This window comes from Cyprinodon tularosa, unplaced genomic scaffold, assembly GCF_016077235.1.
Source record: "Cyprinodon tularosa strain WSP-4 unplaced genomic scaffold, ASM1607723v1 ctg246, whole genome shotgun sequence".
NCBI lineage: Eukaryota > Metazoa > Chordata > Actinopteri > Cyprinodontiformes > Cyprinodontidae > Cyprinodon > Cyprinodon tularosa.
The window spans coordinates 779,233-923,411 of record NW_024038913.1 but is presented as its reverse complement, the minus strand read 5'-3'; the positions used below and the strand labels follow the sequence as shown (position 1 = coordinate 923,411).

Genomic DNA, 144,179 nt, shown 5'->3' with positions numbered 1-144,179 from the left:
GTTGCTCTTAAATAAACACATTCTCAAAAAATAAATACATTTTTCTGTATTAAAAAATATTAAGCTGACTAATAGCTTCTCCATTATTAAACTGGCGCATTATTTTTTCAGTTTTTTGACACAATATTGGACCATGCAAAACACAGATTTGCCTTCACAAAGCCTCAGAAGGGCAAGATTTATGTACAAAGTGTAAACCTGTACATTAAATTGTGTTTTTATAATGTTTTTTTGTAGCTGGTATTCATATAAATATATTGGTGTGATAATTTGCAGTAAGTTTGATTGGTTTTTGGTATATGTCTAATTTGAATTTCAGCTGCCACTTCTCCTCAATGATCATCTGTCTCCTTAAAGGCTCTTTTTCATGTTTAACATGTTTATCAGTCAGATCACTGGTGATTCAGAGTTTATCAGTGGGAAAGCATTTCACTGTTCTGGTGGGGACAGTGTTATCTACAATGTTTATATAGTCAGTGCTCTGCAATAATATTTATGCGATTATGAATAATGATAAATATAACCCAAGTTAACTCACAGCCAAATGATGTTTATTGAAAATAATTAACAACTCAGTTTATGAATCAACAAATAATAAGTTAATTTACCATATAATGTGTATTTTTTAAACTAGTTGCAAACCTGAGTTTGAATTAACCTCTAGTAAGTATTAATAGTTTAATTTACAACTGAAATTGGTAATTACTGATCATTAACCAAACCATAAGAATGTTTCACATCAAACTTTTTAACCCAAAGGGATAATTACAACTGAAGAAATTGGATCCTGGAAGTAAAAGCTTTGTTATTTTGTTTTGGTTTATTACATTCAATCCAAGTACAATACAGATTGCAGGTATAATGAGGGAAATCCTTAGTTGAATTAGATATCTTTTAAAGAGACTATAAACAATTCAACACATTATTGCCTTTACATTAACATCAGCTTAACATAAAAAAATCTAAAAATCTAAGATTCACAAGTTAAAGATGTGTATGACTATGATTTAAAGAGACTCAATTGTTCCCTCACATTTCACTGTTAAAGGTGAATGTTAAGGATAAAATGGAGTTTGTGAGTGATCTACAAGATTTTTTTAATGCTTTCTTTTCCTTTTGATGCGTTCATGGACAGTCCCCAACCTTCTGTGCAGTGCAAGCAACAATTTAGAGAGATTACATTTCAAATCATTTATATACAGATGAATCAAACAGCCTCTCCATTCATTGTTAAGAATAATAACTGCTGAGAGATGGGTTTAAGGCAGGATTTTCAAAATCCAGCGGTATATTATTGATGAAAAATATGTATTTGGAATGTTCCTGTTCAGATAATTTGGGTTAATTGAAATTATTGGCTGGGCTAAAACCCTCAAAGAGTAATCTTGCATATTTTCTTCACAGTTTGCATTGTGGTTAAAAAGGATGTTTGTTCTTTTTGGAAAGACTGGTGGGAGTGCTGCAGAACCAGTTTCTCAAAGGGCTTAGTGATTACTGATGTCACCAGCAGTGATGGGAGCCTATTTTAGCAGTGAGGTAGTTGTTAATTATTCAGGAAGTGTAGGGGTCCAATAGGGATTATGTTAGAAACTGGTCTCAAGATCTCAGGCATCAGAAATCTGATCAGAGAGTATGCTTTTGGCTCCAGATTCAGTGTATAAAAATGCCTGTGGGTGACAAGAAATAGTCTAGCCATAAACAGAGGATGGTTGGAAACAGCACAATAGAGTTAATTTATTTCAAATTTGGCAAAAATAATCCTGGAGTAAATCAGGTTGTATGTCTAGGTATGTCCAGGGTCTCGTGTAAGTAGGGATCACCAGCTGGTATAGTCCGGTCTGGGTCCGGACATTTGGACATTTGAAGATTTGAACAAATGAATCTATAGTAGTATCGCCCAAATGGAATTGTTTTATCAGGCACGACTTTGACAGCTCATGCTGTGGCTCTTCAGGCACTCTTCACAACCAATTCCATGTTAGACCTACGGTTGGTTCGAACTCTAAGATGAAAAGGGGGTAAGATAGAAGCTAGCCGTTAGATCTCAAAACATCTGAGATTGCTTGTTTAAAATTTCAGGAAGGTAGACTATGAAAACAGGGCATTCAAAGAAGAGTGGGCGACAAATATGCATTTGTTCTCCGAGGACACGCTGCACGTCCGTGCGGTTTAATCTACTGTTACTCTGTGGAGATTATAAAAAGTGGCAACATTAAAACAGCACCATGATTCCAAACATAGAAATTTTGAGGGAACTTACTCAGAAGGATTTGAGGTAAAAAACACGAAAATAAACAAACTCTGACTTCTGTTAAAGCTACAGTGTGTAATAATTACAGGGATATAAAGTCAGAAATTTAATATATTATACATAACTATGTTATTTATCATCACCTATGAGCTCAGCCTTTTAACCATAATATTTGCGTTGCCTTAGAATTCGTTATTTATAATTACATAGGAGCGGGTCTCGCAGCCATGGAGGCTGACATCTTTGCGCTACGGCAGCGCAGAGGCAACAAACTAGCGATTGCGAGGTCTCCCATGACGCTCAAAAATAACTACGGCAAGTTGAGAGAGATGAACTGAGACGGTACTGAACAGTAGATGGCAGTATTATGCCTGAGAAGCGTTTAGTCTGCCTGAAACCAAAGAAGAAGAAGAAGAAGCAGGTATACTGCGCCTCAGTAACAAGAAAGGTAAACAAGGCGGCAGGCGTGAGTGACTTTGCAAACTGTTTGGCACTGTGTGGCCAAACATCAGACGAATGGAGGATCATGCCTACTCTGTATCACAACGAAAAGCGGCGGACACCGAACCCCCGTCATCTAAGAAGCGGAAACACGACGAGAATAAACGCAAGCGTGACAAGAAACGGCAAAAAACACGGATCAACATTGGCACGGCATTTACACGATGGAAGTCACTGATGGAGGAAAAAGGTTTTCAAAGTGACGCTCAAGTTGCCAGTTTTCTCTTGGACAGGTAATTAATCCTACACACACAATTGTCTAATATCACTGCAGTTTTTGGAGTACAGGATGCTCAGACCTGTCTAAAACAATAACATGCTGCGTGATGATGCTGTTACTCTCCAGTATACTTATTCAGCAACGTCCCTGACGTTTCACAGGTAATGATTCAGTAATTTTCTGTAAAATAATTTTCTGGATATATACCTCGGTTACTTCTCTCCGGCTCCTTTGGAGATCTTCAAGCCTTTCCTCCTCTGCTCTCACCCCGCTGGCTCCCCTCTCTCGCCTGGCCCTAGCTGCACGGCCTCCCTGCCTTCGCCCTCGTCCTCTCCCTCTCCCTCGCGTTGTAACCCCCGTGCCACCAAAATGACTTAGACTCTGTAAACGGGGAATATATATTCTTCCAGCGAACACAATCTCGCTGTTAAACTAATGACTACAATTACTTCGTCTGTTTATATCACCATGCAAAGCAGCTCACCAAAACGTCACAACGATGTAGAAAAAATAACGGGTATATTTATTATCTTAAGTCTACATGAAATCTATATCCTACACAGACTAATGAAACACTATCTGTAAAATTATCTATGTAAACAAACCTCATCACTTGAGAAGGTAGGTGATGCGGACGTCGTGGAAGACATTTTGTCCCGTAACGCTCGCCGTACTGTTGGGGGGGAGAAGCGGTGGGGGGGAGATGTTCATGTTGCTGCGGTCTGCAGTCTGACCGCTAGATGTCGCTGAAAATTACACACTGTAGCTTTAAATTAATACTTTTTTCTTGGCCCTAAACTTGTACTTTTGTTCTACTGCCTTGTGCCGCAAGTGGATTCAGCTTTAGTGCAAAAAAAAGTACAGAACCCAGGTTGTATTTTATAAATTGCTTTTAAAGAGGATTTTCATTAATAATGCTTTTGCTGTTCCGTTATCTGTTATCTCTTAATGAGAATGCTCAATATTTAAGTAAACTGTTCTTTAAATATCTGGAAGTAAAGTATTTATAAACTGAGTGGTAATACAGTACTAATGTTTAAACATTAATTACCCAAGCTTGCATTTGTGTGAACAGCCCATCAGACAGACTTTAACATATCCAACCTATAACTCATAAAAAAGTCTAAATTCTAAATTTCAAAGCAGAAAGTCCAGTTTGTTTTTTCTCAGAGGCTTGCCTACTCTCTCTAGACTACTCAAAACGAGTGAGTCAGAGGATCAGATGATGGAGTCTCTAGTCAGAGTTTGACCTAGTGGATGTGTTTTCGCCTTTAAATGTTTAAAAAAGGTATGGGCAATGAAATGGACTCCTTCTCTTGATAGACTTCTAAACTAGCCAAATAAACAGGCTTAGTATTATTTAAAAGGGTCTCTGAAAAGACTTGTAAGGTGTAAATGTCATGTTTGCAGGTTAGGACAAAAACATTGATAGACAAGTAAAGGGACAGAGGTTTAAGTGATTTGATCCCAAAATAACTTTAATCAAAGAATGAAGTATCTGAACCACTTGGAACTGGCATGGAGGGCACAGACATGCAGAACTGACATTAGTGAATAGAAACAGAATAACAGAAAATTGTGGGAAGATAACAGACACAAACAATTGATCATGCTGAACAGACAAAGACAAACACTAAGTATGGCAGGAAGGAAATAGAAACACTTTTAACCAAGAGCTGGCAAGTGGTATGAGAACCAAACGAGACCTATTATGGGAAGTAAGTGCGGCTGGGGAAGAAGAAAATCAGGGAAATCGATCGAAGCTAGAAGATTTACTCAGTTACAATAACAAGTATCATTTTGAAATAAAGTTACATTCACACCAATTGTAACAAAATAATCTACATAGCTATATGTAAAGCCATGATCAGGAGAACATAAATGGTTGGTTATATGAAGGACATGTTCAAAAACTCACCAGAGGGTGCTCCCTTCCCAGATAGGAGACAGGAGGCCACTAATACGGAGTCCTTGACAGATGGAAGTAACCCTGGAAACACTTATACAGCTGCAGTTACTGGTAGCAGGTAGTGGTACTTGCCAGACTGAGCACGTCTTTTTGGGACCCCGGTAAGCAGCCTGCATTGTTCTGCTTTCCAAAGAACGTACAGCGCTGTGATTTTCTGGGTAAAATAGAGGTCCACCAGGTTGAGCAAACAAAATAAACTGGCAAGCTGATAGAAGCCACGCCTGTTTAATGCTGGGGTGAAGCAAGCTGGACGAAATATTGGGGCTTCGTCCGTGCAAATTGTTTAAGAGAAGTGAAAGATCAAATGATCAGCAGCAGGTGAACAACCCTAAAGATTTGTGTTTTTGTCATTTAATAGAATAACTCAAAAGACTACTTTTGGTGTACAATTCTTTTTAGTTCTGCTTTAAAAGCATTATTTTGAGGTATGACTATAGAGCACAATTACTGTTTTAGGCACCTTAAGTCACTTAATGAAAAAAAGAACAAACTTGTTTTAACTAAAGCGTGCCAAACTCCATTGAGGTTTAGGTTAAACTTAGATATAGTATATTGCCTGTAAACAGTCTTGGTTGCTCTAATATTATTTCATACCTGCTGAGCCTGCTGTGCTGTTTGGAGGTTAAGTAAATAAACTGAAAATAGTAGATGCTATCACTTGAATTAGGTACTTTTCTTTACTATTGTTAGCTGTAGTGCATTAAAACGCTTAGTTTTAAAAGCTTAATGTTTAGATATGTTTAGATTGGAAATGTATATTTCTAACAGTTTTTTTTAATCATTTTGTTATGATGTTATGTATTTTTCTTTTACATATTTCTTCTAACATTTTATTTAATCCTATGGTATGCTCACACAGATACTCATTATTTGAATAGTAAGTTTTTAAAAATTAAATACTGTTTTACTCTTGAGTAATGTTTGGGTGATTAATCTCTTCTAATCTAAGATATGATAAAGTTATTCGACTTTTAATTAACAACATTTTAAGCTGCTCTATCCAACCTTAAATAAACATAAAAAACACAGAGGGAGATGGATACAATACGTCTAAATTAGGGGTGGTTAAATGTTGCATAATGCCAAAAAGGTTAAGTAAAAAGTACTTGTGGGACAATAATATGACTTGAGAAATACTACAATCACAAAAATGGTTCGGCCTATACATATACTGTACATTTTCTACCATCTCCAGAAAATGTAAACAGGATTCATGTAGAGCAGCTAGATTTTTGTAGGGAAGAAATGTGAATATCACCATAAAACCTATGCATTTATTTAAGAAAGATGTTGAGTTTCCTTAGTAATTTGGAGTTATACAAACGCACTGTAAAACATGCATAGTCTAAAAAAAAGGAAATTTTAGTCACTCTCTCTCTTTGAAATTGCTCACTGTATTAAGTCTGCATTAAAAGCAAATTATAATGCACTAGAGTCTGCTTATGAGTAAAAGTCGATATGTAGATGGGGTGTTTATATAAAATGTTAGTACTTTTCAAAAACTGTTCTACATCAACCAGCAGTTCTGGTGGGACAAGTCTTTCTGGAATTGAGGGTGTAGGCCACATAAAACCAGTCCAGGGGCTTCAAATTGCCCAGACAGGACTTTGGACTACCCTGGTTGTCATGGTTTTGGTTCTGTTTAAGTTTTCTTTTTGAGATTTCATTGGTTTCATTTCCCATTTTGTTATTCTAGTTGTTTTTAATTTTTAGTCGTCTGTTGCCCCCTTGTGTCAGTTACCTTCCCCAAGCTCCCTTCTAGATGCTTCCATCCACACCTGCTTCTTGTCAGCTCATTAGCTCAGTCTTTGTTCAGTCTCCCATTTATACTCCTGCTCCAGTTTCTCAGTGCTGCTTCCATGCCATTTCCTTGCTCCTCATGTGTGTTTTCCCTGATGTCTTCTGGTTTTTGGTTTTCTGTATTTTTTTGTTGTTGTTATTTTTTTTATTTTTGGTCCCTGCATTTGGGTCCTCTAAAAAAAAACCACACAACCTGACACTGGTATAAAACAAATGCATAAGTACATGACACAGACTTATGTGAAAAGACGATGACACTAATAAAAAATACCTCATGTTCCTTCTTTTGATGAATTTGGTTCCTAAAGAACTTTCTTATATGTTTATATAAATATTTTAGGTTTGGATGAATTCTTTGGATTAAATGTAATTTGTGTTTTAAGATCTTTTAAAGATGTTGGAGAACTCTTTGGTCTTGTTGCTGAGCTAACTGCTTATTATGGAAACACTTGAAACTTACTAGTAGGCAACCATGATCAATTTTGACTGTAAATCAAACTTAAAAGAATGAAACTTGAATAAAAAAAACTAATCTCTTGTCATGATGAGAACCATGTTTTCATTGACTAAATGGGTTACAGTAGCTGTGTAACAGCAAACAGTGCTGAACCTAATTCCGCACAAAGAGTAAAAGTTTTACCCATCAGGAATGTCTTATATCTATTTCTTTCTTCAACATTTTTATAAGATTAGTTTATACAGATGCCAACTGCCTTTTGAGCCAGGTAATGCTGAAGTCTCCTTCCAGTTAAAATGGAGTTCTTCACCTCCACATTCTTCCCATGCTCACTTAATTGAACTAAAGTTTTGCTGCAGTCTGCTGTGGTTTAGATGATAAATCATTTGAAACTGCTCTTTAGTTCTTTTAAATTTCACTGAGGAAAATGTGATGGACTCTGCATCTGACAGCATTTTATCAAATTATTAAAAGAAAAAAGTTGGGTGTTTCTTACAGGGATCCTAAATCAGGAAGTTGGCTATTTTAATAGATTAGCACCATGAAAAAACAACTAATTAAGTAGAACTTTAAAATTTTTTGATTGCTGACTGCTCTTTATCCCCTTGCTTTGTCATACCTTAAATGTCAACCATTAGGGTGTGTAATGTATTTGAGTTTCCCCACAGAATAACCCTTATTGAAATAAAGGTCAACCAGGATGAAAAGTATCACCATGGTTACAAAGGACAAGAAAAGTGGGACCTCCTATGACATTTATGTCTTTGTGGTCCACTATGGCCTCTGTAATAAATGGCTGCATCCTCACAGGCTTGAAACATAAAAGTAATAAAATAACAGCACAGCGGACATGATGTCTGCTCTTTTATTTACAGCAGAAAATACTGATATTTCTTCAGATATATCAATGTAGTAAATAATGAAAATCCTGCAATGAAAGGTCGGCGGTTTATACTTTAATGCCAACATTGTCCCACCGTGCATGCCTTGTGTTTGTACATTCTCTGTAAAGAGCTCTAGGGAATAAAAGTATGAGCCTAACAAGATTAAAGCCGATTGGAGCTTGACAAGGAACACTAAGTGCAATGTGTAATTTCTCAGCTCAGCTGTAAACACAATTTACATTCTGCCTCTTAACTCCCAGTGTTCTTCTCAGTCCATCACACCGCCACCTGCACCTTTTACCACATGTTCAGCTTTCACTTTCAGTTCACCTTGGTGAAATGAGATCTAAGTGGTGGCTGTTGCTGTTAAATTTGACCACATTTGTGTCGGTGACATATCACTTTTTATGGCCTAGAATTCTCAGAAGCTTTGTCATGGCTTTTTAACATGGATGCAATGTTTTTGTTATGGTTTATGGGTGTCTAGAGATTATTTCCCTTCGTGTTTCCTTTGGCATTAAAAATAATACATCTATTCGCAAAATGAAAATCATATTTTAGCTTTCAAAATTCTTACACTGGCTGGAAAAGTATGGAAATTGATGTCACTGTTTTTGTCTAAACTGTGTGTTTATACTTTCTTATATCCTCCCTCCTTCCCGTATATTTTTTTGTTGTGCCCTAATCTTCATTCTATCCTATTGCACTTTCTCCTTCCATTCTTTACTAATTGCCTTTTTGTTTTGACAATTTCATATGATTTTTATCAGTGTTCCAAGAGCCAATATTTACATAACACCGAAGATGACAAGAATTAGAAAATAAAAAATAATTGCTAGTTCTTAATTGTAGTTTTTCCACATTTTAAATTGGTCACCTTGTTTATTCGGATCTTTAAAGTTTCAGGGCTGTTTTGACACAGGGCAACTAAGACAATACCACATCATTAATGTTAAAGTGGATGTTTATTTGTCATCACAGATAAAAAGAACCATGCTTACTCATCACATAAAGAAAAGAAGAGAAGCGCTCAGTCATTAGGTCTTTACAAACCCAGTTGTTGGACATTTTTTGAATGTGAATAATAGCACTCTATGAAGATTTAAATTCTTAAAAAACACCCAAGGCGTATGCCCACAGATTAAAACCTCCATCCTATACCTTCCCCAGACAGTACCCATCTCTAACTTGCTCCTTTGTCCTCATAGAACAATGATCAAAGCATTTTTTTTTTTTTGAGTGGGTCATTTATTTGAGCCCTCAGTCTCCAGAAGTCTTAATGACTTGGAAAAGTGTGACATTATAGAGCACCTGGTGTCCGTTGTTCCAGGTGTACAGGACCCTCTCCCTAGGGTTATAGTCCATCATGGAGATGTGAGAGTACTGATTGTGGAAGGGGATATCTGTGTACTCATAGCTTGATGTGTTGGTGTAGTAAGCAAAGTAGATTTTAGCACCGGCAAGGTGAGAGTTTGTGACATAGAGTGTGCCACAGATCATAAAAGACTCTCCAGCACTGCGTTTTGGGAAGCCTGTGTCCCAGGTTTGCAGGACCTCCAAACTCATTGGCTCCAGGCGGCTAATGACGATGTTCCCCGCATTGGGTATGGTGGTGTAAACAGCCCAGAGACCATTCTCGTCCGCCATCAGGTCAATATCAGAGGAGCCCCCCCAGGAGTAAGGAAAGGTGTTGTTGTAGCCAGCTCCACTTAGGCTGCGTTGCACAAGCACACTTCTAGACCGGAAGTGGTATTTGATAATTATGTTGCTCTGGTATTTGTTGTAGTACAATGAGCCATTATAGACCACATGCCCAGTGCCAGCCCAAGGATGGGGCAGCAGGTGCTGCACAAAGTTCTGCCCCTTCATGAAATCGCTCATTGTTCGGTATTCTAGGACACGCCTCCCCTTGAAGTATCCATCCATTGACCAAACCTGTCCAAAAAAAAAGAAGAAATCTTTGAACAAAAGCATTACATTCTGAGGAGCTACTGAGTTAAAACACCTTAATATAAACATCCAAGGGTTATCAGAGATTATTGGTGTGTTTTACCTGATGCAGCTATCTGCAGGAACTCTTTGATGTTTCATTACAGCCTAAGGCAATGCCGTGGGCAAAGTAAGAATTAGTGTATGTGTGTGTGGTGAATCTACTTGTTTGGGTGTAAGTGTATTTTTTTCATGCATGCAGAAATGTGTGTGTTCAAATCTATCGATCTCTCCTGTTTGAGGGGGGAGATGTTGCCTGTGCTTTGCAGGGAACCACTGCTTGTGCACTCTGCCCTTTCCAGTCCACATTTACAGAAAATCAATCCATTTAGCAACTCTATTCTTTTCCCCGAGCTCCCTCAGCAGATCCCTCCACTGACATTGTGCTTCTGTGGCTGCATCACCCTTTTAATTCACTCAGAAGGGAGAAACAATTTAGCATTTGAATTATTCAATTAAGCTATTACTGGATTAAATATTTATTTTGTTCACAATGTAACTAGGACATCTTTAGAAAGATGCAGCTCTTTTCTTTGTTTTCTCTGATTCTTTCTTCTTTGTCTAATTGCGCTTTCATATGTGCAGAAAAACCTCTTTTTACTCTGCAGAAAAGGAGAGGGGAATGGGAATAAGCTGTGTTGGAGTGGTACAGCAAATGAATTATGGAGCAAGGTTTATTATAAACCATTAAGCTTGGTTTCTTCTATGCTTACTGAATGAGTCCCTTGAGCTGAGCAAGAGAAAGAGGCTGAGCCAGGCCAAAACTCTGGCACGTTCTAACTATCTTTATAGCTTTTGTATATTTGCCTGCAAAGCAAGATTTTCACATAAGAGTGTAACAATTGCTGTGATACTGACGTATCTGCCGCTTAATGGAGTAAGAGGCGACTCAGTTCGTAGGTAGAGAAACATAATCTCAGCAAACAAGATTAAACATAAACATAATCAGAACATTCAGAACATTGATAAGGCCCTTTTCTAACATCCATTTATCCTCTTGTGATTCAATTTGTAGAGAGGCCAACATAATACACTCTATAAAAGTTTCTCAGCTTCTGTTAGGTACTAGAAATAGCTAATAGTTCAATTTCTTTCCACTCTCTCTACTCGCCTACTCCTAACATGAAATCTCAGGTTTAAAAACCCATGGCTGTTCTGTTTGAGTGCAGAGCAACCCTCTGATAATTACCTAAGTGAATTTAGAAAACTTTAGCCCAAACAGCTCTTTGTTTTTTTTCCCTCTGATGATGGAGTGATTAATCAGCTGCAGTGTGTAATGAATGAGGACGACAGGCAAGAAGGAAATAGATGCAATTCATCAGTGACTCTGCTACGAATTCTCAATTCTCTTTGTGTCTGTCATATTGTGGTATTCATGAGAAGTGCAACTTGGACAAAATGATCAATCACTCACTGACTAACAGTGACAGCTCCGCTGGGTGGATGTGTTTTTTTTTATTTTTTATACTGAGTAGCTCAAAGAGTTTAGATGATTTTGTTAGAGCTCTTGGTTATATCATTATTTGCTTCTTGAGCCTCAAACTAGAGAGGATCTGAAATACTCACTCTGTTGTCTGAGCTGGGTATCATGGTGTCTGTCATCCAGGAGCCGAATCTTGATCCAGATGCACGCACTGTAATGGGATTGCTGACACCAGTGAGCTTTCCACAGCCTGCAAATCAAAAAAGAGAAGGACATAAAATTCATGCCTCTGGACAAGTGATGTAAAAAAAAAAATAGTATTCAAGTTCCTTTTAAGTTTGGCAGGCCTCGATCTTTTTACCTGTTTTTTAATAGGCGATAAATGAAATCATAGCACAGAAAATGGCATCCTGCTTTTACTCTTTGTACCCTATGTAAGCGACTGGAACCATAATGTCCCTGCAGGAGTAATCCCAAGGGATAAATAAAGTTGAGTCTAAGTCTAAGTTCAAGGTAATTAGTTGTTGCTTAATATATTTGCCATAATAAAAGACCAATGAGCTGAATTCCTCTTTATCAATAGTTTTCTTTTGTTGTGTGTAGAATCACTATAGTTTAATTTGTTACATGAGAAAACAATCAATATACCGTATTTTCACGACTATAAGGCGCACTTAAATGTCTTTTTTTCCCCTCAAAATGTGCGGTGCGCCCTTTGGTGCGGTGCGCCCTATGTGTGTTGTAACTGCGACTTTTGAGACCACCTCATTGAGGAGATGATGAAAGAGTGGCTGAATGTAAGGAGACCAGGTGTTTTTTTTCCACTCATCACCATCGCTGTTAATATGTAACTCCATGCGTGCCCATCTCACAGCTGATGTGAAAAACATGGGGAAACAAATTAACGCTGTGCTCGCTGTTCAACCGCTCGACATCGGTGTGAACCGGACCCAGCAGGTGCAGCAGAAGCAGCGAGTTTACATGCAAAGTCAATGGTTGACGCGCGTATAGGCGCAGCAAAAGGTCCCGCAGAGCGTTTTGAACAGCAGGCGCAGCGCCTCGGGAGCGTTTAAGTATCTGACGCACTGCCAACGCGCTGCTGCTGCTCGAGATGGAAAAATTGAAGTTTTGCTGAGGGACGCGCCGCATCAACCAATCAGAGAAGCTGATCTGGGAGCTGACCGCGAGACAGACACAGCGCTCTGATGACATTAACGCATATGAAAAAGGCTGGATGGATGAGGAGATGATGAAAGGCAGGTGTATGTGAGGAGACCAGGTGCTTTTTTCCACGCATCAAAGTAAGGCTGTTCAAAGTAAGGCTGCGAGTGGCGTGGGAGCGATGGATGGCCGACAGAGACCACAGTTTCAGGATAAGTGGAAGGCAGCGCCGGACAAGTTACGCCACCGTTTGCGGATGGATTGTAGATGCTTGGACTAACGTGTCTGCTGGCTCTGTTGTTCAAGCTTTCGTAAAAGCCGGCATTATTTCTGAGGAGCCGCGCTGCACGGAAAGTGACTCTGACAGCGAAGAAGGGGAAATTGGCATGTCTGATTTAGCGCAGCTGTTTAATTCAGAAACAGAGGATGATGACTTTGATGGGTTTAAATAATACTTTGTAATAACTACATGAATAAAGCACAATCATACTCAGTTTTGCTCCCGCTCTATTTTTCTACCTGAAAACTTAATTCAACAGCAGCCTCTGGGCCCGGGTCTCCTCCTCTTCACAGCGGTGGCTGGCAGGTGTTTTTCATCTAAATAATCTAAATCTTGCAGCTGTATTTGCTGTGATCAGTGGGAATAAAGTAGTTTTAATATGTTTTTAAGTGAGAAAGGCCACCTGAAAACTTAATTGCAGTCAGTTCATCCAGATTATCTATTTCTGTCGGAGGCGCTCAGACCCCCACATACCAGCGGTGCACCGAAAGAAATCCCTTCAACAGCAGCCTCACCGCGGCGGCTGGCAGGTGTTTTTCATCTAAATAATTTAAACAGCAGGCACCAGGATACCTGCAATAAAAGTGAACATATTCCGTCGGCAGGTTTCAGGATTTTAAGTTAATTTAGGAGTAATCACAGCGCTGTGTCATCTGCGATGTGTCTGTCTCATGGCCAGCTCACAGGTTTGATTAATACTTTGTAATAAATACATGAATAAAGCACAGTCATACTCAGTTTTGGGCCCGCTGTATTTTTAAATACGCTGTAGAGGTATTTAAAGGTAGTAGAGGACATGTACCTGTATATAAAAAATGCGCCCTATAGTCCGGTGCGCCTTATGTGTGTGTTAAATACAGAAATGGCACACATAACTGAGACTGCGCCTTTTAGTACGGTGCGCCTTATGGTCGTGAAAATACGGTAGTAACTCTCAGAACACCAACTCCAACCCCCCCGCCCTCTGCCAAGGTTGATTATTGGAGGTCTGAGATAAGAGAAATTGTTGGCAGCATGCCAGACGCAAATAGCCTCAAGACTGAAGCAATGCTTTTAAAAATACTACTTTCACACTTACGGAAGCTAAAACTTTTCATTGAAATATCGAGACATTTTTTGTCCTGTTATAGTAGGTAAAAATGAATGTTTCTTTTATAATTTTGTTGTTGCTCTTCCTTAATTTTGAGCTTTCACAATTGCGTTTTTTTTAAATATCTTTCTTTCGCTCTATTAAGTTACGTTTTTTTAGTTACTCAATTGCCAGTGATAAACTGCATAATACTTAAGAAAATTGGTTTTAATAAATTCATCTTTATTTATAACCAGAAAATGTTATAAAAAAAACCTTAACATGTCAGTGTATGATTTAAAACTTATTTTAAGGTGTATTATATTCTGGTGAAGTTTTTATATGTATATATCACTACAAACATTTTCAGAGGTCCCTAAATTTAATGAAAGATATAAAGAGGTAGAGGGTATGTGATACTTAATGTGCAAAGCAAACCAATTTACTGTCAGCAACAAACTTTCTATTCTATTCTATTGTTTTATTAATAAGACTGCTGTCTATAATAGTTTCCTTGGTCCTCAAATGCACTACAAATTTTAAACTTTTATTACTTTGTGAGACTAAAAAAATATATATTTCCAAAAAGAAATAATATACTGGTTATGAGAAAATGGCTTTTCCAACCAATGATAAAATAATCTAGCAATAATGAGGTAAGAACTTGTGATTTGGGGAACAGCTACTTTCTTTATTTACCAAAAAAAGTATCATTTAAAATATGTAGGAAAAGTCCCCTGCCATCGAGCCCACATGTTTCATACCTAGTTTCTGCATGCAGGAGTGCAGTCGGGTCTCCAGCAACAGGACTCTCTGCCGCAGCTCCTCATAGTCGTAGGCCCCCATCTCCTCCTGGATGGCCATAAGCACCAAAGAAAGGTTTCTCACCTCCTCTCGAAGACGCAGGATCATCTTAGCATCTGTCTTGTACTGTTCCAGCACAGGGAGCAGGGGAAGCAGTTGGTTCACCTTGTCTTTCAACTCCTAAAAAAACATGGCATAGGGAAATGTGGAGGGAAAATGTGTGTAACATTTCAATTTCTGAGGAAGAATGAGCATTAGACTATACTAATAAATATCTAATTATTGAATTTTTTTTAACCCAATACAAGCAGATAATGTTGGAATGGAATTGGAGATTTAAAATGTACATCATTTTAATCTTTATAACAACCTAATCTGACTACACTGAATCTCTTTCAAGGATGAAATAAAAAAAAAAAATAGAATTATATATACAACATGCAAATTATGTTTTAAATGATTTTTTTCTGAAAATTGGATGGTTAGATGGTTTTATTTATTAAAAAAATTTGTCAGTTATTCCTTTTCAATAATCTGTGAAAAACACTTTATTGGTATTGTAGCAATCGAGCCTTTTTACTTGTTCCCACTGGTATTTTAGCTTTCAGATTTTGTAATATGCTTGAAAACTCTCCTGGCCATCACCCTAATCTCAAGAACCCTAGGTCGGATTAACACCTGCAAATCCAGATTCTTTCTGGGCAACTTGGAAATATTGTTTTTATTGTCAGAAGAACATGATGGAAAAATTAAAAGTACAATAAAGCTAAATCTTATACGGTTATAAAGATTTGGGGGGATAGATTGTCTGTGTTGCGTTTCCTGTGTCTTCTGTCTTGCTGATGGGTTGGGTGCATCCTGTCTCTTTTTAATAAACTTTTTGAATTTGGACATACTGTAACCCTTTTCAACCCTAAAATAACTAAACAGGCATAAAAGATGAACAAATTTATGATTTATTTAATGCAAATATCTGTTATGTAATCCTGACTACGGGTTATTCTTTCAACCTCCCCTTTGGTCGCCTAAATGCTAGACATTAGTCATATTGATCAATATTTGGGTCCCAGGGCCGGGTAATTGCTCGCTTGACAGCTGGTGCTTTTTCACCCCGTTAGACAACTTCTTATTAGATTAATGGATATTGCTGACAATTTCTGTCATTTCCGTTTTCATATTCCGCTCTGTTCTAATTCAACCTGTCACTTAGTCTCCAATGATGCAATACACCAACACACTCTCTAAATCCCCTAATGTATTTATGTAAATGCATTGGCTGAATTTATTTTAAAGTATTTTATTTGAAGAGGAATTTTTAATAACTGAAAAATACTGATTTACTTAGAAACTTATTTGATTGGAAATCAAATTATTAGGCATTTCTTTTAATATATAAAAAAACTATCTAAACAAAATGTCTTACTGCCATCTGATTAAGGTTGACGTTAGTGTTTTAGCATGCACCAATAGCGGCATATTTGGATTTTAATGAGTTTAGAAGTAAGAGCAAACACCTTTGCTTTAGACAGGGGTGCAAGAAGCAGCAACAGAGTCCAGCTGAATGTCTTGAAGGTGGATAGCTTAAGAGGGAAAAAAAGTCTATCAATAAAGTGTGGCCACCACAGGAGGGGCTGTTTCCTTCTTGTTAGGGTTTATCGTAAATCTGGTGATGGAGCAGCTCTCAGCCTTGTGGCGCCACATCATAAATCTAATTTTCACTTTTTCAAGCTGAGAAAATTCACTCTCGTTAATCTCCCTCGCTCCACCATTGGCAACTTTAAACTGCGCACATTTATCAGCCAACTGGCTTCGATCAAAATCCGTCAATTTTTTTCTGCCTTTTAAGAATGGAAACGTTAGATTTGCATTCAGACAAATGCTTTGGTTTTCTGTCTACAAAGTAATCTCGAGCTTTTCTGATTTCCCTTTCTTTGTTGGAATAGCTTTCGGAAAGCATACTGAAAGCTAAACAGATATTCATGCTTGCCTCTTTGCTGAGGCACCAACCCAGTGGCAAAATGCACTTAGTGTTTATCAGAGCATCTTTTAATCACACAATTTTATGGCCCATCTAATATCTGTAAGGTTATAAAAATATAACAATGCTACTGAGCAAGGCAGTCTGCTGATAGAAAAATATAAGGGCTTGCTGATAATGCTAAGCCAGCTAAGCCTGAATCTCTGAATGAGAAATTCAAACAAATGTGAAAATATATAAACCACAGATGCTGGGAAGTTTCCTACAGAGATTAGAAAGAAAGGATGGGTATAGAAAAGTGAATGAGATGTCCAGTGAGTTAGACAGAAAAAAAAAACAAAACTGATGCCCTTCTTGGTTCACAGCTTGAATCATCGGTAACATGTGAAGCTCATGAAGCACAGTAGATTAGTCAACCTTAGCGGGGTGACCCAATAAATCATGTAAAGTACTCCAACAGGATATCACTACCAATGTTTATATGCCAGTCCACCAGGAGTCGTATAGAATTTTACTGTCTGTGAAGAACTAAAAAAATAAATGCATTGTATATAAATTCTATTCAAATGATCTATAGTACATACAATTCTTTGAACAGAGAGTAACACCAAGCCGATTACCTGAAAGCCCTTTGGATTGAGGCTTCGGGGATTTTCAGAGGCCACCTTCAACTTTCCATCAACAACTTTCATCAGACTCTCAGTGTTCCTTACATACTGGAGATCTCTGTAGGTTCTCAGGTCTAGCACCTCCATTGATTGGCTAATATTCTGAACCTGCAAAGCAAAAACAATAAATCATGAAGATGATAGTGTTTACTAAATTTTTTAGTATTTTATTCTGTTGTATTTCTTGGATTAATGATAAGAGTGCAGATAAAATGTTTTTTAAAAACATATTCTAATCTCTGTTTGGAAATAGAATATTCTGCAAACCACAATAATGTAAACAGTCACAGCTCAGTAAAACACAGATTATACTCCTAAAAATAAAAAAAAATATCCATCACCAAGCAATCTACTTCTTTACACAATTCAGATTAAGTATTTTAATTATACTTAAAAAACATGGAGGATAAACTCCATATAAGTAACAACTCTATTTATTGTCATGATTAATCACAATTCTTATCAGTGTGAGACATTTATTGCAGTCAATAAACACTACTGATCGCTTATGTCCAATTGATAGCATACATGCATATAAACTAGATTATTTTTTATACGTACATACTTTACACTGCCACCAACTGGACTGCCAATGGAAGTAAACAAAAATAAAAGTAACACATAGCTACTGTACAAGTTTACCAGAAATACAAAACTTCAAAGTGAAGTTCATTACATATTTATTCGTGATTACTACATTCTACCTGAAATTTTGGACATCATCCTGGTTTTGTAACTCCTAAAATCCTTTCAACAACAGTCACCCTTTTAACCATAAAATTATACTTCATATTAAATTGTTATTTTTGAGATTTGAGAGGATGCCTTACAGTATAAGCATAACTTGTTGCCACAGAACTGTGTCAGCCTGATCTCACAAACATATCAATTTAGATCTTTTAAAGTCAAAATCCACTTTGACTTTGGTCGATTTGTTTGAAAACATAAGCATTTTGTACATTTATCTTCACAAGATCACGTGACTGTATGTATGATATTGTGCATACACACAATAGGTAAACAAGTCATACGGCCAATCAAATGAGCAATTTTTTAGTCCAAGAGTACTAAGAAAAGAAAAAAAGATAATTCCAAGAACAAGTGTGCAAAAGAGCAGAGAAGCTGGTAAGTTGATGGAGGCTGAAGCAAAAATGTTTATATCTGCCTATTTGTCTGTTGCAAAAGTTATCTTCAGGCTTTAAAGGAACTAAGTAAACACTATCACAACAAATGCTCTTCATGCGCTCCTTAATTTGAAGATTAATACATTATTTTTGTGTTCCTAAGAGGTGAGTACATGACTATGCTCTCTTCAGTGAGTTTATACCTACTCATTAAACAAAGTTAGTAGACATCCAGTACAGTGGAGTGTGCACCGGTTAAAGGGTTCATCCAAATAATATGTGAAAACACCTCACTGCGAAGGAAACTCTGCTAAGTAGGCATTTACTGTTCTTAGACAATTTAGTTTGGCACTTAGTTAAAGTTTTGTTAAGTACTGAGCTTACTCATCCTCTGACAGCTCACTATGCTGCTGCATAATCAGCCTACTGCCTTGCACACACCCCCTCATCTCCTGTAGATTGCACAAAGCATACCAGAATTCATCCAAACATTAAGGGTTGTCATGCATATAGGAGACTTGTATGTCCAGCAGCCCACTTAAACAGGTGCAAACCCATAAAGATGGCGGCAGAAAAATTCAAAATGAAATGAAGAAAAAAAAAAACAGACCCAATATTGAAAGGTTGCAGCTTGGCATGAAAGTCTGTTTTGCACCACACTTCCTTGCCTGCCTGATCCATGACAGCCTACTCGATGCTTCATGCTCAGCCCACAGTTTCCCTCACCCTGTGTTACTCCCACGCATGTAGTGAACTAGCAGAAGAGTATTTGGTCACAAAATATTTAGCAATTAAACTTTTTATTTTCCTAAAGTGGAACACAAGGAATAGGCAGGGGGATATTAAGGAATAAAATCTTCCAGCAGCCAAATTCTAAGCAATTTCTTTGTCAACTTGATGCATTAACATTTGGTACTCCTGCATCCTCTTCTTATTTAATAAAAGACAATCCTCATCATCAGTGTCCCAGATTTACAGTCGCAGGTGTGTCTGCTTCATGCCCAGTGTTATGACTCATTCTGCATCAGGCTTGTTTGTGAGTATGTCTAACCATATTTCTGCCTCATATTTAATCTGATTTCATCTCAATTCAGCCAGACAGACAGTGAGGTCAGAAGGGGAGGAGATGTTCAAAGATTTGCGGCGACTATTGCCTCGCTGTCATCCGTCAGGGTCAGGCTCTATCTGGCTAAGAGAGAGCTGAATAAAAATTCTGTAAAAACCTACTTTACATTCTTTGAACAGAGGGTAGTTTTGACATCGCTAACATAGCTTTGGCTCCTGATGTCAGTTGTGAATCTGGACTCAAACAATTCCCCCTCATGCTCTGGGTTCAAATGAGGATGTCTTGGTGGGCACTGCTCTTTTGGGACCACACATACAAGCAGACTCACACAGAGCTTTATATTTTGCAGCTTTTATTCCGGTGAAGCTGAAATAGTGCTGACCCTGGGTGTCCTCATTAAGCCTGCTTCAGGCAACAGTGAGTACAGAAAGCATGCAGACACACAGTAATGAAAACACCCTAATAACAAAATGCAATACAGTGATAAATAATACATCATAGAGCATATAATATTCTATTTTTGCTATGACTTTTTCTAAAAGCTGGCTTTAATGTTTATGATAGAGTTTTCTGAGGGGTGCATTACAGTAAGTCTACATCATGGTGCCTTTGATTTTAGTACATTATCTACAAAGTTTTAAAGTCATTAAACAATCTAATAACAATGATCATAATCCATATTTCCTTAAACTCAATAAAAACATGAACAAAATGTATGTTCATATTAAATAAATATTATGAAACATAATTAATTTCAGTTATTTACTTCACTAAATAAAACACATTATGTAGATTAATTACACACAGGGTGTTTTCAACCCTTTATTTGCATTATTTATAATAATTTTCCTTCAACAGCAAATGAAAACATGACATTTAGGATTAGAATACTACATCAGACCATTAATCAGTCCATTTTTTACACTCCTTTTATTACAAGAAGGCAGGCTAAGTATGTTTAATAAATGGTTATGGTTGTTATGCTGAAAAGGTTCCTTTAATCTAAAGTATAAGCAAACTATTATATAAGTATATGACAGTAATTATATAATTGCATTAACAAAACAACACAAGATATAATAAAAGTCTCCTGTGAAAGGTGTGTATGAACTTGATAACTCTTTCATAATCAACGCTGTCATATTTCTGTGCTCTACTTGCTTAAGATTTCACAAAATCTTTCTAATGCTATCACAAGCTGCAACAATTCATTCTGTCTCTGTGCCAAGATATGCTTTTTTCCCCTGTTAGAATATTCATTTAGTGAAGCATGTGGGAGAGCGAATTTTGTCTCTGTAAACATGCTTTAAACATCAGGACACAGATACTGTCAGAGGGGAAGAGGCAAACTTCATAGAGAATGAATGAAGGTGGATGCAGGCATCTCACTGATTCATCAGTGAGCTCTGAGAATCTTTTCCAGTATCTTTGTTTGCATCTGCCTTTTCTCAAAAGACCATATCAATGTCAATCCATCCTAGCCCACCCCCTTTTTTTCTATCTGCTTTAAAATACTAGGTGGAGCCTCCTTTTTACAGGAGCATCGGTTGAAATTGTTCAAAATATCTACTTCTGGCAGCAAAGTGAATCATTCAGTTCCATTGTATTTATCTGTGTTTCTAAGGTTTATATTACTTAACTTGTAAAGAAGAAAAAGATGTAGGTGTATGGCCTCCAGATCTGGAGACTCAACAAGCATCAGTTCATGGCTAGAACTGTCTGCCATGAATAAAAGGAGTTCTAACAGGATGTAACATTTGCATACACTCCTCTGTAGGTCAGTAAGCCTCCTGAGCTTGGAAATTTTGCAGTGTGTGTTTGTATGCTTGAAGTTTTAGTGACTAAAAGGTTCAATGAGAAGATGCATAAACAAACATATATGATACATAGTTTTATCTTTGTCTAGAAGTAAACATCTAGTAATGTGATGCACATATATATTCCTCTCCTTTCAGGCTGATATCTCTTGATAAAATCTAATGCAGCCTTCAGAAAACAAACTATTTAGATTATAGATTTCACCTACAGAAGGTGTAATTCTACCCCACTATTAAGGAGTTTTTATATTGGCTTTGAACATCTTTGTCATCTCAGAACACTGTCCATGACACGCACTAATATTCACTGTGTATCACAAAACAGTATAACATTCAAGTGGATATTTTTCAAAGGGGCTTGTAATTCAGGTTGTAATTGAAATGATGTTCAAATGGCATGAGAACACTTGAAAGGCAATGTGTCTTAGAGGAGTTATTAATCCATCTCTCACTTTGATACTTAAAACTGAAAATCATATTACTTCTGACTAATTAGCGATGAGCTGAAGGAGGTGGCACAATTCAGCAGCCTGCATGTGACAGACGGCGTCAGACGCTAAGCACAAAGTATCAGTTTGTGTTGTTGTGTCTATGTGGGCAACAGTGGAGTCTTGGAGTGTGCGTGTTATTGACAGCTGTCACCTTCTCCATGAGCTGGCGGAGCTGCCTGCTGCGTGGGTCGCGATTACACATGTTCTGGGCTGGTGCGACCACGGTGCAGATACATTTCCCATCTGCGTCCTGTGCTGAGCTGTAGATTTGCCAGCCTTCCTCTGGGCTGGGGTAGAGAGCCTGTAGAAACACAGATAGAAATGTGACCAAGTAGGAAAAAAAGTTGCTTCTGTCTTACTTTATTTATTTTGTTTATCTACACTGCCAGGCTTTTCAAATGTAGAAGAGCAGACAAGATATATTTTTTTCTGCCAGCATTAATCAACAGCACTCTAAAAAGTGTTTCAGAGTTATAAAATATTTCCGAGGCAATACATTTATCCAGTACTTGAAAGTGTTGTAGAAATCTTGAGAGGGGAAGAACACTTTTGATATGCTAGTTGTGCTCAATCTGTCACCAACTAAACTGGTAGATCCTATAACCTTTCTGATGCATTATTTCTTTGCAAAATAAAAAAACAATACTATTTCTGAAAATGAAAAGCAGTGCACTCCTCCTGACTACTTAAATTCAGTTGTAATAAAATCTTAGTTGTGAGAAATAGAGAGAGGACTTGATTAAAGACATTGGACAGAGGTGGTGCTCACGGTAGTAAAATACCAGAGGAGAAGACCTGGCCCCAATAGAGTTATAAAGAGGACAAGAGAGAAATGGGTATTTGTGTGTTGATCAAGATATGATAAGCAGTTTGGCAGAAAATGGACAAATGGTTAGGAAAAACACAAAACTACGGAAGACAGCCAAAAAGGGAACTGTGAAGAGAGGGAATGAGAACGAGGGATCAAGCTGGGCTGGTTAAAGGTTGAACATCTAATAAGTTCGGACAGCGAAAGGAAATGGAGCCGTTCAAGATCAATAATGCAGCCCCTTACCAGGGAAAGAGGGCTGGGACTAAAAGGATGGATGTCTCTTTCAGACTAATCCAATCAAAAGTAGTGCATTGCGGTCACAGGTACACTCTCACTGGCATACAGGCTTGGCTTTGCCAATTGTTCATTCACAGTAAATTTAGTCCCCAGGACACAGTTTATAGATAAACGTAATAAGAAAAAGTACAACACGTTTTTGCAGTGAAATTAAAAACCCATTGAAATAAGTGAAACAAAAAAAAACATTCTGTGGTTCAGGGACACTCAGATTTTTCTCTTTCAAAGCAGGACTGGGATTTGGAGGTTCAGGTTAAAGTCTTTTGGGGGAACAAAACACTTTAGTGTGTTAGTGATCAGAGTTTAAAGCATCAACCACCCTGCAAGCGAGTTTTCTGACTGTCACACTGTGTAATTCCTGCCTTTACCTTCTGCCTGGTCTTTGTTTCTGTCTCCCATGTATACACCTCCTGTTCAGTTCAGTAACTGTTTTCTGGTTTTTCATCATAATTTCTTTGCCCTTCATGTGAGTTTTCCGTAACGTTTTCTGTATTTTGGTCTTTTTTGCTTCTGTTGCTACCTATTTGATATTAAATCTGCAAGAACCACCTGAGCTTCAGTCTCTGCATTTGGGTCATCTTCAAACCACTCAACCTGACAACATGAGCCATGTTTACAGATTTTGGACTTACCTTTTGCTTCTTGGAACCATGCAGTGGTGGTTTACACAGACTGGTTTTCATACACTATTAACATCATTATATTTAGTCCATACTTAGTACACTTATGACATTTTTAGATGAATGTTTCCTGTTTTTATTAAACAGGGGTAAAATATCATTCATAGCACATTACCAATATATGCAAGTGATTTTTTTAAACTGGGACTGAATGTCTAACTCCATGAAAATGACTCATTGTGGGACTTTTGGTTCAAAGGGTAAATGACAGAGGCAACATTTTCAATATTGATGCAAATTTTTCTGTTATCGTTCAGTCAGACCCGTCAATGACCTCGGAAGATTTATTCATTCCCATCAATCCCAGTCCTACTTATTTTCTCTTCTTTGTGGCAAACAATAGAATGTTGCATGGAGAGGAAAACAGAGGTCTAAAGCAGCAAAAGCTGAAGTGTAACAATACAGAAAAACTGAATCTCACCCAATTTATTTCCACCAGGTCTGATGGTCTATTACATTCAGTTATTGTCTAGGGCATGAGGTACGACTTTTTCTGTACTTGATTCCCTTACCACATCATATCCAATCTGTCAGATTTCCAGCTACAGACAAATTTGTCTCTCCACATTTGTTGGGTCTGAGAAACAAATTAAAAAAGGGTAAGAGCTGTGAAGTGGTGGTCATATTTAAGCCCAGCAAATTGTTTGACTCAAAACTCAGAGTTTTCAGTATGAAAGCCAAGAAAAAAACTGACATAAGTGCTGCTATTAAGACTAAACTAAAATTAATTTTTGCAGACAAAGATATGTATTAACATGATGCAAATAAAAAGTAGGTATTTTACTCTTTTTGTATGTGTAATAACAAAAAGTACTGGAGGAGTTTTAGGTCAAGATAAACTTTTTAGGTTACATTAAAAAGAAACCATCTGGATAATTTTTTCAGCTAATGAGATTAATATTAAAAATTTTGCCAAAATAAATAAACACTTTCTTTAGACATCAAAGAAAAATGAGAATTATGCTGAAAGATGTGTTTTTGTCACAAATCTTGTTTTATTCTGTGATATTTACAAAAAAGCAGATGTAGTAAATATGCTGATTGTATTAGTTTGCATCAAATACTGTTTGAGGAGTAATTCATACATTAAGAGACGCAGATGAAGTCACAGTTACTTTAACAACCATTTGTTTATTTGTTAGTAAACGCCTCTATCCGCATATGGTCTTCTGTGGACACCCCTCAACGTTATCTACTTCTTATACCTTGATATCAAAATATAAAGACAATTTGCAATGTTGGTGTCAAGGGGTTAATATCATTCCTTTTGCATTTTAATAAAAGAAACCCCCAATAGTATTCAACTATGAAATGTAATAAGCGGAGATAGGAAGATTAGTGTGAGGGTGACTACAGAAGTCGATTAAGCAACAAGCCCAGTTAAGACAACTGCAATCCTCTACTTTATAACCACAGCTGTGTAATATTTACATCATCAGTAGCTATTCAGATTCGATATACATCAATTATCAGATAAAATAGTGCATACAGCATGAAAATAATATATATCACACTGAGCAGAGATGCTGATTATTTATAAACAAATTCCATCCTTCTGTCTTTGTGCAGGACGTCTAAGGATCCCCATTTAGTATCAGCCATTGAGGCCAAAAAATCTTTGGGCAAAAGTCAATCTAAAATGAAGTTTGTAGCTAGCTTAAGTTGGCTTTAATAATTTAGCTCTAACTGACCAATCAGGGGACAGAAAAGGCTGATGTAGTGGTGGGCCTGCCCACTAGCCCAGTGGGGCAAATCTGATGTTAAGGTAAGATCAGCCAGCATTGCTGATTCTGAAGGCCCTGGACAGATTTGATCAACATTGCAATAGACAGAGGCTGAAATCTGATTGGACAAAAAATATAGCAACCCCATTAATCTAATGGAAGCAGCACAGCCAAGAGAAACGCTAGAAAATTAAGAGAATAGATTAAAGAATAAATTAAAACAGTTGGAAAGAAAAAAAAAAGTTTAGGTTGTGAATGTAGGTTAGTGTTTCTGATTGATTTTAGGCCAGCAGTGAAGGCCTTGAAAGCCCTCACAGCCCACCACTGTGCTTTTCATTGCAGTTCTGCAGTATGCCCATATTGGCTACTATACTACTCTTCCTGCACTGCTGACTGTGAGAAACGGAAAGCACAATGGCCTATCATTATTGACTGTATCCTGTAGAGTTAACAGGTGGGGGTTAGTCATACTGAAACTCTGGAAACCATTCACGCAACTCAATCTGTAAATATTTGAAGTATTCAATAAAATATTCCTATAGCCAAATGAGGGGGCTGGCAATTCTAATATTCGTTTTCAGTAGTCTGAAAGGACGTAGAAGCCTGTGTCCCTTTTTAATCTTTTGCCAAGGGAAGGAGCTAATGTTTGTGTTACAATGGCTATGCTTTATAAATGTGAAATATAAATTAAAGAATGGGAAAAAAAGAACAAAAGAAAAGGCAAAAAGTCGTCACATAAATAACTTGAATTTAACAAAAATAAATGCAATTTCTACCAAAATGAACAAAGGAAAATCAACCATTGCTTTCCAACCATGCTTCAACACACTTATAAAAAAAAAGAAAAGAAAAGTGATCTAACAGGCCTGGACAACAATGATGGTACCCCTGGAAAATTATAAAATTAATGTGACCAAAGGACCATGTTAAATCAAAGAGTGTCCATAATTAGCATCACAGTTGTCTACAATCCTGCAATCAGCAAGTGTGTGCCTATATATAAGGCTACAGGTAGTCAGTGTGATGTCTGGTGACATGGTGTGAACCACAATCAATATGGACCAGAGGAAACAAAGGGAAGAGTTGTCTCAGGAGATTAGAGAGAAAATGATAGACGACTGTGTTAGAGGTAATAGCTATAAAACTCCTTTCCAAGAAGCTCAATTTTCCAGTGACTACAGTACAGTCACACAAACTATTAAAGGAAAAGTCCGGTCACATTCAGAATACAAAGTTCTGAAAGTACTTTAAGTAGGAAATTAATGCAGACTTTTCAACATATGATAAGTGGTTTTAATTGAGAGTAATTTCATTTGAATGTGCTTTACCAGAGACACCATGTTTGTCAAAGAGCACTACTGTGACCAACTGGTTTGTGACATCACAGTGCGGTATCAGCCGTTGAGCAAATCCTAATGCTGTATCTGGTGTTTGTCACAATGTGCTTTTATCCATGATGGCGACAACCAGTGTACTATGCAAAGCAGAGAGTAATGGATTAATGATGTATTTTTTCTCTGGCTAGAAGTTTGATGGCAAATCCTCCCTCTTCAAGTTGGCAATCCAACCATGGACCCGTGGTGGATCATAAATCGGAAAGGTAAAATAACTCTTTTTTTTCACTTTTACCCGATGTATTACAACATCCAACTGCAATGCACGTGGGCATTGTCAGTTTATCTATAGCTCTTGTGAATTTAAATGGTAAAGTCCTCTTGAAATCTTAAATAATTGTTGTTGATTGCAGATGTGTTAAGTAGTTCCCATTGATTTTGCTTGTAAAGCGGGAAGAATGGTGCTAAGCTTACCGCACCGTGACGTCAATGCCGGAAGATGTCAGGAGTGAGGTGTTACTATATTTGGGCAAAAATGGCCGTTCCCATGCTCAGTGATGGCAACGAAAAATATTGTTTTAATTTTTTAACTGACTAAATTCATAAATCACAATGAACATATTCGCTTTAGGTATAAATAATGACCCATTGGTTGTTCCTTGCTGACCGGACTTTTCCTTTAAAAAAATTTAAGATCTATAGCCAATCTTCCTGGATGTGGTCAGAGGAGGAAAATTTACGTCAAATCAAAGGAATAAATAATAAAAATGGTAAAAAAAAAAAAAAAAAGAACCCTGAAAAACTTCTGAAAAGATGAACTTTAAGCTCAATGAACATTAGTGTGAGATCACACCAGCATCGCTGTTTTAGCCCAAGTGGGCGTAACAGGAAACAGCCAAGGAAGACAGCATTGATGAAAACAAGTCATAAAAAACTTGCCAAGCTAGGTATTGACATGCCACAAAGCTTCTGGGAAAATGTCCTATGACAGATGAAGCAAAATTCTAATGATTTACCTAAACACATCAGTTCTATGTTCACAGAAAAGATGAAGCATCAAGGAAAGATTGCAGTCGTGATATTGTGACATTATGCTCTGCGGTTGCTTTTCTTCATCTGGCACAGGTTGTCTTGAATATCTGCAGGAAATGATGAAATCACAAGACTGTCAAGGAATTTTAGAGAGAAATGTGCTGCCCGTTGTTTGAAAGCTTGATCTCAGTCCCAGTTGATGCTGCAACAGGAAGATGACCCAAAACACACAGCTAAAGACACCCAAGAATGTCTAAGAGGAAAACATTGGAGTATTCTCAAGTGGCCTTCTTTGAGCCCTGTCCTAAATACAATTGAGCATCTTTGGAAGGAGCTGAAAATTACTGTCTCTGCTTTAATCGGTTTAAAGTTATTTCTGTTACCGCAGTTAGATTTTCTTTGATCATACAAGGGGGACCACTTATTTTGTCTGTTTATATGTGTTTTTAGTTAAATAAACATCAAAGAAAGCATTTATTTTTAAATTATAATTTTCTACTACTTGGAAAAGTATTCAAACTTTTGCTCCACTCCCCCTGAGTAAGCGAGATTTCACTGCAACTCATCTTTCCCCTTCATCATTAATATTTCATAAAGCCAGGCTGAAATTAAGAGCCTATTTGAATCACTTCCAATTTCATTACCACCCACCTATCCATTCTACTCCAACTTTCTCATTCTCATCACAGTTAGAAAGCAGGATGGAAGAGGTAATTCTCAAATGCAAATGTCCTTATATGCTTTGTGCCTGGGCGCAAAGAGATATCTATATCAGATCTTATAAGCAAGAGATTTCCTAGGATACAAATGAACTTGTTTTTCCAACTCTTGCATTGTGTTTATGTAAATTTTATTAAGTCCTCTCTTTGTTACAATGAATGGCTCATTGGCATTTGTTCATTTAGGAGATTCATGCTCCCTACAGCCAGCAACATACCTCATTAATGCTGTAAAACTAATTTCCAATATTCATTGATGCTAAAAGTATTGTTTGTAAATATCCAGAATAAACTGGAGCACAAGTAATGTGTTCAAACCAAATGTTGGATACAGTGATGCTATGCAACCCGTTGCTGTCTATAATCATGTTGTCATGTTGTAAACAGTGGCTAACGGGAGCACTTCAGGTTTGGTGCTTAATCTCCTCGTCCATGAAAAAGACAACAATTTGAGCAGAGAGTAGGCGTTTAGTTCAACGTCCCAGAAATTCACCCATTAGCTATGAGAGATGGCAAAGACTATCTAAGCAGAAGATCTGAGACAGTCTGTGCAAAAGCTCATTAAATAAGACACAAAGGAATGAAAACAACTCAAAAATCACACACAAAAATAAATCAATGCTGTTTACTCACTGAAATTAAAATTGCACCTAAAGATTTCTGCCTTGGGATTCCCTTTTTGGACCCTAAATTAGACTCGCTGGTTGTGTGAAGCCTCGCCATCAGCTGCAGGCATGCACTAACCTCAAGCTCCCAAGAGGAAACTGAGTAAAGCAAGAGTTACTGATATGCTCATAGACAGAAAAGCACCAACTGGCAGTGAGGAGAAAAATAGCTCAGATTTCGCCTGCTTAATTTAAATGATACCAAGCTAAAAAGCTGAGTGACGATTTAAGGTGAATTCCAGCTGAATGGGGATAAACAGATATGCAGCATCTTTCCTCTGTTTATTTTATATTCCTGAAAGACAGATCTAATTTCAAAATGACTATCTGTATTGTGACAATTTTGTCCATTTCCTTTTTAAAATCTTTGAGAAAACATTGAGAAATCCAGCTTTTCTGCTCGGTCCTCACCTGAGAAATAATTATAGAGAAAAATGTAAAAATCCCTGTTCTGTTGCTGACTACCAAAGTTCAGAGAGATTATCCAATTAGACATTCATGCCGCTGGTATCGCTGTCGACTTGCAAATAGACTTCCTCTGGCGTTTCATTAGCCAGACCCAGGAACTGGCTGCTGCAAAGCCAGAGTTAAATGAGATCATAAATCTGCAGATCCTTACTTTATGAGCATGACGGCAAGTCTATTATAACTTTCATGAGCACCAGGCTGAAGGGGCAAATGTTAGAACCAAGTTGTGAGATATGAGAAAGAGCTGACCGTGACACTGAATGCTTTACATCTGAGGAAACACATCACCAAAGAGAAGGGACACGGCTAGGAAAAGGGCAATGGATAAGATGTTCAGAGCAGAGAAAGACTGGAATAATAAGAATGCAATAGGAATCAAAGAGACTCTGAAGGATAGAAAAAAAGAATAACTAATTGTAATCTCAGTCTCTTTTATTTCCACTCGTCATCCCATAATTTCTTCATCCGTGTTCAGCAGCTTCCATATCTTTTACTCTTTACAAATCTGCATCGCCTTAACTTCTCTCAGCACTTGTTGCCAAGTAGGCTGACTCATCTGCCTATGCCAAACACAACTCAGTTGCATCGGTGCTGCAGCCAAACAATCACATCTCATTTTTCTAATTTGCAGCTCACTTGCTGAATTGACTATATATAAATAAACATGCAAATACACAAACCCACTCTGGAAATAAACAATCTCTCAGAGCTCAATGCGCCAGCCAGCTGCTGGCCTTTAAAATAAAACTCAATGAAGTCTCTCATCCAAGTCCCTAGTCTCCTCTGCTTCCAAGGAAAACCGATTACCACAATCAGTGCAGTGTGGTTGCCAGTCAATAAAATGAATCATAAACTCATCATGCACCCCCCCCTCCCCCTACACGTTTTCCTCCCCACTGCCTTACATTTACTCCCAACCTATCAATCCTGTAACTGTCACTGCTCTGAATGCCTTCCCACTCTCTCCCCATCTGCGGCATCTGACTTGTTCCAGTCCACATCACACCTGAATGGCAGCAGTGCTGGACACTGAGTTGACCAAGTGTTTTGTTTTCCTACGTTGGCAGCAGAGTTTGAGAGGTAGAGGTAGGAGAAACAACACTCATAACAGCTCTGCAATTTCCAAAAAGCAGTTGCAACCACACTCTGTAATAAAGCCTGCTGCTGACACCCTGCCAGGTGCCCTCGTGCAGCATTTGGCATCTGCTCTAGCAACACATGAGAATAAGATAGCTCTATCACATCTTAGGCTGAACCAGAAGACAGAGACGAGGGTGGTTTGTGTGATAAAACACAGTATAAACTGTTAAATCACAGTCTCTGCTGCAAATATGGATGTCAAAATTGTGTGATCTCATTAATAGGTAGCTTTTTCATGATGCCGTAATGTTATAGCTAATTTTGTCGTTTTAAACATATTCTTATCAGGATGCTGATACACTAGATGTTTTTGTTGAGCCGCCACATAGTTACCCAAACTATTTAAAATGCTTTCATACGCACTGACTTTTACTGATATTCTGGCCTTGAAACCTGCTTTGCAATGAATAGACATAAAAGCACACCAGTCAGAGCCTGAACCCAAATAAAAAGTGTCTAAAAGCAGGGCGATAAACATAAAAGTAATGTGCTCACATTAAACTCTGTAAGCAGTCTTTAATCTTTAATCCATAACCGAGGATCACTCTTAACTATCCGCTTTATGTGATTGCATGGTGGGTGTGATAAAGTTTACAGCTCCAACATCCAGACAGACACTGTCTGCGTGACCCCAATCAGATTCAGATTCCTGGCTCTTTCTTACTTCCATTATATGTTGCCTTCTCTCTGCTCATGGTGAGAATGCTTAAAACAAACTTCTGTCGCAATGAGATTTTATGCTGGATATCAAACACAAAGACATCCTGCTCTTCTGTCTTTCATAGCGTTGCTCTTGGGATCCAACCACATCACGATGGTGATTTATTCATCCCCGCATTGCACAAGCCCTCCTGAAGTTATTTCAAAACAAAATATGATGCAGTAGTAATCACAGGCCTAAATTCCTTGACTGTTGAATATGTTTAGAATAGTCATGATCATAGAATATTGAAAAACAGCAGGCCTTGGTGCAGAATGAGAACCATATCTTGGTTTTAGTTCAGAAGAAATTTGGAGGAGCTTTTGAAAAAAATGGACCACAATATTTTTCAGCTTCCTGGAAACACCTTAGTAATATATGTAAGTTCTTTATGGCATTTTAATTTTTTATAAATTGAGCCATTTCTGAAGAGTTGTGTCTCCGCTCGAACACAACCTATCAACTTGGCTGAATGGCCTGCTCAAACTCCCATTTCAGTAAAGTGGGAGAAACAAGGCAGACATCTAAAACATGAACGCACTGCCTCTTAACGCCTAACTTTGTATAACAATGAACACTATATGGCCAGCAGCCTTTAAAAGCTTTCTATGGTTAACTTGCGTAATGATGTTAGATCTTTGTACCCTTCTCTTCTAAAGCTGGGTGGCTGAGGTCAATTATATTATCTTTAAACTCATACAATTTCCATCATTCTAAGACCCCAGAAATAGAGGCAATAAAACTCAAAGCATGAAGGAACATCCACAATATTTTACGTCTGCTAAGATGCTCTGGGCCAGTTGGATTTAGCAAAATACTGCCCTGCATTCCCAAAAAGAAATGGTTTATTCCTTTTAGCAGACATTATTTCTTGAAATTGAAGCAAGTCACATATTCTTTTGTCAAAGATTCCTTCCTTCCTTCCTTCCTTCCTTCCTTCCTTCCTTCCTTCCTTCCTTCCTTCCTTCCTTCCTTCCTTCCTTCCTTCCTTCCTTCCTTCCTTCCTTCCTTCCTTCCTTCCTTCCTTCCTTCCTTCCTTCCTTCCTTCCTTCCATCCATCCATCCATCCATCCATCCATCCATCCATCCATCCATCCATCCATCAACTAAAATACCCCAAAATCAACTGTGTTTTGGTTTACTGGAATACATTCAGTAGGCTCTCTTATCTTGGCACAGCAAACAGTCTATTTTTAGTTTGGAAATCAGCACACCTTTATGTTTTTAGCACACCAAAACAAATCAAGCCCTACATACTGTTTCTTTCAGCATTAAAAAAATTACATAACACATTATAAACAATTGTGCAAACTTTGAAATGGTGTGATTTTAGACATATCTAATAATGACAGATAGGGAAAATTAGTGCAATTCTACAGTTGCCTTATATATTGGGCAACTGTAGAAAAGGAAACCAATTGAATAAAAAAATATATTTTAAGGACCAGCAGTCGTGCTGAATGACCGGAAACGTAACAGCATGATCTTTCTGAATATTTGAAAGGACGTCTCATCTCAGTGAGGCAGAAACATCTTGCTTCAGATGTTTTGCCTCACTGATTTTGATTGAAATACTGATTATACATGTATGAATGCCACAGATTTAGGTTCCTCTCACTTGTTCTGTTTTAACCTGAACTACTGCCTGTTTTTAGAAAGACAATGTTGAAATGGATATTATTAAGGAGGTTTTATTAGAAAAAAATAGGAAAAAAAGATAAAACGATTCTCTTGATGTTCTTGTTTGATTGTAAAAATGATTTTTTCTGATTTACTGTAATTATCTAGGCTTTCAATGGTAATTTAAGTATTTAACATCGTGTTTATTACACCTATCAATTTGAAAACATCCTAAGTAGCCTTAGGTGATGTTTTTCACAGTTGTTAGTATGTAAGAGGACTAAATTTCCACAAGCAGATTTTTCCTATACTGGACAAACTAAAACCAATGTTACTGAACTTTAAAAGCTCAGCAGTTCCCAATGAATCACCTAAGGGCTTCTAGCTCTAGCACTCTCACAAAACTCAATAAATTAAAGTTGCTTCAATTTCACATTGTCTATGGATTAACAAAGCATTTAAAAACTGCACCGTGAAAAAGTGTTTAATATCTAATCGGTTTCTTATTTCTTACTATTTGGCAAACTTTCATATTTCAGATTATCAGACAACAAATGCAATCAAGCGTGTGCAATAAGCGTCAACAGCTCTTTACTTCACTGAAAAAGTTGTGATAAAAATTTTTTGGAGAATGTTATAAATAAACAACACTTGATAGTTTTGAAACAAGACGAAGTTACACCACAGGAATTAAAATTTCCTGTAACGCTGCTGTGCCTAAGGTCAAAGGCTGATTGGCCGGGCTTTCTGCTTCAGGATTTTCAGTGAGAGGCAGAAATCTAGGTTTAGAAAAAGTCAACTCAAATTTAAAGCAGTTAAGTCTACCCTAATCATTATTTTATCACTGCCATGATTGTTGTAGTGGTGGGGGGTTTTGGGAAAGTTATTTATTCACAAAATGTGCAGGGTGGATTTAAAAAGCCTTTTCCCCTTAAAAAAATAAAATAGGTTTGCATTTACTCTGTGATCTTTGACTGTTGTTTAAAGAAAATAGAAGACAATTCTTTTGTAAGAACAATGTTTTTCAGTGTAGTCCAGTTTCTCTGACTGTGACTAACTGTATGTGCTCTCTTCATTCTCTGACATGGGAACTGGCTCAGAGCTTGTCTGCCTGGCTGTGTGTTTCTTGGATGGGACCGCCTGTGAAGCTGGTTGACAGTTAACTTCCGTATTTCTGCTTCTTTTTCTGTCTGCTTGTGTCTCCTTTAAACGCAGTCGACCTTGGCAGATGGCCGCTCACACTGAGCCTGGTTCTGCTTAAGGTTTCTCCCTGTTAAAGGGGAGTTTTCCTCTCCCCTGTCGCTACAAGCATGCTTGGTTTGAGGGATTGCTTTCAAATTCTGGATTCGGTGCAATCAGCTGGTTTTCCTCAGATAGAAAACTTTGACTGTATGATCTAATCTCTGTAAACTGCCTTGAGATGACATGTGTTATGAATTGGTGCTATATACTAAATAAACTTAAATGAATTGATAAGAATACATTTTGTTCTTTAAAGCCTACAGAGGTCTTTGTATGTGATTATGCTTGTTTAATATAAGTCTTTGGGTTCTAAGAATTTTCCCCTCAAAAACATACACAGGTTTGCACTACCCAGACATGTAAAACCATCCAGGCATAGGTTGTGCTCAGTGCCATTGCAGAAAGGCATACATATACTCAGTCAGCTGTGTTCTTAAATCAGCTGGTGAGAAAACAAGCACAGCAAACAAGCGAAGCAGACTTTGAAAATAGCTCTTAGCAGGGACGATGCAGAGAGCAGCAGGCATGAGCACCAGAGTGGGGAGTAGCCAGCTAACAGCCACTGGCACGCCAACACAAGACCATCACAAGAAAGCAGCCCGATTATCTTTGATTGTAGCTCGAAACATTTTGTGACTCACGCCTGCTTGTAAGATCATCTGGGGCAAACGTCTCGTTAATATTGATGGGATTTTGAGGCAAGGCTTTTTTTTACAATAAATAACTGCTTTATACACCGCAATTGTTTGTCAGGTAAGAATATTCCTGTCACAAAGCAAACATGTTTTCTATCACAAAAGTATTTTATAATGCAGATGTTCCTCACAGCATCAAACTCTTCTAAATACTGTAACTTTAATTTCTCAAAGTGAATGTGGGAAGTTTTGTTCTGCCACTGGTTATGCCTGGTAATTTCCCCAAAGCCAGCATGCACTCATGATAATGTATGATAATTTTGTTATTTATTATGAAATGCAAATATTAAGCTATATGTTCGGAGTTTTAATAGGAATGGGTTTAAGATAGAATGGGTTGAAGAGTTTTGTTCTGCATGGAATGTTGTAACCTAAATGTATGGTTAATCAGGGAAAGGTGTGGACTTAACGTAAGATTTTGTAAATTAATTTTCTTAAAAAAAGAAAAAAAGACAATGCCAAACACATATATGTTAGAGACCGAAATAAGAATTCAGATATTTTTTGAGTAAATCCTCCCAGATAATTTTTCATGGTAGAACAAAGATATAAAAGTGGCAGATGGTTGTTATGATTAAAAAAAGCATTCTCATAAAACAGACGGACTTTCACCCTTGAGACCCAAATGTCTCAGAGATAGATTGAACATCTGAACACTTGTACGTGCATACTCTACTACAAATGTGCACAAATGCCTCCATAGATGTATATCCAGATGGTCATCACCTCTTGGGATATTCAATTTCTGTCATTTCAACAGATCAGGGCATTTGGCTAATGGGTAAGATGCCATAAAAACTCACTCGGCTTAGAAGAAAAGGCATTCAAGTTGACACAAATGAGCACTGAATATATTGTAGCTCTAAAATAGTAAAATTAAACCTTTGGACATAAATGCAGACAGTCCACAGTCCATTGATACTGTAAGGTCCTATTCCTCAACTTTCAAAATTACTTTAAGGTCACAGATATACCGGTATTCAAAAAGAGAGCATTAAAAGGCAAAGTAAAGGAATGGGGCACATGGAAAATAGTAAAATTGTCTAAAGTCTTTGCCACCCAAACCTTGGATAGAAGAACCGTCTGTCCCTCCCTGGAGCTGACTGACATACAACATCAGCCCGAACATCACTCACTTAATCTCTCCACCTCCCATCAGCCCCACAAAACCAGATGGTTTACCACATTTTTCATGGTTGCATTCTTCATCGCTCACATGCCCAGATCCAATTCTGCCTCATGTACATTTCATATCTCAGATGTAGATCTAATTGAATCATGTGTTGCTTTTGATACAGCAACCTCTCTGACTCAGACTCTTGGTCTACCATTCATATGTAAACTTCACCTCTGTCACAGCAGTTTTCTTTAGCTAATAATGAAAACATACATACCAACTTCATTATCTATTTTTTTATGATTCTCTTCTGCTCTCACTCATTTGTTTTGTCATCTTTTGAATATTCTTCTTGATTTCCAAGGACATGCATGAAGAAAAACACTGAGTGCATATAAAGCTGCATGAAGTAAAATAAGACATACTCACACTAACAATCCTTTCTGAAGTGCCCCCTCTTGATACGGTTGTCCCATTGAGTCCCACTATGGAAGGCAGCGTCTGAGACATCCAGTTGGTCACCATGGCCATAGTGCTGAGCACTGCCCCGATCTTAAGCATAGGAACAGTCATTTTTTCCTCCTGTGGGGCCTGGCTCAAATGGCCCAACAGTCAGCCCTGCCCTGCCCTAGCCTAGACCTCGGCTTTAGTCAACTCCCCCCCCACCTCTGCTGCAGACAGCTTGGGGACACTAACAAGCCAGTCAGCCTCTGCTCAGGTGGAGCAGCAGCAAATCCCTCAGAATAAGTTAAGCAAAACTATCTTATTTACATGCTCTTGCTCGGCCAAACAGTGGAAGCAGAGACCGGTCAGAGAAGAGCAGTTCACATCCAACATCATCACACTGGGAACCTTTCCTCTCAGAGTGACTGCCTCAGCTTCCCTCCCACTTTCTCTCTCGCCACCCTCTCTCCTCCTCAAGATGCAGAGCTGCGCATTGGCTCCCTCTCCATCTCATCCCCTCCCAATAAGCCTCTGCTCTGTTTTTGCATGCATGTTCCCAGTCTGTCCCTTCCCTCTCTTTTTCTCTGACATTTGGTTGTTGTTTTATGACTCAAAGATTTTTTTTGAGTGTGTCTGATAAGGTGTGTGAGTGTGCATGCATGTCTGTTGAATGGAGAGAGACTGATTTAAGGGCGCTGATCTGTTCTCTATGCTATGTGACATGTGGGTGCCCAGGGCATCTGATTGCCATCCTTTTCACAGCAGACTTTCCTGCAGTCTAATTACCCTGTCTGTGCGGAATAGAGGATACAGCGTGATAGATATGAAAGCTGGACAGCTGGTTTGGCATGGTATTAAAAATGGGAGAGATCCAGGTGCTTCTGCCTACTGCTGCTTCTGACAGCTCATCTATCATTTGTGCTTTATGACAGTATAGATGTGCCGGCAGCCGACACTGTTATATATTCTATACATTCACTTTACACACCTGCTCTGTTCTGTCATAAGGAAGTCGCAGAGCCGTATTCCCTCGTAAGTCACTATTTTCATAGCATAAAAATGAGCTTGAAGAGGGTTGAATTACTATCAAATTAAAGTGTAACCCCCCCCCTATAAAATTACTACCTTATATTACAGGGTTTTTGTGAATGATATAAGTGCTGTATTTTGCTTTTACATTTACTTTTATAAGACAAACATAAGCTAGCATGCCTTCCTTTATATGCAGGTTTTTTATGCTTCTGTTGAACTACATAAGCACAGTTTGGACATTTCATAAAGCACTTGACATATGGTATATGCTTACATCTGGGACTACCCTTTAAAGCGTTCTCTGCATATTTTAGAAAAGACAAACATTTGTTTTGAAGTACACTATGATCGTGTAGATTTAAGGAAAGCTGTGCCTGAAATAACTTCACAGAGCGTACAATTTTTTCATTACCTTTTTTTTGGTCAGAAATTTTACTGGTGGTTTTCTTTTTTTAACACATAATGATGACAAAATGCAAACTAAGACATAAGGAGATGGTCAGCTTGTTATCTTGCTCTTTTGAGGGTCTGCTGACTTATTCAGTTTGTCAGTTGAATGTGTGTGGTGGTGGTGGGGGTGTTGGGGGGGCAAACTGTGCTGCAGGGTGACTGACATGGATTCTTCTGTGCTGAAGTGATATGAAGAGAAATCGCTTTCTGTGTTCCAAGTCAAACTCCAGCTCACCTGCTGGCTGCACATTATATGCTTTCCTATTATTGCATCAATACTGCCCCCTTGTGGTTACCAAGGGAAATTGCAAAAAAAAAAAAAAATCACATAAGATGACTTTGCTGATTGAGAAGAAATCAGAAAAGATAGTATTTAATACTTGCTGATTTCTCGTCCCTTGGGTTCTATCAATCAAATAATTTTTTTTGATTTGAGACATAAATAACCCAAGGAAATACAAAAGGTATTTTTTAAGTGATTTCCTTTATTAAAGGGGAAAAAAAACTATCAAAAGCTGCTTGACCCATGCCAAAAATGTATTACTATACTGTTTGCTTTAAACCAAAGCTAAGTAACTTTTCAGCCTTCATAAAACTTTTTCATAATTTTTGTGATTATACATCGACGTACAACTACCTGAATGAGACCTCAGTCATGACCTTAGAGTGTGGCAGTAACCCACACAAACAAAACAACTACAAATATGCAGGCTGCTTAATGGCATGCATCCCTTCCACCTTTCCCCATTTGCTATAAAGAAGAAAGTTGATGCGACTGTTTCCCTTACAGACTTTGGCAGTGACTTTGCCCTAACCAATATGTAGAGCAATATATAGGAGTTACTGCATTTTAAATAAGTGTCCAAATATCGGGTGGCTGAAAAAGTAGTGGACTCAAAATTTCCCACAATTCACCTTAAAAAGTAGCGGTCATCCATGGGCTGAGTTCGAATTAATGAAATGCGTCCTCCGAAGGGCAGATTTGAAGGCCGATTACATCATAGTGCGGCGCGTAATATATCTGCAGTATGGGGACTATAAATCTGATATGATTTTTATTTTCTAATTGCTATTTTACAAAATTTGCTTAACTAAGTACTTTTTGTTGTTGAAAATAGGATATTTTTTATACAAACATTCTTAGGATTTACTTCTATCTTTCTACCCCTTTTAAAGAATAGAATAAATTAGAAAATCCCTTTATTTTCCCGCAATGGGGAAATATTGGTTAACAACAGTAAAAACATTATAGAAATAAATGCACACAAATGTGGACCTTAGAAATATGTATAAGAATAACATAATAGTGGAGAGTTTTATTCAAAAAAACTGAATGTTGGATCTGTAACTAATATACAGTCGTATGTTTACATTTCACTGCTGCTTACCTTTATCACGGCTGTACTTTATAAAAAGAAAATGTCATGAGAGCTGTACTGAACAAAATTTATTTTTGTATGCACAGGTGTGTACAAAATGACAACAAAGTCTGTCTAAGTCTAAGTAAAGAGTTATAAGATGAACAATAAAAATACTGTACTGTAAAGTGTTTTAGCAATATAAAACTGTGCACCTGGAGAATAAATAACCAATATACAGCTATGGACATTTTTACAGTAATTGATATTTTGAAATAAAAGCAAAATAAGAGATGTGCAAAATGACAGTAGCATGTTATTTAACTGGCTAAGGTAAATATAACTACATTTGCTTTTATTTGTTCATGCTCCCGGTGGTTGTCACCTTTATTCCACTCTGTATTCTCATGAGTATAGTCTTTGTTCACTTTACAATAAAAATTTGAAAAGTTTAGTACTCATTCTTTTCCTGCTTTGTGTGTCAACTGTCACGATTGCTAAGCGAAAGAGCATACAGTGGTAAAAGCCACCGAAGGCTAGACCTGTTTGAATTCACAGCCAAAACTGTTCCGGTCTCCTTATTTTCACGGACTATGAAGGATCCAGTCCAGGCAGACACAGCCCATAAATTCGAGCACAGCCATGGTCACTAGTCAAGCAGATTAATCCCAGAATGCTTTGCAAGAGCTCTTCTCGCAAAGCATCATGGGATTTGCTTTGTTGGCAAGAAAGAACAAAAATGGCGCAGGTAGAGTGCGGGTAGCAGGAGTCACATGACCAACGGGAAGTGAAAAGCGATAAATTGTCCGAACGATCAATTAACTGAGTTCTCTATTAAGCCCACCATAGAGCCCCCACTGTATATGGTGATTGAGGGGTGGATTGAGTGATTGAGGACATTCGGACACAGCCTGCATATTTGTGCAAATTGTCCATGGTTGATATTCAGGCAATGCAGTACACTCCTGTTGGGATCTATATATCTTTCAAACTGCCACTGGAGACAGAAATTTCAGTTTAGTCCAACTGCGGGCGACCAGGAGATCAGGATTTTACCACGTTATGGTCTTTACCATGCTGGTCCGCATGGGAAATGTTGTCTTCCTTCAGGCAAAATAATACAGCTTTTGTCCACTGGGTGGAGCCAAATTTGACCAAAACTGAAAGTTCTTAAAGGAATAGTACACCCAAAACATGATTAGCCTTCATTTTCTACTCACCCCCATGCTGAACAACACTCTGGAGTACTTTTTTGATATCTCAAATGCATCTGGAGATCTGGGAGGCTTCTTGCTGTCTGCTGACATTCAAATAATGGAGGTCTATGGTGCCCGAGGCAGAAAGGTCCATAAAAGTCCACAAAAAACGTGTCAATATTCCTCCATACTGCTCGTCCAATGTATTCCAAGTGTCCTGAGTTGGTAGCGTCCATAATTTACTCGAAACTAAGTCATTTAGAATGTTTTTAGAGCATAAACAGTAGTGTATAGGATTTCCTGAAAGCGCGCGCCAGCGCGTTCAGGACGCTACGGAAGCCGGCAGACCAAACCAGATGAAAGTGCACATTCAGCGTCTGCTCTGCTGATAATGCAAGCGTAGAAGAAGAAATGTGCTGTTTACCTGTGCAAAGAAAGAAACAACGAAAGAAAAATGTCTGAGGACTTCAGTGTTGAGGAAGAGCATGAGTTCTTTGCCGAGCTGAATGCGCACTTTCATCTGGTTTGGTCTGCCGCGGTTTCAGTAGGGTCGTGAACTCGCAGGCGCGCGCTTTCAGGAAATCCTATACACTACTGTTTATGCTCTAAAAACATTCTAAATGACTTTGTTTCGAGTAAATTATGGACGCTACCAACTCAGGACACTTGGAATACATTGGACGAGCAGTATGGAGGAATATTGACACGTTTTTTGTGGACTTTTATGGACCTTTCTGCCTCGGGCACCATAGACCTCCATTATTTGAATGTCCAGATGCATTTGAGATATCAAAAAAGTACTCCAGAGTGTTGTTCAGCATGGGGGTGAGTAGAAAATGAAGGCTAATCATGTTTTGGGTGTACTATTCCTTTAAGTACAGCTTTGACTTAATTTGTCTGGGAAAAAAAAAAAACGTAGCCAAAGAAGAGATCTAAAGGAGCAACTCTTTATGTCCCGATTTATTTTATACCACAAAACAAACATGCACATGTACAATCCTTTACATCTATAGTGAGAGTCATTTCAGAAAAAAAGGTAATCATACAAAAGGTCAAACATGATGGTAGCAGTGTGTTAGGCTTGAGATATTTTCCACTTCAGGTTTTGACAATATACCATAATTGAGGGAACAAATCGTTCTGCTGTTCACCAGAAAGGGAAGCAGGGAATGTTCACGGAATGGAACATGATCCACTGCACACCAGCAATTGCAATGACCCCCAAAGACAAAATAATGAATCTTTTGAAGTGGCCAGAAAAAGTCTGGTCTCCAATCATGCTTTTCATCTTTAAAAAAATGTCAAAGATGGAATAAAAACGAATTTTTTAAAATGAGTTGGCCAACATTTCTCCAGAACAATGCAAGAATAAAAAACTAAATTGCCAGTTTGTGATAACAATGTGCAAACCAGAACAAGGGTGTCCCTGTCTGTATTCAAGTAACTCTCAGAAAGCATCTCCTAACACCTATCCTAGAACTCTAGAACTTCCTGCTCTTTTTACTTCAATCCCTTAATGCACCACCCATGCCTGCAGCACGTTTTTCTGAACTGTCACCCTGACAGAGCCTGATTAATGGTCTTCCTTCTGAGTAGCAAATTATTAGCTTCGGTATTAACTATATTGGTATATTGTTTTTAAGTTGCTCTGATGAAAGTATCTGCCAACTCTATAAAATAAACTTAAAAGCAGTTGTTCCCGCCAAGTTTCTTATAAGCAGCTATTAGATTTTAGGGGAGCAATAACTTTTTTATATGGGGTCCTGTTTGGTTGCATAGCTTTTTTCCCTAATAAATAAAAACATTATTTGAATTATGCATTTTGAGTTTACTCAGGTTATATTTGTTGCATATGAAATGTATGGTATAATCTAAAGCAGTTATAAGTGATAACATGAATAAATAGAATAATACTATATTTAATGAAATACTTTTTAATTAAAAATCATCGGTGGAAAAGATTTTTAACTCAAATTATTTTAGATTGCAAGGCTTGGTTTTGAACTTGTTTAACCATTTTCCTTAACACACCCTCCAAAATGAATGTAGTTATAGACATTTAATTTCACTGGGTGGCAGCAAAGATTTAGATATGAATTTAAATATCCTTCAACAATGAATTTGTTTTCAGTAAACTTGGTCAGGAACTCACAATGGGAACTACTCATTACTGAGCCATCATTGACAAAAAATAGCCATTGAATAAAAAAAAAAAGAAATTCTTTAACTGGAAACCTGATATTCATTTCTATCACATGCTATAAACTCAAAGCTGAACTGTAAAGGTTATTTTGGAACAGAATGAATTCTAAAATGCAGAACACAGCCATCTCAGTGTGTTTACTGGTGTGGTATTTTTATACTTTGCAGTCCTGTTTGAATAGAATGACTACTCTTGATTAATGTACTTGTTCGGTTAGCAGCATCCTTAAACACTAATCTGTTCTTTGTATACAAAAACGGATATGAATTTGAACTGTAAAGTTTCTTGAGCTTGAGAATAAGTGCTGCATACATCAACTGAATTAATAGAAAACTGACAGATAATTTGGAGCAAATGGGAAGCAGAGCGGCTTCCATAATTGTTTACTAAAAAGATAGGATTGGCATTTTCAGAGTCAGAGTAAACCACATTAGAAAATAAATTATTCCTAAACCAAACTGCATTTATACACTCAGACTTTAAAACTGGTTAAAAAAAGACATACTATCAAGAGTAATTAGTAATTTATTATAAAAACTGATGATTGCTTTTCTTGCCTTTCTTGTCTAGAGGTGCTGGTCTATTTAAAATTCCCTTCACAGAGCGCAGGTCAGATGCCATCTCCTGCAGACTGATGGACAAAAAAAAAAAGGATGAGCATAACGACAGCTTGATGGTGACAATCTGTCATAACTCAATGGATTCAAGACTCTGCCCATCGACTGACTAATCACGGAATCTGCATTCAGAACACACTATCACTAGATATCGGTCATCAAAGGAGCCAGCCATTTAACCTGAATTCATTTAATACATTTCATGAATCTTCCTGACCGACACATTGTTTCGAATTTCTACTTTAATAACCAGCCATCTTAATTTCACTGCAACATTTCAGTGTCTATATGAGCTGTTCTTCTTGCTCTGTCCCCCTCTATTATTTCCTTAGCATTTACCCTCCCCTTTCCTCCCACATTTTTTTCACACGTCCTTGTGGATAAAATATCATCTGCAGATTCTATCCTTTCTGTTAAGAAGTTTGATTTTTTTTTCTTGATATATTCATTGTACCCATGTTGCTGCAAGCTTATACATGCATTAGCACTACATAGTATGTTTCCAACATCTTTATAATTATATGTTATGCAATTATTAAGTGCTTTACCATTCTATACACATCATCGTTCCTTCCAATAAACATCTATAAAGGACTGAAATGCTAATGACCTGGGGTATGCAATATAAAGGGCATTTTAAATCAGTTCAAATAGTGAAAATGCCCACTAAAGAGTGAAAAGGCAGCATTTGTGCACACCCATGGATGGCAGTAGAGCACCACGAAGCCCTGGGGCCATAGAAACAAGCTCTGGGTGAGAAAACAATACTCTGGAGCAGATAATACCAAGCTCTCCCACAGTGTTACAAAGCAAAAAGGCACATCTGTCTACAAATTTAAAGCAATCATACAGAAGCAAATTACACCTAAGCTTAGGACCCAATGTTAGTCTGATGCTGATTCTATTATAATAGAGACAGCAAACACAGAAAATGAGTAGTATTTCCCAACTGAAAGAAGCTGGAGTCATTTTGTTCTAAGAACACTGGCTATTTCTCTGAGTCATTATTAATTAATTAGCTGATGGACAATGAGGCCCACAGCCTTCTAAAAGCATTAAGATCAAAATCCTCTTAAACAAAGCATGACCTTATTTCCATGGCAACTATTTAAATTTTATAAATAAACTGCATTTTGAGGTTCAGGTCAGAAGACAACTGTGCATTCAGCATTAAGTGTTGATTCTATGCTTCCTATGGGCCTTGGACAGTGGAAACTCAGCCCCTATAGTATACAGTCAATAAAGCAACAGGAGGGCTTTAACATACAGTCAATTCAAAAAGACATGAATAATGAAAGGATAACACATCCTATTCAAATTGTTCAGTTGAGTGCATTTACCACAAATGAAGTATGTCTTACAAATTTACAGCCCACATCTTACTGACAGCATTTAAAGCATGATGTTGTGAATGTGGCTTGCAGAATAGATGTTGGAATTTCATCACAGAAATAATTTAAATATTTAAAATGTTTTTAGTGAGAAAAAGGCACTGTGTTTAGGAAACGTGACATTTAAATGCCTATGTATATCTGTGTGTGTATGCATCAGTACTTTGCTCTCTCTCTCTCCCCATTAAGATGTGAAATGTCTACAGTACTGTGGGATGTTGGTCATCACAGTATTGTGCGAGTGACCTGTTCTTTGCTATGCATGGTGGCTTTATCGAGATAAACAACAACAAAAAAACACACAACAACTTGAATCAGCAGTTCATATTTGCTGTAGGAGGCATTTCCAGGCAAAACCCTGTCCTTCTTATCTGAAAAAAGTTGTGTAGAATTCAATGTGTAAGAATGCATGAACTATAATGAATAAACACACATGTTGCACCTTTAGTAAGTGTAACCTTTATGGTTTAAAAAACCTCTGGTGAGCACAATAAGGCACATTCATGCCACACCAAATAATCGCACATCTAGCTTTTTTCCAAAAAGAATCAAATGCGTCCTATTTCTCTGTCTATTGATTGAAGAGTTTTATTTCTTTTAAAAAATTCATTTTTTCTGAAGGTAAACACCACAGATGCTTGATATTTGAAAAAATAATGACTGTGCTACAGTCTAACAGTAGAAAAAAAATATTCATAGCTTTTATTTGATAAACTTAATCACATATTTCCCAATACCATTAATTAAACATTTTAGCTTAGTCCAAAGAATAGGACAATGAGTATATTCCTCATAACTTACATTTAATTTGTATTCATACAAAGATTGATTGCTCTTGATTGCTCCCTTGATTACAATCTCATCAGCCCATGGCAACTTATACAGTATTATTTGTGGCATATTTTGTATGACAAACCGCACATGTTCAAATCTCAGATAGCTTAATCAGACATCCAGCAAAGCACCACTTCCTGCCTCAGGCTTGTCAAAGAAAAACTCTGATCAAAGCAATACAAAAGATCTACATGCACCAATCAGCAGCTGTGCATTCTACAGCACAGCATGGCTTCCCATTCCGCACCCTTTTCATGCCAGAAGCACCAGCTAAATACAATTCACTGCAGCGGTCTTGAAACAAATATGCATGGCGAAATTACCATCACAATGTGAGTCAAAGACATGCAGAGATGCAATTGACTTCACATGCATTATTACAATACTCTCTTTCTGTCTCCATGATGGCTTAAAAAAAGTTACCAATGATTGTTCACAAAACAAAATGTCATTGCCATTTTCTGACCTTTTGCTCCCACCCAATTAATCAAAAGTTCTCTTTATTACACAGGGAAAGCAATTTCTATAAAAGAAATAATTGCTGACAGGGAGCAGGCAGTAAAGTTCAAACACAGATTCCTAATTTCTTTAAAATGCTTTTCATTCAGTTTAGGTGCTGGTCAGTATCGTTTGGTTGTTGTTTTTTTCTAAATCAGACCCCAATAAAATGAATCACTGTTCAGGCATCATCTTTAGTGCCCTCATTGGGGCATCAGTGTCCAACAGCCCAGTTAATAAAACACACCTGGTTGTGGAAGAAGGCTACAGTTCACGAGGAAATACGTTTTTTTTTTTTTTTTTTTTTTTTTTTTTTTTTTTTTTTAATGCTTGATTATTGGTGTCAAGCTGTTTTGTTTCAGGAGAATGCTCTTATACAATTGCACATGGATTATTGTTCTCAGATGCAATATACCATGTTTATTGAGACGTGATGAAAAAATGTCACAGCTGACATATGTCTCAGTTACAGCATAGGATTGACTGCGATTGGCTGATCATAAGAGTAGGTTGCACAAGAAAAACAAGTCAAAAAATAACAGAAGATGGAAGAGATTGTGAAGGAGACTGTGATTTTCATGAGAAGCAGAGAGATAGACAGCGAGGACATCTAAAAAAAGCATGAATGTTGTATTTGAAACTCCCTGAGGTGATGAGTTTACATCTTGTCTGTTTTCTGCCATGTCTGCAACAGCAAAACTAACAGGAGTGGAGAGGAGTGGTGAGATCCTGCCAATTACAGTCTACAGCATGGGTTTTGGAGCATAATGCTATTTACTGCAAAAAGTCAGGGGAACAAAATGACAAGAAGCCATCAGCTACAAGCCAAACATTAGTAATGAGGGGACAAAACCAGCCTGCAGTGTCCAGCCTCATCGGCGAGGCTCACACTGTAACCTCCATTTGCATCCTCTGTCTCCAGGTCATTAATGCTCAGAGAAGCAGGAACATTTAATTAGGGAGACATTATTAGTGCAACACAAGCAGAGTGAGCAGCAGAGAGAAATCCCAAAACAGACCCTAACTGAATATTATATTTACAACCAAAGAGAGTTGTGGGCAAAATTGAAAACAGAAACTTTTAGATAAACAAACGAGCATGGTATAATGTGGTTTTGCTTTATTTGTGAAATGGAAGGGTTATTTATACAAGTGAAAAGTGCTATGCTATCTATTTTCTTCATTTTCCTGAAAGGAGGCCACTGACAAAGCTTCATAATCGGTCAAGTCTATGCCAGAAATGAGGAGCAACCAATCTATTGACTCATTACATGAGCAAACAGAGAGAAAAGTATTAACAAACCGTAGAAATTGGTATAGAGAGAGGAAATGAGAAGTTCATATGAATGTTGACTGGTGTGGAGTAAGTCAGGTGTGAGATGAGAAGTGTCATGAGCGAGAGAGGGGTTGTAGGAGGAAAATAGAGTAGACCTTAGAGTCCTGTTTTACATTAATGTGGGTTGCAATAGATAATGAAAGGGAATCTGTCACAGACAAAGGAAGCATTAAGCAGGTGCAAAGTATAGAACTGTAAACATATTAACCCCCCCTTAAAATATTAACAGATTGCTGTGTATATTAAGTCACAAAATGTGGACCCACTTTGTGGCAAATGCACTGACAATGTGAATGCCCTGCAGAGTCAACATACACTCATCTGTTGGATTAATAATGATGTTTGAGTTGCACTGATCTGAGGGCAGACAAAATATCCGAAAGGTCATTCCTCATATTAATATTCCATTTAGCAAGAGAAAGGTGAAGCAATTTTTTACCTTTCATAGGCACAATTTTTCATTTTTCGATAGATACTCATGTTAAGTGCTTGATTTCTGATTTCCACATAGTTTAGTGGCTATTCCCTAAGCCTCCATAAACAATCGATTCACAAAACATTCAGGCTACTAGTGTGATATATTCATTACAAATACCTTGCATTAAAGAAGGAGCAGGAGTTAACAATAATCTTAGAACTTCATAAAAATGCTACATTGTTTAACTTGCAAGACAGAATTCACAAAAGCTTGGTTTTATTCAAGGATATATTGTGAATCTTAGAATACACAGATTGCATGTATAAAAACACATTCAATCTAAATATCATGTGTACAATCTATCTGCTAACCAGCTGCACATAGAGTTTGTGTCTCTAAAATTAGAAAACAATAGGCGCAAAAGGTGTTTATCTTCATGAATATGCCAGCCATGTACTGATTAGCAGAACATGCAAAATACTGGGAAGAGAATATTAAAATGCAATCACTTACCACCACCAATATTAAAACATTTGAAATACTTTTTCTCTATTCTCTATCAGTGTCTCTATTTATCCCAGTTGAAAACTTGCACACAATAGATGTCTGCCATGGTATTGGATAGGGAGCATAAGTAAACTGACATACAGGAGAGAAAGAATCTGACTGACTGCATCAACATACTGTATCTGAAATATCAGAAACAAATATAGTAGAGCCATATCTCCTATTGACAATGTATACATACATACATACATACATACATACGATGGCAAAGGGGTACAAATGCCATCTAAATACATGATTTATTAGCAAGCCCAAAAGGTCCTGCATACTTAAATATTAGACTAGCAAACTTAGAAAATAGACTAGCAAACAAAAAACAACATGTAAGTCTATTTTTGTTTGCAGGAACATTTTGAATTTACTGTAAAATCATGCACTTGCACAGTGTGCAGTTTGCACCCCAATGCAACCATAAGAGGGCAGTGGGGATGTTGCATCACCATGTCAAGCCTTTAATCACCATTATTGCCAGATCATGCAAAGAAGTAGCTTGCAACAAGTCTGTCTCTGAATCATGGACTATAAAACACACTGCAGCCCTGATTAAAGTGCTCTTTGTCCACAGAGTGCTAAAATCTCTGTATTAATCAGTGGTTAACTGTCTTTATTTTTTTTAATAAGAAATCAGTAGCTTCACTGTGAATGTTGCTTTCTTATCATGACTGTTCACACATTTGTGGTGCTGATTTTTTTTTATTGTTTTCTCTTTTGTCTATAATGCAGTTGTTGAATATTTTTTGAAGAACAAGTGCAGGAAAACAAACAGGTTTTTTCTTTACGTTGATGAAGTGACATTGCTTTCCATCGCTATTCGGCCATATTTGCATTTCAAAGTAAATGTATAGATATTAAGGTGTGATTATTTATCCTATTTCATATAAAAGGGTCCCTTCTATTTACCTCTAACTACCAATATCAATTAAATAAACACAACAGTGTTGTTGCAAATTGTGGCTGCCTTTTGGATGCACAAAATAAATCCTGTCCACTCTGTTTTCCTAAACAGTTCACACAACAAATCCTCATTTAAATAGGGGTTTTACACATAATTTAGCACCCCCAAAAGTGGATCTTACTTTATCAAGATGTTGGTGTTGGGATATGGTCAGGACTTAAGACAGATGTAGGTATGGAAGCAAACAGAGATCTATAACCTACCAAGAAAAAAAAATGTGCCTGACAAGTAAGAGGTGCTCTTTTCTAAAGGAGGCCTCAATAACTCATTGCAAGCTTCTGCTCTTACTGGGATGAGTAGAAATTGAGAGCTTAGGAGGAGGGGGCAGGTAGCCAAGAGCAATAAAGCTTACAGACAGAGAGCAATTCTGACTAGTTACTCATCACATTACATATATGTCGCTGAAACATGTCTGATGCCAAGGAATGTAACAGTGTTTGGATATATATATATATATGCATAATAGAAGTAAATACTTCAACCCGTACACCTTGTAAAGCAGCATTATTGTTAAAATATGTCATACTTAAGCATGCAATGTCAATAAAGAAGTGTACATTCAAGTTGTCATAGTAGCAGGTTTTTCTAAGATCATGTCTTCTTGCTTTGTTGTCCCCCCTGCGACACACACCTCCTTCTGCTCTGACAAAGATGTCACTCAAGATCATTTCCCTCTCATGTCGCGTTTGTCAACACTAGTCCTTTATTCCTGCTGCTTCCAGCATCTCCGTCGGCCGAGAGACAGGATGCACATGCCATTGTTTTGTCACGTTCGTATTGATTAAGTGATGTAGAGCTAATTAACGACAATCTGCAAGGAGGGTTGCTGCCAGTGAGCGGAACAAAATCAGCGACAGAGTGATGGGCCTCTAATTATTATTCTCCTTTTGCTTTGGATAGGGCAGATAATTTCCCTGCAGGCACAGATGTGAAGCTCTTCCTTAGTATTTCTCCCCTTTTATCCCTTCCTGCAATCTCCAGTTTTCATTTCCACAAATTCTACACCACGTCTTCCTTCCTCTGTCTCTCTCCCACGCACTCCCGGATACGCTGTCATCTTCAGCCACTCCAATAACCACTAATTTGAACCCAGTTCATATCCTCGCACTTTATACTGTCACTGCCCACCTACACTGATCACCAGAGAGCGTTACATTCATAGCATCTCTCAGAACAGTGTGTAAACCATGCTGCAATGTGTTGTTAATGTGTGACTCAATAAATTTCTACTTATGTTTCCACATTTACATTCAAACTCTTATTATTCAAGCTTCATTTGATCCTGAGCATAGGGTAGAATTTACATTTTTAGCAATAAAATGATGTAATATTGCACACTTCATTTAGTTAATTTCCTATTCAAATTTGAAATAATGATGTTACCAACAGCTGCCTTTGAACTAAACACTATCATTACAAGATGTGATTTTCACTCCAGTACTCTGAATGTGAATTGTAGAAATGGAGGATTCCCAACAGGAAGAAATCTGGCAAAACAGTGTCATGAAAGCTGCAGTTCCTTCCAATAGACCGTCTTGTTATCCCCCTGTCCTACATGTAGTGTCTCTATCAAAGGACCTCTCTACCTTGCTCACCGTGGTGCTGCAGAGAGCTGCTCTGCCAGCCTGCTTGATATGCAGCAGTGTCTGATGGCTGCTGGGCTCTCACGCCTTCCTGAGTGGAGCCTTTAAGCCTTGGCGGAGTCAGTGTGAGTCTCCCTCATCAATAGGCCTACTGAGTGGCTATGACAGTGCCACGTGGAAAACACCATTGATTGAATGGCTCCTCTTGCCTTCTGAATCCATTTTTACTGTGCTGCTTTGTTCTCTTTCTTTATTATGACAAAATCAAAGCCAGGAAAAGGGGGTTGATTTCAGCAAAGGAAGCAACAATACCAAACTTAGATAATGGGAAGTAGATTATTTTGTGAAAAAAATAAGATAAAGGACAGGGATGGACTCATATTGGTAGTGAAGTTGTCTTTAGTTTTGCGTCATTAATATTATGAATCAGGGGTTGATACATTGCTGGCCAAAACTTTACATTCACTCCTGACTGGCACAGTTACAGAACAATTTCGGGCTTACAGTTAAACCATTCTTTTTCTAGGATAAAATTATGAAATATAATTTTTTTTTCCTACACAAATATTGCAAACCTAAGTTTTTAATTTATTGATTATGATTTCCTTAAAGAAAACCACCCAAATGGGTTTAAAATTTCACATGTCACATTCACATGCCCAAATATGTGTTTATATCTACATTAAAGGAATAGTACACCCAAAACATGATTAGCCTTCATTTTCTACTCACCCCCATGCTGAACAACACTCTGGAGTACTTTTTCGATATCTCAAATGCATCTGGAGATCTGGGAGGCTTCTTGCTGTCTGCTGACATTCAAATAATGGAGGTATATGGTGCCGGAGACAGAAAGGTCCATAAAAGTCCACAAAAAACGTGTCAATATTCCTCCATACTGGTCGTCCAATGTATTCCAAGTGTCCTGAGTGGGTAGCATCCAGAATTTACTCGAAACGAAGTCATTTAGAATGTTTTTAGAGCATAAACAGTAGTGTATAGGATTTCCTAAAAGCGCGTTCACGACGCTACGGAAGCCGGCAGACCAAACCAGATGAAAGTGCGCATTCAGCGTCTGCTCCACCGATAATGCAAGAGTAGAAGAAGAAATGTGCTGTTTACATGTGCAAAGAAAGAAACAACGAAAGAAAAATGTCTGAGGACTTCAGTGTTGAGGAAGAGCATGAGTTCTTTGCCGAGCTGAATGCACACTTTCATCTGGTTTGGTCTGCCGCGGTTTCCGTAGACTCGTGAACGCGCTTTCAGGAAATCCTATACACTACTGTTTATGCTCTAAAAACATTCTAAATGACTTCGTTTCGAGTAAATTCTGGATGCTACCCACTCAGGACACTTGGAATACATTGGACGAGCAGTATGGAGGAATATTGACACGTTTCTTGTGGACTTTTATGGACCTTTCTGTCTCGGGCACCATAGACCTCCATTATTTGAATGTCAGCAGACAGCAAGAAGCCTCCCAGATCTCCAGATGCATTTAGGATGTCAAAAAAGTACTCCAGAGTGTTGTTCAGCATGGGGGTGAGTAGAAAATGAAGGCTAATCATGGTTTGGGTGTACTATTCCTTTAATAAATGTGGTAAATGTTCCTAAGCCATTTTCCTGGCAACCACATTTATTTTGTTAACATCAACAACATAAGTCTGACTCATTCTTCTTTACAGAAAGGTAGAACTCTATTCATTTAGTTGGTCTACAGGCACATGATACCTTAAAGTACATTGATAATATCTGGGAACCATTGGAACACCAGATGGAACAGTTTTAAAGTAAAGGAATAACTTAAAAAGAAGGTCTACATTAGCCTTTTGGAATATCCCCAGCTTCAGCCCTTTAAAAAACAAGCCTATGAGAAAAACAACCAAACCGTTTAAAGGAGGTCTCTATTTTGAATCAGATAGTAACTATCGGAGCAAATAGAAATAATTTAAACTCCCTTTAGACTTAACCCCCCATCCTCAAAGGATGTGACATAGTGTTTGGTAAGGCAAGGAAGACAGTGGATGCTCTCTGTCTGGTGTTAGCAAAATCATATCGCACCTCAACGTGTTTTATCTGATATACGTAGGTGAAGAGAAGTGAAGAGCATTGTTCGTGCAGGAGCTTGCCCAGTGTGCTCAGTCTAACGAAAGCTTTTGTATTAGAGTAGGAAGAGGAGCTCTAGGCATAACAGGCATATTTATATTCCAATCTTCTACACAGAAACCCACATTGCCAGACTCATAAAAGATTCATCAAGCAGGGGAAAGCAAGGTCGTAGAGAAAACCGGTCCGGAGGTGCCTACCGCAATGCAAAAAAAAAAAATCTCATTCATGCAAAAACTGTAAACTAGGTATGTCTTGTAGTTGAAGCAACTGGTATAAGATGGTTTGTTGATGTTTTATGACTGGTCACAGTCTGATGATCTAAAGATCAAGCATGTCTATGCATAAATTGCCTCCTGCCGTTGGCATGATATCTGTAATGGGCTCTGCTATGCTTGTTACAATCGATTCTATACATTGTTTAGGTCTTTGTGTGCAGTGGTACCAATTGCTGTTTGTGAACAACAGAGTACAAGAGACAAAGACAATGAATGTGTAAGAGAAAGTGTGTGTATGGATCTGTGTGTGCATGTTACGGGTGTTGTCAGAGAAATGTCACTCTTGCTTAGAGTCACAGACATAAACCTCTGGGAGTCCTGTACCCTGCAGCACAAGCTCACAGAAGGAGATGGAGAAAGTCGGGTAGAGAATGCGATATACTGTATAGATGATATCTATCCCACCAGTCAAGCGGATTTTTTAGTATAGTCTTGACAACAAGCACACAAATAATGCAGTATGCAGTAAACAATTACTGAAATGTTAGAAGACATTAATTGTGTGCTTGGCATATTTTTCTTTTCACATATTAATGATGAAAAGTTATTTCTTTACCATGTGAAAAAATGATCATCACTCCCAAAGCAAAGTGGACAGCTGGTTTCTGCTTAGCTGCCATGTTAACAATGCTTGTACAAATGAGAAATCTCCAACAGTCATGTTGTGTGCTCAGTCCCAAAGGACCTCAAAGACCTTTCTAATGTTGATTACCAGCTGTTCTGGAGCCCGTCAGCTCTCTTCATAGGAACGCCAACAGTCATTTTAGGACAGTAGGCTGCTGGCTTTTGGTCAAGACAGAAAACAGCAAGAGAGGTCATTTGGAGACCACACAAGCCTGCAGCGTGAATATTAGCCATTGTGAAGCTTAGAATGAGTAAGTATTCTTTTAAATGATGAGCTAAATAACACAATTACCAGATTCTGTGTGATTCTGAAAATTAGAATTCCCAAACAATATCTACAACTACATGAAAAGCATTCAATGTCTTTACAAAAAACACATCTGTCAGTCCATCTGTATGTAAACAACAAGGATGGTTTATAAAGAGCCTTATTTCTCATTGATGATTTAGATTTTAAAAATGAGTTTATTGCAACTGTGCCCATTTGAGAACCTGGGAACTGACCCTGATAAAACAGTGATGTAGCAAACATTTTCCTGCTTTAGTCCGCTATTTGTCTCACCATCTCTCTAGATGAAAAAAAATCTGAGAAAGTTATGTTCATCCACTACCCTCACTGGTCTCTTGAATTCTACAAAACGTGTATCAATTCTTCAAGGAAAGGTTATTGTGCTTATTTTTCACTGTCCTTGTGTGTTTTCCTTCGATTCAGAAATGTAACTGTAAAGAGGTACAATGTTCAAGCAGGAACCGTTATCTCTATTTGTAACACACCTATCCACAACACCTTCAACATGTGGCATTAATCTACAGTTAGTCATTGGTTAACTAATTTTGGCAAAAATGGGTTCTGGAGCATTTTAAACCTACTGCAGATATGTAGTGCTGCTTCCTTCACATGCACTGAAAATTCAAACCAACAAACACACCTCCCATTAACCTATGGGATAACCCTACTTTTGGCTATTAAGAAGTCTATGATGTGGTGAGATCATGAAAACACTTGTATTTCTTCTAATCTATTATAATTGTTCATTCCTCTATTATTATTATTTTTAGTTTTAGATTAGTCTGTTTATTTTCCCTTAGTGTTTTTCCTGATTTAATTTTGGGTAAATTACTTTAATGAGAAGTTAGAAGCAATTCATTATAATACAAGATAAATAGATGATAATTGCCACATTCCAAGTCAGCAGAAAAGGTCATGTGAATGACATATATATATATATATATATATATATATATATATATATATATATATATATATATATATATATATATATATATATATATATATATATATATATATATATATATATGATGAAAGAGTGGCTGAATGTAAGGAGACCAGGTGTTTTTTTTCCACCCCTCACCATCGCTGTTAATATGTAACTCCATGCGTGCCCATCTCACAGCTGATGTGAAAAACATGGGGAAACAAATTAACGCTGTGCTCGCTGTTCAACCGCTCGACATCGGTGTGAACCGGACCCAGCAGGTGCAGCAGAAGCAGCGAGTTTACATGCAAAGTCAATGGTTGACGCGCGTATAGGTGCAGCAAAAGGTCCTGCAGCGCCTTTTTGGTGCAGCACGTCGGGAGCGTTTAAGCATCTGACGCACCGCCAACGCCAACGAAGTTTTGCTGCTGGACGCGCCGCATCAACCAATCAGAGAAGCTGATCTGGGAGCTGACAGCGAGACAGACACAGCGCTCTGATGACATATGATATTAACGCAAATGGAAAAGGCTGGATGGATGCGTGGCTGAGGCAGGTGTATGTGAGAAGACTAGGTGTTTTTTTCCACGCATCACCATTGCTGCGTGCCCATCTCACAGCCGATGTGAAAAAAAGGTGAATCAAATGAACGCTGTGCTCGCCGTTATCCCGGGGGTCTGACAAAGGAACTTCAACCGCTCGACATCGGTGTGAAGCGGCCGTTCATAGTAAGGCTGCGAGCGGCGTGGGAGCGATGGATGACCGACGGAGACCACAGTTTCAGGATAAGTGGAAGGCAGCGTTGGGCAAGTTACGCCACCGTTTGCGGATGGATTGTAGATGATTGGACAAACGTGTCTGCTGGCTCTGTTGTTCAAGCTTTCGCAAAAGCCGGCATTATTTCTGAGGAGCTGCGCTGCACGGAAAGTGACTGACAGCGAAGAAGGGGAAACTGGCATGTCTGATTTAGCGCAGCTGTTTTATTCAGAAACAGAGGATGATGACTTTGATGGGTTTGATTAATACTTTGTAATAAATACATGAATAAAGCACAATCATACTCAGTTTTGCTCCCGCTCTATTTTTCTCCCTGAAAACTTAATTCAACAGCAGCTTCTGGGCGCGTCTCCTCCTCTTCACAGCGGTGGCTGGCAGGTGTTTTTTCATCTAAATAATCTAAATCTTGCAGCTATATTTGCTGTGATCAGTGGGAATAAAGTAGTTTTAATATGTTTTTAAATGAGAAAGTCCACCTGAAAACTTAATAATTGCAGTCAGTTCATCCAGATTATCTATTTCTGTCGGAGGCGCTCAGACCCCCACATACCAGCGGTTAGCCGACAGGAGAAATCCTTTCATCAGCAGCCTCTAGGCCTGGGGTTCACCGCGGCTGCTGGCAGGTGTTTTTCATCTAAATAATTTTAGCTGCAGGCACCAGGATACCGGTAATAAAAGCGAACATATTCCGTCGGCAGGTTTCAGGATTTTAAGTTAATTTAGGAGTGATCACAGCGCTGTGTCATCTGCGATGTGTCTGTCTCATGGCCAGCACCCAGGTTTGATTAATACTTTGTAATAAATACATGAATAAAGCACAGTCATACTCAGTTTTGCCCCCGCTGTATTTTTAAATACGCAGTAGAGGTATTTAAAGGTAGTAGAGGACATGTACCTGTATATAAAAAACGCGCCCTATAGTCCGGTGCGCCTTATGTGTGTGTTAAATACAGAAATGGGACACATAACTGAGAGTGCGCCTTTTAGTCCGGTGCGCCTTATGGTCGTGAAAATACGGTACGCGATCTTAAGAGGGGAAATATAGTCTCATTGGTGGGTTCATCTGATTGGGATGTGGCGATAAATCATCTAAATGGAAGTGACCATGATGCACTCTAATCAGAAGAGTGGCTCTAGTCTGCACCATCACTATCACCTGCTAGTCACCCCAAACTGAAAACTCACCCAAATCTTTGAAATTAGTTATCAAAAAGTATTTTTTTTTATTTTTATAAAAAAAAAAATAAAAGAACTGCTTGCAAGTATACACAATCAATCTTTGATCATTCCTGTTGATCACTTGTTTCTCAATTATATTGTCTTAAAGTAAATTACATAAAAACAATGTTCTCTTTTAGTTCTGAGATCACAGATATGGGTCCATAATGTGTGACTCCCTCATCTTTAAAGGGTTATTTGTTCCTAAAAACACGCACAAATATACAAGCACTTCTCAAGATGCAGTGGTGGGCAACATGAAAGCACATCAAACATTAAAGAGGAGGGAGTGAACACTGAACAGCACAAAGGCTCAGTAGCTCTCCATGCTGCAGCCTCTTTCTTAAGCAGCTGCTGTTCTATAAAACAAATCTTCACTACAGTGGCTCACTCACACTACGGGGTGTCATTATTGTGCTTTCGACAAGCTCCGCTCCAATCTGCCATGACACTAGCACATACTATTCAATCTTTCCAAGCAGCAGAGAATCAACTATAATGCAACCACCTTATCAGTGGCTGATTGTGAAATGGCACCTTTGTATATTGATGGGACTGCATGAAGGTGGATGGAGGCATTGTGTCTCATCTCCCCCTGTCTCATCACTTACTCGCCCTCAAAGCGTCTGGTGATATTTACTGAATAAGACATAACAAAATAAAGAGTTTTTGTGCATGTAGGTGAAATTAGATTTACCAGATCAGGATACAAGGGATTTCTACTTGTATTACATATGATTGCTCAATATCTATTAATTATGGCTCTAGATTAAAGAAAATGTTGATCTTAATCATGGAAAAGAAAAAGTGAACTTCACTCAGAATCTAAAATGCTCCTTTGCAAAGATCTAAGGATCATTCAATGCAGCTGTTTGCATAGAATTTGTGTTTATAATTTACAGAAGTGCTGTCACTGCACAGCATGGCAAGGTGATCTTAAGAGATGTGTGTTCAAGGATCTCACAGACAGATTTACAGCTATGCTCATGCAGCTTTTCATTTGTCTAATTCTTTGAGTAGAGGTTAGTGTGCTGATTGGCGGACCCCACTGCTTTCAGTCTCCTGCCTTAAGGACATTCCTCTTGGTAAACATAGATTCAAATCATCAAACTATTAACTCTCATTCTTTAGCATCCATACAGGATTTTAACCATTTGGCTCAATAACAATCACAGCAGAGGGACAATTTTTTTCCAGTTAGACAGAAATGTATCAGAAGTGGTTCAATCCGCTCATATACGAGGTAAGATAACTATTTAAATCATGCTGCTTTGCTCCCATTTTGCAATAGGAGAAGACATTTCTTGGCCAAAGGGTCGCAGCAGTGACAAGTTTAAAGCTGGACATTAGCCTTTCCAGCTGTTGTTCCTGCTTGGCCCTAATGTCTTCCCCAATCTAATTTTTGAATGTGTAGCTTTTCATCACTTAACAAGTTAGGGGAGCACATATATAATGTTGCCCATGAAGTTGAAGCTAATTTTTTTTCCTCTTTCCTATTGAGATGATCATGAAGGTGTGATTTAATCTTAAATGATTGATTGCCAGTTCTCGATACCTTATAGATAAGATCTTCCAAACACCTCACAGAGAGAAATCATGGCACAGATCAAATGTTTGTAAAAACAGCCAGTGAGCCAAAGTACTTGGACAACAGTAGGTGCAGAAACATCCTTTGCAAATGAAAATTTATTCACTTATTTTCCAAACTTGTGTTTGGTGGTTTTTAAAGGCTAGAGCTTATTCCACCTGACATTTGGCACCTTATACAGGTCCAGTTTTCAGAATCAAATAAGAGAAATTATCACACATGTTAACCACAAACCAAAAACTAAACCTGCCCAGAGAGCAGCTAAACTTTATTCAGGGTGAATCTGCAACCCTCAAATTGAATCAAGAGGCTTTCTTCATTAAGGCAGCTGTGCTAGCCTCTAGAATCCTATATTCTGTAATTGGTTGTGTACAATTTATAGTAGTGTAGCAGAGTGTAAACATAAGCTCCTTCATGTTAATGTGCTAAATGTTTTTTAACAACAACATGATTTACAAGTTCCTGTTTTTGTGATCGTATAGCAGCTATAAAGTTATCCTTGCTGGCCAAGTTTCTGCTGCAAACAGATTTTTTTTTTTTTTACTGTAGAAGATTACACATCCTCTCTGAAGTATGGTTTATCACAACCCCTGATACGGAGCATGGTCATGTAAAGTGCAGAAAGGTTTTCTGTCAAACAATTAGATTTGTTCTTCTTGCAGTTCTATCATCTTCAACCAAATAAATGTTAGGAGAATTTGAGGTCAAACCAAATAAGAGCTTCAGTCATCATTTCAGGGCTGCACTGGGACAGCAGCTAAAGGAGAGCATAAATCTTTCAGGTGCATAGAGAAATGTTAACTGAAAGGCCTTTTTTGAAATCGTGCAACTGAAAAAGAACAAATAATCAATTTTTGTAAATGTCTATCTTTGTCTATCAGACAGACTCCACCATAGCCAATATTGCTGTGAGAATGTCTCCCCTGCATGTTTTTGAATGATTGATAAGCTACATTAAACTAGTTTTAAAGTACTAAAAAAAGTCTCATGAAAAATATCTCTTCCATGTTTATAGAAATATTTATCTGATGAAGGAGATCAGATAAATATATGATATAGTTTCCTAATCAGGAAACTATATCATATATTATATAGCAGGAATTCTGAGATTTTCTATGTTAACTAACATACTAACATATGTTAGGTTCACATTTATCAGCAATCACACTGAGGTCTAATTCTAAACGATATACTGAGTAAAAAAAGTGTAGGTACAAAACAAAAGTATGAAGGTAATTCCACTTCCTTTTTCTTTAAATTTTTTTATTTTTTCTTCCTTCCATTTCTAAGGGGGAAAGTTTTCAACTATGCAACGGACATTCAAATATCATCATAAGCTTCTTTGTAAAATAAAGAAAGGCCCATAAGGCAAATTTTAAGTTATGGCTAATATCTGAAACTGCAAGGAAAAAATTGTCAAAAGAAAATCAAAGAGGAATTCATAGTTTTCTGACCATATAATTTGCCAGGTCCAATATACCTCCTCCAAAAATATGTTGTCGTCACCTCTTAGTCTGTTGTTTGACTTTGTCTGTTGTGGTTTTAAAACAGATGTGGTTTCAGCCTTTAGGCCATTCTCTAGCAAGGAGGTGTCAGCACTGTTATCTGTCTTAGGTCATTGGATCAATCCAGAACCAAATTGGATTGAAAGCCACTGAGTAATGTTGAGCGCATCATATATATATATATATATATATATATATATATATATATATATATATATATATATATATATATATATATATATATATATATATATATATATATAGATGTAGATATAGATAAGATATACATAGATATAGATAGATAGATTATCTATATTTTTTTATTTGGACAGATGATCAGACTTACTTCAAATGGATTGAGTTCTTTCAACCTAGATAAAGACTTAGCAGAATGTCCTGCTATGTCACATTTCATATTTTTTACCACCTTGCCTAATTTCAGTGAGAGAAGATATGCTAACAATCTGTTGATTGGCTAAAGTTGTTGAGAATCCAAGGTTCCAAGCATGTTTTATTCTGTGCTCATTCTGTTTCGGTTAAAAAACTCAGTCAATACCAGATCCTAGTAGCTCAGGGATAGAGCTGAGAAATGGCTTCTTCTCAGCGTTACGTTTGTCAAATGCAAGAGGATCAAAATAGAAGCAAACTGAGTTTGAACATGGGTCAAGGTTTTGAGTGTTGGTGCTGACTAAAGGAAGCAAAGGGGCTTGGGAGCTAAGTAGGGGTGGCCGCTTTACTTCTTGGTAGGTCAGTTAAATGTTGGTTAATGCTAACTAAATGCTAGCATTGCACACCACTTACTGTCCAGAGGGAGTTAAACTTGTAGCTGTAACTATTATTTTAGGGGGGGGGGAGTCCTTTAAAAGTGTTTCTGGAATTCAGAATAATTTTTATATCTGAAAGATATTTTTATCTATGCTGAACTTATAAGGTCAAATAATACAGAGGGGCATATATTTAATACCTATATAAAGAGTAAAGCTTTTTAAATTAGACTGGGAGGTCAGACCTGATGTGTTCGGTGCAGCGTCATACATATGGCATTATAGAGAATCTTGTAGATATATAAATTTGATGGTAAGTGCTTGTCCAATCTCCTCAAATGTCTTTTTTTTACTCCTGTAAAGAGATAAACAGTCTACATCTTTAAGATAATTCTGCTCCAACCTCTTGCAACCTTGTTATAGATATTGCTAACTGGATGTAACAGGCTGAATACAACATGCAAGAGATGAATGTATAAACTTCACACCAACTTTAGAGCAACTTTAGCAATTCCCCAAGGGAGCTGTTACTTGATAACAGAAACCACACAGGGTATACAAAAGCAAAAAAAAAACACAAAACAAAACAAAGAAAACAAAGCCGAGTTTGGAGTATGAGTACAAGAGCATGGATCGACATACTTTCACAACAAACAGTTTGATATTTAAGGAGAAGGAATCTTCTATTTTCATTGTTATGTGTAACAATGCACTTATTTTTAAAGGACTCCCATTCTTTTATAAGATCCCCAAAAATGTGCATGATAGATAAAAAGCCATGCTTCTATAATTTGATGTACATAAACCAGATTTAATACCAAGGTTAAAAAGGTATGATTTGCATCTGTGGCACCAACAACCCATGGGTTTTATGGTTACTTAACAAACATATGCAGTGAAAGAATAAGTGCCTCATTAAAGCCCTCTACATATTTCATGGTGGTCTTTGCTGAAACTGTGGCTTATAAATACATGCAGCTATCCCAGCTACTCACATAGGCTGATGTACAAGAATTCATCAATACTTTATGTTTGCATGCAGTCTTAGAAAGATGGATGGTGTCATATTTTCTTTCAGATCTTTTAATATTTAATGAGAACATTTAAAACAAATTGTCCCCCAAGGCCAGTTACTGAAAGGATTCACAAAAGCAGGGGTGAAGATACTGTCCAGTAGTAAATCATCAGCCACATCATCAGTAATAAATTCACAAGTGTTCAACATTTACTGGAGTAAATCCATGGTCCTAAATTTGTTTTAGAGAACTTGAGGATTTAAATCTAACAGATATTAGGCTGGGTGCATGTCATATATTTTTTCCTTTCTATTTACAATAAACTCTGTTCTTCTTGTATATAGGCTATACATTAGAGCCCCTTCTGTTCAGTAAACAACCGCCTCACACACCTTTTAAAGGTCAGCAGCAGTGTTTACTCATGTTGCAGGCATGACATCTGAAACAGCATATATGCAGAGACATATTGCCTTTGTTATTTATACATGTTTAACATGAATTCATTTCTATTTCAGTTTGCATATTATCAGATATAAACAAATCCTATTTCATTAATCGGTGTGTAGTGATTTCCAAGATTTTGGTGATAACAGCAAATGTGTTTTTTCAATCATGTTCTAATTTTCTTTTTTGTATTGAAAAATTCTGTTTTCAATTTCATTGATTCTTTGTGTTCTGGTTCAAACTACAAGCATTGTTCCCTTGTTTTTCAAGTTCCTTCCCTGGTATTTTATTAAATATATTCTCCCCTAAAATGAGCATTCTGTCATTCCCCCTGTTCTCATAGATTTAAAATCATACAGTCAACTCGTGCTTACACGGTGGGATTTATTTTTTTATGCAGGATTGCTTTCGGATCATTGAGTCGATGCAATCAACTGGTTTTCTTTAGACAGGAAACTCTGAATCAGTTTGACTGTATAATCTAGTTGAATTGTCTCTGTAAAGTTCCTTGGGGTGACATGTGTTGTGAATTGGCGCTAGATAAATAAACTTAATTGAATTGATTTAATAAAATCCCAATGATACAATTATTTGTCATTCTTACAATCCATATTATCACATTTCCAGGTTTGTAATTCTTTTTAAAAGTTGATTAGATTTTCTAAGAAGTTTAAGTCAATCATAGACCTTCTGTTTTCCTGGGGCATACACAGGGTTTGTCACACCTGATTTCACAAGGAGGCCCCTTTAATTCTTCCCTCTGGCAACTAGGCAGATCAGGAGCATTATTCATCATGCACGTTGAACTGGTAGAGACATAAAAAAAGTAATGTCATGCTTTCTTTGCCTGACATAACCTCAGTGCAATGTTTCAACATCTACCAGTCTTTGAGAAAACCAGTCAGAGGAAAGGTGACCTGACCCATTACTTTCAGCTGTGAGATATTTGTTGAGTTTCTGATACTGTAAGTACAGTCATTTTACAGCACTCCAGTGGGGTAGTGATCCGTTTCTTGATCTGTCTGAGCAATCTTTATAAATTATCAGCCAGTACTCGGTAGATTTACATTCACGTTGCAAAGAGAACATGAAAACTCCATGTTGAACGATCCAAGGCAGGGAATCAAAGCCAGGAACTTGTTGTTGCAAGGCAACAGTGCTACAAATAGCCTCACAGTGCATCATATTTTCGATATCCTTACGTCCAAGTTTGATTAAAAAGACAAAGACTTAATCAGCTCTTTTTCTTTTCTTTTTTTGATGACAGTCTGTAAAAGTATTTTATGCTGACTTTAGGTTTGGGGGAAGGATCTGTGATGTTGTGGGCTTTCATAGACTGTCCACAACAGAGTATTTACTGTAATGAAGATTTTTAAATAAAAGTTTGATTAACTTAACCAGCAAATGAAATTGAGGCATCAAAGTCAATAAATGGTTCATGACATACAAAATCAATCTACTTTTTACTTTTTTCGTAGTCCTTTAGATACTAAAGAAAATGTATGATATAATCTAAAGAGGAGATAACCTAAGAAATGGCTCAGGGTGTAGACAGCATATTCCATCTCTCTATATCTTACAGAAGAGGGAAATTTTCCAAGAGAATAAATAACATTTCCTGTTTGCAGTGGAAGCTTAAAAATCATTAACATCTGAGGTGCATTTTTAGTGCCAAAATGTATGATGCTAATAGCAATTATTCTTTTACATGGGATTTTCTATCTGAATTTAAAGCCTGAGTTTTTCAATTTGTTATGATTATTTACCTGAAATATAAAACTGAATTTATTGTATGGTTGTTGATGCATATTTACCAAGGGTTCCATTAAATCTCTTCATGTCTGTGTGTAATCACTAGTGTGTGAAAAGTCTACCAGGCTCATTAGCTGTGACAAATTGCTTTGTTCAGGGGCTCCAGAGGAACATCCCAAAAGAAAAATAAATAATATATCTTGATAAGATTGTATTACCCCTTTGGGACCTCTCTATATCTCCTTGACGTGTGTTTTTATATTACTGTTTCAAAGTGGAATGTTATATTACAGAGTGCTGCCTTTTAAAAATGTATGTGGCGTTGCAGAATTTTTAAAAGCCCAGCGGTCTGTGGGCTTTACAACAGATAGTGACACTCCTAAGAGGAGGCGCTGTCTATGGTGCTACATTTACATCTCATGCTGCTTTTTAACCAACAAGCGCGACCTGGTGCTGTCCATGGTACTGTATGAAATACAGCAGGAATTCTAAAGAACTGAATTAATATTTTCCGGAAAGTGTTAAGCAACAGACACATTGCCGAATTTTTGTCACACCTTTTAATCCGTCATTAGTTATGCTCAACAGTGGGAGATTGCTGACCAGCTGAACTCTTTGCAGATTCAAATATTCCTGCCCTGACTGAAAGCTTTTCTGGGTCAAATGATTTACCGTCCTTCACATCAATTTACAACTGTCACATCAAAGCTCGTCAGTTTTCACCAAACGGACACGGCTTTTCCTAGAGTGTCATGCACAGTAACACGCCACCCATGCAGAGACACATCACACTTCACCCGGACCCGCTGCCGTTTTATTGGCGCTGGTCTGCCACTCCACGCTAATTACTCACGGTTTCTATTCACAGCTATAAATCCCACATGGTTGCCAGCTTCTTTTATCAGTTAGCAAAGGCAGTTTTAGTGATTCCCATTAATGCCTCATGGACCATTCTGTGTGGGGTTCAGTGGGTAAATAGAACAATCTTAACAACTACATGGTCGCCAAATCCCCGAAACATATTTGTATTAATTCTATACAGCATAGTAAAAGTAATTTTGCATTTCACTAAATTAGGTGTTTTAAGTATACATTCAAACTACATTATTAACCATTAGATTGATTAATGGTTCGTTTTGTTTGGTTATTTAAACTTTCTGCTTTTCTTCTCCGTAAATAGAGATGACAATAGAACAATAGTTATTTGGATCTATTTGGTAATGCAGCAAGACATACGAAGCCGAATTACTATATTTTTAATATATCATCACTCCTCATATAAAGACTTTGCTTGCATTTAAGATTTTTTTCTTTAATGAGAACACAAATGAAGAACACTCGAGTAACTTTTACGCGGTGCCTTTTCAACGCATTCAGGCGTCCTTACCTCACTGGGCATGTCAGCTAACATCACAAGTAGAAACATGGCACTGAAGAGATGCATTGTTGGAGGAATGATAGCGTCCCAACGCGCAGTACTTCCAGCAGCTCTCTCCGTCTGTCTTACTGGGGCCGTTTTTTTAGACCCAAAGGGATTCCTTCAAAGCTGTGTCGGCTGTGCACCACTAGCCTCATCACCAGAACGCCGAGGAAGCCCTCAGTGGCTTGGTTAAGCGATCAGCCGCTGGTCTTCTGTGGAGCATAGACTCTTGTGAGGTGGTGAAATGTAAAAAGAAAAAAAAAAGCAGCTACAATCTCTCAGAGTGGGAGAGAAACTCGTTAAAATGATGTAATATGTGCAGATACAGCCGTCCCCTCCAACCCGCAGAATAACTGCGACTGAGAAAGGAAAAGAGAAAAGGAGAGGAGAGGAGGGGAGAGTCGCAGAGGTTGGAAGGTGACTGCTGTGCTTTCAAGGTGTGGACGCTAGGAGCAGCACATCTATGTGCCAGGAGCCAATTCAAACAAGTCCTGGTCTATAATGCAGTCCAGCCGAGTAGTGCATGCGCGCAATGAGATGAACAGAGAGTTTGACAAAAAAAGAGACGATAGATAGATAGATAGATAGATAGATAGATAGATAGATAGATAGATAGATAGATAGATAGATAGATAGATAGATAGATAGATAGATAGATAGATAGATAGATAGATAGATAGATAGATAGATAGATAGATAGATAGATAGATAGATAGATAGATGATAGATAGACACTTCTAAAAGAGGAATAGTATAAAGTCAACATAGTGACTGCCTCTCTCAAATACCAAGAGTTAGAATATGCCAAAAGAAATATATGGAGCCTAAAAGAGCTACAGATTACTACCCTTGTATTGATTTATCAGTTTCATGATTTTTTTCAAGGTTATGCCTGCACCTTTTGCAGAATGTCAAAAGTGTACAGCCTCTCCTCTTCATTTTTGTTGTCACACCTAGAAGAATCCTCTTTGGAATAAAATGCACAACATGTCACCTGTATTTCTCTTGGCTGACCAGAGTCAACAAAGCTGAACCAACAAAAGTCAGACACACACACACATATATATATATATATATATATATATATATATATATATATATATATATATATATATATATATATATATATATATATATATATATATATATATTTAAAAACCTGCTCAGAGGTGTCAGCCGCGGGTGTTTTTCTGCTGGATATGCCAAGAGTTACAGAGCTAAAAACTTGTTTGAAGTGTTTACCATCCCTGCTTGTTGGTTACCTTAAACATGCTCTATTATTCTTATAACAACAGCGGCTTTCTTTAATGGAGGAGAATTTCTCCCTTGATTAATAATGCAGAGATAAATTAATGGCTCAACAAAATACTGCATGGACAAAAATTAGCTAGAAATCTAACACCAGTATTTGTCCTTCTCATTTTCTCAGCTAGAAAACAAATTATGTGGAGGTGAAGAGAGGCTGAACAAGGAAGTAGTTATCTATGAAAAAGTATGTAAAAGCAAAATAAATCATTAGTTGCTTTTCTAGTTGTTAGATTCTAATTATTTAGGTAGCATTTTTTTATGTTGCAATCTAAATGTTGCTTTTGCTCATTCATACAGTTACCAAGAGGACACTAGACAAAAACCCACAACTGCCAGGAGGAGTACAATTGTTGATGAGTCACTGCAGGCGGCTAGAGTGCAACTGTATTCAACAGTAAAGATTTACTATAATGCTCCTCTTTTGTCCTTGTATTTCAGAGTTCCTTATCTTATATAATCGACAGATTTTCTCTTACTGTACTTCTAATTCTAGTATTTTCTATATATTCATAAGTTTGATCCTTTTTAATGTTAGATTCGATCAATTCTTTCATGTGTCTATAATGGTCAAATGCTTGCCTCTCTCCTCTTAAACCTTGTTAAGCATTGTCTGTTACACACACTTTTTATCTTTCATCCACTCTTGATGACTATTCAGATGAATGTTGAAAAAAGAAAGCATTTAGGATGCTGGAGGAATGCTTCTGTCACAAATGCAAACAAAGCTTGACCCATTTGTCAGTGGAGGAGCAATTTTCTGTTTTCATCGCTATAACTGAAGCAGACAAGGCCTAGAGAATGGAGAAAATAGACCCTCACGGCTAATGTGTTTTCTTCAAGGCATTCTCTCTACTTCTGTCACCTCAAACTGGTTAGCGATAAAATATATTGAAGTATATGAAATTAGCTATCCACAACTTTCTTTTATGTTTTCATCTTTTTCCTTTTTTTTTTACGTATTTACCTTTTAATAACTATCTAAAGACATTTTATTGATGTCAGGTTCTCTAACATCATTGTGTCCTTGGGACTTCATCTGACAACTGCTTTCTGCTCTGTTCTTTTGTATGCATGACTAAATTATTTTGCTGACTTCCACATCGTTTGTGGAAAAATCTACCTAAAAAAACCATGTGGTGGACACAATTTTATCCATTATAGCTAGCCTGTTATCATAAAAATGTCACATTTTCAGGATTCGACTTGAAGCGAGCATACTGAAAAAAAAAATGGTTTGAAGAAAACCTTTTTCGGGAGATTCTGAAAGTGGAACTCTTTTGAGTTATCTTGCTAAGACTAAATCATCAGGTACATTTGTAACATTTAGAACTAGACATCAAATACAGACAGACATAAACAACCTACCGTAATCAGATTTTATGAAGTCAGAGAACATGAGTTGTTATGTCTAGTGAACAAATACTACTAATGGTATGGCTGATATTGATCTTAGTAATACAACCATAGCTGTCAGTGTTGCAGAGTTATTACACAATAGAAGCAAATGACCATATGCTTCCAAGAAACAACCAGATTGCTGAGTCTATATTACTTTGCTTTAAAAGTATGCAGCTTCTTGAGCTTGCAGTCTTTGGTTTCCCATGTGAAAACTTTGTGTTGTTGCATGAACAATCCCTCCAAAGTTTGACCTTGTCCTGTCTTAATATTGTTTTTTTTTTTTTTTGTAATTAAAAAAATTAAACCTGATCTTCCATGCATCATGATCTCTTCCAAACTGTTTTTCTCATATAAAGTTTATACAAAACCACCTGCAGCAACGTTAGACTGTGTGCTAGAAAAAAATGGTAAATCATTACCATGATTTGGTGAGCTATAGTCACCCTGTGCAAAATGGGTGGGAAGTGTATTTTTCTTAAAATGCGAAAGTTGTGGATCGATTTCAGCTTCCTCCAGTTACAAGGCTTAACTCCAAATTGCTTATCGAACTGTATTGATCGTATCAGTGTTATGGCGAGCGTGACTGGGTGAATGATGCAGTAGCATAAAGAGATTTGAGTTGGTGGTTTAACTAGAACAGCTTAATAGGAATTCAATCCATACACCATTTAAGATTATCCACTATTCAATCTGACAGATATATGATCAATCTCTTTAAGCTTTGATGCTGAATATTTATCTTGTAAGTAATTATCAGTGTGATGCTATTTATCCTGTTTAAAGAAATATTGAAATTCATTGAATGTGCAAAGAAAATCTTTGCAAACAGAGTTTTAGTTGAAAATTTATTTTTATTTTTGTATTTATTTTTTATCCACATCTTTGATTTGTCGATTTCAGCTATGTAGGGCTCTGATTGCCTAACAGTTAATTCCAGGTTGGAAAATTTTGACAGGGTTGATCTTCCCCCAATATGGGTTACTTTCATAAGGGTTTTATTTTTGAGTTTGAACTCTGAATTTAGAGGGAAGATTAAAAAACACAAAAAAAAAAAAAAAAAAAAAAAAACAGAAAAAATAACAAAGAACGATGATTTTCATCAGCTTAAGGATATGGCCAGTCTTTGGAGTTGTGATTGTGATTTTTTCAACACAATGCACTACTCAAATTTTATTTTTGAGTGACATTATGCTAAACTTAATCTTTTTCTCCTTGCAAGGCATGCTTTAAGCTTTCACTAACCTGATTCCTGAGTGCACACTTCAAGTTCTGAACATAAGTGAAAGAAATTCAGACATACAGACCATGAAGAAAGAGAGACAATCACAGCTTTCACATTTAAAATGGACCTCGATAGACCCATAGAAGCCATGTTGTCTACTGTGTTGAAATGAAAAAGCTGAAGGAACAATAATAAGGATGCTGCATACAGTATGTATACAGTCTGCTTTACTGTCATGGTACTTTGTTCTCAATAAAAACCAAACAGGCTCCTTCCTCAGGTGTATTGAGCAAATTCTTTATTTCTACTTATCCATCCAGATCTCTTACCTCAGGTTAAAGGAGGCAATCTAAAAATGATCAAAACTATTCTTTATTTGAGGCCTGTGGGTTGAACATGTACTTGACGATTTCAAGTTATTAATAATCAGCTTAAAAACAACACAAAAAGACCTCCAAAAGCATCTAATTCTTAGTTCATGTAGTCTGTAATTTACAAGTCGTTGCTTTTCATTTATTTTCTTCTGATTAGCAGCCATTTAGGCTTACTTAGTATTAGAGTATTTTTCGTTTGGGACACATTAGGGCATTCATAATAGATGTGATATCTGTTTCAAGAATCTTGAGTAAACAGAGATTCTATTTCTATCCTTTCTCTCTTTTATATGCATGTCAAGGCCCTGTAGAGAGGTATAATTTAATTCTAACAGTCATAAGCTAATTAAACTGGTTTGATTTTGATAAGAAATAAGACTAATTGCTTCCTAACACTAACCCAGGTCATTACAAGGACATTAACAAAATAGACAACAGCACAGAGATTCCAACCCAAAAAAAAAAGGAGATATCAAAAGCACAAATAAGTTTTGTGAAAACATTTCAGCAGATAGCACCCTAATTGTGAACAGCTTTTTAATTTTCTACCAGTTTATACAACACGAAACACAGCGAAAGATTTTTTACACAGACCAAAAGGAAACCACAGCTTATCATTTATAACAATGGGAGATTGCTTTATTTAGCTCTATTCTAAACTTTCGAATTTAATGTTGAGACATTGGTGCTTTAAATTCTAATGTCAGCAGTGGATCAATTACAGGTTGTAAAGGTTTTTCAGTTGAATTTCCAACAAAAGAGATCAAAACAAAATGTTTTTACTTCTTTTACTAAGAAAACCCTATGTATTTTTATATTAGAAAGAATGTGTTAGCGGCAGTAAAAATCAACCAGCCATTAGGTCGGAGAGTCAAGAGCTTTCTCTGCTGAGTATAGAAACACTCAGAGTGCCAAGAAGGAAAGGCGTGAAACATTCATCGGCTGCCAGAGGATGGAACTAAACATGGCTTTTCACACCTATTGTTAGTCCAAGCCCTTTGGATTCAGCAGAAGACCAAGGCAACCAAGACAAGGACAGCTCAAGTTCAGCCGGAGTGTGTATTAAAAAAGGACCCTACAGGGTTCTGTGCCTCATATCACTGCTGCAAATATCATCAGTCTCTACCCAAGATAAGCTTAAGACAAGGCATTGTTAAATCTGAAAGGCTAATGTTTCCCACAACAGACTTGCAGAAGTATAAAAAACAGGAAAGGTGGGGTAATATATGTTGCCAAATTAATCAAGATGATGTGCCAAGAGGTCCATTTTGTTACCGTGTGAGGACAGATCGCCCACAAATACATCTACCCATTTTTTTCTCTGCTTGTTCCTCCCATTGGCAGACCTGCTCTATGTTTAACTCTCCCGTGTATTTCTCCCTGAATAAGCAAACTTAAGATACTAGTTTTACTCAGCAGCCCTTGTAGTGCTTAACTGGTTGAAAAGGTGATGCATAATGTGAGAGGGAAGAAACGCAAGGGAACCAAGTCCACACTGCCTGCGGCAACAGAAACTAGCAGCTATTTGTTGTTGACATTTTTCCTCTACTGCTTTTTTCTGCTCCATTGAAACTGTGGCAGCCTTCTGTTTTTTCATGCATTCATTTTTTTCCCCCCAACGAAGCATGTCTTGGCTGCAAAGTTCCCGAGCATCACAAGATTTCACTCTCTGCTGCCAGACTCTAGAGGATGAGTGTAAATGGATGTGAGTGCGTACTCATGTTGGTGTGTGCAGCATGTACACAGTGGTGCGGCAAGCTCTGGTGAGGAAGTACAGCTTTGATGTAGGTCTATCTAAAAGGAGTACAGTCAGGCTGTCCCCATTAGGGACATCAAAAATGTTTACTCCCTTTGTAAATAACCTGCAGCACCCAGCACACATCTAACCTTCCATCACAGCCCAGTAGGAGCCCAGTTGTAATTTGGGACTTAAGTGCCAGGAAAGATATGATCCTGAAACTTAGAAAGAACTTAAGTAAGATGATAGGAAAATATCTTATTCCTTATCTTTTAGCTGCTAATTCTCTCGTTCATTTTAATATAGCAAAAAGAAAATTACTTTAAAAATCCCTTGAGATGATGGCACTCTTAGTTCCTTTAGTTGGCACACATTTTCCATGAGTTTTCTTTATTAACCCTCACCTGTCACTTACTTTACCATTTGACACTTACTTACACAACTGACACTTACTGTACTGTGTCTGAGGCTGATATGTACTACATTCAGAGTTTCATCCTACAGTTTTATAGCTGCAACACTAAAAAGAGGAGAACCCGAGATAAAGAGCTAGACTGTAGTAGGATAAAAGAATGGTTTTACATAATTAAGCAGATAGAAGTGATTACAGCAGCTTATCCATAAAGCACGAACTGCGCATATTCAGCCTCATTATGAAGTCAAAGACTCCAAACTGTCGCTGATGACTTAATTACAGATTCACTGTGGAACAAATACTAGAGCCATTAAGGCAAATCGAAACCTTTTCCCGATCCCAGTCATCAAATGAGGTGTGGGTTTTTTTTTTCCTCCCTAATTTCTAATTTCTCTTTGTATTTTTTTTTGTTCTCTTGATCACAAACTCTTTTTGTAGTACCTCAGATGCTACTGCGACCTATATTACAGAGAGAATAAGGGAAAAATAATGTTGAAATTCCCAGTCTGCTGGCAGCAGGTCCCCTTAGACCTGACCAGCTTTTTCACAAGTCTTTTGCAGGGCTCCGAGCTGTGTGGTTGTCAGAGGCTGAGCTTGTCCCCCAGGCTTCTACAAGCTCCACAGAGGTGGGCCAGCAGGCATCTGTGTGGACTCAGCAGTTCCTGGGAGTTTTTTTATTCTCTGTTCTTCTTCTGCATTATTTAACTTGCCAACTGCCTTGAGCCTGGACCTGGAAACAGCTGAAAGGCAACATGCAGATTTGACAAATCAATATATTGTAGTGAAGCTGTTTGGAAGAGAGAGATGCGTGCATTAATGGATATGATAAAAACAGTGCTGTGACATTTTCTTTACTGTCTAATTTGCTTGTACCTTTGAAGCAAAATTATAGATCTTGATGCCTGCGGACAGGAGTCCTAACATAACACACTTTGCATATTATACCTATACAGGCACATCTGTACAGATAAAATACACATACATGTACAAAGCAAACAAAGCACACGTACTCGTGCTCCTTTCCCTGAAGGCCTTCATTAGATAAAAGGAAAACAGCTCTTTCCAGAGCTGCAGCGCAATTATTCAGCGTAGTCAAGCATGTCTGTGTGTGACAAAGCAAATTGCTTTTTCAGTTTGCTGTTCCTGATACAGATAGAGCTCTCAAAATCTGAGGGGAAGCTTCGCACCACTGCTTCCAATGCTGCAAGAGATACCAGCAGTTATTTTCCCTTCACTGTGTGTGCTTGCATCTGCACGTCAGGCGACCTGTCTTGTCTATTTGTCTGCAGAAGGAGGTAGATACATGGCAGCATTTTGAAAATCCTGACTTGATTGATAGAGGTCTAGAAAGTAGTGAAGTGTTGTGATTTGAATAAGAACCAACGGTTCTGTACACTGTGAGATATGTTTTCTGTAAAAACAGGCTGTTATTGTTTTGCGGCAGATGATAAAACCCCTACTAGACTTCCACACCAGCAATCGTTGCTGCTGTATATCTTTGTGTTTTGTTTCTCAAATAGAGAATTGGATACATGTACTGCAAATGTTTTTCATGAAATCCATTAGTACATTACTTATTAAAATGCTATAGCAAAGAATTAGGTGTTTATTGTGAAGGTGTTGGGTGAGGGGATTCAGATGAAAGTTTCCTGAGAAATACATGGTCTCTCTCCCACAGGACTGGCAGATGATTATCCCTTTCCTTCATGGTATGTTGAGTGAGAGAGCTGTTCTCGGCCACTGACTCTTTATTTATCTTACCCCCACACCCTCCAGTAGGCTCCCAATCAATAACTGGGGACCTGAAGCGAGGGAGGGAGACACAGGACCAGTCATCTAGAATAAGGCAGTGGAGAAAAGTGCAAGGACAGACCCAGAGTGTGGAAATTTATTTGTGCTGCCTGCTGGTTCGTGGCCACACACAGGGAGACAGATGTTTATGGGAAGCTTCAGGAACCTCTTGGGTGATAATGAACAGTGTCAATTGATTGTATAATGATTTTCATTTCTGTACAGCCTTGGTTTTATTTCATCCGTTGGAAATAATTTTAGTTTATGATCACAACACTGATTAAAATCTGAATAATGAGCAATAACAAATGTTCAAATGTTCATATGTTAGGTAACTTTACTATATTTCTTATTTAACCACATCCTTCAGTACATCATGTTGCATGGTAAGCAACTTTAGGCCATAAGAATTTGCCTATAAGTAATGGTGTTGCCATTATTCCTCCCAATGGAGGTTTTTAAACCTTTGTGGTCAAGGAAATAAGCTAATTTCTTCTTATCTTTTTTAAGCTGCTTGTTTTGCAACAAGAATTTTTATTTTTTTTTACCATGTATCAAATATCAAATAAATATTGTTTTCTACTTAGACTGTTGCCATAGAGATATGTTGTCATGCCAACAAGTTAGCCAAAGTGAAATGTGAAAACAAAGGATGGCTGGCCAAAGTTTGCTGTGGGGTGGCCTGTTTTGAAAATCACTTGCTTTGACTGGGAGAGCTCAGATCTTTGATATCTTAGTTTATAAATGTATTAAATCAATTTAATAAAAAAAATATGTATTTTTTTAGAAAATGAAGCTAAAACTCTGCTGGTCTTTTGTGAATTAGCAGTCTGAAGAACTCTGTTAAGGCACTTTAAAAAACGTCTTAATGTATGTTGTTCAGTGTTGTCCATGTTGTGCCTGAAATACTTGATTATTTTCAACTGATATAGTTTTATGCCTGCAGGCTGGGGAAAAGATTATGGGATGGAGGAAGGGTAGAGAGTGAGGCACACAGAGAAAGGTGGGGAGGGGATGGAAAAGACAAAGGAAAACAATACAGAAAGAAGGGGAAAAAGCTTAACAATGTATAGATAGAGGATTAGAATGTGCTAAAATTAGGCTAACAACATTAGTGAATGGATGAAGGGCAAAAGAAGATAGAAACTAAATGGTATTGGACACTGTGGAATCCAGTGACCACTCCAATTATCGTCTATTTTCCTCCAAAACGGTTGGAGTTATTGTAAGTCGGTCCCCTGGGACCCAGACTGCTCCTCATTTTCTCTGAGATTCAATTCCACTCCATCTCTCTCTGTCTTTTACATATAAAACACTTTCTTCAATTATTCCTCTGACATTCATATCTGTATTATTTGACGCCTTTGCCTATTCAGAGTGACTGCTCATTTCGCCCCACTCTAGTGTGACTAGAATCAATCCCTAGCTCATTTCAAGATAGGCAGAAAGAGTGAATGGGTGCATGTGTGTGTGTTTGAATAGCTGTGGGTTGAGTGTGTTGAGGATGACTGAAGGTACGAACAAGGTAGAAGCAATAAAGGCAGACCTGTGGTGAGAGGGCAAATTCCTTTTACAGCAGCTTGCAAATGAGTATTTGTGAGCGGGGAAGAAGGCGTGCTGAAGTGTGTGTTTGGTGTAATGAAGGTGTTTTCAGTTCATCCGTGCTCTTCTCTCCCCCATGCTTAGGACAGTGTGGCTTATTTGAGATTAAATGGGCTACAATTACACGGTGCATGCCTCTCTTTTTGTAATTGATTTGAAACCAAACTAGATTGCATCACTGGCTTTAACAATAGGATTTGTCATCTAAAGCTGTCTTCCCTCTTCTCCAGCTCTTTTTTTGTGTGTGTCTTTAATAACTAAATGTTTGCTTTGTTATACTAATTCAGACCAACGATTCCCTCTCCATACCTGGCCTCTGCATCTTTTCATTCTTTGATCCTTAATTTTTAACCCAGCAGTCGGAGAAAAATTGTCTATGGTTTTCTCAAATGCATAATTACACATTACGTTGTGTTTTTCCTGTGCCAAGACTCACAAAAAGCCAGCCTCTTACCACCTGCTTTTTGCCTGGAACAAGTTTCTGGATCGTGGCACGCAGTTCATATTCTAGGAATCTCATGCCAAGTTTAAATGGTATAAATAATCTTGGTAAATCCACACTAGTTTACTGAACAGAAAATTCACTTTGTTATCATAAAAATATAGCAAAACCTTTGCTTCTTTGAGTTAAAAAAAAAACAGATATCCTGCACCAAATGATGGAATTAAATTTTATAATAGGTGTTTATTTCATGCTTGATGTTTAGTTAAATTTTGCACAACTGAGTTGAGTATTATTAGCTGCCTCTTCACAGTCACTTTACCTCAGTAGTACCATTTTTCTTATGTCAGAAAAACTCAGACTAGTCCATCATATTCAGAGTGAGAGGTGTGATTCTTCACTCTAGAGAATGCTTCTCCACCATTCATGAGTCCAGTGGTGGCATACTTCGCATGGCTGCATCCAACTCTTTGCGTTGTATCTGGCATGCATAGCATGGATGCAGTTGCTTGACCATGAAACCCATTCACTGAAGCTCTTCATTGTTGAGCTGATCTAAAGGCCACAGGAAGTTTGAGGGTTGAACTAAGCCTTTCACTATCTGCTGACCCTGCTCCATAAGTTTCATCTACTACTTTGTGGCTGAATTGCTGTTGTTCCCAGTCACCTCAATTTTCTTATCATACAGCTGACAGCTAACTGTGGAATATTTATGAGAGAGGAATTTACTATTCATGTAGGAGTTTACTGAGCAACAACAGTTTGCTTGATTTTATACACCTGTGGCCATGGAAGTGACGGGAACACCTGACAACAATAATTTGGATGGGTGAGCAAATACTTCGGGCAATATGGTGTGTATATATAATCTTAGTAGTACTTTGAGTTTCAGCCAAACTTTTGAAGTTTCAGCCAGAAAGCTGTTTAAGTAAAAGCCACAATTAATGGCTGCCCTTGTCATATAACAGCATCTCTGTCCTTCTCTAAATGTGCAACTTTATATTATCTAGTCAAACAGTTTTTTTTTTGTTATACTAGTTATATAAAGAAATGTTACAGTACAATACTTAACACCTACACCACAGTCTACCTCTCTCAACTTCCATCAACCTTTTTTTACAGCCAGAACAATATGTGCTTAAAAGATTCTGTGTTGGAACAGATTATATTTTTGAACAAAAATGATAAAAGAACTAGCACATTCGTGCACAAAATCCAGGTCACCTTGAGTTTTAATACTTTATTTATCTTAAGATTACTTACATTAAAAAAACATCTACGGTTTAAAAATAATTGAACAATAAATTTTTCTTCTTCTACAGTAACTGCTTAACCTACCTTATGCACATTTTTTTTTTTTTTTGTCTCTGAGCCCCTTTCAGAATTTACATGGAGTTGGTGTTTCCATATTCAGTGTGGCACTTGCCCCAGTGGGAGTGGTGGGAGCACACAGGTAAAAGACATGCTGCACTCAGGCTGTCTGGGGAAAAGGCATGATTGGTATTCTCTTTACAGCAGGCACAGAGGGCCCAGATGAAGGGAATATGAAGTTCTAGAATTTGTGTATGTGTGTGCAAATTTACATGAGCTTGTCTGTACGTGTGTATATTTTGAGATCTGTGTGTGTAAACATAGAGGAAGAGCAGGCATTCCAGTCTGCTGGCTGACAGACAGTCTCTTGGTTAATGAGCAGCTGTCCACCATCACTATTCATGAGCCTTGTCACTCACCTTCTCTTTGAGAGCACAAGCACCTGAAACCCCCCCACTCATTAATCCTTCAGCGTAGACACACGCACCTTTACATTCACCCCTTATCCTATCCACGTTCATTCAACAATGTGACTACTTTCATGTAATGATGTTAAAAATACTGGGGATCAGGGGAGGGAGGGTCTCTGATTGAATTCAAATAGAACCATTGTGTTTTGAGCCTTGCAGGTTTGATCGTGGTGCAAAGTATTCAATCAGCATCCCTCTGCTCTTTCATCTGATGCTGAAAAAGGCACACAGATGGAGCTTTAGCAGAAATGACTGTTTGATGTGTTCTGGAGGAAATGGGGGAAGAACAGCAGGTATGCCTGAATAGCTCACTTTTTTGCCTCTGTATTGAACAGTCATTTATGATGAAACAAACATGAAGCCTTTTCCAAATGTCAATGTTTAAATAACATTGCCGCTTTGTTAATTTCCTAAAAGATCAGCAAGAAAAATAATTAATTTCATGGCTGATGAATTTATATCCCTAGAGCTTTCATGAAGCTAAAACTAGATATATTGTGGTAAGAAAATTAGAACTCCCAAGGTCAGGATGTGACTTCCTGAAGCATAATGATTCAAACAACTCTAAGAAAACTGGTATAAAGCAAATAATTTATTGAAAAAACTGACAAAAGACAGTTCCAAAGCTTTATTCAGAGGAATTTATTAGGACACGTCCATATTTATTCATAGTGAAAATGGCTAGGATTACACATATGGTATTGAGATCAGATTCTAAACATCATTAGCCATGATCTTGTCACTGATGACTGGCTTAATGTTTCATTCCATTCACCTGTCTAGCTCTGCCCAATATCTTATCACTGTTCATCTGTGTCACCTGCTCTAGTTGCTATCTAAACTGCTTGCTCCCAGTCATCAATGCCAGATTATTCAAGCCTCCAGTAAGAGCTCTCTAGCGTACCTGTTCGTGTTCTGATTGCCTGATCCTTACCTGTTTTGTTTTCAGACCTTTGAACCTGCCTGTTCCTGTTCTGATCTGTTTTCATGACCTGTCTTCGGACTCCTGCTGGATTCTGCCTGTGGACTGAACCTGGATCTGCTTCTTGACTTCGACCTGGATTTCCAAATCGGTACCTATTCGGATCTCTGATCTCATGGCCTAGACTGTTGTTAACCTCTTTGACACAGGCTTGGCCGTCTTCTGGATAATCCTGCCTTCCTTTGCCAGTTTGGGTCTGCTAATCAGCCAGTATGGCAGTGTTCAGGCTCCAGCATCCGAAATTCTGAGCGACGTTCGCCCAATGCTGTTGTTAGCCATCTGGCTGAATGCTACTACTTCTTCTGGGCACAGACTGAACTCTAAAATTGGGTTACTGATTGACGCTTTCTTAATCGTCCTCCACCAGATTTACTAACCAGATTTACTAACAGGTCACTAACCTAAGTTTTCCCTCTGCAGAGATTCTGGCCTTAGACGCCCTAGCTGCTGAGTTACAGATCCGACGTTTCCTAATAAACACTTTTGAGAAGTACGTCTGTCTGTTTGCTCTGAATTCTGGGTCCTCTGTTCTGAGCCTTTACATACCCAACATCTTTAAGGAAGTTTCCCCAAATTAAATCCCTCATGAACAAATACAGTCAGATTTGGATAGTTGTATTATGCTTTCATACAGAAGATTGTAGAAGATTGTGTATCTAGTGTATTGAATATATAATCAGGACTAGAGTTGTTATAAAACTTTAAATCAGTTGGAACATTGCATGGAAAGCCACCTACACTTGGATAACCTTCTAAACAACAAAAAACATGTTCCGGTCTTGCAATTAAAATAAACTCACACTAAAAACGCATTGCTAGTAGCTAAAATAAATCTCTAACACTGAACAAGTGACTGCCCCAGTTTCATTTATATGCGAGTTGTGCAAAGAGGAATTCTTTGCTCCAAAGAATAGACATAAAGCACAGGCTAAAGTTTGTGACAGATAAGGTAATATAGACCAGGAAGTCTGAGTGAATGTCCTTAATGCAGTCTAATATGTATTATTTTGGACACTGGAACAAACGGCCTGTCTGGCATAAATAAATCACAACATTTGAGGAAAAAAAAAAAACCCATCATAACTTTAAACATGGAGAGAAAGAAGAAAGCCTCAACATAACTTTACTGGACAACATGACAGTGATACAAAACTTACCAGTAAATCAACCAAGATCTGGAGCAGAACTGAGAAAAAAAAAAAAAAAACTTAGGCTAGTTGAAGCCCGGTTTAAATAGTTTGGATGAATGAAAACAGTTTAGTTTATTGATACAGATCCCTATTAGCTATAGCCATGCTTTTCTTCCTGGGGTCCACCAAAAATGTATATAAATAACAAACAGAATACGGTGTTTGCAAAGAATTAAATGAAATAAACATGATGTCCCGCAAACATCCCATAACTGTAAATGAATAGTAATTCTAAACCTCTCCAGACTGATGGCAGAGACTGGTAGATATCCACATGAGGGAGAAAAAATAAGTTATTAAGGTGTGAAGTGTCCGTTTAAATAACTTCATTTTCAATAGTTAAACCCAAATATAACACAATAAGTTAATTAGTAAGCACCTGTGTTCCATCTCAAGTTACTGGACTAAATCAGACATAACATGTTCTATTTCGATCAGTCAGCTTTGCTAAAATCAGCGCTATTGGTTAAATTCCATAATAATGGCAAAGAATGTGGTGTTTAAGGGCTGAGATCAAGGCTTTGTTGTCGAAAAACTTCTTTGGAACTTTAGAAAATGCTGGTGGCCATCATCCTTATTGATGATTTATTTATGCCAGAGCTCTGACTAATGCTCCTAAAATGTTTCTTGTATATTTCCTTCTTTATGGACAGGACAAATAAGTCTTTGCCCCCTGTGGCCTTTATTTATATGTTAGTTTTGGAGTAATGGCCTCTTTTACTATGAGTGGCATCTCAGGATTTTTTTCTGACAATTTTTTTTTACGGTTTATTAGAGTAGGCAACAAATTAAACACACATTGTTTTATCATTGATAAAATCAATAGAAAACAAACTAGACATTGAAGAGGACCATTAATTAATTAGGAACATTAATCATTTGGGTACGATTTTCATTTTGGAGAAAGAGCTACAATCATCTATGCAAACAAATACTGGCAAGCATAAACAGAGCTGAGTACCAGACCAAAATATGTTTAGGTGCAAAATGCTCACTTAATATACGTTTTTGTATATTCTGTACTTTCATCTTAAAACCTTTACACCTCAGGCAAAACTTTTTATCCATGCAGTTCACAGCTTTTAGGGAGGATTAATGCAAAGCATCCAGGTGTCCATGAAATGCTGTCACTTCTGATTCTCTGTGACTGAATAAATACCAAATCAATTTTATCTCTAATACATGACAGTAAGCATAGATCATTCAGAAAGAACCACAGAGAGCGGAAACAAATAGGGCAAAGAAGGAGGTAGAATGATGGCAAAAGAGAATGATAGAGTGAGAAGGGGAGAGAGTATGGGTATTTCAGTGCATTCAGGAATACAGGCGGGAGCAGCCAGACTCATTGATGTGAATGGAAACGATTAGTTTCCCTCCCTTTTCAGCTGAAGTCTGAGCCACTGTAATCCCAGAGCTGAATCACTCAGTCACTGTCTTTTGCCTGCTCTCTTTCCCTCACTGCCTTGTCTGATTTATGGGAAAAAATCATTTCTATTGAGTGATGGGGTCATGCAGCTACACTGCTTTCTCTCACTGGCACTCTCACTCCTAACAAATCACACCAAACCCCACAGCTGAATACAGATGTGGTCCCTGTGTTCTGATCAGGGTATAAAGCTGATCATGACGAAGCGCTCTGTTTGGTTATTGCAGACTGCATCATTCAAACCATATTAATATTAGTGAATTAACGTCTCTGGTTGTCTGTTTCTGATTTTTCTTGTGCTTTATTGCTCTTGTAGGGGAGTGAATAAAAAGACACCACTGATACTTTTGCCTGACCAGAAAGACCTTGCACAAACTGGTCTTCCGTTTAGTAAAGGCTGAGATGAGTGAGGATAGGATGGTGGCTGAAGTGTTTGCGGTGGTAACCATGGCTGGGAATGCTAAGAGATAGCAGACAGCAAAATGCATCCCCGTGTTGTAGGTGGAGGGGGCGTTGACAAGCCACATGTTTAAATCTGGTCTCTCCGTCTGCTAGATAATCATCTGACACTCTCAGACATGCAGGGCCTTGAGCTTTCCAATCACTATGAGCTACTTGTCCAATTGCCCAGGGATCTTTTTTTTTCCTCCCTCGCCTTCAGGCCATTCTTTTTAGTGCATTACTAATGTTAGCTTTGTTGATAAGCGTTTCTGATGAGAGAGGCACCCATGGAAATGATTTCTCCCACCTTTTCTGAGATAAAGGGGCAGTGGATTGGACCTGGAAGTAGCTGTGCTTACATGCACAATAATACAAAGGAACTCCTGCTCAGTCACAATTGCACATGATTTACAATCACCACAAAAAAACATCTATCCAACACTGAGCTGTCTTGTCCTAATCTAAGGGTAAGGCGAGTTATTTATCACTTCTTGCATTGCGCAAGATCCAAAAAAAAAAAAAAAAAAAAAAGCATACATGCTTATGCACACATCAGTGGTTTGGAAAATAGTGTCTGCAGTTATCAAGCTGTGGCAGAACATTTGGAATTGGGTGGACATGTTGAGACCCAAGGAAGGCCACTGTTCACCATGAAGTACAGCAATTCCTGCTGAGTGTCTCTAATTAATCTGAACATCTGTTTAATTTGTTTAGATCTCACTGTGGCTTTGTGACATGTTTAGCCTGGGTGAAGACAATGTCACGAGAGAACAGCTGAGAAATAAAACGGAGAGCAGGAAATGTAAAGAAAAAAACAACAACACAAACATCTCTAATATTTCCAACTCCAATACAAACAGAGAGAGTTGGGAGCATAGAGAGAGATTAGAAGAGAGGGAGTGATAGAAAAAAGACAGAAAAAAGACGGAATGAGAGACACAATCTTCCTATCATCTGTCAGTACAGTACACAGCTACTATGGATCTTGCTGCCTCTGGGTTGCTCTAATGTACTCCTGGGCCTGAAAGTAGCTTATCAGTGCCAACTATAGACTCACAGCTCTGTTCAAATCATTAATGGGACACTGAACAACAGAGCAGGGCTGGTTGAACGCTTTGCTCCAATATATGCCTCTCACTTCCAAATAGTAAAATAGAGAAGGTGACAGAATATTGTCAATCTGATAAAACATATAACTCTCATAGGTCAGATTGATGTGTTTCACACTATATATGCATGCAAGGAACTATTACAAAGACACAGGAGGTTTTCCAAAATGCATTGTAAAAGAAATTCTTACAGGTACTCACAGCAAATTTCCCCTAACTGTTTTGTTAAGAACAGTGAGAGGAGATTCGGTTGGCCCTGGATTGACCAACTTCCGTCTTCTAATACTCAAGAACGGATGTCCTCTCTTTTTAGATCCCTACTCCAACGCAGAATAAATAATGGCTGAGATAACTCATTATTTCTATATCACTCAGCAGACTGGAATGCCAGCTCTTCCTCTTTGTGTACACACAATATATTTTCTGCATCATAGTATTACTGTACATCCCCATGTACAATGCCAAGTGTCAGAAGAAGTAGTGAAAGAACAGCAATAGACTCGAGATCAGTAAAGTTGTGCTATCTTAAGTGACATGTCATAGCTGTCAGCCCTCCAATCAAAAGAGCCTATTGGTAGTGGTAGCATTGTTGTCAAGATCACACTAACCAAAACCAAGGAGTACAAATTACCAGACAATGCCTTTAGAGGCCAAGACCAAGACCACTATACCAAATGGTATATTCCGAATGGAAGAAAATCAATTTTAGACTAGTTTAACTAGTTTCATCACTTTAAACTGAATGTTTATTGCTCAGCTCTAAATCTCTTAGTCATCAGGATTAATCTAGTAATAATTTCTTGATAGAATTATTATTTATCAACTAGTTAACATGTCTTGCCCCAAGTCAGAAGGTTCATCATAACCAAGTGATTACTGATAAATGAATTAGAATTGATCTTGTATCATGTGAGGCCCTGCAGGCTTGCTCATAAAGTACCATATAACCTGTAATGAAGACAGAATAAAATTCAGATATGATAATTCAGATATTTTTATTGGCTTAAAGAGAGTGTAATTAAAATTCCAAGGAAATTAACCCCAAAATAGTTGTATGACCCTTGTGTGAGGCTCATTTGAATTAGATTTCTAAAACAATTCGCTGCATCACAAGGCATGCAACACTGCAGTCATGAGGGATGGTATTTTCTTATTCAGCAAAACACTATAGTCCCTAATGAGCTATTAATCATTAGTGTGTTATCACTGTTTGGTTCAGAGCTGCTGATGAACCATTTATGCAGACAATGTAAAACTGATTCAAAGACATTGAGCAAATTTTTGTAAAAGGATTTATTCATAAAACATTTTCCAGACTGTTCTTTAGAAATTAATCCTAATCTAATTATACCTCTAAGGAGAAATATTTTGAGGAAGAAAGCCTGTATCAATTAAGCATTTATCTAGTGATTATTAAAAAAAAAAAAAAAAAAAAATATATATATATATATATATATATATATATATAAATAGTGTTTTTTTTTTTTTTTTTCGTTTTTATTTGAAGGAGCAACTTAGTCTAAAATCCATATAATCTTAATAAGATTTAAGTCTTGACTTTGACTCGGTTCCTCTAAAAACTTTGTCTTCTGAGACTGTCAGGAAAAAGACAGAATATTCTCCATCAGGATTTTGCAGGAGAGAGCAAATTTCAAGGTTATATTAATTACTGTATTTCAGCCTCAAACCGTCACATTGTCTTCTTGTTTGACTGTTAGTACTATATTCCTTTTTTGTACGGGTAAATATGCTTATTAATGCATTATAATAGAGTGATAAGATTCCTTAGTGCAGCGCATTATATCTATTCATATCTTTTGATTTGTTGTTTAAACATGAAGCACAACAAGGGATAAGTAGAGAGGATTAATCTTTGTTCATGCATGATGTATCTTTTGATCTTGTTGCCGTTGATATAGATGAGTTAAACAGGGTTTTTACAAAGATTAACATCAAAGAATTTCCGACCTGAATGGGTTGGATCCTTTATTGTTTTCAATTACAGCCAATTATATCCCAGAATCTAGAAACCATGTGGGCGTTGTACCTAATGAAGGAACTGATAGGGCATGCCGGCAGTTGTATCCCATCAAAAACTTAACTGCTTAAGTCATTGGAAGATTCCTTACTTGTGTCTTCCACTAGGCATTGGAAGTATTGCAACAAAGGGGAGTGCTGGCCTAGTGGTTTAGAGTAGTGCACTTGTGCTCTGTGAAGATTGTGATTACCTGGTTCGATACCTTCTACCTCCACTCTTGGTTGCTGAGTAAAACCCTTAACCTGATTGCTCCCCAGGCGCCACACAATGGCAGCTTACTGCTCATCCAAGAGGATTGGTTAAAAATGCAGAGAATGAGTTTCCCCATTGATTACAGTTTACATTACAAGTAGGACTCACAGGCATCATGACCTAGCTAGAACTTGGCCTTAGTTGTTTTATTTGTTTGTTTTTTTGTTAAATGTATTGTGCAGAGACTGAGTTGTAAAGAGACCAAAAAATATAAATAAAAAATCTGAGGAAAAAGGGAATAAGATTCAAATTCATATCAAAATTCCTAGATATTATAAGTTCCCTGTCTATAGACAGAAAATTGATAATAGCAATCTGCACCCCTTATACAGGAAATCTTTCTACAGCACAAACCACCAATAACAGCAATTCAATTAGTATGGGAATGTAACAGTTAAAGCACACAGAGTATTTTGCAAAATTCAAATCTTTTAAAATAACAATTAATTATATTGCTTGGTTGTAAATGTTTGTAATCCATCTTTTTTCAAATGGTGTACTTCTAGACAGTCCAGCACAAATGGAAGAACCCCAAAACAGCCTGTCTATATAAGGCTTTGAAAGCTATCTGAAGGTTAGATGGAAACAAAAATCAAATCATATATCATTCTTATTTACATCAAGTAAATTACAAGCCCAACGAGTTATTGTATCCTCAACAGCACAAACAATACAACACAATTCTATAGGCAGCTCAGATGTTACAAAATAAGAAAAAACAATCCTGGAATCATTTGTTGTTTGTTTTCATTGTGTGACAGATTTATACCAAAGCCATGTGATACTGAATTAAATGTTCAATTTTGTTCTCTATTTAGACATAATGGGTTTCACTTTGATCTGCTTGAATCAAAGCCACTTTATAGCTCTTTATAAACAGATGGATGTCAATGATCTCTTATCCGTTCTTGAATGTCTTTACATTTGAATGTGACTTCTTGCATTTTGGGATTTTTAGCCAACTTCAGTTTATCACACAGGTCTATTTTTATTATCTCATCTCTTGATTTGTAATAACTGGGAGTGGCTAATGACACTGAATCAAGGAATCAGGTTATATAAAGCCAAATTATAACTGAACAAGGTTGATAATCACTTTTTCACATTTGACTTGGTTGGTTTGGATAATATTCCTTTAAATTAATGGAAACATGATTCGGAATCTTGATATTTATTTAGGTCACCTGTGTGTGGTACAAAGGCGAAATGTGTTAAAACACAAGGAGTCTGTAAAGGTGTAAATACTTTCACAGTTTTTTATAGAAAGAGAGTTCAATATGCCAGTACATCTCTTTCACTTGTTTCTGAGAGATTGAACAGTGATATAAATCTTTATTCATCCAATTTTTTTTTTGCCTTTATGTTTTATATTTAGTGAGTGTTAGTGCAAAAAGCTTATTTGCTGATATGAAACAGCAATTTCACAAAGCTCCCGAAAGCTTTTACAGAAATGAAATCTTAGATCAGACAGATGAAGGGTCCCTCTCACTGTTCAGCTTGAACATAATCTGAAATGCAAAGTTTAATCATAAGTTTTTTTCCCCCAAAGTATCACATCTCTAAGAAAATTATTTTCTTTAGTGATCCTTGCAAGGACAAACCCATAAAATACCTTGGATCTGCAGTGTCACAGGAACAACAAAGCAATACTTAAGGACAAGGAAAAAAGGCCATTGTACTGTTGAAATACCAGACTGTCAGTCACTTTGTGTTTCTGCTATTATCATTCGAAGGTGGTGGAAACAGATGACCTTTCTGGACCACAAGCTTAGTCTACTAAAAATTCAATTAAGTAAAAGAGAGTGCAAAAAATAAAGAAAAACATTGTAACCTTTACCTTGACATTGATGCAAACCTTAAACAATGGTCCCTAAAACAGATGAAAGTCCTGACTTTTACCAGAATTTGGGGCACAAGAGCAAAGCGTGTGCTGTGTGCATACAAACATGCAGGTGATACCATTGGCAAAAGTATGTCACAAGGTATTTCTGTCTACTTCAAATGAGGATCTATCTGTTAAGCTTTTGCCATCTCCACTGGCAAGGCCACAGCAACATTTCTTATCTTCAGTCATTCCATTCCAGACATGGTTGTTTGCTCTCACCATTCATCTTCAAATACGTCCCTAGCATCTGTCTTCTTACCGCCTTTCCTCTTGAGGACTGAAACAAAGCTAATTGAAATAAATGAACTGGGGAGAAAATCAGACTTCATTACATCGATTGTGTTGGGTTTCTGATTGCCGCTTGTTGAGGGAATGTTCCAGACCTCATTGGTCGAGTAGAAACTAAACTGTCACAAAGAATTGCAGACAGTCTGAATCTGACACACTGGAAGTTTATGCAGTCTAACAGTATGGTCCTTTGATAAAAAAAAAAGAAGGAAACCAAATTGGAGCACCTTTATTTGCAAATCAACTTTAGAAAAATGCATATTCATATTGCTGATAACAGCCTATGGGTTATATTGTCAAAGGAAGAACTGTACAGTTTATAAATTTAGTACAATAAACAATATTCACAAAAGGGGCAGTGAGATACAGGAGAGGAGGAGGGAAATAACTGCACTGCATAACTGCCATCAAACAAACAGAACAGCAGGACTGAATAATATAATTACACTCGCTGTTTACGCACTCTACATTTTGAGTCAGAGGAGGTAGTTAAGCGCTTGTTAGTTAAGCTTGAGATAAAATTTTCCATCAAACTGGAATTCATAGGTACGTGTAATTTTTACATGTTCTTGCAGCCTGATTTGCCAATTCAGAGAATAATAATTAACCCAGTTCGTGGAAACTGTCTATTAATAACTGTGACTTTTAAAATGTATAAGCTTTGATAAATAAATTATTCTTTTTTCACAATCTACTTATTTAATGTTTTATATAATTTACATTTCCAATTGTATCCAATTAATCTAATACAATTAAAGTATAATTTAAAGGTCCAAATAGAATGTATTCTTAGGCTAAGTCATAGTTTGCATGCCGCAAAGATTTTAAAATATATAATTGTGAAAATGTAATGGTAAGGAGAAGCAATGTTACAAGAAATGCTTTATATAAACCATGGGAAATCCAGACAATAAGCAAAACCTGGAGATTGAAGACAATGGAAATTCAAAACCTAATATTACTCTAAAAGTTACTTTAAACAATTAGATTTAAATTGGTCACAGCTGCTGCATGAAGCCAAAATCAGAACTTAAGAAGCTGCAAAAAATTCCAAGATTATGTCCCAATAACCTAGCAATATCCTACTCTACCTAAGGAGCCGAGTTGAAGACACCCTTTTATCTCTTAAAGAAAGAAGAGAAATGTTGTTGTTAAGCATCACTGGGGTCTAAGTACATATTTAAATAATAAAAAAAGAATGACTGAATTGGCAGATAATTAAAGTTATTGAATGAGGTCACCCGATTTAAAAACAGTTTAAGTATAAATACATGTATGCTGGGTGACCCAAGTGGAGTTCTACAGTAGAGATGCCCTCACATGCAAATAAATATGTCATTTCAACTGGGAGGGTTATACTTTGAAACTTAATGTATGGAGATTATACACAAATCTGACATACATTTATATTTTCTAAATAATATGTTTTGTCTAAGATATCTTTGTTTTTGATACTGGGTTCTATTTCTGAAAGCCTTTGGAACATTAGAATCTAAAATTGGCTTAGAAGCAGATTTTCCCCTTGCGAGCAATCAACCATGCTCCCCTGAACATTTTTTGAGTCTCCATTCGCAGGCTTTGTGATAATAACACAATCAGCCAGAAGATGTGCAAATAAAAAAGGAATCTGTAGCACTGTCACAATCCTGGTTGAGTGTATCGTGCTGCTGAAAGAGCAATAAACTATCTAGTCCTATAAACCTACCCATGGAGACACACAAACATAGTTACACAAAAATAACAGAATCATCTGTAGCACCACAGCAGAGCAAATTATGCCTGAATAAAAAACGCAAAGAAAAAAAATACGATGTGCACACAAAAAATCTTAAGTCAGGCATTGAAAATCAAACAGTTCATGTAAGAAAATTTGCTCTCAGTTGTATAAAATATTTCTTGGTGCAAAGCTTTCCTGTTTAGAGAAGAGAACACTAAGTGATTATTTACCTCTGCTGAATTGCTATTTCTCTAAAAAACAAAACTCTAGCCGGCAGAAACACAGATGGCTCGAAAACCTTGTTAGGAAGGTTATAGAACGGAAGCAGTCCATAAAAGAGAACAGCCGTATTCGTTCAAGTAAGCATTGGGTTCAATAGCTCACTACTCCTAATGAATATACAACAAGGTAATTCATCGAGCAAAGTGCAGTTGAAGGGTAAAAAGGACAATTTATCATCCCTGCACATAGAAATTTAATTACAGAGCTAGTGTGGAATTAATATGCTCTGCTGGTTCACAACTGCTCTGCAATTGTTATTGTTGAGCAATTTAAACATGCAAAGGAGTATTGCAATTCAGATTTATTCAGTCTTGGATTTTGCAAGATACTAGAATGGCGAGAAGTTAATTATCTAAAAAGTCCAACCTAGCTGTCCCATGTTGCAGTAAAAAAAGAAAGACTACTGCTTCTTTATGGTGGTGTAGGGTAGTCCTTCTGAATCCAGAGTATAATTTACAGTCCGCAAGAAAAGAGTAAAAGAAATTAAATATTTCCAACTCTAATAATTCCCTTTTATAAAAATGTCATCCCAGTTGTTTGGTATCTTCTTCTTGCTGTGATTCTCACTGTTAAAAATCCACGACATATTGCAAGGTGTGTAGATGGGTCTTAAAAAATATACCACACAATGGAAAAGTTGACCCTCCACAGCCAGTCCAATTTCTTTTGTTGATTCTAGATGTGTTAGCCATTGAAGCATACTTGTCCAACTTGGAAGCCAAACTTCTGGCTGTTGTTGCCAAAGTCCAGTGGAGCAAAATCTATAACGGGGAGCAGCTCTGCGGAGGGGGAGACAATCTCTAAAATGGTCCTTTCCAGGCCTTTGCGAGACTAAAGAAGAAAAATTAAAATCTGTATTAGTTTCAGCTTTGGTTAATTTTAACTAAAAAGCTCTACCAACCTTTAGCCAAAATCACTAATGAAGTTTGGGATTTGAAAATTACAAATGTATTCAACCAGCTGACAGCAGCAACATTGTTGACATGCAAATTACTCTCATTAATGATCATTCCACTTTTTGCATCCTGTCTTTTCTCTAACGCATGCCAGCACTGACCTGGCATCCATCGTGCACTGGTGTAATGAAAGGGCTCTTGGCTTGTGTCAGTTCCTCATCATTACTGCCCCGGAAGCGGAGTGCATGCTGGTAGGAGCGGGAGGAGCTGTCAAACCAGCCAGCTGAGTTCTGACAGGTATAGGTGAAGCGCTGCCTGGCTGTGGCGCTTAGCAGCTTCAGGAAGGTCAGCTGAACTACATGCACGGGGTTCCCATCCCTGTCAATGTAAGAAAACTGAGTGGCATACAAACACGAGCATTAGTGTTCTGAAATGGAAGAGAAATAAAAAATGTGCTTAATTAAATTATTCCAATCAGACAATCAATACAAACAAAAAACAGGTTTCCTCTCTGATATGAGATCAGATTAAAGTAGAGGGGTTATGAGACCTCAAAACAGCTGCACATGAGAACCATGAATGCCTGTCAATGGGACACAGCTGCACAGGGAATTTGTGTGAATAACTCTGACAGCTGACATCAACTGCTGCCAATGTCCAATCAGAAGCTTTATTACATATAATCTTCCAAGTCAAACAAAATTATACAGTGATCAGATTTATGAACAAAGGAAAACCTGATCGAGTCAAATATAGAACTGTAAAGGTGTGGACATATTTGTTGCTACAATGCAAAAAAAAAAAAAAAAAAGAAGATAGACAACTATTTGAAAATACTGTACATCTGAAAATACGTGAAACTGGAGGAAATTCATCATTGTTTATTCCTCATTAAAAAAGACTGAATATGACCTGTTTAGCAAAATATTCATAATAATTAAACAAATATAATTGAACATGCTACGCTTAATTTAACATTCTGTTACGGCACCTTTCACTCCAATCACTGCTGACAAGCAATGTCTGCATTCCCTAATGAGAACTCAGAATTTGCCAGCATTTGGTTTGGCCTGCTCCTCTTAAGCAAATGCTCTCAGGTACACATTATTATTTTCAGATCCTAAGATCAATGGAAAGATTTAATGTCTGGGTTTGTAGGATGGGTCTGGTGTTTTTTTCTCATAATTTCCTGAACACCTTTATTTGAGTGCTCTGTTTCTACTGTCATGTTGAAAGGGCACTGACTGAGGTTGCGATCTCCGACTCTGGGCAGCATGTCCTGCTCCAGGATTTCTTGGCAATCCCAAGGCTTTATTGCCCTATAAAAAATCTCTGGCCATGTGTAACGGCTTCGCCCTACAGCAAAACCAAGCACCTTCCCAGTGTTGGGGTATGTTGGATGTTTTCTTTTTCTGTCTGTAAAAACTACGATGACTCTCCAAAAATGTTCCAGTTTTTTCTTCATTTTTTAAAGGAGAATTTTCGTTCAATTAAAGTCTAGATTTCTTTTGCAGCTGATGGCGCCAGTGGATCCCAACCCTCGTCTTCGTAAATGGAGCACAATGTAGTCCAAAATGGGACCGTCAAAAAAATGGTGTAGTTTGAATATGGAATTCAGCTTTTGATGCTTTCCTTTGAATCTGATCAACCTGAAATGTCAATTCCTCCTTTAAAAGTTTGGCTGCAGTCAGTTGAGCATAATAGTTTTAATACAATTTGGAGCTGTTATCACAGAATGATTAATCTATTGTCTTAGAGCACATCAGATTGTCCTTGTCATGTCTTATTTGAATTGTATTCAGGTTGATAAACACAGCAACACCAAACAACCCAATGGAACAGGACGATCATGGCTTCTGCAGGTAGGATCAAGCTTTGCACTTTTCTGTACTGAATCTGCACTTGGGCAAGACAACTTATCCCATGCCAGGTTAGACAAAGTCAACATCTGGAATGCTTTCCCTCTCTGCAACAGCAACACAAATTCTATCCATCCGTCCTCTCCCGCTTATTCCATCAGGGTCCCAGTGGGGCAGGTGCCTATCTGCAGCAGTCTATTGGGTAAAGGCAGGATATGCCCTGGAAAGGCCCCAAGTCTATTGCAAGGCAACACAGAGACATTCAACCATGCATACACACACACTCACATCTAAGGAAAATTTAGAGAAGCCAATTAACCCAACACTTATGTTTTTGAAAAGTGGGAGGAAGCTTGAGTACCCGGAGGGAACCCACACATGCATGGGGAGAACATGCAAACTCCATGCATAAAGACCCCAGCTAGGAATGGAACCCAGAACTGTCTTGCTGCAAGACAACAGTAAAACAAACTTCATCATCATAAATTAATAATAATAATAAAAAAAGGATTGCCTAATAAGGAGCTTTCTTGCAGTTAAAGCAGTAATATGCAATATATTGTATACTCATGTTGGAATAAACACATTTGTAATGTCCAGCCTTTTGTCACATGTACAAACAAATCTATCAAACCTATTCTAGTAAATATTTGAAAAAGAAACAAGTATATTTTTATTATGTCATATAGTCTAAATGATAAGCAGAAAGGGTACCAGCAAAATTGTCTTTATTGACCCATGTCCTACACACTTAGTCTTCTGCACTAATATGAATTAAAAAGCCTTAGTTGATCATCTAAAAAAAACATCTGTTTTTAAAAAGGTAAGAATGAATGCTAATTTATTTGATTTGTTTACCTGTTTGCCCCTCCTGTATTGGCTGAACCAGCTTCCTGGTTTCTCTTTGTTCCACGAGGACAGTTTAACCTATGTCCACAGGGGGCAGACAAAGGATGTGTATTCAAGTTTTTGGACTAAGACATGTAACATTTTACAGCACAGAATTTGCTTTACAATGCCAGAAACAGAGAGAGATGAAAAGCTTACCATCTCAATCTTTTTGTTAGGTTGCAGGCAGGTCTCTCCAAAGGCTGTAAAGTTACAGAAGACCTTAATGGAGTCTCTGTGACAGCCCTGGTTAGGATCTATCCAGTACTCTCCTAAAAGGCCAGGAATTGCGACACATTACATATAAAAACTAATACTTAAAGATGTTATTTTTTTGAAGAAATGTTCTTCTGATTAAGCTTTAATGCTCAGGTGCTGTGAGATAACCATTTTCTAACCATCTTTGTAGTCAGGTTGAACCATCATAAGTTCCTTGCAGGTCCTGGCTGGACTTTCAAAGGTCCCCAGGGGCTTTCTCATGAGCTCTACTTCATTCTTCATGGAAGAGAGAGTGGCAAACACCTCCTCCATTCCCTCAGCATCTTCCAGAGGCTGATCTCCCTGTAGGAACTCATCAGTGTTAAAATGGACATCTTCCTCCATTAATGGGGTTGCTCCTCCTGCATTGTCTGAGTGCCTTCGTCTTTTCCTCCTCTCTTCATGAACTGGCAGCGGTTGAACAAATGTTGCAGGGGGTCCCTGAAGGTTGGGAACATGGTTAAGTAGGCATTAAAATGGAACCAAAATGGTTGATGTTAGACTAAAACCAGCGTGCCATGATGTGGATCACATGGAGGGCTTACCGGGGGTCCTGGAGGACCAGCAGGCCCTGGATCTCCTCTGGGACCAACATAACCCTGAAATGAATACAGGGACAGGAGGCTCATTTCACCTTATGCCTTGTTCACACCGGCCAGATGCTGTATAGCTGCTACTGATAGGATTTTCCAGCTGTGTTCATCAGCCTTCTGTGGTTAAAGCTGGGACACACTCACTGTCACGATATGGTCTAAAATATCACAGCATAAACCAGACCAAAATCCTCTCAAAAAGTTCTAATAAAAAGAAAAGCACAACAAGGATGGCAAGGAAATCTGTACAGCAAGTTTATGTTAAATGTAGTAAACACAACAGTGGACAGTGATTAGGAAGCACAGAACATGCTTCCCTACAAATGTAATGTCTCCTTTGTCCCCTGCATATGTTCCCAGCAGCTGCTTTCCGCAAAGAGATGTGAATGCATAAACAAGACAGATTACAATACTTACCATCTCCCCCTTAGATCCTTTCTCGCCAGCTGCTCCCTTGGAGTTGAGAAAACAAATAACTAATCATTAAAAACAAGCACAATTAAAAGGATAAAAAACTATTAATGTTTAAATTAGGGAATTGCTCCAAGGCTGTTAAATATCTGTCAGACATGAGCTGATTTCAAACTGTTATCTCTAAGTTGGTTTTCGTTTATCCTTAATTTTTCTGCTTTTAATTTATTTTCTGATTATTGTCAGAATTGTGTTGAACAGAAAAAAAAAACAGATTGAGTTATGAAGGAAAGCAAGCAGTAGTAAAAGTTAAGGCACTCACAGACAGTCCGGGTGAACCTGGGTGGCCGACAGGACCAGGTGGGCCGACCACACCCTAGACATAAAAACAATCCATCATCATGTTAATTACCTTTATTTGTAGAAAACTAGGTACATGGCACACAATAATGTGAGATACCAGTTACCTCATCTCCTTTAGATCCTGGTAAACCTTGATTCCCTGGAAGGCCTCTATCACCTTTCTCACCAGGTTCTCCTGGGGGGCCAATTAAGCCAATCAACCCTCCATGGCCCTAAAGACAGAGATAAGCTTCATCAACGATGTTCTTCATATTGAATCACAAATAACTTTACACTTACTTTTTCTCCTTTTTTCCCAGGGTCTCCTTTTAACCCTGGTAGCCCTGGTGGACCCTAAAGTGGATGTAAAGAGTTTACAGCATTGCTGTAAATTCTGAATGCTTTATTTGACAAAAACATAACGAATATCATCACTTTGGAAAATCAATTTTCTCATTTAAAAAATATATTTTCTTATCTTACTATTGGTCCCGGCGGTCCGGTCTGTCCTGGTGGTCCATTCAACCCTTGCTCACCCTTTAAAACAGCAACATGGGGTCAACATGGTTATTGGGAGATAACAATAGTGGTCCAATGGATAAGTAACATTTTGCTTCTGTGGTCCACCCATACTAACCGCAGGACCTGGAATGCCTCGAAGACCTTCTGGGCCAGGCCTCCCTGGATGGCCTTGTGGTCCTACTGGCCCTGTCTTTCCAGGTGGACCTTGAGTTCCTTTAGTTCCCTATGAAGTACAAGCAAAGAGAGGAAAAACAATGTGTGATCTGCAGAAAAACGGGAAAAAAAGTGAAGCATCCAGTCACCAAGGTTAACTTTATATATATTCATTACTTTGACTCCCTTCATGCCTTGCTTCCCTTCTTTTCCTGCAGCACCAACATGACCCTGTGGAGAAAAGTTTAAGTGGGTTTAGTTGAAAATATCAGCTATGAATATTTTATTATTATAAAATAATCTCACCCTCCGACCAGGAGGTCCAGGTGGACCAGGCTCTCCAGAGGCTCCTGGTGGTCCCTAAATAAAACGTTGCAATTGAAAGCAGAACCATGGACTTTAAACACTAGGAAACACCAGCCTTTTTTAGGATTTTTTTTTTTTTAAGTCCAATAACTCACAAAACCACAAAACTCACAGTTTTTCCAATTTCTCCACTGTCTCCTTTAGGTCCAGGTGATCCATCAACCCCCTGGGAGAAGATTTATGATTATAGAGAAAAAATATCGAAAATTAAATTATTGAGGAAGCAATAATATAATCAATAAGATTCTGTTACATTGATGCCTGGTTCTCCAGGGGGGCCTGTATCTCCAGGGAATCCAAGAGGACCCTATGAGCAAAACAGCTGTAAGATTAAAAGATCAACTGTCTTTATAAAAGCTAAAATGAAAATAGCACATCTTCTCACAAGGTTGCCTTTAGGTCCATCTTCTCCTGGTATTCCTCTGGTTCCAGGTGGCCCTGCTGCCCCAGAAGGACCAGCATCACCCTTCTCACCCACATCACCTTTAGAACCCTGAACAAGCAGTAAAAGGGATCATGAAAAGGTTGAAGTCGCTACAAAACAAAGGTTTTAGCTTTTTATGAGTATAAATTTTGAAATGAAGCAAAAGTCTCACTGGAGGACCAGGCTCCCCAGCTGCCCCTGGATCACCTGCTTCCCCATCCTCCCCCTGATGAAAGGACAGGGTTTTAAACAATAAAACCAGCATATAGACTGATGCTCCAGTCTATTGTTAAATGCAGTTTGTTTCTCTCTGACCTTCTCTCCAACAAGACCTGGCTGACCAACTCCTCCAGGCAAGCCAGGTGGGCCCTGCGTGTGAGAAAAGGAAAACAAGGAAAGCTTTAACGAAAACACAGGCTGATTTTAAATATTCATTTGCTTTCTGAAAATATTATTCTGCTGTGTTTTCTGTTTGCTTGAAAACATTTTTGCTCTACAAATGCTAAAACCGGTACACAAATATCACAGCTTACAAAGAAAGTCCTGAAAGTCATCTGTTGCCATAGTCTGTGCATAATGTCTTGTCATAAAAAGTCCTTTTCCTCATATTTTGTCAGTTTTTGTTTTGTTTTGTTTACGCATGTACACACTAGACTGTGCAAAAAGCTTCTAAGGAAGAGGAAAACACACAGAGCAACTGAACCCTTTCTGTCAACAGCTTTTCTCAAATCTATTTCATTCTCTTCTATCTTTTTCTGTATCAATCTATTTATAGATTTGAACTACCTCTGGAGTGCTGCATGTCCATGTTTCTTGTGATAAAGCACTAACGTGAGCTTCACAGCTCTCTGCATCTGACTGCTAAATAATTTAAAAATAAAAGAGAATGCACAAGGACAGCCACTGCTTGAAGTAAATATAACTGCCTCTCCAGGATAATAGTCTTATGCCTCTTAATGATTCATGGAGTATTAAATATAACTCTTTTGCAGGGATTACATTGTAATAAATTTTAATATTTAAACTTTCAAAAGCAATGGGATTTACGTATAAAGATGTCCATTAAAGAAAAGAGTCGATAGAAAAAAAAGGCCCACCTGCTTAGACATTAGGGTTTGAAATGCCTCTTAATGGCTCAACATTTCAAGATCAACACTGCCATAATTTTATTTTATTTTTATATGATAGTGCAATATGGCTTAATTTTTGTGTTAGAAATCATAGGAAAAAAATCTGTTTTGTGAGCCATTTTTTCTCAAACCATATTGTTCACAACCAAAATATGTTTAAAACTATGCAAAAACACTCAAAATAAAGCATCATAAATATGGTTGTTTGAATAAATGGTTTTGCTAAATATGCTGATTGTATTACTGAATTAAATCCAGCTTTTTGTTGTTTTAAATGGTTTATTGAATATACATTGATTATATATGCTCTAGGTCACTGCCACTAGAATATTGTCATTAGGGACATTATTGTAAAAAGTTAAAAGAAAATGCGACTAACATGATAGAAAAGGCATTTTAGAATGAACTAAAAATATATCTTCAGAGGAAAATTATTTCTTTAATGTTGTTGTTATACTGTGAACTAAATAAAACTGTCAGCGTAATCAAGCAAATGGCCTTATTCTAACGTAGATGTAAATATGATTAGAAAAAACACCTCAGCTCCAGGGGGTCCCTGAGGGCCTCGTGGGCCGTGCTGTCCTGGAGGCCCCTGAAAAGAAAGAAAATAATAATTTCTATGTGGATCAAATATAAAACATTAAGCATTACAAAGTAAATGCGAGCTGGTGCCTCCTACATTAAATAAGAGTTAGATGTCAGCCCACGCTCGAATGCTCATGCAATGGCCCAGTATCTCTGATTATCATAGTACTGACATGATGAAGACGTCCAGACAGGTCATTACCCTCAATACGACAAAAGCTCCAACTCTGGCCCATTTTGCCTCTGACTGCCTCTCTCTTATTCTCACTTATTAATAAGAAACCTCTAGCCTGCAATATGCTCAAGCATATTCTCTCAGCCAGCGACATGTGATTTGACTTGTCTGTGCAGCTTAAGAGAGCACCAAGCAATTAATCTTAACAGTTCCTGGCTTCAGTTTTAGTTGAGTTGATGTTGAGCTGTGCTCTGAATCACTCTGAAGTCGAAGAGGGAACCTTGTGCAGTAAAGACACTGAAACAGAGTGACAGACATTCTGCACAGGGAGAGACCGTGTGGGACTGGAGGAAACACATATCCTTCTGGCACAGAAACATTTCAGCATTATAGGGGAGAACTCTGTGATCCGCAACATTGACACATGAATAAAACTTTCCCACTGAGTCCTCAGCTTCTCCCCTCTTTCCTATCTCTCTCTTGTTTTGGTTCCATTTTAATGCATTCCCTCCCTAATCTGACTGTGGAGAAGGCAAGCTATAGTGAATCTTGCTGAGCGTGTGTTCATGGCTGACAGCGTTGCAAGATGACTGTCACAAAGGAGGATGCTCATTAGACAGCCAAGGCTGAGGCTAATCTGATTAGCAGCTGTCACACTGTCTTCCTGCTCACAATAAGCACCCCGCCTTTTCCTTCCACTCTAACACTCCATTCTGTCAGAACTTTTTTCTTTTGCCCACCCTTCCTTTTGCATGCTGAGCCACCATGTTCAGACCCTTGCATCATATATTTTTTTCAACATTAAGCACAGGAATTCCCTTAGAACACACAAATTCAAAGAGAACATGTAAATTAAAGCCTATTGACTCACCATGATCATCACTCATATAGTTTTATAGACTAAAACCAGTGCTAATGACAAACAGATTGCAAAAGACATTAAGCTGGTTAGCGTAAAACAGACCTTTAGGTATTGCTGCTCTTCTACTAATGAATCATTTAGTTGTTAATGTTACTGTTGGTGAATGATAGCGATAAATCCCTTCTGCTGTCTCTCTATTCGTCAGTGCATACATTGTCTTCCTGGCTTGGAATGCATTGAATATTAGCAGAAGCTGAAGCATAATTAGCTATATTAGTTACACCTGTGTTTATTTCTGTGACGGCAAATCCAATTATCTGCTCTCACAAAGACGGTTTCCAAGGGAAAACACAAATTTAGATGAAATGCTCAAAATTACCAAAGCTATTGAACTGGGGAAGAAGATTAAAGCTTGGGAGCCTGAGGTAAAGAATATACATTTCCTTCTAATTTATTTATACTTGCCTCACTTTAGGAGTTAAGATGCAAACCCCAGGTTACCTGATCTTTAAAGATACTGTAAGTCTTAGGAATAATGTGAAAATAACAAGACTTAATGCTGAAGCCATGTGAGATTGATGGAAACCGATGTTAACAATCATCATCATCAAAGTTTGATATCCGGCAACACAATCAGCACAGCTGTTGCTAATTAAGTTAACTGGCGTAACTAATCAAAGTTTAATAAGCTCAGGTGAATTGCCCTTGTACTACATGCAGTTCAATCATAGTTGAGACTAAATTTACAACAACCACATTATAAAAACATGTACTGGATGTAAGCAGCTTTATCCTGAATGGTGACGTGATGCAGACTTGATGATGACCTTGTTTTGTTTTTTTTATTTCTTCCAAGCATGGCCTTTAGATGTCAGGGGGGTAAATAAAATGACCCAGAGTAAAGAAAAATAGAGAAACAGCTTTAATATGATAAGGAAAATATGTACTAATAAACCCAGAGATGGATCAAAACAACATAGTCTATCGAGGGCAACCTGTACACTGCTGGAGCCAACGAAGAGTCTCTGGGGGTAAAATGGAGTTCACCCGGTTTTAACAGAGAAACTCCAAACAGCATAACGAGGCTTACAGTTCAAACCACAAACATAAGATAGAAATCTGAACTGACAATCAACGTAACCAGCCCTTCCAAAGAGGTAGGATCCTAACACTCTGTGGCTTAGAGAGATAACTTCTGAGTTTATCAGAAAAGGGGTGAGCTGTATGTTTATTATTGTATTGCCATAGCAGCTGAAGACCCCCATGGTGAGGAGCAGACATGGATATGATATACTACACCATTTCATACCGACTTTATTTATAAAGGACTTTTAAACAACCACAGTTTCTAAGTAGACAGTGAAGGAGCTTCTCTACATTGCAGGGGAAGGCTACCCCACATATGAGGAGGAATAGAGAAAGCACTGTCCCCTCTAAGCTCACTTTTAGACCCACAGGAGCTGCTATCCAACTGACCTGAGGGCTGAGAAGGTAAGTATGCTTGAAGAAGCTCAGATAGGTAAGGTGGGGCAAGGTCATTCACACAGTCAGACAAGACTCTAAATATCACATAACATATAAATAACACATTTTTCTGACTTAGTTTGAACATTTTTGAGAAACACATTTGCTTTACCTGATCTCCCTTGTTATCAAAGTTTTTTTTAACAGGAGTCCTTGTGTCCCTATATTACCGAAATTTTATAAGAACAAATGTAAACAAAAAATAGCCTTTTAACAAAAGAAAATAAGGCTAAGTAATTATTTTGCAATAAAGTGGAAACTGAATAAAATCTGGTAAATGCAGAAAGGTTAGTCTCAGAATTATGCATCTGAGGCAAATGCCTATTAAAACTAAAGCAATATAAAACAATTTGCTCTAATCTCTATCTGACACCCAGGAAGGTCTGTATATTACTCTATATCATTTTGGTTATTACAGAATTAAGAAATCTTATACTGTATAAAAACATTATCTAGAGAAATACTAATGAAACAATAACTAATCATGACACTGAACTCAGGACCATAGACCATTGATTCAAGCTAACAGCAAGATATATTTCTTTAGACAAAAGATTAAAGTACGGAAGACCAGTTACTGATCTGTGTAAACCTAGCTTTAATGAGAGAGCTTTTCCATTGAGGTTTTGAAAAACATCAGACGCTGACTTTTATCTTAAAGCATTTCTCACAAGGTCCTTCCCCCCCAAAATCCACAAATTTTCTGCAGAACTGGTGCCCCTTCAATTGTTATCTTTAAAAAAGCTGTTCAATAAACCAGTCATAGAATTTTTGCTTCAAACAGTGTTTCAAACTTTAGAAAAAGAGCAAGAATATTGCTATATAAAATAGCTATGGCTTGATGATACCAAAGCTTTTTTAAGGTCAAACAGTGGATCAAAGATTTACAAATGAATCTAGAATATAATGCATCTTCAGCACCATTGACTTATTTAAAAATGTCATAGCATGCAGATAAAAAGAAAACACATGCATACATTGGAAAAACCAGAAGACCAATTCTAGGGGGCAAAATGCATGCAGCAGTCATGTTTTATGACCATCTTGCTAATTTATTGGCAGATACAGAAAAATGGTTTGCAACATTCATGCCCGATTTTCATTAAAAAAATACTGTGATCAGTGTTCATATTTGAATTCCTTTATATTTTATCAAACCTGGGCAGTGCTAAACCTACCATTGGACCAACATGCCCATTCTCTCCTTTCTCTCCTGGGGGTCCTGGCATTCCCTACATGGTGGTAAGTAAAATAGAGAGAGAGACATTTTAACTGTTAAGGCATAATTGAGTTATAAACTATAACAATAGGGCTATTTTTACCTGCAATCCAGATGGACCAGATGGTCCCTTAAAGCCCCTAGATCCCTCATCACCTTTTGGTCCATTTAAGCCCATTTGACCCCGTAGACCTGGCTCTCCATCCATGCCCTGAAATATCCAGAAGACTGTTAAGAAGATGTACAAAACAATAGCAGTATGATTTAAGTATGGTTCATACAGAAGGTCCTGGATGGCCGACAGGTCCTTGAATTCCTACGGGTCCAGGAGGTCCCTGAAAACAAATTCATCACAAACCAACTGAGACATATTGAACATTGTGATTAACAGCAGAGTGTCTTGAGATGACATGTGTTGTGAATTGGTGCTATATGAATAAAGTGAATTGAACTGAATACTATTAATGGCTCTCAAAAATAATAAGCTAAGTCTTTGTCAACTCACAGAGATAAATGGTTAGTATATAAGGCATCCGCTAGTTTAGGCTTTAGCACAACTACTAAATTTAACTTAGAACCCAGAAAATAAAGGTGGAATTATCCAAATCTTGGAGCATAAAGTCTTAAGCATTCACCAAAACACAGCAGCAACTGCAGCCTAGTTAAGTCCCTCAGCTACATTTTCATAATCTTTCTCACGCTAACATATTTAAAGTGCATCCTCATTAGTTCAGCTGTCAATTAATTTTGCTTCATGTTTCTAGTCTTGGCATTTCATAGATACCATATGGAGGCTGGTTTCCTACATGTGCCAGAGAAATCGTGCTTAGAAAAAAGCATATCTCAAGAGAGTATCCTAATCAAGTGATCGACTTTATTACATTTTAAGCTGGATCCAGTAAGAAAGTAGGAAGGGCACATTGATGGAATATGAATTTGTGTTTGAAGATATAACTTGTGATATATATGACCTTCAACATTTCAATGGGTCGAGTATTTAAGCTGTGAAGCCTCCAGCTGCATCTGGATTTGATGAGCTGCCCCCCCCCTGTCTGTTGCTGCCTATCTTCCTTCTGCTTTGGTTGTCAGTTGCTGCTTTGTTCTCTTCTTCCTTTTCACCTCATTACCCTCCTTGGGATCCTGGGCAAGACCCTCTCCTCACTTCCTGACATGAGTAACATATGTTCAAGGATGTGTGCTCATCACTCCGTAACATGTTCGACAACATGGCAATGGAGAGATGAGCCAAATTCAAACTATATTAGCCACTTAGGATGTATTTTAACATTTACACTTTCCTTGTATGACTTTTTTTTTTGAGAAGGTGTGTACCAGTCTACTAATACTCTTTTCACATCATTTGGGTGCTCTTCTCTGTAGGAAGCATACAAATCCTGATATGACTTTTATTTATCTTTCTGGGTCATCTTCACTCACTGTTCCACATTTCCATTGAGCTGTTTTCAATAAAAAAGTTTTTTTTTTTTTTTTACAAAACACTTTCATGGTATAAGACATAGGAATTACCCAGATAAATGTCTTTGTGTGCTTAAGAATTAAGAATGTTTAAAAACAAAATGTAGAGCATTGGGCAGCCCAAGAAAAGCTAAATGACTAACTATTAGATGGTTCTACAGATTTTCTAAACGAAAAAAATGCCACAGCTTGACGGACAAAAAGCTTGATGGACAAAAAGCTCTTTTTTATCTTAAACAATTCAAATAAGACTAAATTAAAAATGTAAAGTAATAACTTCAGTGAAATTATAAATTTAATTGAAATTATAAATGTTTTGTCCTCTCTATATGGTGCTTCTTAATATGGAAGCATAGGTCACTATGCTAGGTCACTATTTTCAGTATGTGTACTCACATACTGAAAATTGTGGTTGTGCATTTAATAGCAGCAGATAAAGATCGTATTTACAATTCCTTAACAAATATATATTGTAAAAAGTTGACTTGAGCCTGTCGATCTGGTCTTTTTGATACTAGATAGTAGTTTGATTAATATAATCCTTTTTTTATAGTGATAAATTGGACATATTTTAAGAGGATTCCTAATGTCACATTACAATGGCTAATAGATAATAAAACATTGGGGCAAAGTGATGCAACACAGTTTAGTCTTTTGGAGGAAGAAGGATGTGCTTGAATACTGTTAGGCACAAAATGACAGATTCAATTTTTGGTTCGATCATTATCAGGCAGTACTAATGATATCTTTATTGTTTAGTATTAGATTTACGCTTCTTCTCCTTTGCCTACCTGTTTACTTAGCATTTTTTTTTACTTTTTAGAAAAACATTATAGGGAACAAGCTGTTTAGACAACATAATTGTTCATTTATAGGGAGGGTTTCTCAGATGCTCATGTGTAAGCCAAAATGGTGTATTACCACAAGTCGTTCTGAAAGCCTGCTATAACCTGCTAAAACTACCATAAAAATAAAAAGCCTTGTGGTCCAAGAGTGATCTACTCCTGTAACCCCATATCACACCTCACCTCAGCATGAACAGGTAAAAAAAGGGTCTATTCCTAGGCTATATGGTATTTCTGCATTTCTAGTTACTTTGAACAGTTAATGCAAAACAAAAGCTATTGGTTAGATGTAAAGAATTAAGATTTTTTGACTTCACACTGAACATATTTCAGCAACTCTTCCACCCAAGAGCTAATGGCAGCTGTTCACAGAGTGCAGGGCGCAACTATTAGTCAGATCTTCAATTAGCCACTAACAAAAAAATGTTAGTTTTATTCAAATAAAAAAATAATTTAACTTACAATTTCTCCTTTGTCTCCTTTGCTGCCCTTTTGGCCCGGTCCACCTGTTTCTCCCTAAGTATGATATGACTCGTGAATAACAGAGTTAGATATCAGTACAAACTTCACAATAAAGCTGCATTACAGACTTACTCCCTAATGCAAGTACCTTGTCTCCGTCCTCCCCAGGAGGCCCAGGAGGTCCTATAACCCCGGGCAACCCTGTGGGTCCTAGTTCCCCATCACGCCCAGCAGGGCCAATGGTTCCCTTCTCTCCCTTATAAACAAATAGGAAAGGAGCAGATGTCTGAGAATTGTTCAGATGGTACCTACTGCCCTCATATTGCAGCGTGACACATTGATTAATGTGTCACTTCAGGTTGGCAAAATCACTTTCGAGATTGAGTTTGCATTTTGTCGCTTAAACTGTCTTGGACCTCTTTCTCATAATAACACTTTCAAACCCTTTATACCTCATGGTAGGAGGTAAGGTTGGACTCAGAAAGAAAATGAGCTATTTTCCATTTCTTACTGGCATGCCTTTCTCTCCATTTGGCCCAGCAGGGCCCACGCTGCCTGGTCGTCCTGGTGGGCCAATTGCTCCAGCGGGCCCAGCAGGACCCCTCTCTCCTGTAGCACCCTGAAAATAAAAAGCTGAGATGAGCTGAAGTGAGAATATCACATGAATCACTGTTTTATTTAATGCAGCGGCCACGATCAATGGTCACCATGGGAACAGCCTTACGTTTTATGAGTCTTCCTGTTCTATATTAAATCAGCACAGGTCAATAAATGGTATGAAAAGCAATTTACCAAAATTAAACTTACAGTAAGCCCTGGAACACCTGGTAGACCTTCTCCCCCCTTGAGACCAGCAGGGCCCTGTGAAAAAAATCACCTTCAGTATACAGTGAAAACTGCCTTCAACCTTCTAATGAGTTGGTAATTACTTCTTGCAGAAGCATATTTCTCAAACTACAAAAGCTGTTTTTTCACCTGCATTTTAAAACCAAGGTGCACATTTCATTGGAGTCTTCTTTTAAAAGTCAGGGCTGGTGGGGACATGGAATATCTGAAAGTTTATGTTACCATTGCACCAGGGGTTCCTCTGCTTCCTCTGAAGCCTTTTAGGCCAGCGGGTCCACTCTTCCCAGGGGTTCCTGATGGACCTGGATCTCCCTAAAAACCACACATACACACTAAGCAATAAATGCATGGTGGGTAACTAGAGAATAAAAGCTGTCACAAACCGCACAAAAACAGCAAATCTTTCAGAGGTAGTGTATCTATTTTCTACGTCATACACTTAACGCTTTAAGCTTTTCTCTTTACATTATCAGTTAATTAGAGAAGTCAGGATTAGACTGAGAAGATAAGATATTCAGGCAGTGCTAAAGAAAGTGTTAAGGTTATCTAATAGTATTATTCATAGTAATAGGTGACCTGACAAACTGATGAATAGCTCTCACCTTAGCACCCTCCTTTCCAGCAGTTCCTGGTAAACCGTGCTCACCTGGTGGTCCTGGTGAACCTGGATGACCTCTATCTCCAGCTGGCCCTGTCTCACCAGATTTTCCCTGAAGATAAAAGACACTATGTAACAGCTAAGCATAAACATCTTGTATCAGTACAGATTACAAAGAAAAATATAAAAATAAAAAAATAAAACAGCTGAGACTCCTTTGATTAATCTGTTTACCTGTGGCCCAACAACTCCTGGGGGGCCAGGTGGTCCATTCTTGCCTTGGAAACCCTGAGGGAAGAGAAGTTAGGTAGGTTGCTGAACATCAGTTAAGCTGATTCGGAGCAAGTTCAGGCAAAGAAGGAATATTTTTATTAGAATCAATGAATCATGTGTAATCTCAGCGTGATCTACTCTACTCAATAAATACACTCCTAATAACATTTTTATCCTCACTTTAACAAATGTGTATATGAAAAAAAATGACTCACTGGTTCTCCTCTCTGACCTGGATGACCTGGTAATCCATCCTTCCCTGGTAGACCCTGAAAATAAGGATTTTTTTCCCTTACATCACTGAATAACCTAGAAATGTGGGTGAAATGTACACAGAAAAAAGGAGTATCATTAGATCATAAAGCAAGCATTTAACCTACTCACATTGGGTCCCTTCGGTCCTGTTTCTCCATTTTGACCTTGTGGCCCTTGAGGACCCTAAAAAATAAGAACAAAATCACATTTCACATTATTTGCAGCCAGGTTCATACAGTCTAGTGGTAACCAAAATCCCTCCTTAAGGGCCACAATTCTCCATGGCTTAGATGTGTCCTTGCTTCCTAACGCCTGAATTGAATATTTCATTTTTAAGCCTTAATCTCATGCTGAGGAGAATTTAAACATTTCAGTTTGCTCTGTTGCAGTAGGGACACATGTAAAGCATGAAGGACATCAGCTCTTCAGGACCGGAATTAGACACTAGGTAAAAGAGTTCTTTACCTGTTCTCCAGGAGATCCTGGAGGACCATCTTGTCCAGCTGATCCCTGCCAAGAGGAAAAAGCAAAAGCCAAACAAAAACTCATTTAAGATTATTTACTGAAACTGTTATTTATCTGTTTAACTCTCCCAACTTTGGTGAGAAAGTAAACTGAGCAAACCCCCTGCCAGACAGTTTTTATAACACCAGATGGCCTGTCATAGAAGTGAAATGTAACAACCCCCTCCATCTCGCTCGACACATTTATCCATACTTTATGAGGCAGCCAGGTGTGTTTATGTATGTATAACTGCATGTCTCTGTTTATGGCACAAAGCTTACCTTTTCTCCAGGCTTCCCAGTTGGCCCCCTTGCTCCTCTGTCCCCCCGGGATCCCTTTGGAATACAAGCATCTGCCTGATTAGCACATGTATGACTAGAGGTGGAAGATAAATGTATGATGATCTGAAAACCCTTCGGTGATCGGATGTTTGTGTCACTCCCAAAAATTGTTTTTACTTTGTTCTGCCTAATTTGACAAAAGTATTGTGCATAATCCACGCATGCTTACATTAGGACCTCTTTGACCTCCAGAACCTGGTTGACCAACAGGACCCTGTATTGTAAAGGTCAACAGTTATTTATCACTTAGATACTTTAAAAATATCCCAAGCATGAAGCTTAATATGATGAGATGTAGACTAAAATATCAGTGTAGTATTTACCCTTCTTCCTTTTTCTCCCAGGGATCCGGCCACACCAGGGAAACCAAGTGATCCCTGAAGACATGTGGAAGTTAATCAGCCTCAGCACTCCATTTATCATACGTCATCCCCAATGTCTCATTAACTTATAATTAACCACTGTATCGAATTAAAGCAAATCTAATCCATGAGCCTTAAATACATCATTCATCAACATGTAATGAATTGATGTCTCTAATGAACTATAAATAAAACAGTCTTTCTGAATATGCCATTTATCATACTTTATTTTTAATATGAAAGAAGGTGGTCCACCAAAGTCACATTTGTAGCAGCCTAAACCTCTGATAAAGAGACATGCGAACATATTCCCCACTGGTAATAGTTCTTTAATGTGGAATCACCTTGGGACCTTGTCGTCCAGGGTAACCCGGCAGGCCAGGAACCCCGAGTTTACCCTGCAAAAAGGGAAAGACAAGAGGGAGATGAGAGGATTTGAAAAATGTGTTTTTCAGCACTTTTGCTTAAGCAGGATGCTACAAATATCCTCCAGACCTGCTAAATATGTGTAAAAAACCCTTAAAAAATTCCACCTCTGCAAGAGAAGCACATCCCTATACTACATCGTTTAGAGCAGGGGTCACTAATAGACCCAGATCTGGATCTGGAAGTGATGTCTCATGTGGACCCAAAACTGATACCAAATTCAGAAACAATTAAATAAATGAGTAAATGAGAGAACATCAGAAATCAGATATGGATGTTCACTGAAACAGTTGAAAATATTCTTTGTAGGTGTGTAACTTATGTAGAGGTTTAAAGCTTTGACCTCATATCCAAAGCTTATATAACAGAATTTGGTAACAAATATAAAACTACATAAATAACATACCTTCTCTCCTGCTATACCAGGGGCTCCTGGATCTCCTAGAGGTCCAGTTTGTCCTTTCAGTCCTTCTGGTCCATCTTCTCCACGAGGACCAGGAGTGCCAGAATCACCCTAAAGTTAAAAATGAAAGAAATAGCATGGCATGTTGGTTGATGTTTTTTTTTTTCTCTGCAAATAAAAACTGCTGAATAGTATCAACGAATGTCGATACTATTCAGTATCATTCTCACCCTGTCTCCTTTAACACCCATGTCACCCTTTGCTCCTGGAAAGCCATCTTCTCCCTAAAATTTATCAAGGAGTGGTGACAGCAAATGACTGCTTCTAAATCTTATAGTTGCAATATAGATTAATAAAAAAAACTGTCATCAGCTTCTCTCACCTTTTCCCCCTTGCTCCCCTTTAGACCTCTAACTCCATCTGCTCCCTGTAAAAAAGACAAAGAATATGATCAGAATATGTAAACTCATAAAAAAAAGTCTTGGGACCTTTTGTTGGACACATTGTAAACTTGGTTTTCTAATGACATAACACAGGGTTGGCTTCTAATCTTTATTGTTCCTAATATTTTAGCCGAGTAAAGATTCCCCCTGAAAGCCAGGCAGCAGTAGGAATTAAAACAATCAAATACTAAGAAGAAAATAATTTCACTAGTTCCATTCCATTAGACCCCCAGGAACTTAGATTTGGTTGTCTCTCCACGATCCCTGCTATAAGAAATACCCTCTAGAACCGGGGACCTGCCGTTTTACCAGTCAGCTGTAAGTAATAGACTCTAACTGTTGGGATCTGGAGGTTTGTCCACTTTCTCCGCCAGAGGGCGTACAAGATCTCCTGGAGCCTGAGCCGACCATACCACCTGTCTCCTATCTGCTCATCAGGAGATCTGTATTTAAGGAGGCGGAGGGCTTCACTCCAGTGCCAGAGTGTTTGCCAGTAACGGTTAGCAAGCCTGAGCCAACCTACCTGTCTGTGATCTCTGACTTTTGTGAACCTAACCTGATATCGTTTTCTCCTCTCTGCTTCCCAGGTTGATCCTGCCTGAATACCTGAAACTCTGGAGAGTTTCTCTGCCGGTGATCTGTCTGCTCGTTCTCAGTAGAACTCTGGAGAGCTCTCTGTCAAGTATCTGCCTGCCAGCTCTCAGAAGATTACTGGAAGGAAACTCAATCTGTGATCTGCCTGCACTCTGTAAGCTCTGCCTCCGCCTCTGCCCTCAGCCTGCTGACAACCTCTGGACCCTCAAGGTTCCCCCCCTCTGCAGCTCTGCTCCACTCCTGAACAGGTACTGACCTGAACACTCTCAACCTGCAAAACACCTGGACCTCCACTAATCTCTCTGTCCTCCGCAGCAGTGAACCCACTCGTGACCAGTCAAGCCCCCTCTTGGATCTGATCAAACTGTGTACATTTATTGAACCCCCTTGTGACCAGTGAAGTCCCCTCCTGGATCAGATCAAACTTTGTACATTTATTGTAAATAAATCTTTGAACTTTTCTTCTGCCTCCGAGTGTTCTGCATGTGGGTTAGACACTTTAATCCGAACATGACACTAACAACTTGTGTGTCCTTGTAGACGTGCGGACATATGAAGCAATAGAAAATTTCTAAAGTCAGTAAATATTATTATCATGCCTCACCTTAACCTTATCATGCCTCACCTTAACTCCTCGACTGCCTGGATATCCAATAGGTCCCTGGGCACCCGGTAAACCCTAAAAAAATAAATATTTAAAAGAAATCCTGTTATGGGTTTAAATATATAAAACATTAAAGGTGCAGTAAGAGAGCTTTTCTAACACATTTTTTACCATGTGGCTTAAATATCTCCCCACAGCCCCTTAGCAAGCAGTGAAATAGAAGGTCTGGAAGTAAAAATAAAATAAATGGTCCCCGCTACAGTGAGAAATCAATGAGCAACCCCAACTAATCACAAAACACGGTCCATTGTACACAACTGGTTCCTGACACGTCAATCATGGTCGTCTGCTTGTGCCTCTCCCCAGTGCGCTTACCCTGACACATGAACGAATTGACCCCCAATGCTCATGCAGGATGCCATGGCTGGAAGCTAGCCACTGTTATGCTACGTTCACACCTAAATCTGCAAGAGCAGCAAAAAAGTGCATGCTGCTTCATTTGTTATGCTTGTACAAGTTTACTTCTGATGCACGGCTGAAGTATCTTTTCTAGGGTGACCAGATTTGGGTTTCTGAATAGGAGGACACTGTTTTTCTGGTGTACTGTAGTCAACGAAAATCCCGGTTGCTGCTCTGGCTGTGCGGTGGAAAAATTGGGTCTGATGCATGGGCTGGGCTACCCTATCCTTTCTTTGCCTGTAAGAATGGCAGCTATATTTGCTGTGAGGGTAAAAAGTTTGAATCTATTTTGAAGTGAGAAAGCCCACCTGAACACATCGTCAGTGCAGTCAGTTCATCCAGATTACCATCCTGTCATCAACTATTATTTCTGTCACAGCCGCTCAGACTCCCCGTACACTGGCGGTGCACTTTCACTAGGAATCCCATTCAACAGCAGCCTCTGGCCCGGTCGCTTCAGCTGCGGCAAACCGCGAGGAGGCGACCAGTTGGAGGGCGTTTTTCATATAATTAATCCAAACTGCAGGCACCAGGATAATAAAAGCGAACATGTTTTGCCAGCAGATTTCAGTATTTTAAGGTAATTTAGGCGTTAATAAACTGTTTCAGAGGAGTGAACATAGCCCTCTGCATCATCAGCGCTGCTCCTGCTGCTTCATGTGTTTTGAAGGTGTGGTTTCGAGGGGTAGTCTGAAGGGAGAGGCATGGTTGTGTATGTGCAAAAATATAGCTAAAACCATTTTTTTCAAGATCTCCTACAGCACCTTTAAATGGTGTCACAAAGTCACAGTGTTCCAGTTGTTAGAACATTTTTTTCTTTGAATGGACTAATATTTCTTATAAAAATGAAAACATTAATGAAACACTAGTTGCCCTAATGACAAGCCTTATTGTAAGTTTCAGTCAACCTAAAATTAATAAATAAATTAATGATTCGGTTGCTTTATATCTCTCTACATCACCACAGTAGATGAGCCTCAGACATACTGTTACCCACTTGGATGCCTTTTTCTCCTGGTGGGCCCTCTCTTCCTGGGTGACCCTAAAGCAGAATGATAGATTTTACATTCTGTGAGCACTGGCCTAAATGCATCATTTTATATCTCTGCTTAACAGAATCTTTTGAATGAAACTAACAAATTAGAGGGTGTCAGAGTGAGAAATCATTATGGAGCATCATTGTGTCATAAAGCTCTGCAGGAACAATGCAAAGGGCAATATGTGAAGCTCATACAAATGTGTCTGACTGCAGCGGAAAATTAATTCCTTGTGATGAGAAAAGCCTCCCTGTTAGAAGATCCGTATTCCCTATTCTAAATGTCATGCTACACTGGATCAACTCACAACTTTCGCTACCAAGCAGACAGTTCACGTGTCTTACATTATTTGGTTCATTGCTGCAATAACTAGTATGCTAAATTGTACAGAGAGATGCTTGGTTTACTGAAAATATGAACACAGATCAGAATTTCTTTCTGTGAAAAAGTGAACTAAACTCATAGTTTGAAGACTGCATTTTATGTTTCCTCAGATTAAGACTTTTTTTTTTTTTTTATAGAACTCTATGTGCCTTTATATTTGTTCATCAGTGTATACTTACAGGAGGACCATCAACGCCTGGCAGTCCCTGCATGCCCTGTTTACCTTGGGGACCCTGCAAGAAACATAAATAGTATAGAGTACTAAACCATTTAACTTTATACTTTAAGGAACAAATTTACCACTAGATAGGTTACATAACATGTTTAAGAGTATATTTTATTTTTTATTTTTGCTTCCAGCTACATGATAGGCCCTGACAGAGGCTTTCTACAACCTTAAATGCTTTTCTCTGTTTGCTGAGTATTGATTTTCTGTCTAGACCTGTCTTTTCAGAATTGTAGCCAGAAGTGGTTGGGTCATACTGTCCTGCTTGGCCTGCCTCCCCTGGGTGTGTAGTGACAGGGGTCAGGGGATCACAGCTTTATTTCTTAAATTGACTTGGAGACATGTTCCCTACCTTTTCTCCTGGCAATCCAATGGGACCCTGAGGACCAGGAAACCCCTGAAGCCAAGCAAAGCATCAATCAGATTAAGTGATAGTTGATTTAGAAATGGTTAGGAGTCAAGATACCGCTTAAATCTTCACAATATAATTTTTCAACTTCCAGAAATGTAAAGTCTTCAGCACACTTCCTTAACAAAAATACACATATATCCCACAAACAATGATTAGTTAGTTTCTGGTATTTGTGTCTGTTACCTATGTATGGAGGACCAACTATGCCATATTTAAAAATAAATAAATGCTCAATAAATAAATAAGCATCAAATAAATTGTCCCCAAAAATACAATGAAAAAATAAATGTAGGTATAAATTGAATTATACAGTGAGACATAAATATATGAATCTCTTTTAATTAGCTTCTTTATTTATTCGCCTTTGTAATAATATTACATTATTTATTTATTGTCCGTTATAATTTTCAACTTCATTTATTTATTACTTTTTTTTTAAGTATTTATTTATGTGCATGATATAATATTTTTGTCTGTTTTTTTCTTCCTTTGTATTTTTTTATCCCGTTTATTTCTTCAAAGCTATTTATTTCTGCTATTGTTTTTACATCTCTGTATGCATTTTTTTGCCTAACTATGCAAATGAGGAGGGGGTGTGTCTTAGAGGGTCAACTTTATTTATTGAGCATTTATCTATTGATTGATTTCTGTATTTATTTTTAAATATGGCAGAGTTGGTCCCCCATACATATGCTGGCGAACCTTAATAGAATTTACAAAAATGCAAGAGTAGATAAGGTCAGACAGCGATTTAAGGATATTTGCTGGCACCTGAGCTCCTGGGTTTCCTTGTTGGCCTGGGGGCCCTATTTCTCCAGGCGGACCCTGAAAACAGATACAACAATGAACATACTTTCTACATACTTGTTCTATAGTGGGAGATGTATGAAAATAAAAGCCTTTCATTTACATCAATGAATTACACTCTTCACTTGTTTGTAAATATATAAACTGTTTATAATGTCCTTATATGTGATTTCATGTCTAGAGAGGTGACATACAATCTGAAGTGATGAAAAACGACTAACCAGGTTGCCTTTGGATCCTTGCACTCCATCAATTCCACTAATCCCCTGAAAAACAGACACAAATAAAAAATCATACTTGAATTAAAGACACTGATGTTCTAGGTATTATTGTTTTTTTTATAGGATTATTGTTGTCCGTAGTTCTTATATAATGTGACTTACTGGCTGGCCAGGTTGGCCAGGTGGCCCCCTTTGCCCAACAAGACCTCGGGGACCCTGAGGAATTAAAATAACAAATGTTTAGCAGCTAACCTGGATTGGGTGAGTATCCATTCAATTCAGCTCATTTCTATTCATAGAATGCCGCCTTAAGGCACCTTACAGTTCAATTAACTCAAATCATGCAGACATATTGGTTATTATTTTAATCTAACGAAACCCAGCTGTAACCATGGTAACATACTGCCAAACCAGAGCATCAGTCAAGTTTAATTACCAAAAATAAAAGTTTTTAAAAAGCTTTTTATTTTGGTCCTTAAATTCAAAGCTACATGGTTAATTTCTGAAAAAACCATGAAACATTGGTAATTAGTTTTCCATTACGTTCTGCTATTTAGAAATCAGACGCAAAATCCTTATAGACATCTTGCAAAAGCCTTGCAAAATTGATAAGATGTGAAAAACTGCTTCATTTGTATGCATGAACTCACATATTAGCCATGGAGGGAAATAAAGGAGTATATAAAGGTGCAGGGGAAGCTGACGGAAACACGTTTGTGCACATTATATGTTGAGTTCCATAAAGAAGAGTTGTGCTAAACCATAAATCCAAACTGGAGGGGGATGTAGAAAAAGCAAGACATCCACCATGTTTTTCAGTGACTGAACATGTCAGTGTTTTATGTGTCTGCCATAAAGACTGTGCTAGTTGGCATGTGTGCTTGTGTGATATGTTTTTGTCAGCCACCCTCTTTGTAGGCTGGCCAAGCCACCTGTTCCAAAGCCACATCTGTGATCTCCTGGGAAGTGATTGATATGGAAATGTAATCATTCGGGCCAGGATTTTGTCTCTTACCTTGCAGAAACTCTCTTTCCCTTTTGCTTGCTCAATCTATCTCATCTTATTCTCCACGACCAGATTTCTGTCTTGTTTTTGTGTCATGCTGTTCCTCTATTTCCCATTACTCCCCGTTTCTCTTCATAACAACTAAGAGTATTCCTTTCCAATGTTTTGTGGTTTATCAGACTTTTCCCTCACATGGTACATGGCAGCTCTATTTCCTCAAGCACTGAGAGATCCATTTGGATAGACACAACCATGCTGAGCTTTAACCTCTCCTACTGAGAGAAAGATAGAGGTGAGTTATAACCAATTAACCAGTTTTCACAGCAGATGCATCAAACAATGGCTGCTTCTACAAAAGAGTTGTGAACTTTCTGTCTGAGGTAGGCTGTTAGTTTTCTGGACTGTTTCCACAAACCAGTGAGAATCTTGGTGACAGATTTTTAATGTAACCTGGAGTGCAAGCCCATTAAAGTGGAAGTTTTTGATAGAAGACTTCAGAGTTGAAAATTGTGGACATATATATTTTTTTCACAGTCTTAGTTTTTGATAAGATGCCCCACCTAAATGAAGTAGAAACATGTCCTGATAAAGATTTGTAAAAAGACAATGTGTTGTTATAAATACCTGGTCATTTTGATATGCAATAATTTGTTGTAGTGCAATAGCAGCAATTTTTGGAGTTTTTTTTTTTTTTTTTTTTTTGCTTTCCCATCCAGTTTAATGTGTGTTGTGCCAAAAAAAAATTAAAAAAATCTTTGGTCACAGTTCATTAATGTTTGTCATAGTTACAGTTGTTATTAGCCAAATGGACTAGAGCTTATTTACATATTGTTTACGTGACACGTCTGACAAATATTCAGTCACATTTTAACAATTCAACTTTTAACAATTGAAGAGAGATTAAATGAAAACTTCCTCAATAAAACTTTGTAGACACCACAATTAACTTCGAAATGTTAAGAATACATTTTAACAACCTTTCATGCTTACAGGAAGTGTTTATGATTAAGATAACTGTTGCTAGAGTGAATTTGGGATTCTTGATTTTCTGTTGCTGCAATAAAAGTTACTTGTTAGATTTTTTTGTTTGTGCAAATGTTGTGAGCTTTGCAGACAGCAAAGACTGATTAGTAAAAGATTCTTTACTGAATTTGAACCATAAAAACTTTACCACTCGAGGGGTTTTGAGCATATTTGCAAAGAAAAGAGAATTTTTATGTTTAAGGCAATATCTAAATAAATACACATATTTGTACAGTTTTTGCTTCTTTAAAGCTCTGGGTCGGTTGTTCTTTCAGCTCTGCATGTCTTAGAGTCTATGTAATCCAGAAGAAGATTATTAGATTACTCAATTAGTTAACGATTATTTTAATAATCACAATTAATCTGATTTTTTTTTTTTATTCCTATTATTAAAAAAAAACATACATGGTTGTTTAGTAATATTAATAGAAGAAAACATAAATTAAACCAACCTGGACATACCCATAGCAACTGTAAAACTGGCTAAACTGAGAATTAACACCTGAAAAACAGTTTGCTAGCCTCTTACGATACTATCAGACACCAAATCTGATTATTACCAAGCATGTACAATAAAAAGTCTCTTAGAACCATTCATTTAACATGAAGTATGTGAAAAGATCTGAAATAGCAACACATGAAAAGTCAGGCACAGATTAAGATCAAAGTGATATATCTCAGTCAGAAATATCCCACTTTAGATGTTTTGGGACACCAGTAAATCACACAAGAGCCCTTAAACACAAAAGGAGAACATAAGAACAGTGGAAAATCGTCTAAAAAGTAAATGGCTATCCATGGCAACAACTAAAGCACCTCAGACATGGCTTGACTTAGTTAAGAGCAGAAATTGCACTAATGGATACATCCCATAGATATAAAACACCCATTGCCATATATTTCCTCTTAACAAATGATGTGATATTCTTAAAACTGCTTTCTGTTTCAGGTTATATTTATTTTTATATTAACTTTAGTTTGCTAAACTAAAACATTTCAATCTTACAAAAAACAAAAACTGATGGAAAATAAAAATGCTTTTTGAAAAAAATAAATATTTTCCTTTATATTTTTTTATATTTTCCTGTCAACAGTTAATATTCAGAGTATGTTGCAGATGAACTGTCTACATGTGTAGAGTCAAAATAAATGTTCTTATTCTGAACACTTACTGGTTCACCTGGTTGACCTCTTGGCCCCACAGGTCCATCAGAACCCTATAATAAAAAGAAACAAAAATGATTAGATCATTTGCAACATGAAAATGATCTAAAACTCTTGTAGATTGTGAAGATCTATATCAAGGAAAACAGTTCATTAGAAAAATTTGCTGTCTGACAGATAACAGTCTTCGAGCAAAGACTATCCGTCTTCTCAATCTTCTCAGCCTTCATCACAGATTGGCACTGTGCTGACCGAGCGGCTAGCTTTCATATCAGGGATGCGGCAGTTGGCTTTTATGTGTTTTGCAAACCTTTGTGCTGAATGAACTCCAGCCAGCACAGCAGAATTAATAATGCAGGAGTTTATGAGTATATTTAATCAAAGCCTTCTTAGACGTGTGATGCCTTTCCGTCTAAATGGCTTGAAATTTATTTATTGATCTAAAAATGGTTTTTCTATCTTAATGTTATCATAAAAAACAAAAACAAAAAAAATATTTTTAAACATGCTTGAGGTTGGGTTTTTCATTTTCAGGTTGTGTTGTTCATTGTAGTTATATTTTCAAAAGAATAGTGCTCTCACCTTCTCTCCTGGCTCTCCAACAGGCCCAGGAGGACCAGACCGTCCTCTGTCCCCCTAAAACATAAAAGCATTAGATTATGCTATAGCAGGGAGATATTATATTTTTCTTTTAGTGTGGACTGTCTTAAAAAAGCCATCATAATCATTAGATTCATAAGGTTTTAATGCATGCTAACATCTGAGAGGCTAAATTAAAACAGCCACAATGTCAGATTACCACAAAAAAAAAACTCACCATGTGTCCCTTGTTTCCTGGGAGGCCTGGCAGGCCATCAAAACCCCTGTCACCCTGAGATGTTAAAGAGAAACAAGTGCATTAAACTCTGGAAAACACACACACACACACACACACACACAAACTCACGCAGTAATGTGTAAACATTAGCAGCATTATCTTTAAAGTCTCCCCTGGCAGACCTTTCCATCTGCTTGTGTGTCAAAGAGGGAGAGTGAGCTTTCAGATTAGCTGTAGGTCAGCTAAAGTGCTGCTTTGACTGATAAAGACCCAGTTCGGGATCAAGGAAGCTGATTTATTCACTAAGCTCTTCCTGCAGCTGTTATGTTTTAGCTGATTTTCAAAACATATAATAGGCTTGGGGCTGGCCAGCACTTATTTACATGCTTACACTCCCAATAACACAAGTGGAGGTGGTGTGGTATTGTTAGAACACCTTACTGCATAAAATGTATGATCATTTATTATCATTGAAAGAAACGAGTCAGATGATTGTGCACCTTACCCAAACTTTATTTGCTGTTTATGCCATGTGGTAAACTTTACCTTTACACCTGTTTCACCTGGAGCTCCACGGCCTCCATCAACACCTGCACGTCCCTGTAAGATATTCAATCCGATCAGGTTTGGTTTTACTCTACATTTGGTACTGAATGTTTTTAACACAGAGGTACCCTAGAAATCTTACCCTCTTGCCTGGCTTTCCATTCATTCCAGGGGGTCCTGGAAATCCACGGGGTCCCTATGTAAAGATGGAAATTGGAAAAGATGCCAAAAAGAGAGTCAAGAACAAAAGTAGATCAATATTCTGACAGGAATGGTATAACAGAAGCTCAGAGAGATGTAGAGATAATATTACAGAGGGGCCGTTGTCTCCTTGGTCTCCTTTGAGCCCAGGTGGACCTGGAAGACCCTATGAATGAAACATAAATGTTATTTTATTTGACAGAGTAGGCAATACTATCAAAACACATGCAAACCCTTATAGAACTTCTTGAGTTTTCTTATGAAAGTGTTTGCTATACAAAGAGAAACAAGCAGTCTGCATGCATGTAAATGAAGTAAGAGAGACCATGAAACAAAAACAAAAAGTGTCTTAATTTTGACACTAAAATCCTCAAAATGGATTTACATTTGGTCTGAATCAGAGTAGTTACAATACTCACCACTGGACCTGGTCGTCCTGTAAGGCCTAATGGACCAGGAGGGCCCTGAAGTGACAGCTGAAGAAAAATCATAATCTTTAATATTCATGTTATATTAAATCAAACTGAGTACATAAAGTTTCATTTAATGTTATCATTCCTGATGTTCTGCTATGAGGCAAACCTTGGTCTGTTGCAGGATTGCTTGTGCTTGTGCTTGTTGGGGAGACACCACTGGCCCTTTCTGTGAATCGCCTCCAAACTGGAACTGTTGACAGGGAAAGAAGAGGTAGTCCCAATGCTCAATTCCCTCATGTAAATGGACTTCAGTCACACAGCCCCCCCTTGTGGTCCTGACAACACAAAACAGATGAGTGTGTATTCCTGGGCATATTGGTGTGTTATGAGGTCTTACTGGTAGCATGAGCAGGGTTCCTGGAGGACCTGGGATCCCATCAGCCCCAGGAAGACCAGGCCTCCCTTGGGGACCCTAAAGCAAGAGGAAAGAAAAGGGCAAAAGGATCAGCAACTGAGTCCCCTCTTGTGGGAAACCTAATATCTTCTGAAAACAGAAAGAAATACTGATGTGATAAGAATGTGATATGATTTTTTTGAGGAAATGCTTTTCTAAGATTAGGGGTAGAATTTGGTGAATAGTGTGTACAGTTAGGATAAATCTTCAGGAAATGAATTTAGGAACATGGTTGAAGAAGAGTTCACTTAAGCAGATGTTTTGTCCCATCTGCCAATCCAGATCTGAACAGCCTAACTCTCAGGGACTGCTTGTTGATATTCATGCATAGGAGTTGGTGAGGAAGATGATGAAAATAATGTTATGTATTTTGGCCCAGTTTTTTCTCTGTTTCAGGTTTTGCATGGCAAAGTCTAAGACTTCTAAGAAAAGTCCCTTGACCCCAAAGTGACAGAGCTCGCTAATGTGTGCATTTGTCACATTTTCATCTTAATTTTACATCTAAACTGATAGATTTGTAAGCATTACATGTAAGCATACTGATAGATTTGTAAGCATCTCCCCTATTGAACCACCACCTTTAAGTAACCCTAAAGGCTGTAGAGTCAGAGGCTTTAACCCTTGGCAGGCTCATCCATTGGCCTTAAGAGAGGAGTGAAACCAGCAACAAGTAGTTACTGGAGTTTTGGATTATAGTTTGGATTATTGGTTGAGGTATGTCACTTTACTTGCTTAATAGGAGCTGGAGTAGGTGTATCAGATTGATTATCACCACCTGATTAAAGTTGGACTATTGGGCTATTGAACCCACCCCCTGGATAAGGACTAACGAGGGTTGATAAGGGAAATAAAACTCAGACATAGTTCTCCCCAATAAAATATAGGCTTTTTATGGATTTGAGTTGGAAGCAAATACTTTCTGACTTGTCTGTGCTTATGTACTAAAGCTGAAGTTCAGACTATTGGAGTTTCTGGCTGTTGTGGTTTGGATGATGTTGTGCAACTGGGCATTTAAATACTTATGTGGGCAATGGTGGTGTTACCTGTGCAATATTTATTTTGAGTTTTTTTATTTGTCAGAGTTTTACATTACACGTCTATTTATTCCCTTAGATAAAATGCACATCTCAGGACTTAAATCACAGGAAATATCAGGGTCCAGTCTCTGATTTGGTGCTGAGCTGCGTTCCACACTCACCACATCACCAGGATCTCCCCTGGGTCCTGGAGGGCCTATTGGTCCAGCTGGCCCGGGAAGTCCCTGTAAAAATAAAAATGTACTTTGAATGAAAACACGGATAGTGAAAACTTTACTTCTTCAACATGTATTGTCAGGTCTTTCAAAAAGCTTTACAATAGTTTGTTACGTTCTCCTTGCTAGCTTGTAATGATGCATTAAGGTCCTCATGATCTGTGCACAAATAAGGGTCTATTTAAAACGTAACTTATTCCAGAAATTGAAAGAAATGAAATTGTATGTGTGCATGTACTGCACTACATGTACATGGACCCATTTCTCAGGAGGTTGGCATTACTGTTTTTAAATCATTTATGTTTGTATAAAATTATCCCATAATTAAATCTTAAGCTTTCAGTAAGTCTAAGGCATAATTATTTAAATAGGGTTTAAAAGTGAAATATTTTTGCACTATGTGTAATGAGTCTGTACAATATATTAATTTAACACAAAGAAAACTCTTAATGATATTCTCATTTTCTGACAAACATTTTTATATATGGTAGTTTGATCCATGCATGAATTATCATAAATTTTGATCCATGTGTTTAATATTAGTAGCTTACTTCTTGCCCGGGCGGGCCTGGGGGTCCTTCCACTAATAAACCCTGGAAACAAATACAAACAGTGTTTAATTTAGATGCAGAGAATATAAATTCCTTCCCCTGCATACAGAAGTCTGACTGCTATAATGATAATTAGAGTTCTTAAGCACCACACCGGTTCTATAATAGCTGGTTCTCCCTTTTGGCCTTTCTCTGCTCTGAGAATGGCCTGTAGTGGAGAAAAGGGAAAAAAAAATAGTATTAAATCTCAGAAATAGCTTTAAGAAAGCAAGAAACAACACAACTTCCCAAGTACAACAGCAGATTTACCTTAACATCCAATGTCTTAGCTCTTTCCCTCTCTGCAAAGTCAAAGTCATCCTCATATATTTCATATTCTTCATAATGTGTTTCATTTAAAAAGTCTTCATATTCAAGGTTCTGTAGAAATATAAGAAACTTGTTAGTGAAAGGATTCCCCGGTGTTTTGTTTGATTACATTTTATTTGACTTATCCTACCTCATAATTGGTAGAATTTGGACCCACATTTACTGTAGAAACAGAGAGATCTTCATTCAAGTCCTCATAAAAGTCATCTTCATAACTCACCACCAGTGGTGTGTTCACTGGCGTGGTTTCCTGCCGGCCAACAGTTTTAAGTGAGTCATCATGAACGCAAACCAGAGAGCAATAAGACTACCCTGAGGGAAAAAGTGCTTCCCTGTCAAAGCACATTTTTAAGAAAAATAAATGTTAGTGTAGTTAATTACGATTAACATGAATGCAGAAGGGAAATTAGCCGATAGTTTAGATCAGTTTTGTTTAACAAGGTGAAAGAGACTGACAAACAACAGTGTGAGCAGGACAAATTTATTATCTTGACAAACTGCCACATGACAAACACAGAGAAGTCATACAAATGATATATATTTTTATTTGCAGGAGAAGATAAAACTGGTAGCTTCATTATGAGACGTTGGGACATATCCTTAATTAGCAGCAATCCAAGCACAGGCTATGCAGTTTAAGTGAACCTGAAAGCAAATAATTACTGAGACGCCTTTTCGATTTGCATCTGCATTTTTTAAAGTTTACAATAAGACATGTAGTTAAAATTAATATTTATTTTGTTAATTAGAATGCAGTGTTCAAATCTTCTTTATGAAAATGAGGATTAGGTGATGATTATGAAGGCATTGGTTAGTTGTGATAAGTAACTAGGGTGGTAAGAAGAGGAAGAGGTGCCCACTATGGTTAGAACTACAAAGGGTGGGAGGGGTTTAGTGTGGATCACATCTACTGATAAATTTGACTACCTCCTTGGTAACCTTTGATACAGGCAGTGTACTGGACACCTTGGTGGGAGCCTCAGAGGTGAAGTCAGATTTATATGTAGGCATCACCATTGTGGTCTTGTCAACCACGTCAGTTGGAAGAACAGTTTCAAGGTCGCTCTGGCTTTGGGGTAATTTTGTTGGCTGCAAAAGTTCCTGTAACTGAAACTCGGGCAGTGGTGTAGTTGCTCGATAGAGGCCTTCTTCTAGACTCTCCGCTTCATGCTTCTTCTTTCTGGAACCCTTCTTGCCCTTTCCCTTGCCTTTGCGTTTTCCTTTAGAGCCTTTGTCCCTCTTCTTTTTGTCTTTCTTGCCTCTCCTTCCCTTTTTAGAGGATTTTTTTGATTCATCCGGATGGTTATTTTGCATCGACTCAATTTTGAAATGAAAATCAGAGGCAAAAATGGAAGAAGGAGAAACAAAAACAAATAGAGCTGTGAATAAAAACACAATTTTTTAAATAGGCAAAGCATGATGGCCTAGATACACGACTTTAATGTCCCCAATTATAATTAACCCTTCCTCTTAAAAGAATGAGAAAGAAAATCTCACTCTCGTAAGATATGCTTATATTATAAAATAGTATCTTATATCTTATAAAGACAATGGATATAATTTATATGCATTGTCTTTTAAAATTATGAATTTTTTCCACATTAGGACCAGAAACTAAATTGAACTGTAGATTATCTGGGACTTTTCGATAAACTAGCAAAACAAATTATCATTATTCTTCAAATTTTCTTCACAACTTAAAATCAGAAAAGAATGACATCCTTATGTGTTTAGCTTGCTTTTTACCTCGATACCCATAAATAAAAGCCGATGGAATAAATTGCCTACAACCTCACCTATTAGTGAGAAGTGCCATCTGTGTAATTTCATCTAAATAAATACAGGTGTTCAACAAAAGCCATAAAGCTTTTTTGGAGAATGGACCACACAAAATGGTCATGAATGTGTAGGAGGGTAAATCGGGGTTGGGTTATTAAACAATATCAAAAGCTTTAGGCATCTCATGCAGCTCTGTTCATTTTATCATCAGTTTATCATCTGGAAATGAAAAAGCATATGTAACAACTGCAAACTTGCAGACAATAACTCCCCCAGTAAACTGACAGCCAGGGGTAGGAGAGCATCAAGCCAGAGTAACTCTTAAAGAGCTGCTGATATTTAAAGTTCAGCTAGAAGAATCTGTTGGTAGAAAAACTAGCCTATCAGCCATGAACTCCACAAATCTGACCTTTATGAGGAGTTGCATGAAAGAAGGCAAAAATACGCCCTGATTGCAGCTTGCCATAAGACATACAGGGAAAGCACCCAACAATTAGAAGAAAGTACACTCATAAAAATAGGCTATATTTGTTTAATCTCCATTAAATAGCTTTTTGTGGTAGGCACCATCATTCTCACTGTAAAACATGATTGTAGCAACATAATTCTGTGGGAAGGAATTCTTTATTAGGGATAGTGTAAGCTGGTTATAGTTTATGGGAAGATCGACGGAGCAAATAATTCCAGAAAAAAAAATATTGGACTCTGCAAATTATTTGTGATAGGGGTGAAGATTCTTCTCCTTCCAATAAATAGTATAATTTCTTAGACTCAGCGTTCTGCCCTCTATTTTTGGTTGCTTTTTACTTTCAATGTAATTTTGTGTTTTTGTAGTTATTTTCTTGGAGTGTTGTGTTTTTGTGTTGCTCTCTGTTGCCCCCTTGTGCCAGATTCCTTTCCCCTTGGCTCCTTTCTAGCTGCTTCTGCTCACACCTGCTCCCAATTAACTGATTACGCCACCCTTGATTCTTTCTCCCATATATTGTCCTCCTCTGCAGTTCATCAGTGCTGGTTTCTCTTCATTGCTTGCTCCCTGTGTGTTTCTCCGTGGTGTCTCCTGGTTTTTGATTTCTTTATTTTGTTCCTGGATCTTTGTTTCTGTTGCCATCAGAATTTAAATTATATCTGCAAGAACTAATTTCTGCCTCTTCATCTCTACAATTGGATCCTCGCCTAAATTCCACCAAACCTGGCACTTAGTTTTGAAAGCATAATCATGTTTGAGAATGATCTAATGTTATCATAGAACTAAATCCACATTAAAATATGGGACAAAAATTAAAAATCTATATTGACAGATGCTTTCTTCTCATCTGACTAAGCCTGAGCTATGTTCAAAAAGAAAGTGAAGACTGTCAGTCTCTAGATGTATAAAGCAATAAAAAGTTGCACTAGGAATAGAAGCAAAACACAATTCTGCAAACAACTAAACAAATGTCAAATTTAAACAACTGTCTATTTTTTACCCCAACTTTAAACTCCTTCCCTCCTTTTGTTGGTCTAGTACCAAACATTAAAGGCCTTGTGTATGATCCAACAAATATTAAAACTATAACTGTTCCCCCATAAATAAGTCCCCTCCATGAGAGTTGTAGACTGTAATGCACTCCTTTGCCTGAATATGTTGCTGAAGGCAAAACATGATTTCGATCCACTTGCAACTATGGTCAGTGAGTTTGACGGGAAGTGGGTCAGTCTGGTGAAAGATGTGGAAATGCTCTGGATTAAGAGCTTTGCATTCAACTGTATTAATATAAAAGTCAGCTGCGTCAATACCAAGATGGCCTCATACTTCATTCTTTCATCAATGACCAGCTGCATGGTGTACTGTTCATTTATTTCACTATTTCCATCAACAAGACATTGACTCAGAACTGTGGCTCCTGTGACCCGTCCGTGTATACAGCTGTGTCTTCTCTCCTTATCTCTTTCATTCATCAAAAGAAATTTTATATAATCATCTTTATCCTTGATAAAATCATTTTCATACGTGCCTCAAGGAAGGAATAAGCTGTTAGGTCAAAGCTTCTGGCTTACTCTATAGATGTGTGTGTGGATGTGTGTTCTTTTTGGCTTATCTTCTCTGTTTTACTTCCACGGTGTGAGAGTGTGAGCTGCCAAATGAGCACCTGATATTAGAAATGCTTCCATGCTGGCTGCATATCAAAACAAGCTTCAACAGCTTGCTTATTCCCTCTCAATCTCAACACTGTCTCTTTGTGGACACACGTTGCAGCTCATAACAGTGTGTATTGGTAACGTAACATTTAGTTAAGTAGCTTCATGGGATTCCTGAAACTCATGGGACTTACTGAAACCCCTTTAATAGTCGTAATCACTAGGATTCAATAAACAGAGGCTAGAAGGGTTACCTAATTCATGTTATACAAATTATGACCTGCAAACATAGAATGAACCAAGCTGACACTTAAAAATTAAGTTATGACAGAAGTAAAACACAGACTTTGAATAATTTACTGACATGTACTGGAATGCATAAACAACAACAGCACTGTTTTATCTAATAAGAATTTCCTGATTCCTTCCAGTACTGACCTCCTGTTGGTCCAGAGTATGATTGTTGTACGGCAAAGCAAAGTCACAATCAGGCATGAAGTTTAAACAGTAGTTGGCAGCAACCTGAGGGTCATCCACAATCATCAGTTGCTGAATATCTCCCTGAAATTAAAAAATAAAATACAAAAACAGGGAAGAATATAAAAAAATAATAATGAAAACAGAGATAAGAGACATTTTAGAAAAGAAAATTGAATTGAAAATTGAATCATAAGACTGAGGAGCCAGATGTATATCAAAATGTAAGATTAATTAAAGTGATCATGCAGATACAGACAATTGCATACAGTACTCCTAGAACAACAGGAGGGCATTCTTTTTTTATAAGAAACAGTCACAAAGCTTTTTCTTGCCCAATTGTCAGGACCTTTAATTTCCCATTCCACCCTCCAGGCACCGCCAGAGCATATTTACAAACATGAACAGAGACAGCACTGCTGCACCCTGCAGCTTTGAGCCCACGGGCTTGTCTCACATTAGCATCTGCATCAACATCTCCCCATAACATTACAGAATATTCATTGGCTTTTAGAAGACTAGAGGAACTTTTGATGCACGCTGTGAAAGAAGATTAGGATGCATATCAAAGAATAATTGATCAATGAAAACACTAAACCCAATTCTCCATGCAGCAATGTTCAAATAAATACTTACTTACAGCTAAAAGCACATGTTTGTTTTATTTCTATCTTTTATTGTTTTGCTGTTGTATTTTTTGTCTTGCTGAAATGTTTCAAGTCATCAAACAAATCTTAAAGAGTCAATAAAGAAATTACAATTACAATATACAAAACACATACCCACCCACCCCAGTCAAGGCAAGAGTGATGATGTAGTGCAGCTAAGTTGAAGTTGTGCTAATACTGTTGAGGAAAGCAAAGGCTTCTTATGTTCTTCCATGTTTGTGGGTTGCTGCTCTTTTTACCAAATAAAATACTGAATGTTGTGCTCCCTTTTGGTAACTCTTGCAACTCTCATATGATTGGTTTAGGAAAAATGAAGCAAATATGGGCTGTGCACTGTCCTGAATTATTTCCAGACCATATACTTTAAGGTTTGAAAGGAGAAAAAGATAAAGAGGTTTTTTATGGATAGGACCGATTTAGAAAAAGCAGAGAAATGCATAAATATAAAGTTGTATTGCTATCACTAGTCTTCACCTTTTTCAAGCTCATGAAATATGAATGTAGACGTTGGTTAAAAGATCTCAAAAACCAAAACACAAGACCCAGATCTAAAGAAATTTTAGACCTGATAACAGACTCATTGATATTAATCCATCTGTAAAGGGGTAAAAAAGTATTTTCAATACTTAAGAATGAACCAGCCTCATGTCCATTGTTCATAAATAGAAAAAAAACCTAAGAGTCTTGCATCCAACCAGGATTGACCAGGGGACCTGAATTACCACAAACCTACATTGATAGCTCAACCAAGAGGTCACAAAAGAAGCCAGAATAAGACCACAATAAAGGTGTCACTTCTGTTAATTAAGATTTATAGAAAGATGAGTTGGCTAGACTGGCATCCCCTTCATTTGTCAAAAAGCATTTTGATAATCTCCAAAATATTAGGAAATAAGTTAATAGACTGACACAATAATATTTGGACCTTTTGAGAGCTGTGCATCCTGTAATATCAATCATAAAATAACACAGGCTTTTAAAAATTAACATTAAACCATTGCTAGTGTAATAGTTTGTGGTTCCTTTGCTCTTGCACAACCTTAAACAACAGATTAAATGTTTCAACACCAAGATTGGCAAAACCAGATATCAGGAGTATGGGCCAATACTTTTTTCAGAAGTTGGTTTGGAAGACTAAAGTTAAGCCATTTTTTGAAGCTTCTTTTATTTTTTATGCATTCATGCAGATTAACTTTGTTAGATATAGAAATTTATTTTACGGCTTTCAACCTTTAAGTGTGACAACAACATAAAACATGAGAAATGAGATGAAATATAAAAAGAAAAAGGGGTCACATTGCATCCTGATTGGCAAAGTCAGGAAGAGGTCCCATTTGTAAACATATTGAAATGGTGAAATATTACAGTGGAACAGCTGGCAGCCATTTAGGATAAATTGTGTTTGATTAACAGCTTGATGTTGTTCTTATTAAATTCTCATTCTAATCTCTTTAACTGGATTTAGCAGCCACAGGTCAAATAAATCTTAAGGAATCAGCTTGCTTTTCCATATATTCCCCAACACCTCAAGTCAGGCTTCCTCTGCAGAACATGACCAAGTGTAAACCGCAAAGCAAAAAGATAAACCCAAGATTGAAAGTTCAAGCTGCATTTTATGCTTTCAAAACATCAAACATAACTAGAGTACTTATCCAATTATCCTTCCTGTTTTGGCCACAGGCCAGAGTCAAGCAAATTAAATGATTGTACTCTGAGGTGAGAGGCGAAGATGAAAGAAAAGCAAATGGGAGCTAATCCAATCATAATTTAAAATCAAAAGGGAATTCACATCTGCACTTTTCTTGTGCTTTTCACCCCTCCTGAGGAGTACAACTTATAAAACTAATGTTCATGTTTGCACAAAGGCGAAAATATCTTAAGTGCAACAAATAAATAAAAAATTATCTGAATCAACAAACTTCTTCATTTATACATACTTATCTTGCAAATACTCATTTCTTTTTTCTATTGGCTTCTTTCTAGCTTGCAGTAATTTTCACCCATTTCACAAAAAACTGAACTTTGAATAAAGAGGCACATACCCCACTTACATGGCCTCATCTTTTTTACTGTGAGTAGATGTGAAACTACAACAGTTACATTTTGCACAGCAACTTTAAATCTGACCCCTAATTCTAAAAGGAAAACATCCAATTTATTACACATTGATGTGGTCTGTAACAGCAGTTCCAACACACTAAACGAGTTATGGTTGGCAGTAATCCTTATGCTGATTGAGAATGAAAAGCTCAATATAAAGTAAGCTTTCAATCTAGGTTCGGATCTTATCTAAGTAGTCCAATTATTGGTTCATCACAAGACCAAGCTGATGTTTACTTTCCTGCAACTCTAAGCAAGAGTTCTGGGTTTCTGTGACCATTTGTAGTCAATCTGGAAGAAATAAGCATATTAGTGGCTGACCACAGTCCCGTTGCTCCCACGCTAAGGTCCCATGATGGGAGAACTGGGCTGTAATATTGGCCACCTCCCCAGAAACAGGGCCTGGGAACAGAGGCCTTGAGGTCAGCCTGCTTAACTTCTCTCCCTGTGGTACCAACCTTACCCAATATGTAGAATGCTAATATTCTATATATGAAACTAAAAGATTAACCTACTTAAACTAAAAACACAAAAAAAGCAGTCCAAAACATAAAAAACAAACTTTTTTTTTTCTTGAAAATATGACCTCAGATAGTTAATTGACTAATATAAAATACTATTCAGATGACACATCATATAGATTAAGTTTAACGTATCAGTCTTTACCAAAAATCGGATGTGATCATCACACATAAGATGATAAATAAGGGTGCTAAAGTGTTCTTGGACCAAAGCCAAATGCTAAGAGGCCTTGGTCCCTTTTGAAACGGGAAATTTATAGTGCTCACAAGGAGACACATTTCTCAAGTGGGATTTAAAGTAATTACATAAACTGGAAAGCTGCAATCACTGTCTGCAAGCGAGAGGAGGAGTGGGGCAGCTAAGGCTGGCTAAGAGAACAAATGATAAGATGTTAATTGGTGGGCAAGGTTACAGGGTACGTGTTGGCTACACATACAAAACTTAAAAGTTTATGTTGAGACAATTTGTGAAAAAATAAAGATATATTCTAAGCACAGAAAATTCTATTCGTTAAAACAACTTTCCATTCTGATCTTTTTCTGCCCTAGTTTGTTGTCATTTAAACAAAAAAAAAAAATAAAAAAACTAAACATTCACAAAACCTTTTAACAACTATTAAATCTTATGCTTTTCCATTTTCCATTTCTCTATACACTCTATTAGTTGCCCCGAGGACATGGAAGGGGAAAGGGGTTGAGCTGATCTCAATTTCATGCTGTTAGAGATTTAGCCGGCCCTCATTGGGAATGACAATGGAGAAGGTTGAATGCTATCAAGGGAAGTTCAGAGAATGACTGACAGTAAAGGTTAAAGTGGTGACAAGGGGAACTGGTGAGATTCTCACAGGTTGATTTCATACTCAGTGAGAATTGTAACATTTTAATGGGTAGTTATCTAAATTCAAAGTGCCTACAAAAAAAAAAAGTGGTGAATTAAACCTTTTTGTCGATTACTTGTTACAGACACAATACCTAAACTCACTATATGAGACTGACCATATTACCTTTGAATAATTACCAGTATTATTTCATGGCCTTGTATGAAAGTGAATTTAGGCAAATCTGAATAGTAATTCCTCTTCTTCATGCTCCCTAACAGGACGGTATTTAGCTAACACCTAACTAACAAATGATGTGTATCACAAACACATCAAGTCAAATAAAGAAAGATCATCAAACAGGTTGAAATTGTATTTGATCTCCTGCCAAATTTACAAAATATCTTTACTGATTTGGATGCTGCAGAATACGGTATACCGTAACTTGAAAAAGTATTCAAACCCTTTACATTTTTTTTTACTTTTGTAATTTTACAAGCACTATCCTCAGTTTGTTTAAAGTGGTGCATGAATAAAGGAATAAAGCTTTCCAAGTGTGTCGAACATCTGTGTTCACTTTCATTGTAGAACCACTCTACTGTGACAGATATTTATCAATAAAATTTAGGTTAGAAATGTTCTAAAAATAAATATGCTAATATTAAAAATACTTAAACTCGTTAAGGGTTATAACCCTCATGAGGATGAACAAAAAATTGTTTTTAATTTGTTTCTGTTTTCCATCAACTTCATCAGCCCAATGCAGAAAAGCATTCCCATAGTATGATGTGGCCCATATCATGTTTAACAGTGACAATGATGACAGGAAGATTTTGTTATCGGGACTGATTTACTTACATAGATTCAATGTCATTCTCAACTCTTCCCTAAGTATAGGAGCTCACTATTTTTCATGTTTCTTGGCTGTTTCATCTTTTCCATTGCAGCTTCAACATTGTTAGATAAATATTTTTGACTGGACTTTTTTGTTAGTTTATTTTTTTCCATTACAAAACAATTCTATTTTTGCTCCATCTCTGCCTCAATTTTGTCTGCATTTCATCCTCCACAACCACAGCCACTCTTGTTACAGCTTATTGGTTTCCATGATGCTTTTCATTCAATAACAAACATCTTAGGTCTTAGCAGACCACCTGTATTTATATACTTAGTTATAGTGCACAAAGATGGACCATGTTATATAAATGGTTAGAAAATGGTGCAGGAGTTATTCATGAAAACTTTTGAAAATCATGTACCTTGCACATCAAAATTATGCAGTGCATCATTATAAAATCATCATGCAAATCTGTGTTTGGAATGCCAAGCAATTTTAAAAGAAAAATCAAAAGGTAAGAATACTCTTACAAGGCATTGTGGATCATAATAAAACTGGGACTGTTTAGATATTGAGCATTTTAAGATACTGAAAAAATGTCTTCCCATCGAATCAAATGAAGCTTTATTTATAAAGCCCTTTTTATGCAATTATTGTAGTACAAAGGTCTTTCCAGAGTTAATAACATTACCCCATTTCCATCCAACATAGGTATGCATAATTTCATGTAACAATCCTAACAACTTAGGGAGATGACATCATTATATTAAGAAATACTAAACATTTTTGGTCTTTAAACTGTATAGGGATAAAAAAAATAAGAATGTATATGTTCCTGACACTTCAGAAAAGCTGAACTCTATGTGACTTCTTTAAAAACCATCCTAATAGGTTAACAAATAAAAGAAGAAAAAAGTCATGAATGTTAATCAGGAAGTCTCCTATTAAGCCTTTTCATCTTATAAAGACCCATTATTACACTAATACAATAAAAATCTCACACACATAAGATACAAAGACAAAAGATACCAACACAAAGACTACGACATAAAGTGTAAGACATTTTGACTTTGTTTACAGTATCACAAAAAATCACTCAGAATACAGAGCTGCTATTGCATAAATGGTCAAAATGTGCAACACGATCAAACTGTTTATTGTTAGAATATGCCAAACCAGATCTTTCAAAAACAGATCTAAACATTATAAAAAAAACGAAGAAAATAACTATGAAAGTGACTCAGAAATAAACTGAGGTTTTTAGAGAGTTTGTTTTGTGGTTCAGTTTCATAATCTCTTACCTCAAAAACTTCTTCATCAAGCAGCCGAGTTCCAAAAACAATGACCCCCTCGGTGCTGACCACAGCATTGTCCCCCCGCAGCAGATCCAGAGTTTGCACCATCTGGCAGTCCAAGTAAAGGGTCACAGTCTTGTTGAACACACTGTAGGCTATCCTATGCCATCTGAAACAGGAAAGGATTAACAGTTTAGGAGTATACTGTTCTGTCTGTTCACAGATCAAGCTGTATTTCAACTTCTTTCACATTTTATTTAGCAAGAAGACAAGAGAGCTATTTGACTGGGCTGTTCATTTTAAGCTAATCAAGTAAGCTGGGTAAAAGTAAACTGCAAAAACACAATTCTATATTAAGAGGTATGCAAATATTTAAATAATTAGCACATAATATCAAAATAACAAATATTTCTGTCAGATCAGTGGGTTTCAAATAGTCTAACTTATTATCTGACTCAGAAATAACAAAGAGAATAGGAGCCTAAACCCTCATACTACCCACTTTCCATCTGCCATGTTGATTCTCCTGAAAATAGGATAGAGTTGTGGGGTGGGCTCCCCATGCTGGTCTTCATACACAAAGACTGGGGACCGGCCCACCTCGATCCCCACTTGCTGCACCCCCTGGTCATCATACACTGAAAAAAGGAAGAACTGGGAACCCTTTTTAGCTCTGACGGTAGCCATCAGGGAAAAATCTTCAGGAAATCTGGAATCTGCAGATGGAATAGCAGAGAGGAGCGATGTTAAAAAATAAGGAGCAGGGCACAGCAGGGAGCTTGCATTTCATGCATGCTGCCAGCGACTCGGATAGGGATAATGATGAAGAATATTAAGCATGAAAGGACAGATTGTAGTAGTGGGAAAGAAGGTGGGGTTCTGTCACTTTTATTATCCTTTACTAAGACAACAACCACACACAAATTCTGTGCATTAAATGTTTAGAGACACTGAAGGAACTCATTGAGGATTTCATGCCTGAAGTGGATTAAGAGGATTTTCTGTATGTTGTAAAGTAAAAAAAAAAAGGTCTAGACGCTACCAGGGAATAGCTGTTTAGTGGGAGTGCTGAGTTGGATCTTTTTGATCTTGTAAGCCAGGTCTGTCTCCTCCGTGCCCCTCCTGCTGGTGCAGAAACCAGCCTCCAAGGAAACTCCCTCCATGCTCTCTGACAGCCCAAGCACTCGCAAAACATCAACAGGATCAGCTGGGAATGGAAATGGAGAGAAAATAAACCATCTGTCGCTGGTAATGGAACAAACTGAGGAAACACTGGGTTCTGTTATTTCATGCTCATACACTGTGGCAAATAAAGTTTTGTAGAAAAAGTAAACGCATTTTAATAGTTTATGTCTTGCTTTCCATTTCTCCCTTTTTACTTGCATGACAAAAGATCATAAGGCTTTTAAACAGAATGAAACTAGAATACTGTGTTTTATTTTTACGAATGTCAGCTTAAAACTCAAATTCTGCCATTGAGACAGCCCGCCATTTCTGTCTGGCTCGCTTTAATACTAGTTGTTACCGATCAGAGGAGCAGGATTTAGTGAGGCTGAAAGCTGGTTTTAAAGTATGGTGCCTTCCTGCTTTCTGTGAGCAGAAAAAGATGAGCTCCTCTGAGGCGGCAGGTGGAGGGGCTTCTGTGGATGTTATTATAGTATAGGGGGTGGTACAAAATCTAACCTGTAATCCTGCGACAATACACCTGACAGCTGACACCTGCTCAGTTCACAATGCACCAGCCACCAATGACACATCTGGATTCTATTTAGATGAATCTGAGGGGTTTATTCCCTGCTTTGTATGCCACAAATAAATCAATCATAAAGATAGATGCTCTTTCTAAGGTATAGGTGATCAAATAATGTTTATTGTAGTAACTGAAGCCTCTGAAGAAAAGGGCTTTCTCCAGTCAACAGTCTCCCTCCTTTCAATGAGCCTTTGCTTTATTTGCAATCCCCTGCTCATGTTATTAGATGTCTGCTGATAAAGTGCTGGCGTGAGCATTAGCCAGCATCGGAGCTTTGTGTGCAGCCAGTCTCCAACCAGCTGCTACAGAGAACTGTTCAGCACTTTGCACTGCCGACAACTGAAGTGAGGATCCTGCACCCAAACTGCCTCCTGAAACTCTTACTGCTCAGAGTTTCTTTTATTTTATTTTTTTGTTAATTAAACATGTGGGAAGAGTTTACCATTACCCATCTATATGACTTCATATATACATATGGGCAATATTTTTATATACAGGTGCTGGTCATAAAATTAGAATATCATGAAAAAGTAGATTGATTTCAGTAATTCCATTTAAAAAGTGAAACTTGTATATTATATTCATACATTACATACAAACTCATATATTTCAGATGTTTATTTTGTTTAATTTTGATGATTACAAATGACAACAAATGAAAATCTCAAATTCATCATATCAGAAAATTAGAATATTACTGAAGACCAATAAAAACAAAGGATTTATAGAAATGTTGGCCAACTGAAAAGTATGAACATGAAAAGTATGAGCATGTACAGCACTCAGTATTTAGTTGGGCCTCCTTTGGCCTGTATTACTGCAGCAATGCGGCGTGGCATGGAGTCGATCAGTCTGTGGCACTGCTCAGGTGTTATGATAGCCCAGGTTGCTCTAATAGTGGCTTTTAGCTCTTCTGAATTGTTGGGTCTGGTGTATTGCATCTTCTTCTTCACAATTTTCTATGGGGTTAAGGTCAGGAGAGTTTGCTGGCCAATTAAGAACAGGGATACCATGGTCCTTCAACCAGGTACTGGTAGCTTTGGCACTGTGTGCAGGTGCCAAGTCCTGTTGGGAAATGAAATCTGCATCTCCAAAAAGTTGGTCAGCTGCAGGAAGCATGAAGTGCTCTAAAACTTCCTGGTATGTGGCTGCGTTGACCCTGGACCTCAGAAAACACAATGGACCAACACCAGCAGATGACATGGCACCCCAAACCATCACTGACTGTGGAAACTTTACACTGGACTTCAAGCAACGTGGATGAAGTGCCTCTCTTCTTTTCCTCCAGACTCTGGGACCTTGATTTCCAAAGGAAATGCAAAATTTACTTTCATCAGAGAACATGACTTTGGACCACTCACCAGCAGTCCAGTCCTGTTTCTCTTTAGCCCAGGCAAGACGCTTCTGACGCTGTCTGTGGTTCAAGAGTGGCTTGACACAAGGAATGCGACAGCAGAAACCCATGTCTTTCATACGTCTGTGTGTGGTGGTTCTTGAAGCACTCACTCCAGCTGCAGTCCACTCTTTGTGAATCTCCCCCACATTTTTGAATGGGTTTTGTTTCACAATCCTCTCCAGGGTGCGGTTATCTCTCTTGCTTGTACACTTTTTTCGACCACATCTTTTCCTTCCCTTCGCCTCTCTATTAATGTGCTTGGACACTGAGCTCTGTGAACAGCCAGCCTCTTTAGCGATGACCTTTTGTGTCTTGCCCTCCTTGTGCAAGGTGTCGATGGTCGTCTTTTGGACAACTGTCAAGTCAGCAGTCTTCCCCATGATTGTGTAGCCTATAGAACTAGACTGAAAGACCATTTAAAGGCTTTTGCAGGTGGTTTGAGTTAATTAGCTGATTAGAGTGTGGCACCAGGGGCCATCAATTTTGAACCTTTTCACAATATTCTAATTTTCTGATATGATGAATTTGAGATTTTCATTTGTTGTCATTTGTAATCATCAAAATTAAACAAAATAAACATCTGAAATATATGAGTTTGTATGTAATGTATGAATATAATATACAAGTTTCACTTTTTAAATGGAATTACTGAAATCAATCTACTTTTTCATGATATTCTAATTTTATGACCAGCACCTGTATATTGTCAATGAGGCTCTTGTATAGCTTTGTAAGATAAAAGTTTGATTATCCTTTGCTGAAAAGTCAGCAATGAATAGTTATTTCTTGAGGTGCTGTTTGGAAAATTGCTGCCTAAAAAGAAGCAACATGGGACTCATTACACAGAGTTCACGAGAATATACTGTAACCGCCGAATTATAGCACCTGACAAAATAACGTTAATCTAAACTTACAGGATTATCTGTTAACCAGCTATTTACCAGCAATGGCATCACTGTGCAATTGCTGTATCATTGAAGTTAGAAGCTGCTTGATAAGTTTGAGGTATTGAGGTATGTAATGAAAGATCATTTTCATCTGACACACATATATTATTGAAGGACCACGCTATCAGAATACACAGTTGAGCCACAGAAAGACAAGCAGCAGACTCTCAGATAGCTAATCACATTACCTACTTAGACAAACATCTGCAAATAGATGTGCATTGAATCATATGAAACATCCCATGTAAAAAAACAAACAAAACAAAAAAGTATGAATACGGGTTAGGGGGTTGCAGAGGACATGGACTGTGTAGATGTACCCCTAAAAGATTTTGATGCAATGTGAAAAGCTTACTAAAACCTTTTCACCACTGTAAAATATATCAGCCTATTCCACACAAGAATCAGAATTACAAAAACCCCAGAATAACAGCCTGCCTTTAGAAGTTTGGGTACGTGCAGCTATCAGTGTAGGAACGATATCTTTTCCATTCTTATGCTCAATTAAATCACTGTGAGTTATATAAATTCTAGCAACTTCTTTACTTTCCTGAAGCATTGACTGTCTGAACAAGTTTCACTTGCATTTCATTATTCTTTTTTCCTGACATTACCCCTTAAATTATATACTGTGGAGAGTCTTAGGAAGGTTGAATAAGGATACAAGGGATAAAAATCTTTAAAAATGATGGAGTTCTATTGATAAACAAGCTGTGCATGAAGCCATGGAGCTGCATGATGGAAATTTTATGAAGTCTCCAAGGACCCGGGTGTTTTTCAACTACATGCATATGTCAACATACTTGGGAAAGGTCTGGCTTTTTCATACATGTCTAGTAAAACAGTGTGACTTAACATGGAGAAAATACACAACTAAAAATGTAAATGAACTGCAATAAGACAGATTCCTACTTTTGGAACACTTTTTTTTTTCCCTTTGTCTTTTTGTCTGTAATTTAACCAAAAGCATCAGGAAGCAATAAAAAAGAGATAGAAAAGCTTTATTAGACAGATAATATTTGAGCAGTCCATCTTACAGATGAACCCTGTCCCTAAGAACTGATACCAAACAGTCTTTTTGAGTCTGCCTTATGACATTACCCATTCTCTCTTTGCCCTGCAGCTACAAAACCCAACTTAGCAAAATTTCACTCATTAGAGGACATAATAATGAGTAAAATACTTGCATGTGATTCTAAAACAAAATCTCTAGATACATCCTTTATGACTCATACCACCTACACTCCAAGCCCTGCCTGAGAAGACCCCCTCATACAGAGACAATACAACACTGTCAGAAGTGATTACATCTGGGAACTGGGGGATTTTAACAAGAAATGAAGCCAAAAAAGAAATTTGTACACATATATATATATATACTCCCATCTTTTCTTAGGCCACATCCTGGAATGAGAGTAGGAGAGCAACTGACATTTAAACGTAAATTATTTAAGATGTACAGATATCTTCAACAAGCTATAAAAAAAATACATGCTAGCACAAGAAGAAATAAAGAGCAACTCTTTGAAAATAAAACTCCATAAAAAGTGCAGCAGAAAGATAATTTATTCAAAGAAGGTTCAAGGGTGCCAAGTGCTAAAAGACGGTGATTAATAATGAAAATTGATGTAAGAACTAGTGCAAGTGGTTGAATAAATCCAGACGCATTTTCTCTCAGGCACGGGAAGATATAATTTAATTAGAACAGGATGTGAACCTTTGTCTGGGTCACATCTGTGTGCAGACGAGAACACTAAGAGAGGAGTTAAGGGGAACTAATACATGTAACACGGATTGAAAAGTTTTTAAAAAATCAAATAAGATTGACAAATTGTAAACATGAGCTGCATCTCTATCTTTGTCTAGCTTGATTAAGACAGTTGCAGAGGAAGAAATAACACATTAGCATTTTATCAAGTCAAAGCTACTCCTGAATTTCTGTGTTGTTTCATATGTGATCCACCAACAAATGTGGATAAATTTTACCAAGGTCTACTGTAAACAAGAGAAACATAAAAAAAACCCTCTGCTTTGAGTTTTGAATAAGGCAACATATTGAAGCTACAATGTTATTAAACTGTATGTGTGCAATCTATTACACAAATCTATTTTTCAGCAAATATATGTACGACTAGAATTATTATCTTTTATATTGTGTAACTAGAAAAGACACAAGATTTAAAATCAAATTTACAAGGATCTACCAAACAAAAATACTGTTGAAACAGAAATTATAATAGATCAGTGTAAATAAAAAGAATAAGGTCCAAACACATGTTCAGTGCTTAAGTCAAATAATTTATCCAATATTTGCATTAAGATCTTTGACTGTATGAAATGTTTGGCAGATTTTAAACTCACTTGTCGAAATAAGTTATTTTAAAAGTATCTCATTCTGGAGCTGATTCTGATTTGATTCAAACGCTTACAACAAGAGCCATAAATAATACATAAATAATGTATCTTTTTAGGAGAGCTTTAATGAATGTGGGTCAACTGCTATGTTCTGTTGTTGGAGCTACCAGTTCCACACCCACATCAGCAAGTTGTTTGGTGTTGAAATAAGAAAACTTATAAGGAATCTGGTTACAGGATTCCTTCCAGTTCACATCAGCACCACATTCTTCAATCTTCACAGTTTTTCATGACCCATTTTGTTTCACAGCAAGATGAGCTGTCAGGCCAAAAGCTACTTGGCCCAGGGAGAGAACACCTGCCCCTCAAGGCCTTCAACTAAACAGCCGCTCCTCAGAAAAAAACAGATTTAAACTTCTGGTCATGTGAGAACCTTGCTAAACAAATGTACATCCTTGCTGCATAATTCCAGGGGCATGCTTAATGTTCAAACCAACTGACAAGAGTTCATACTGCATTAAAAAGCTAAAAAGCATCCCAGTTTCTCACCAAAACGAAAGGCAACATAAATAAACAAGTATTCATGGAGTTTCATGCAAAACAGATGCAATGGATTGAGTCATCTTTCATCTCTTTGTTCTTCCACCTTTCCACAGAGCCAGACTGGGTACTGTCGCTGCTCTTAACAGTCAAACACAGGGCAACACGCAATCAAAGGACAAACAACCACTTCATTTAGGGCAATTTAAACCATACAATTAAACTGACAATATCAGATAAATATAAAGGTAATATTGGTAAAAGGGAACATGAAGACATTATTTGTATTAAATAATAGGTGAGAATTATCGCCTTTATGGTTAAATTTATAGCAAGCACTGACCCATGTAAAGAATTGTCTGTACAGCTATTCGAAAAAGAAAAGAAGATATATATGTCCCGATCCTATATTAATATCAGATATCAATCTGATATTAGCCAAAAAAATAATATTGGATTACATCATCTGGGATCTAAAATCTCTCATATTTCCATGCTGATAGAATCACTCTGCTTCTGTGTAAAGCAGGCATGCCCAAAGTCGGTCGGTCATGAGGGTCACTATCCTGCAGGTTTTAGAGACTTCCTTGTTTCAGCACAGCTGATTTCCATTTATAGCTTATTAACAGGCCTTTGCCAAACTGCAATAATCAGAATCAGCTGTGCCGAACCAGCGAAACATTGAAAACCTGTAGGACAGTGGCCCTCGATGACCGACTTCGGGCATGCCTGGTTTAAGGTGTCTGTAACTCATTGGTTAATATTAGATGAGTCTTTTAATTTCATAGCTTTTGTTGTTGACAATCATTCTGTTTAGTAAAATCCATAGATCAAGTTTTTTCAAACCTTCTAAAGTACAAAATAAGTAATAAAAGTGTGTATGATTGGATTTAAGTCTCAAAGTGGCAATATCTGTATCATATTGCAAATGAAATAGCTGTATCAGGACATCCTAATATTTACATATAAACATTAACTCTTTATGCAAGAAGATGCTTCTGCTTTCACTTTAAAAAGATTTAAAGTATATTGCCTTAGTACCACACAGCAAGAAGGCCTCCTCCGACTCTAAGCAATCTAATCCATATCCTCAAAACATATATGCTGCGACTACAGGATCTATGAACTAAGTACAGTCGGGAGAGGGTATGCAAGTCTCTGAGTAAATAAAAAAACAGTGCAATTACTGCTGCTGGAACAAGCTCAAACAAAGATTGCTGTTTTGCTTTTTTTTGTTTTTCAGAGCTTCTGCCAGCTGTAAGTAAACTGTTTATTTAATTGTTTTATTACTTGCATAAGTTCAAGTCTGTCTTGTCTGTATTTGCACAAAATAGAAAGCTTGTGTGATAAATATTTTTTACATTATTGCTGCATTGCCACTCAATTTATGTTACTATTTAACCACTTTGGCTTGTATATTTCCCAAGGTAGATGTGTTTTCCTTTGCCACTATGTCTCTATCAGCCTTATTAATGGCGTTCCCTTCAGATTGCTGAATAGTTTCAACCAAAAATGATCCAGCGTCAATCTTGATCCGACAGAGAGGCGTTGCAGAGGATGGCCAGGAGTCTGCATCGCCTCCTTCTCTCCTAAGCACTCCAATTATAATAGAATAGAATAGAATAGAATAGAAAATCTCTTCATTGTCCCACAATGGGGAAATTCTACAGTGAATCGTTTTGACATCATTATATCTATCTTTTCGTCTGATTTGCCACCACCAAATAGATATTTGATATTTTTTTCCACCCTATTTCATTCACAGAAAAATTGCATCTAAATCTGCATCTAAAAATATCATATCAGTGTTTTATGCAAGTAAATATGCTGCTACAAGCCTTTATTTTTAATAGTTTTGACGAAAGATATACAGATAAAAAAGTTTTCATAATAATCCATGTGTTTTCAAACGGAGTGTTTCAAATTTGATCTCTACAGTGGTGTGCACTGGGTTATGGACTCGGATAAAAACACAGATGACATGAATGGACACTGCACAAAAGAGAGATTCACCTATGTTTGCTCATTGCAATTCTACAATAAGCATTTCCTACTAGTCCCAGAAAAAGCTGCTTGAAGCTTTCAATGATCAGAAGCTCACAGTCGTAGAACCCTGAAGGGAAGGAAACTTCTGGAAGCCAGATGGGGAAAAAATACTATAGAAGGCAATTTGGCACCACAACATGTCAAAGCATCACTTTTACATATTAAAGACTTGGTGGTGTTCCAATTAGTTTTGCTCATCAAAAAGTCTAAGATGCAGTTTGATGTGGTTTCTAGCGCAGTCCTGCACATAAGTTCTACTTGTGCTAAAATCTCCATTTTCTGTATTTAAACAGTGCCAAATTAGGATGACCTTATCATTTGTTTTCATTTCCCATTAATTTGTTCTTGGATCAAAGGAAAAGCGGTCTCTCTGTAACCTGGGAGTTGGCGGTTGGATTGGCAAGAAGACTGGATCAAACGGGACTCCGCAGGGGGCCTGTATGGACTGTTTTTCCTTGTTAATGAAGGACAAGACAAGCATAAGTAGTACAGGAGGAGGACCAAACCATAAACAAGGAGACAAGGCAAAGAAAAAAAAAAACTCTCCATTTTAACACTTTGAAAGAAACAGAAAAAAAACAAGCAAAAAAGCATAGGATTAAGACTAAAGTGAACTGTGAATGTGTGCAAAAATGTCTCACTTCCTGTCTGTAAACATGACTACAAAGTCCCCTCTCTTCTGTCTCAAATGCGCATATGGGAAAGCATTCTACCACTAACACACACATATTGATGCAGACCATTCAAAGTCTGAGGGACACAAACCTATTATAAACTGCAAGCAGAAAAGTAAGGCTGCATATCAGCACAGCCACATGTGCTGTGTACTTTGAAACTATCTGAGCGCACAAAACCCTTATTAGCTGTGGACACAACAGCCACTATGTGCCACTTGAATATGATCAGGTCAGCTGGCTCACTTCCATGTTCCATCACTTCATTTCAGCCAGTAAGCAACAAATGCCTCATGCCATAAAAGCTCTCTAAGTGATAACCACTCCTGCTGTTGAGACATGTTGCTCCATCAGGGGTCTCTTCACAGAGGCCCCTGTAAAGGAGGTAATCTACACCTGTTAAAAGAAAGCACCGATAACCATAAGCTGCAAGGGTGGAAAGCAGCAGCAAACCAAACGGTAGGTGTTGTATATTGCAGAAGGGCACTGATGGAGGCAGCCACCAGATTTGTTCCCTTGCAGGTGCATTGCAAAAAAAGGAGTTATTGCAAGCAATTAAGCTACATCTGCAAAATATGATTTGAGGCAATTGCATGAAACACGTCAAACTTTCAGATTCATCAGCCTAATAAAGACTATGTCAGTAAAGTTTGTAAATTCTTAGCACTTGATGATAAGTATTTTACAAGGAGGAGGAACATTAAACAGGTCCATGACTGGAATGTTAATCTACTCTGTTCCTTTCAGAGTTCAACCACTCATCTTAGTTCACAGACCGACGCTAAACCTTTTCACGGTAAACCGACGCCGGTCACAAGCAAACTCAAACATGACATCACAGCCTGCAGCGCAAAGACGCAGAAGCATCACCCGATGCGTAAAGAGTTCATCCAGATTCAAGCCTTAGCGTATCATATTACATTAATATGCAAATAAAGCACACAAGCTGATTTAATAATAATATGTTTGCTGAATTGATTATTTTGAACGGAATTAGTTATTTGCGCTGATCTGGTGGGCTTTGAGAGAAACTGAAGGCGACCACAAATGAACCACCCTGTAGAACAAGCTGCGGTCTCCAAGATGTTTACGCAGCATAAAATGATTGCAATCAGCTTTGGATTTCAGTTTAAAAGTGAAACTTAAAAGAAAAGTCAAAGATCATACTTTGGGGCTAACATATATGGTTGCTTCAGGGTAAAGTTAGTCAAAGTAATGCTCGCAAAAAGTCTCATAAACTTGGATAGCTCCAGACAGGGGCTGAAGAAACTTTCTATGGTTCTTTAAAAGTAAACAGATTATATTAATTATGTCACAATATGGGCTTAATTTAATACTTTACCAGCTTTAGCCGCAGTTAGATGAAGTAGTATAAAAATAAATAGCGGTATTCTTCTGCGCGACCTGCTCCTTATGAAGTGGTCCATCCTTCAGAGCCACGACCCCGTCTGCCCCCGCACCCAGAACTTTATAGGCTGCTGCAGGATCTCTGTTTGTTAGAAACTAGGCAGCCATTCGGGGGTGGAAAGGCGTTCAGTCTTCCCACTTCCTTGATTGTTGGGGAAGATTTTATTGTGATGGTTTTCTCACTGGCCCTGTGTCCCTCTCATTCAATCTCTCCCTCTCATCATCACTCCAACCCTCTGCTCTCCACCTCTTCCCTCCCATAGGGCGCACGGATGAATGGTGCGCAGCAGAAAACCCCCTCATAAATCAGGCTTATTCGTTCATGCAATTTGTTAGGTCTCCTATCTTTGCCATTGCTATCAAGGGTGCTGTACAACTGCATCTATATAAGTTACGATACTGTCGAAAGAAGTTTTTTTGTTTTTTGTTTCAGTGATTCTGTTCAAAACTGTAGATGCATTGCTTAAACAATGATAAATCCCAGGCTTTGATTTGACTTATTAGTATGAATATTTGTTTTATGATTTTATCATAACACTTACATTACAAATATAAAAATCCCCCAACTCAACCCTCAGGAAATCAATGCATGTCATGAGACCCACAGAAAACACATCGCAAGTGATTTCCTAAAGAATCAGATGGACTTATGATTTGTCAGTTATCCAGCAAGATTAATAAGGATGGTCAGCCTCAAAATGTAATTGCTAAAGAAGCTGGCAGTTCACATGATAACCTTTTCAGAGATTTGGATTTCCCAACATGACTTGGCACCTGCCCACACTGCCAAACTAACAATGCCTTCCTTAGTGATTATGGTACCCTTGTGTTTCACTAGCAAACTGGGGTGACCCCATTCAGAATCTATTAATTATTGTCCAGAGGAAGAAGCAATGTCATATCTAACAATACTAAATAGCAAAATGTTTTTATTAAAGCAAATTACAGCGGGTGAAATAAGTATTTAACATGGCACCATTTTCTCAAATCAATTCAAT

The 144,179-nt window shown here is 37.7% G+C and overlaps 2 protein-coding genes across 4 annotated transcripts; both read right to left on the bottom strand.

Annotated features, from left to right (window-relative positions):
* Positions 1 to 9,028: 9,028 nt before the first annotated feature.
* Positions 9,029 to 66,226, bottom strand: olfm2a (olfactomedin 2a). Of its 2 annotated transcripts, none has more exons than XM_038287974.1 (6): positions 65,755 to 66,226; positions 22,104 to 22,253; positions 17,407 to 17,562; positions 14,769 to 14,988; positions 11,638 to 11,744; positions 9,029 to 10,017 (listed from the first exon to the last, which is right to left on the bottom strand). In XM_038287974.1, exons 1-6 carry the CDS (start codon positions 65,809 to 65,811, stop codon positions 9,343 to 9,345), a joined length of 1,365 nt encoding a protein of 454 aa, XP_038143902.1. In that variant the 5' UTR covers positions 65,812 to 66,226; the 3' UTR covers positions 9,029 to 9,342. The 2 variants fall into 2 exon arrangements, with proteins under 2 accessions (XP_038143902.1, XP_038143901.1); XM_038287973.1 differs by lacking the exon at positions 65,755 to 66,226 and adding an exon at positions 36,626 to 36,769.
* Positions 66,227 to 87,682: 21,456 nt separating this feature from the next.
* Positions 87,683 to 143,437, bottom strand: col5a3a (collagen, type V, alpha 3a). Of its 2 annotated transcripts, XM_038287891.1 has the most exons (67): positions 143,117 to 143,436; positions 133,109 to 133,273; positions 132,569 to 132,782; positions 132,073 to 132,235; positions 125,788 to 125,910; positions 122,380 to 122,769; positions 121,583 to 121,702; positions 121,393 to 121,503; positions 121,238 to 121,291; positions 121,084 to 121,125; positions 120,479 to 120,541; positions 119,224 to 119,298; positions 118,993 to 119,076; positions 118,830 to 118,886; positions 118,523 to 118,576; positions 118,352 to 118,405; positions 118,210 to 118,263; positions 117,664 to 117,717; positions 117,429 to 117,482; positions 116,855 to 116,899; positions 113,816 to 113,869; positions 113,654 to 113,698; positions 113,397 to 113,450; positions 112,566 to 112,610; positions 112,167 to 112,220; positions 111,564 to 111,608; positions 110,129 to 110,182; positions 108,849 to 108,893; positions 108,697 to 108,750; positions 108,470 to 108,577; positions 107,982 to 108,035; positions 107,599 to 107,652; positions 107,445 to 107,489; positions 107,216 to 107,269; positions 106,896 to 106,940; positions 106,560 to 106,613; positions 106,391 to 106,444; positions 106,137 to 106,190; positions 105,907 to 106,014; positions 105,527 to 105,616; positions 105,266 to 105,319; positions 104,970 to 105,077; positions 104,607 to 104,714; positions 104,459 to 104,512; positions 101,957 to 102,010; positions 101,779 to 101,886; positions 101,635 to 101,688; positions 97,849 to 97,902; positions 96,496 to 96,549; positions 96,353 to 96,406; positions 96,142 to 96,249; positions 96,010 to 96,063; positions 95,869 to 95,922; positions 95,697 to 95,750; positions 95,568 to 95,621; positions 95,353 to 95,460; positions 95,199 to 95,252; positions 95,016 to 95,069; positions 94,841 to 94,948; positions 94,696 to 94,749; positions 94,380 to 94,415; positions 93,915 to 93,968; positions 93,510 to 93,810; positions 93,271 to 93,383; positions 93,082 to 93,150; positions 90,526 to 90,759; positions 87,683 to 90,299 (listed from the first exon to the last, which is right to left on the bottom strand). In XM_038287891.1, the coding sequence occupies exons 1-67, from the start codon at positions 143,199 to 143,201 to the stop codon at positions 90,153 to 90,155; spliced, it is 5,589 nt and encodes a 1,862-aa protein (XP_038143819.1). In that variant the 5' UTR covers positions 143,202 to 143,436; the 3' UTR covers positions 87,683 to 90,152. The 2 variants fall into 2 exon arrangements, with proteins under 2 accessions (XP_038143819.1, XP_038143820.1); XM_038287892.1 differs by lacking the exon at positions 122,380 to 122,769 and having other exon boundaries at positions 143,117 to 143,437.
* Between the last annotated feature and the right edge of the window lie 742 nt (positions 143,438 to 144,179).

Bases quoted from the DNA above. Each gene is read 5' to 3' on its own strand.
- olfm2a (XM_038287973.1), bottom strand. From the start codon at position 36,769: ATGACTGTTCCTATGCTTAAGATCGGGGCAGTGCTCAGCACTATGGCC. The intron at 22,254-36,625 runs GTGAGTATGTCT...GTGTTTCTACAG, and splicing joins CTTCAGAAAGGATTGTTAGT to GCTCTCTACCCCAGCCCAGA. The intron at 14,989-17,406 runs GTAATCGGCTTG...ATGTTTTTTTAG, and splicing joins TCAATCCAAAGGGCTTTCAG to GAGTTGAAAGACAAGGTGAA.
- col5a3a (XM_038287891.1), bottom strand. From the start codon at position 143,201: ATGGACCACTTCATAAGGAGCAGGTCGCGCAGAAGAATACCGCTATTT. The intron at 111,609-112,166 runs GTAAGTATACAC...ATTCTGCTTTAG, and splicing joins CAGGCGTTGATGGTCCTCCT to GGTCACCCAGGAAGAGAGGG. The intron at 95,622-95,696 runs GTGAGATTATTT...TTTTCTCCACAG, and splicing joins CTGGACCTCCTGGTCGGAGG to GGTCATGTTGGTGCTGCAGG.